Below are 144,179 nucleotides of genomic sequence, written 5' to 3'. Positions count from 1 at the left end.
ATCAATGCACAAAAATCAACAGCCTTTGTATACACAGGCAATGCCACGGCTGAGAAAAAACTGCTAAGATCAATCCCATTCACAATAGCCACAAAAACAATCAAATACCTTGGAATAAACTTAACCAAGGAAGTTAAAGATCTCCACAAAGAGAATTACAAAATCTTGAAGAAAGAAATAGAAGAGGATACCAAAAAATGGAAAAATCTTCCATGCTCATGGATTGGAAGAATCAGTATCATCAAAATGTCCATGCTGCCAAAAGCAATTTATAGATTCAATGCAATACCAATCAAAATACCGAAGACCTTCTTCTCAGATCTGGAAAACATGATGCTGAAATTTATATGGAGGCACAAGAGACCTCGAATAGCTAAAGCAACCTTGTACAACAAAAACAAAGCCAGAGGCATCACAATAGCAAATTTCAGGACTTACTACAGGGCAGTTGTTATCAATACAGCATGGTACTGGCAAAGAAACAGATGGATAGACCAAAGGAACAGAATAGAAACACCAGAAACCAATCCAAACATCTACAGCCAACTCATATTTGATCAAGGATCCAAAACCAATCCCTGGAGTAAGGACAGTCTATTCAATAAATGGTGCTGGGAAAATTGGATTTCCACATGCAGAAGTATGAAGCAAGACCCCTACCTTATACCTTACACAAAAATCCACTCAACATGGATTAAAGAGTTAAATCTACGACCCAACACCTTCAAATTATTAGAGAACATTTGAGAAACCCTGCAAGATATAGGTACCGGCAATGACTTCTTGGAAAATAACCCGGAAGCACAGGCAGTCAAAGCCAAAATTTACATTTGGGATTGCATCAAATTGAGAAGTTTTGTACTTCAAAAGAAACAGTTAGGAAAGTGAAGAGGCAACTGACAGAATAGGATAGATTATTTGCAAATTATGCAACTGATAAAGGGTTAATAACCAGAATCTACAAAGAGATCAAGAAACTCCACAAAAACAAAACCAACAACCCACTTAAGAGATGGGCCAAGGACCTCAATAGACATTTTTCAAAAGAGGAAATCCAAATGGCCAACAGGCACATGAAAAAATGTTCAAGATCACTAGCAATCAGGGAAATGCAAATCAAAACCACAATGAGGTTTCACCTCACCCCAGTGAGAATGGCTCACATTCAGAAATCTACCAACGATAGATGCTGGAGAGGATGTGGGGAAAAAGGGACACTAACCCACTGTTGGTGGGAATGCAAACTGGTAAAGCTACTTTGGAAGTCAGTCTGGAGTTAGATTTTAAAAATGCTGAATGTAGTTTAAGTGAATTCAAGCAGAAAACATAGTGGGATACTTTCTCACGTTGGCCTGTAAGTCCAATAAAAAAACAATTCGGAGAAGCTATTTAAATAAGGTCCCTCCAAGTGAAGATAACAAAGAGGGAGCTAAGGATGGAAATATGATAAACAGAAGATTTAAAGGAAAACAAGGCAGAGGGATAGTAGATGATAAATAAGAAGTCACACAAAGAGAAGGCAAGAGACATCATATCGAAGGAATGGAATGGTATCAAAAATAGGAAAAGAGGAGCAGTTTTGAAAAAGGAAGGCATGTGTCATCAACAGTCACAGTCCAGAGAGAGGTGAAATAGGTTATAGTTAAACTGTTCCCTGGTGACATGATATCTTTAATATTGTATTGGTTGGTTTGTGTTTTAAAAAAGCTTATTATTCAAATTCTGAGATTGGCTTTCATTTGGTATGTCACTCCAATGGTCTTTCTCATTCAAGAAGGAAGTAACTTCCTTACTTTCCTCAATGTAGTCACTACAAAGGCTTCATTCTCAGTGGTGGTTTTGAGAAGCCATCTGATAATTACAAATCCTCATTTCTTTGTATTATGTCTTAGAAAGATCTGTACAAAAGCTCAGAGATGAATTTACATGGTTTAAATCACTCTAACTCTAGGAAACCCCATTTTCTTAATAACTACATTTCAGTCAAGCATGTAGTAAGGAAATTGGAATTCTAGGCCTAAAGATGTTACTAAGTTGTTGGGTACAGCAGAGAATTAATTGTTTTTTAAATTAATTAATTTATTTGAAAATCAGAGTTACAGAAAGAGAGTGGGAGACAGAGAGATCTTCTATCTGGTGTTTCACTCCCCAGATGGCCACAATATCTAGGGCTGGGCCAGGCCAAAGCCAGAAGCCAGGAGCTTCATCTGGATCTCCCACCTTAATAGCAGGGTCCCAAACACTCTTGATGCTTTTCCCAGGCCATTAGCAAGGAGCTGGATCAGAAGGGATGCAGCTGGGAGATGAACTGAAACCTGTATAGGACGCTGGCATCACAGAAGACAGCTTTACCAGCTATGCCACAAAGCCAACCCTGGAAAGCAATTTTTTTAGGATGTTTTAGTTAATGAGTATTTGACCTTCTTGATATATATGGATTGAGATAAAGCAGGGTCTTTTACTGGTAAAGGAGAATTCTTTATAGATCTTCTATATTGAGTTTTTACTGGGCCTACATAGCCTTTCATTTTTTTTTTTTTTTTGAGTTCAAAGGATTTATTGCTGAAGTGTGAATGCCTTCTCAATAAGATATCTTAACATTTTCTCAAATAATCCCCTTACAGCAAACACTGTAAAATTCAACTGAGGAGCCAAGGTGTAGCCTGATAGATGGCTGTGTTCCATAATCAGACTTTTTTTTTCATTTCTTTTTTTTTTTAACTTTTATTTAATGAATATAAATTTCCAAAGTACAGCTTATGGATTACAATGGCTTCCCCCCCATATCGTCTCTCCCACCCACATCCCTCCCCTTTCCCACTCCCTCTCCCCTTCCATTCACATGAGGATTCATTTTCGATTCTCTTTATATACAGATGATCAGTTTAGCATACATTAAGTAAAGATTTCAACAGTTTGCTCCCACACAGAAACATAAAGTGAAAAATAATAGATGATTTTTTAAATGATTATGAAATCAGATCAGACCTATTGTCATGTTTCATCCCAGTGAGAGTCAAGTTGGGAATTGATAATTTCTTCTTCTTTTTTTTTTTACAGAAGATCAGTTTAGTATACATTAAGTAAAGATTTCAATAGTTTGCACCCCCATAGTAACACAAAGTGAAATATACTGTTTGAGTACTCGTTATAGCATTAAGTCTCAATGTACAGCACATTAAGGACAGAGATCCTACATGAGGAGTAAGTGCACAGTGACTCCTGTTGTTGACTTTACAAATTGACACTCCTGTTCATGGCATCAGTAATCTCCCTATGCACCAGTCATGAGTTTCCAAGGCTATGGAAGCCCCGTGAGTTCACCGACTCTTATCTTGTTTAGACAAGGTCATATTCAAAGTGGAGGTTCTCTCCTCCCTTCAGAGAAAGGTACCTCCTTCTTTGAAGACCTGTTCTTTCCACTGGGATCTCACTCACATAGATCTTTCATTTAGGGTTTGTGTTTTTTTTTTTTTTTTTTTCCAGAGTGTCTTGGATTTCCATGCCTGAAATACTCTCATGGGCTTTTCAGCCAGATCCAAATGCCTTTAGGGCTGATTCTGAGGCCAGAGTGCTGTTTAGGACATCTGCCATTCTATGAGTCTGCTGAGTATCTCGCTTCCCGTGTTGGATCACTCTCTCCTTTATTTATTCTATCGGTTAGTATTAGCAGGTACTAGACTTGTTTATGTGCTTCCTTTGACTCTTAGTCCTTTCATTATGATCAATTGTGAACTGAAATTGATCACTTGGACTGGTGAGATGGCATTGGTACATGCCACCTTGATGGGATTGAATTGGAGTCCCCTGGTATGTTTCTAACTCTACCATTTGGGGCAAGTCAGCTTGAGCATGTCCCGAATTGCACATCTCTTCCCTCTCTTATCCCCACTCTTATGTTTAACAGGGATCACATTTCAGTTAAATTTCAACACTTAAGAATAACTGTGTATTAATTACAGAATTAAACCAGTCATATTAAGTAGAACAGACAAAAAAACTACTAAGAGGGATAATGTATGAAGTCGTTCATTAACAGTCAGGGCTATGCTGATCAAGTCACCATTTCTCATAGTGTCCATTTCACTTCAGGAGGTTTCCTTTTTGGTGTTCAGTCAGTTGTCACCGATCAGGGAGAACATATGGTATTTGTCCCTTTGGGACTGGCTTACTTCACTCAGCATGATGTGTTCCAGATTCCTCCATTTTGTTGCAAATGACTGGATTTCGTTGTTTCTTACTGCGATATAGTATTCTAAAGAATACATATCCCATAATTTCTTTATCCAGTCTGCCGTTGATGGGCATTTAGGTCGGTTCCAGGTCTTGGCTATTGTGAATTGTGCTGCAATAAACATTAGGGTGCAGACCGCTTTTTTGTTTGCCAATTTAAATTCCTTTGGGTAAATTCCAAGGAGTGGGATGGCTGGATTGAATGGTAGGGTTATCTTCAGGTTTCTGAGGAATCCCCAGACTGACTTCCATAGTGGCTTAACCAGTTTGAATTCCCACCAACAGTGGGTTAGTGTCCCTTTTTCCCCACATCCTCGCCAGCATCTGTTGTTGGTAGATTTCTGCATGTGAGCCATTCTAACCGGGGTGAGGTGAAACCTCATTGTGGTTTTGATTTGCATTTCCCTGATTGCTAGTGACCTTGAACATTTTTTCATGTGCCTGTTGGCCATTTGGATTTCCTCTTTTGAAAAATATATATTGAGGTCCTTGGCCCATCTCTTAAGTGGGTTGTTGGTTTTGTTTCTGTGGAGTTTCTTGATCTCTTTGTAGATTCTGGTTATTAACCCTTTATCTGTTGCATAGTTTGCAAATATTTTTTCCCATTCTGTCGGTTGTCTCTTCACTCTCCTGACTGTTTCTTTTGCAGTACAGAAACTTCTCAAATTGATGCAATCCAAATAGTTGATTTTGGCTTTGACTGCCTGTGCCTCCTGGGTATTTTCCAGAAATTCTTTGCCTGTGCCAATATCTTGAAGGGTTTCTCCAATGTTATCTAATAACTTGATGGTGTCAGGTCGTAGATTTAGGTCTTTAATCCACGTTGAGTGGATTTTTGTGTAAGGTGTAAGGTAGGGGTCTTGCTTCATGCTTCTGCACATGGAAATCCAGTTTTCCCAGCACCATTTATTGAATAGATTGTCCTTGCTCCAGGAATTGGTTTTAGATACTTGATCAAATATAAGTTGGCTGTAGATGTTTGAATTGATTTCTGGAGTTTCAATTCTGTTCCATTGGTCTATCCAACTGTTTCTGTACCAGTACCATGCTGTTTTGATTACAACTGCCCTGTAGTATGTCCTGAAATCTGGTATTGTGATGCCTCCGGCTTTGTTTTTGTTGTACAAGATTGCTTTAGCTATTCGAGGTCTCTTGTGCCTCCATATAAATTTCAGCACCATTTTTTCCAGATCTGAGAAGAAGGTCTTCGGTATCTTGATTGGTATTGCATTGAATCTATAAATTGCTTTTGGGAGAATGGACATTTTGATGATATTGATTCTTCCAATCCATGAACATGGAAGATTTTTCCATTTCTTGGTATCCTCTTCTATTTCTTTCTTTAAGGTTTTGTAATTCTCATCGTAGAGATCTTTAACTTCCTTGGTTAAGTTTATTCCAAGGTATTTGATTGTTTTTGTAGCTATTGTGAATGGGATTGATCTTAGAAGTTGTTCCTCAGCCATGGCATTGTCTGTGTATACAAAGGCTGTTGATTTTTGTGCATTGATTTTATATCCTGTTACTTTGCCAAACTCTTCTATGAGTTCCAATAGTCTCTTAGTAGAGATCTTTGGGTCCCTTAAATAAAGAATCATATCATCTGCAAAGAGGGATAGTTTGAGTTCTTCCTTCCCAATTTGTATCCCTTTAATTTCTTTTTCTTGCCTAATAGCTCTGGCTAGAACCTCCAGAACTATATTGAATAGCAGTGGCGAGAGTGGGCATCCTTGTCTGGTACCAGATCTCAGTGGAAATGCTTCCAACTTTTCCCCATTCAATAGGATGTTGGCTGTGGGTTTTTCATAGATTGCTTTGATTGTATTGAGGAATGTTCCTTCCATACCCAGTTTGCTTAGAGTTTTCATCATGAAAGGGTGTTGTATTTTATCAAATGCTTTCTCGGCATCTATTGAGATAATCATCTGGTTTTTCTTCTGCAGTCTGTTAATGTGGTGTATCACATTGATTGTTTTGTGCACATTAAACCATCCCTGCATACCAGGGATAAATCCCACTTGGTCTGGGTGGATGATCTTTCTGATGTGTTGTTGCATTCTATTGGCGAGAATTTTATTGAGGATTTTTGTATCTATGTTCATCAGGGATATTGGTCTGTAGTTCTCTTTCAGTGCTGCATCTTTCTCTGGCTTAGGAATTAAGGTGATTCTGGCTTCATAGAAAGAATTTGGGAGGATTCCCTCTTCTTCGATTGTTCTGAATAGTTTGAGAAGAATTGGAGTTAGTTCTTCTTTAAATGTAGAATTCAGTAGTGAATCCATCTGGTCCTGGGCTTTTCTTTGTTGGGAGGGCCTTTATTACTGTTTCAATTTCTGTCTCAGTTATGGGTCTGTTTAGGTTTTCGATGTCTTCCTGGTTCAATTTAGGTAGGTTGCACGTGTCCAGGAATCTATCCATTTTTGATAGGTTTCCCTGTTTGCTGGCATACAAGCCCTTGTAGTAATTTCTGATGATTCTTTTTATTTCTGTGGTGTCTGTTGTTACATTTCCTTTTTCATCTCTGATTCTATTGATTTGGGGTCTTTTCTCTTCTTTTTTTAGTTAGTTGGGCCGATGGGGTGTCAATTTTGTTTATTTTTTTCAAAAAACCAGCTCCTCGTTTGGCTGATTTTTTGTAATGTTTTTTTTTTTTTTTTTTGGATTAAATTCTGTTGATTTCTTCTCTGATTTTAATTATTTCTCTTCTCCTACTAGATTTGGGTCTGGTTTGCTGTAGGTTTTCTAGATCCTTGAGGTGAATTGAAAGCTCATCTATTTGGTGCCTTTCCAATTTCTTGATGTAGGCACCTATTGATATAAACTTTCCTCTTAACACTGCTTTTGCTGCGTCCCATAAGTTTTGGTATGTTGTGCTGTTATCCTCATTTACTTCCAGAAAATTTTTGATTTCTCTCTTAATTTCTTCTATGACCCATTGTTCCTTCAGGAGCATGTTGTTCAATCTCCATGTGTTTGCGTATGCTCTAGGGATTCCTGAGTTGCTAATTTCCAACTTCATTCCTTTATGGTCTGAGAAGCTGCATGGTATGATTCTAATTCTTTTGAATTTGCTGAGACTTGCTTTATGGCCTAGTATGTGGTCAATCCTAGAGAAGGTTCTATGTACTGCTGAGAAGAATGTAAAATCTTTAGCTGTAGGATTGAAAGTTCTGTATATATCTGTTAGATCCATTTGGGCTATAGTGTCGTTTAAATCTACTGTATCCTTCTTGATCTTCTGTCCTATTGCTCTGTCTATTTCTGAGAGTGGAGTATTGAAGTCCCCCAGTACTATTGTATTGGGGTCTAAGTCTCCCTTTAAGTCCGGTAACAAATCTTTTAGATAAACTGGTGGCCTGTAGTTAGGTGCATATACATTGATAATTGTTATATCTTCTTGTTGTATTGATCCCTTAATCATTATATAGTGTCCCTCTTTGTCTCTCTTAACGGTTTTTGTGGTAAAGTTTATGTTGTCCGATATTAAGATGGCTACGCCCGCTCTTTTTTCATTTCTGTTGGCATGGAATATCTTTTTCCAGCCTTTCACTTTCAGTCTGTATGGATCTTTGTTGGAAAGATGTGTTTCTTGTAAGCAGCAAATAGATGGGTTTTGTTCCTTCACCCAATCAGCTAATCAGTGTCTTTTAACTGGACAGTTCAGGCCATTAACATTCAATGTGACTAATGATAAGTGTTAACTTTGCCCTGCCAAATGCCAAAGATAAGTTCTAATATATGCTTTGAATTCCCTGTGATCTTGTGCTGTGAGGTTTCCTTCCTTTATCTTCTTTCATATTGATGACCGTGTTTCTGTGTTTCTGTGTGTAACACATCTTTAAGCATCTGTTGCAGGGCTGGACAAGTGGCAACAAATTCTTTCAATTTCTGTTTGCTATGAAAAGTCTTTATTTCACCTTCATTCACAAATGATAGCTTTACAGGATATAATATTCTGGGCTGGCAGTTTTTCTCTCTTAGTACCTGGGCTATATCTCGCCATTCCCTCCTAGCTTGTAGGGTTTCTGATGAGAAGTCAGCTATGAGTCTGATTGGAGATCCTCTGAGAGTAAGCTGACGTTTCTCTCTTGCACATTTTAGGATCTTTTCTTTATGTTTCACTGTGGAGAGTTTAATTACAACGTGTCGTGGTGAGGATCTCTTTTGGTCGTGTTTATTAGGGGTTCTGTGAGCTTCCTGTACTAGGATTTCTCTGTCCTTCTCCAAACCTGGGAAATTTTCTGCTAATATCTCACTAAAAAGGCCTTCTAATCCTTTCTCCTTCTCCATGCCTTCAGGAACTCCTAGAACCCGAATGTGGGGTTTTTTAATAGTATCCTGAAGATTCCTGACAATATGTTTTAGATTTCTAATTTCCTCTTCTTTTCTTTGGTTTGACTGTATCCTTTCCTGTTCTCTGTCTTCTAAGTCCGATATTCTCTCTTCTGCTTCACCCATTCTGTTTGTAAGGCTCTCTATTGTGTTTTTCATTTGATCTATTGAATTCTTCACTTCAGTCACTATCACAGTTTCCTGTTGTACTAGTTGTTTTGTTTCATTTTGATTCCTCCCTAATATTTCATTTTCACGAGAGAGATTTTCTATCTTGTCCATTAAGGATTTGTGTAGTTCCAGAATTTGTTTTTGAGAACTTTTTAATGTTCTTATCAATTTTTTGAGATCTGCTTCTTGCATTTCTTCTATGTCATCATCTTCATAATCTTGAATTGGGGTATCTTTTTCATTTGAGGGCGTCATGGTGACTTCCTTGTTTTTATTACCTCATTTTTTGCGTTTGTTATTTGGCATATTGGAGATATTTGGTTTCTTCACTGTGGTGCTTTTTCTTGTTATACTATGACTCTAGATTAAGTGGACTATCTGTTTTTGATGGAGCCTTAGGGCTTGAGATGGGTGTGGCCTGAGAGCTCTGTTTGGTGTGCCAAAGGTGACACTCCCAGGTTAGGCATGGTAAATCTCTCTCTCTCTCTCTCTCTCTCTCTCTCTCTCTCTCTTTCTTTTTTTGATTCAAAAGGGAAGTAATTCCGCACAGCTGAACGAAGTTGGAGGTAGTTAGCAGGCAAATGATATACCCACAGGAGCCAGAGATCGGAAGCTCTTTCCCAAGGACCACACAGGGAATCTGTTCAGCCCTCAGAGTGGGCTCAAATTCTCCTTCAGTCTCCCACTGGGTTGCCAAAGTTATGGAATTGTAGTGTCTCTGGAGAGTACTCACGTGAATTCCGTGAGTTCTCTCCCCCACCGTCTCTTTTTTCACAGTCTCAGTTCAGTAGCACCACAAATTTACTAGGTCCTAATCTCCTGTTAATTCGCCCCGCCCAGAGTCAGGTTTTTCTGCTAGGCTCAGGGCTGGTGCAGACCTGAGGTCGCTCTGCTTATGACGTATGTCCAAGATGGCGCCTGCTCTTTGTCTTGCTCGCCTTGAGAGGTGAGCGGAGAGAGAGAAACCCGTGTCCGTACCAGTCACCTTTTTTTTTTCTCTCTCTCTCTCTCTCTTCCAGTTAGCCTGGTGAACTTTTCCCCCCCGGGGGTCGTTCCCTCTAGTCTCCTCTCTCCACTTGCCTGCTGGTGTCTCGGGCTACTGAGGTTCGGCTCACCTCGCGTTCCAGCGCTGGTGTGTTGAGTCTGCCGCTGGTGTCCCGAACTGTGGGCTCCCACGCTCTCCACACAGGTCCGCTGTGAATCACGCATTCCGGAAGAGTTTCTTCTGCTGTTTCCTCCCCTACTCTTCCTTGAACCTGCAGTATCTCCACTTTTATTAAACTATCTCTCCCTGGACTATCAGTGTGCTCCCTTCCTATTCCACCATCTTGCCTCTTCCCGCCTTTCATAGAGTTTATATTCCATCCTTGGAGGCCCACATTCCAACACTTGCTACATTGCCTATTCTCTAAATGCTTTATATCTTTGCTCCATTTTTATTCCTACTCTGTGTTAAAGTATAGCTCCTCCTTCCTATTTCCAAGCTATATCTTCTAAACTTTCGCTATAGCATTTATCACATTTACCCCAACGACAAGATTATGTAGTCCTTGAGGCACAGCTCTTAATTTGATCCAAACATAGATCCCTAACATACAGCACACATCTGACACAAACTGATGTTTAGTAAATGTGTAAAAATTACGGAGGTAAGGGAGTAAGGGAGCCAAATTTATCACGATGTCTTCTGATCATTTGGAAGAGAGATGCTAAGCTCAGTCTGTCCCAAACTCTGAATGAAATTGAAAGTCTTTGGATCTATCATTGCATATGGAGTGTCAAGGGCTTGTGTGACTCAGAACTGTACAAATGGTGCCAAAGAAGCTTTGTCAAGAAGTCCTATTTATTTAAATGGTGATGTGGGATCACCTACAATCCTGGAGGGCAGCCAGTCTGTCTCCTTTGAAGCAATGAATATTGAAGCATAAGTCTTCCGGGTAGGCTATGTGGGAGAGATGGATGATAACAGAATACCGAAACAGCTGCTGGTTGATAGACTCAAAGACAGCAGAGGGAGTGTTGTATTAAGTGCGTTCTGTAGCACAAGTACAACCAGGGCAGAACCACTGTGCACACAGAGAGACAACAGTAGGAAACTGGCTTGCCCAGGATAGTCTGAAAGGCTCCAAGACAAATCCCAAATTTCAAAATGAAATCTGTCAGCCTTAGCAAAGCCAGTCTTGCCACAAATGTGGTATTTTGCAGTCACCCATTTCCTGGTCATTTCTATAGGTCTTTAACTTGAAATTTTGTTTTCATCTAACTGTGGTTAATTTTATGAGGGAGGCTCGTGTGTTGGAGCCTATGAACACATCAATTGGAATCTGTGCTGTTATCTCTGTACAAGATATCATTTGAAAAACAGTTCAGACATGCTGAACACTGGATTATTAGGAACAATCTCATAGTGCTCACAGACCTAGTATTCTGAAAAGCTGTTTGATGGACATATCTTTGTATCATGGTAGTGTGTGTTGTTGCATGTGTATTAAGCTGCTTAATATTCTTTGAGAATGATACTATATTGAACTCTTTCATAACATGCCATGTATTAATTAATTTCATCCACAGTGTTATTTTCAAGTAAACAATGGCATATTGAATGGATAACAGAGTAAACCAGTTAAAAAATTTAGTATTTCCTAACTTCTTATTCTTGATCCTTTAATCAAGAAAAATTTTACTGCCAATAAACTGAAGTAACCCAACCTTATCTCTTCTCAGAAATTGTCTTCTGTTTCTCAGTTGCAGTTTGAATTGATTGAATTATCTAGTTACATTTTCTAGTTCTTTAGATATTTATAGCTACATAGCATAGGCATAGTCGCCACTTATTAGAAGCATTCTGGTTATTCATCCTTTTAGAGAGAAGTGGTAATGATGTTTAAGAAAGAGTCTATAAAAATCTTTAAAGTACCAATTATCATTATATCAATGAAATCATTACAGTAGTAAAACGTCAAACTGTTTAATATAGTTTGAACATCTGTCATACACAAAAGATTGTGTAAATGCAGGAAAAAAAAGATAATCAATGGAACATATGACCTCAACATTTATTAGGGCAGAGAAAGCTGGGGAGATAAGTAACTATGATATAAAATAGAAAGGGATATAGATGATAAGATTTACAACATTGAACTAAGTGAATAAAATGTAATAAAGGTATTGTGATCACTTGAGGTAGTGTATCAGAAATTAGGTTACTATTATTGGTAGGGTAATATTTGCCAAAACAATGTAAAATACACTGTGGTAAAAGAGAAAAATTCATGAAGCTTGTGTTCAACCTTCAAATAAGAATATCTTACAAGGCTTTACTCTTCTAAAATAAACTTGATGCTCTGGAACTCAAAAAAAAAATATTGGATGCACTGTTTAGAAAAGAGATTTACCAAATATTACTTTGTCTAGATGTCGTTCTAATTTCCAGAATCTTACTGTAACCTTGTTCCATATGTGAGTATAGGTATTTTAAAATAAAAAAATATCATATAACACAAGAAGTAGCAAATATGTGAATAACAGTAATTTAAGATTGGAAATTTTTTAAAGATTTTATTTATTTGAGAGGTAGAGTTACAGACAGTAAGAGAGAGAGACAGAGAGAAAGGTCTTCCTTCCATTGGTTCACTCCCCAAATGGCTGCAACTGCTGGAGCTGCACCCATCTGAAGCCAGAAGCCAGGAGACTCTTCCTAGTCTCCAATGTGGGTGCAGGGGCCCAAGCACTTGGGCCGTCTTCCACTGCTTTCCCAGGCTATAGCAGAGAGCTGGATGGGAAGAAGAGCAGCCGGGACGAGCACTAGTGCCCATATGGGATGCTGGCGCCGCAGGAGGATGATTAACCTAGTGTGCCACGGCGCTGGCCCCTTACGATTGGTAATTAATTGGAAATAGTAACAGTGACTTAATCCAATTTCCTAGAACATACCAGAAAGATAAGAAAACAGAATGAGATTTAATTTGGGGATCATTTTTATCATTATCTCCTGTTTCTATATATGTCAAACCACACTTCATAAAAGAAAGTACCATCTGGTGCTAATACACTTGCCATTTGATTCTAAGGATCCATGGAAGTTCGTTAAAAATCTAACAGGTGAGGGCCGGTGCCGTAGCTCACTTGGTTACTCCTCCATGTGTGGTGCCAGCATCCCATATGGGCTCCGGGTTCTAGTCCTGGTTGCTCCTCTTCCAGTCCAGCTGTCTGCTGTGGCCCAGGGAGGGCAGTGGAGGATGGCATGGGAGACCAGGAAGAAACACCTAGCTCCTGGTGGCCATTTGAGGGGTGAACCAATGGAAGGAAGACCTTTCTTTCTGTCTCTCTCTCTCTCTCTCTCTCTCTCTCACTGTCTGTAACTCTACCTGTCAAATAAAAAAAAATCTAACAGGCAACATTTTCTTTATGCAGTTTTCAAAGAATGGTGATAAATCTACCTTTTTCTAAGAACTACTCAGCTGAAGATTAAATCCATTTCAATCCAGGGGAAGAATAATCACAATTTGTAATCTTTTGACAGTCCTGCCTGCAGCTAAAGTGATGCAGAACACATTTCCTAGCTGCAAAGCAGGAGGTTCTCCTACTTGCCCATACTCAAGCTGTGCTTCATGACAACCCAAAAACTTAAGGGAATCTGGAAAAGAATTCAACAAAGCAGATGTTTTCCTGTGTGCCATGAAGTGCCCAGAAGCTTCAAAATATCATCAAATTAAGATGGTTGTACAAAGTGTGAACCCCCAAACCCGAATTAGAGAATCATTTGGAGGATCTGCTAAAAAAACTAGTTTTGAGGTTGCATTTCTACTAAATCAGCCTAAAAGTAGAGAAAAGAAAACCCAGAAAACTAAAATTTATTTATTTCATAGATCTATGTTCGAAAATAACTTATCCACTTCAGAGTATGTCACTTGGAACAATTTAGAAAAAGGAACACACACACAAAATCATTTAATTCAAACCGTGCGATATACTAATGATATTCATCAATTAAATGCCAATAGCAAGCAGCTACCATTTCTTAAGAACCTACTATATCATAACATTTTTCACAAAGAAAGGAACCCTTAACTACACTGTAGATTAATTAAATTGAGAAGGACTCCATAGGCGACATAGACTTTTTAAAATAAAAGTGCCAGCAGACTAAGGGAACAGAATAGAAAATTCTCACACACAAACATGGTTAATTATTGCATCAGAGCCTTGGAGAATTTGCAAATGAAAAGACAATCTAGCAATATACCAATACTACACAAAAGCTCTCTTCAGAGACAGTCAGAGCTTGCTTGCCAGGCCCCAGCTCTGTCTCTCCCTATCTTACATTTTATATTCATTCTGGAGCCATCTACTCCCAGGGGTGGCTTATGACTATTTCCTGCTGAGATTTTGTGGTTGATTCATAAAAAGTATATGGTGCATTGAATTCTGAATCTTACAGTATTTATAAACTACTTCTGAAGAATATGAAATTCTAGTTATTTTAAATGATCCAATAATAAATTTCTCTTGCAACACAGTGAGATACAGGACATGGGAATTGGTGACCATCTCATCATTTCATCACATTTCAGCAAAGCCACACTAGGTGAATGCTTTTTGGATAATGGAGAATTAATAATACTCTGTGCACATAAACTTATCCTCAAACTCAAAATCTACAAATGAGGTTACTGGTGCTCTTAGGTGACTAACTGTAAATATCAAAGAGATTGATCCTTTCGTCTTCACTGAAGAGTAGATAAGAAAAGAAAACTAGCAATAATATTGAGCACAAGGAGAGTTTTATAATAAAAAAGAAAGGAAACTCTATAGGATACATATGCTGAAGAAAAGCTCTACCTCAAGAAATGAAAGATAATTTTAGATTGCACATGCTATGTGTTCTCAAGGAAATACAAGAAACAGCACCATCTAAAATATAAGACATGAAACTCAGATTAAAATAGAATAATCAGAGATTAAAAAATTAATTCAGGAAAGCTATAAGCACAAAAGAAAAATTAAAACTTCACAATATATGTATATAAATGTATATATTTGTGTATATATATATATACTTATAAACACACATACATATGTGTAAAGAAAGAGTGAGAGGAATTTTCACATTTACAGAAAATTAAATTAATAAACAAAGACCCAGTGGAACTTTGAGAAAACAGGGAAAATCCTCTAGAAATTCACTTCTTATACATTATACACACATTCCCCTCATTCTTTGAGAAACCAATTACAGTAAATGGATTCATAAGAACTCTGCTTAGGGTTAGGGTTAGGGTTAGGGTTCGGTTATAAGAACAACAAAAATTCTAGTGATTCCCTCTGAAGCTGAAATGAAAGCATGTGACATCAGTATGAAAGCACTTGAAGGTATAAAGTTTACTAGCAATGGTAAATATACAGAAAATGCTGTAATGTTTTAAAAGTGGTGTTTGAATAACTTTTAATTGTTATAGAAGTTAAAATAAAAGTTTAAATGATTATGAAAATAACTATAACTATAAAATGTGCTAATGATATACAATATAATAGATGTGACTTATGACAGCAATAACGAAATGTAGTGGAGGAAAGCAAAATAGTTGAGTTTTGCATACAATCAATCTTATGTTGTAACACATCAAAATAGATGGGTGTAACTATAAAATGTCTTATATAAGCAGTGTTAACCACAATCAAAACACCCAAAGATGATGTGCAAAGGAAAATTAGAACAGAATCATTGTATGTTATAACAAAAACATTAACAAAACACACACACACATAAAGAATAGCAAGAAGGGAAAAGAGGACAGAAAAACAAGACAAGAGAAAATAATTAACTAACTGGCAATAGCAATCTGTTCCTATAAGTAATTACTTTAAATGTAAATAGATTAAACTTCACCATATACATGGAGTAGCTAGATAGGTAAGAAAATTAAAAATATGCTCTTACTATATGCTATGTAAAAGAGACTCACTCTTAAGGTTACAATAGAAGGAATACAAAAAGGTATCCCATGAAATTGGAAGCTAAAAGAGAATAGGGTGGCAACACTTTTATTAGACAAAATAGAAGGTAAGACAAAAGTTGAACTGAGAGACAAACATGGACATGTAACAATATAAGGGTCACTTTATCAGGCAGATCCAGTAATTAAAAATATATATGAACGGAATATTAGAGTTCCCAACTGTATGAAGCAAATATTGACAAAGCTGAAAGAAAATATAGTAACAGAGTAATTTGTAAGGGGTTTCAGTATGCCACTCTGAATAACCAACAGCACATCCAGACAGAAGACTACAAGGAAACAGAGGACTCAGGCAGCATCACAGACCAAATAGATAGACCAGACATACACCAAACATCCTACCCAACAACAGCAGGATGCACTGTTCTCAACTCGTGTGAGGCATTCCCAGGCTAGCTCACATATTAACAAATCTAAGATTTAAGTCATACCAAGTTTCTTTTTCACCACAATGGAATGAAATTGGGTATTAATTACAGAAAGGAAACCTGAAAATTCACAAATACATACAAACTAAACAACACATTCTTCAAAAAAGTCAATGGGTCAAAGGAGCAAAATAAAAGGGGATGTTAAAAACTATCTTGAAATAAGTAACAGAAAGGAAACTGTAAAATTCCAAAGTTCATAAAAATTAAACAATGCAGTCTTTAAAAAACAATGGACCAAATAATAAATCAAAAAGGAAATGAAAAAATATCTCGAGACAAAGAATATTAAAAAACAACGTAACAGAACTTGTGGGCTATAGAACTAGCAAATTAAGATATAGCAGTAAATACTTGCATTAAAAAAGAGGTAATGTTGTAATTAAACTATTTAACTTCATAGCTCAAGAAAGTAGAAAAAGAACAAACTAATCCTAAAGTTACTAGGAGGTATGGAATAATAGACTAGAGCATAAATAAACAAAAATCAAGAAAATAGGAAAAAGCATACGAAACTAAGAATTATATTTTTCAAAACATCAATAAAAGTGACAAACCCTTGACTAGACTGTGAAGCAAAGAGAAAGGACTCAGATAAATAAACATGATCGGAATCTAAAGATGAGCTACTAAAATTGATACCATACAAATGAGCAAGGATAACAGCACACATTCAAATGACTAACAGGTGTAAGAAAAGTTGCTCAACCTTACTGATCATGAGGGTAATTCAGACAAAAATTCCAATGAATTATGTCTGATATATTGGATGACCATTATAAATTACTAAATAACAATAACAAAACAAAGAGAAAATAACAATGTGATCAAGCATGTGGAAAAATTAGAACTCACATACATTGCTGCTGGAATATAAAAAAGAACAACTCTATGGTGATTCCACAATAAAATAAAACAAAAATAAAACTACCATAAGATCCATCAATTACACTTTTGATGCTTATGAAAGGAATTTAAATCAAAATCTCAGAGATATTTGTGTTCTCATATTTACTGCAGTATTATTCACAAAAGTCAAGGAGTAAAAGCAAGCCTAAATGTCCCTCATGAATAAGGGATAAAGAAACTGAAGTATATGCACACATTGGAATATTATTCAGCATTCAAAAAGCAAGAAATCTTATGATATATAACAGCATGGGTGAAATGTGCGTAGTCACAGAATGACAGATTCTGCATGATTCTACCTATTTGAGGCATTCAAAGTAGCCCAACTCATAGACAAAGTGGTGGTGACCAGGGACTGGGACAAGAGAAGTTGAGGAGTATCTGTTCAGTGGGTATAAAGTCACAGTCACACCAGATGAAAAGGCTTTATAGATCTGCTTTACAACCATGTGCATGTAATAAATAATTCCCTAATGTATATTTTAAAATGTATTAAAAAAAATCATGTGGTTTTATTACAAATACAACAAAAAAGTCATTGCATACACTATTCCTAAGTTCTACTGAATACTGTCAGGTACCTACAGGGATGTTAGTGGTCTGGTGTAAGGGGGAACCAGGGAGTACAATAAAGGATATTTAGACTTTCTGTTCTATATGTGGTAACATTTTATGAAAAGAGCTGGTGTTGCCATCCTAAGATCAGACAAAATAAACTTTAACATAACAACTCTTAAAAGAGATAAAGAAGGGCACTATGTAATGATTAAGGAATCAATCCAACAGGAAGATTTGACTATAATAAACATATATACACAATAACAAGGCACTTGGTTACTTAAAAAATGTTAATTGACCTAAAGGGAGACATAGACTCCAATACAATAGTAAGGGGGGATTCAATACCATATTTTCAGCAATGGACGCATCAGACAGAGAATCATCAAGGAAAAAACAGAGTTAATTGACACTGTAGACCAAATGGACTTAACGAATATCTACAGAATTTTTCACCCCACAGTGGAAGAATACATTCTTTTCATCAGTGCATGGAACATTTGCTAGAAAAGACTATATGCTAAGCCACAAAGCAAGTCTCAGCAAATTAAAAAATAGCAAAATCATTCCATGCATCTTCTCAGACCACAATGTAATGAAGCTAGAAATCAACAACCCAAGAATCTTTAGAACATGCACAAACACATGGAGACTGAACAACATGCTCCTGAATGAACAATGGATCATAGAAGAAATCAAGAGAAATCAAAAAATTTCTGGAAACAAATGAAGATGACAATACATTATATCAAACCTATGGGATACAGCAAAAGTAGTGTTAAAAGGGAAGTTCATAGCAATCGATGCCTACCTGAAGACACTGGAAAGGTACCAAAAATGAGCTATCAGTGCTTCCTCAGGGCCTATAATGTCAACAAGAAACCAAACCGAAAACTAGTAAGAAGAAATAAATAATAAAAATTAGATAATAAACAAAACTGATACAAAAAAGTCTTTAAAAAATCAGTGAAATCAAAAGCTTTTTTTTAAAAACAAAACAAAACAAAAGTGATACACCATTGGCAAAACTAACCAAAAAAAGTAGGAAAAACCCCAAATCAGTAAAATCAGAGATGAAAAATGAAATCTAGCAAGAGATACCATGGAAATAAAAAAAAATCAGAAATTACTACAAAGGGCTATATGCCAACAAAGTAGAAAACCTAGAAGAAATGGATACATTCTTAGAAAGATACAATCCACTAAAATAAACACATGAAGATACAGAAAACCTAAACAGACCAATAACCAAGATGGAGATTGAATCAGTAATAAAGACCCTTCCAAAAAAGAACATCCCAGGACTGGATGGCTTCACTGCTAAATTCTACCAACATTTAAAGAAGAACTGGTTCCAAATCTTCACAATCTATTCAAAACAATTGAAAAGGAGGGTATCCTACCAAACTCCTTCTACAAAGCCTGCATCACCTTATTACCCAAACTTGAAAAAGATACAAAAGTAAGAGAACTACTCACCAATATCCCTGATGAACACAGATGCAAAGATGCTCAATAAAATACTAGCCAATCGAATCCAACAACAGATCAGAAAAATCATCCACACTGACCAAGTGGGATATATCCTTGGAAAGAGGGATGGTTTATCATTCACGAATCAATCAACGTGATACATCATTTTAACAAACTGAATAACAAAATATATATGATTATGTCAATAGATGGCAGAGAAAGATTTTGATAAAATACAACACTCTTTCATGATGAAAACTTTAACAAATTGAGTATAGATAGAATATTCCTCAAAAGAATCAAGGCAATTTATGACAAAACCATGGCCAGCATCCTATTAATGGGGAAAAGTTGGAAGCATTCCCACTGAGATCCAAAAGCAGACAAGGATACCCACTCTCACAATTGCTATTTGTTATAATCCTGGAAGTTTTAGCCAGAGCCATTAAGAAAAAGAAATAAAAGGGATACAAATTGGGAAGGAGAAATTCAAACTATCTTTATTTGCAGATGACATGATTCTATATAAAGGGGATACAAAAGACTCCACTATGAGACCATTGGAACACATAGAAGAGAAAGTAGCAGGATATAAAATACACAAAAATAAACAGCCTTTGTATATACAAATAATGCCATGGCTGAGAAAGAACTTCCAAGATCAATCCCATTCATAATATCTATTAAAAAAACAAATATCTTGGAATAAATTTAACTAAAAATATCAAAGATCTCTACAACGAGAATTGCAAAACATTTAAGGAAGAAATATGAGTTGGCTGTAGATGCTTGGATTGATTTCTGGTGTTTCTATTCTGTTCCGTTGGTCTATCCATCTGTTTCTGTACCAGTACCATGCTGATTTGATTACAGCTGCCCTGTAGTATGTCCTGAAATCTGGTATTGTGATGCCTCTGGCTTTGTTTTTGTTGTACAAGATTGCTTCAGCTATTTGAGGTCTCCTGTGTCTCCATATGAATTTCAGCATCATTTTTTTCCAGATCTGAGAAGAAGGTCTTTGGTATCTTGATTGGTATTGCATTGAATGTATAAATCGCTTTTGGCATATGGACATTTTGATGATATTGATTTTTCCAATCCATGAGCATGGAAGATTTTTCCATTTCTTGGTATCCTCTTCTATTTCTTTAAGGTTTTATAATTTTCATCATAGAGATCCTTAACGCCCTTGCTTAAGTTTATTCCAAGGTATTTGATTGTTTTTGTAGCTATTGTGAATGGGATTGATCTTAGAAGTTGTTCCTCAGCCATGGCATTGCCTGTGTATACAAAGGCTGTTGATTTTTGTGCATTGATTTTATACCCTACTACTTTGCCAAACTCTTCTATGAGTTCCAATAGTCTCTTAGTAGATTTCTTTGGGTCCCCTAAATAAAGAATCATATCATCTGCAAAGAGGGATAGTTTGAGTTCTTCCTTCCCAATTTGTATCCCTTTAATTTCTTTTTCTTGCCTAATAGCTCTGGCTAGAACCTCCAGAACTATATTGAATAGTAGTGGAGAGAGTGGACATCCCTGTCTGGTTCCAGATCTCAGTGGAAATGCTTCCAACTTTTCCCCATTCAATAGGATGTTAGCTGTGGGTTTTTCATAGATTGCTTTGATTGTGTGGAGGAATGTTCCTTCCAAACCCAGTTTGCTTAGAGTTTTCATCATGAAAGGGTGTTGTATTTTATGAAATGATTTCTCGGCGTCTATTGAGATAATCATATGGTTTTTCTTTTGCAGTCTGTTAATGTGATGTATCACATTGATTGTTTTGCACACAGTGAACCATCCCTGCATACCAGGGATAAATCCCACTTGGTCTGGGTGGATGATCTTTCTGATGTGTTGTTGCATTCTATTGGCGAGAATTTTATTGAGGATTTTTGCATCTATGTTCATCAGGGATATTGGTCTGTAATTCTCTTTCAGTGCTGCATCTTTTTCTGGCTTAGGAATTAAGGTGATGCTGGCTTCATAGAAAGAATTTGGGAGGACTCCCTCTTTTTCGATTGTTCTGAATAGTTTGAGAAGAATTGGAGTTATTTCTTCTTTAAATGTCTGGTAGAATTCAGCCGTGGATCCATCTGGACTTGGGCTTTTCTTTGTTGGGAGGGACTTTATTACTGTTTCAATTTATGTCTCAGTTATGGGTCTGTTTAGGTTTTCTGTGTCTTCCTGGTTCAATTTAGGTAGATTGCATGTGTCCAGGAATCTACCCATTTCTGATAGGTTTCCCTGTTTGCTGGCATACAAATCCTTGTAGTAATTTCTGATGATTCTTTTTATTTCTGTGGTGTCTGTTGTTACATTTCCTTTTTCATCTCTGATTTTATTGATTTGAGTCTTTTCTCTTCTTTTTTTAGTTAGTTGGGCCAATGGGGTGTCAATTTTGTTTATTTTTTCAAAAAACCAGCTCCTTGTTTGGCTGATTTTTTGTAATGTTTTTTTTTTGATTCAATCCTGTTGATTTCTTCTCTGATTTTAATTATTTCTCTTCTCCTACTAGATTTGTGTCTGGTTTGCTGCAGATTTTCTAGATCCTTGAGATGAATTGAAAGCTCATCTATTTGGTGCCTTTCCAGTTTCTTGATGTAGGCACCTATTGCTATAAACTTTCCTCTTAACACTGCTTTTGGTGCATCCCATAAATTTTGGTATGTTGTGCTGTTATCCTCATTTACTTCCAGAAAATTTTTGATTTCTCTCTTAATTTCTTCTATGACCCATTGTTCCTTCAGGAGCATGTTGTTCAATCTCCATGTGTTTGTGTATGCTCTAGGGATTCCTGAGTTGCTAATTTCCAACTTCATTCCTTTATGGTCTGAGAAGCTGCATGGTATGATTCTAATTCTTTTGAATTTGCTGAGACTTGCTTTATGGCCTAGTATGTGGTCAGTCCTAGAGAAGGTTCCATGTACTGCTGAGAAGAATGTAAAATCTTTAGCTGTAGGATTGAAAGTTCTGTATATATCTGTTAGATCCATTTGGGCTATAGTGTCGTTTAAATTTAGTGTCTCCTTGTTGATCTTCTGTCCTGTTGATCTGTCTATTTCTGAGAGTGGAGTATTGAAGTCCCCCAGTACTATTGTATTGGGGTCTAAGTCTCCCTTTAAGTCCATTAACAAATCTTTTAAATAAACCGGTGCCCTGTAATTAGGTGCATATACATTGATAATTGTTATATCTTTTTTTGAATTGATCCCTTAATCATAATATAGTGTCCCTCTTTGTCTCTCTTAACGGTTTTTGTGGTAAAGTTTATGTTGTCTGAAATTAAGATGGTTACGCCTGCTCTTTTTTCATTTCTGTTGGCATGGTATATCTTTTTCCAGCCTTTCACTATCAGTCTGTATGCATCTTTGTTGGAAAGATGAGTTTCTTGTAAGAAGCAAACAGATGGGTTTTGTTCCTTAAGCCAATCAGCCAATCAGTGTCTTTTAACTGGACAGTTCAGGCCATTAACGTTCAATGTGACTAATGACAAGTGGTAACTTTGCCCTGCCATTTGCCAAATATAAGTTCTAATATATGCTTTGAATTCCCTGTGATCTTTCGCTGTGAGGTTTCCTTCCTTTACCTTCTTTCATACTGATGACCGTGTTTCTGTGTTTCTGTGTGCAACATATCTTTAAGCATCTTTTGCAGGGCTGGACGAGTGGCAACAAATTCTTTCAATTTCTGTTTGCTGTGAAAGGTCTTTATTTCACCTTCATTCACAAATGAGAGCTTTGCAGGATATAATATTCTGGGCTGGCAGTTTTTCTCTCTTAGTACCTGGGCTATATCTCGCCATTCCCTCCTAGCTTGTAGGGTTTCTGATGAGAAGTCAGCTGTGAGTCTGATTGGAGATCCTCTGAGAGTAATCTGACGTTTCTCTCTTGCACATTTTATGATCTTTTCTTTATGTTTCACTGTGGAGAGTTTAATTACAACGTGTCGTGGTGAGGATCTCTTTTGGTCGTGTTTATTAGGGGTTCTGTGAGCTTCCTGTACTAGGATTTCTCTGTCCTTCTCCAAACCAGGGAAATTTTCTGCTAATATCTCACTAAAAAGGCCTTCTAATTCTTTCTCCCTCTCTATGCCTTCAGGAACTCCTAGAACCCGAATGTTGAGTTTTTTAATAGTATCCTGAAGATTTCTGACAATATGTTTTAGATTTCTAATTTCCTCTTCTTTTCTTTGGTCTGACTGTATCCTTTCCTGTTCTCTGTCTTCTAATTCCGATATTCTCTCTTCTGCTTCACCCATTCTGTTTTTAAGGCTTTCTAATGTGTTTGTCATTTGATCTATTGAATTCTTCACTTCATTATGATTTCTTGTCACTATCACAGTTTCATTTTCTACTAGTTGTTTCATTTCATTTTGATTCCTCCTTAATATTTCATTTTCACGAGAGAGATTTTCTGTCTTGTCCATTAAGGATTTCTGTAGTTCAAAAATTTGTTTTTGAGAACTTCTTAATGTTCTTATCAATTTTTTGAGATCTGCTTCTTGCATTTCTTCTATCTCATTATCTTCATAATCTTGAATTGGGGTGTCTTTTTCATTTGGGGGCGTCATAGTGATTTCCTTGTTCTTATTACCTCGGTTTTTGTGTTGTTTGGCATATTGGAGATATTTGTTTTCTTCACTGTGGTGTTTTTTCTTGTTATACTGTGATTCTAGATTCAGTGGACTGTCTGTTTTTGATGGAGCCTTAGAGGCTTGAGATGGGTGTGATCTGAGAGCTCTGTTTGGTGTGCCAAAGGTGACACTCCCAGGTTAGGCATGGTAGATCTCTTTCTTTCTTTCTTTCTTTGATTCAAAAGGGAAGTAATCCTGAACAGCTGAATGAAGTTGGAAGTAGCTAGCAGGCAAATGATATACCCACAGGAGCCAGAGATCAGAAGCTCTTTCCCAAGGACCACACAGGGAATCTGTTCTGCCCTCAGTGTGGGCTCAAATTCTCCTTCAGTCTCCCACTGCCCATCAACAGTAGACTGGATAAAGAAATTATGGTATATGTTCTCTATAGAATACTATAAAACAATAAAAAACAATGAAATCCAGTCATTTGCAACAAAATGGAGGAATCTGGAAATATCATGCTGAGTGAAATAAGCCAGTCCCAAAGGGACAAATATCATATGTTTTCCCTGATTGGTGACAATTAATCAATCACCAAAAAGGAAACCTGTTGAAGTGAAATGGACACTATGAGAAACAATGAATTGATCAGCCCTTGTCCTGACTGTTCATGAACAACAATACTATATCCCTTTTAATACTTATTTGTTCTACTTAATACTATTGGTTGAACTCTGTAATTAACACACAATTATTCTTAGGTGTTTAAATTTAACTGAAAAATGATCCCTGTTAAATATAAGAGTGGGAATAAGAGAGGGAGGAGATGTACAATTTGGCATATGCTCAATTGCACTTTTCCCATATGGTAAAGTTAGAAACGTTCCAGGGATTCCAATTCAATCCCATCAAAGTGGCATGTACCAATGCCATCTCACTAGTCAAAGTGATCAGTTTCAGTTCACACTTGATCATAATGATAGGATTAAGAGTCAAAGGGATCACATAAACAAGACTAATGTCTACTAATACTAACTGATAGTATTAAAAAGGAGAGAACAATCCAACATCAGAAGCAGGATACACAGCAGACTTATAGAATGGCAGATACCCTAAACAGCACTCTGGCCTCAGAATCAGCCCTTAAGGATTTGGATCTGGCTGAAGAACCCATGAGAGTATTTCAGGCATGGAAAGTCAAGACACCGTGGAAAAAAAAAAGTGACCTAAATGAAATATCTCTGTGAGTGAAAGAACAGGCCATCAAAGTAGGAGGTACCTTTCTTTGATGGGAGGAGAGAACTTCTACTTTGACTATGGCCTTGTCTAAAAAAGATTGGAGTCATCAAACTCAAGAGGCTTCCATAGCCTTGGCAACTCATGACTAGAGCCTAGGGTGATTACTGATGCCATAAACAAGAGTGTCAATTTTTAAACTGACAACAGGAGTCACTGTACACTTACTCCCCATGTAGCATCTTTGTCCTTAATGTGTTGTACAATGCAAATTAATGCTATAACTAGTACTGAAACAGTATTTTACACTTTATGTTCTGTGTGGGTGCAAACTGTTGAAATCTTTACTTAATATATACTAAATTGATCTTCTGTATATAAAGATAATTAAAAATGAATCTTGATGTGAATGGGATGGGAGAGGGAGCAGGAGATGGGAGGGTTGCGGGTGGGTGGGAAGTTATAGTGGGGGAAGCCACTGCAATCCAAAAGCTGTACTTTATAAATTTATATTTATTACATAAAAGTTAAAGAAATACATGTGTATAAAGTTAATTGAAAATAGACCCTAGTAAAAAATAAGAGTGGGAACAAGAGCAGGAGGAGGAAGAGTGGTGGGAGTGTGGATGGGATGGCGGGCACAGTGGGAAGAATCACAATATTCTTGAAATTCTAATTCTGAAGTGTATGAATTTTGTAACTGTAAAGCTATATAGTTCTGCATACATTCCTACGGACTTAAAAAAATTTCTGATAAGACTTTTGCTTAGGATTGTCGCTCCCCCTCTTCGTGGAGGAACGACACAGGACCCTGCGCTGTTCTTTTGTCTGCTCGGCCCTCCCCGGGTTTGCTGCTGGTTCTTCCCGGGTTGGCTACCATCCCTTCCACCTCCGTGGAAGGGCGGTTCCCCCTGCCACATTCCCCACTTCCGCGGGGGAGCGGCACCCCGCCGGCCGGCTCTCTCGGGGGCTGCACAGGTGTTCCCCTTAGATGTTCCTGGTGCATGCCGTCTCTCTCCTCCTTTATAGTCCTCTTCCACCAATCCCAACTCTGCTACCCACACGCCGAGTACGCTGCTCTCCTCCAATCAGGAGCAGGTCCCACAGTTTATTGGTTGAACTGGAGGCAGCTGTGTAGAAGCTGTTTCCCTTCTCAGCGCCATATTGTGGGAAAGCAGATGCATAGAATAAGTCTTAATTCCAGTAACTTAGTTCAGTCCGAGTTGCTCCCAGTTGCTCCCCACAAGGATTACTTGTAGAAGGAACTAGCAAGAAGTCTGCTAAAGTTTTTAAATATTGTATTTTCAAAGAAACACAAGCCACGTGAAAAACTTACAACTTTTTAATCCCAAACTAATACGAAATCCCCAAGCATGTACTAGCATGATGTGGATGACACAAACTCTCCAGCACCTAAGAAGAGCATACTTTCCAATGCTTTGATTTAAGCAGGGTGATGAAAGATAAGGGAAGTCTCCCATAGGACAATATGCAAAGTTTTTATATGGTTTATTCTTTGCTTCTAAGAACATTTCTACTATCTGTACTGATGAAAACATTGGGTTATAAAGTACATACAACTCAGATATTGAGTCACTAATGGAATCTGAACTAAAATTTTAAACACTTTCTCAAATCAGGTTAATTCTGTTTTCAATACTACTTTCATATATTATAATTTCTATTATTATTCTATTTTCAATTCTATTTGCATATATTATAAATGCCTGATAATTTTCAAATGTTCTTTTGCATGACTAACTTATTTGCAAATGTATCATATACTATTTTTTTTTTGACAGGCAGAGTGGACAGTGAGAGAGAGAGACAGAGAGAAAGGTCTTCCTTTTGCCGTTGGTTCACCCTCCAATGGCCGCCGCATCCGGCGCGCTGCGGCCGGCACATTGCGCTGATCCGAAGCCAGGAGCCAGGTGCTTTTCCTGGTCTTCCATGTGGGTGCAGGGCCCAAGCACTTGGGCCATCCTCCACTGCACTCCTGGACCACAGCAGAGAGCTGGCCTGGAAGAGGGGCAACCGGGACAGAATCCGGCGCCCCGACCGGGACTAGAACCTGGTGTGCCGGCGCCGCAAGGCGGAGGATTAGCCTATTGAGCCACGGCGCCGGCCTCATATACTATTTTCAGTTGTCTGTATTTTCCTTCTTTTTTTAAGCCAGTGTAGCGTTTGAGAATTTCATTTCTTGCCCTTAGGTTGTAGGTGTGTGCATTGCATGGCTTATCACATTTGAGGTACATGCACATGGTGTCTTCAAACCAGTGAATTCATTGAGCTTCCGATGTGACATAGCTGCAGAAGAGGGAGGACATGCAGAGATTAGTTCTGACACTGGAGTGTCTAGATGTGTCTTTTACAGATGTAATAATGTTAAGGGCCTATGGGAGGTAAGAAATATGAAAAATTAATGGGGATTCCATCAGAGCAATGGGAAACTCAGGTTATAGCCAGTCATCTTGCTACAAGTTGAATGGTTAAAAGGTAAAAAGGCATTCTCTTTTCCTAAGCACAAAAGCAAACTATCTTGCATTTCCTTCATTATCATACTTCTCCAAGATTTGGCTCTTCTGAAAAAGTAATATGCTAATGGGCCTTTGTTTATTCTTTTCCCAAATTATGCTTCCCTTATTCATGCATTCAAACAAAACAAAATTCAATTTTGTCCTATCACTTTTCGACCCATGCCTGAGGAGACTTTCATATTCTTACAAATATTAGTCAAACCAGAAATGAAAGGGTTTGCAAAGGGCTCAATGGATCAATCAATGCCATATACCTTTTCAACTTATAGTATGTTGAACTATTTCCAATATTAACAATAATCATTACTTATAGCCCAGAGGAGGTCTAATAATTACTATATAATTATTATTGTATAAATATCCAATCAATATAATAGACTTATATGTGTATATCTGTGCATTATTTCTCTCTCTCCCTTCATCATCCATTTCCTTATCACTTTCCACTCCACTCAGTCTTTGTTCTAGCTAAGCACTGATTTCTCAAGTTGCTTTCTTCTTTGGCGAGGTTCCCTGATATCTACTAAAGCTTTGCATGCATGGGAGTCTGTGTATATGTCCATGCTTTGCTTTTTTAGGTTGAGGCTTTATTAACTACACAAAGCTTAAGTTAATAATGTGTGGGCATTCTGTATGATACAGTCCTAGGGTTTGCACTTCCCCCTTCACCTTGCATAGTCAATTAATAGTAGGCCCCTCATCTGTAGCATGTTTTTACATTTATTTCCAGCTGCTTCAGTTCCTGTCCTAACTTTCAAATTGTGCTTCCCACCTCTGCCTTCTCACCATCCCAGTCCTTCTTCTACAGCACAGTGGGGTTTCTAAATGCAGATGTGATCATGCTACTTTCCTGTTTAAATCCACACTACCTTCAATCTTCTTTGCATTTTATTCGAGGTCCTCCATGATTTGACCACAGCCTACCTTATTAATCTCATTCTTATCATTCTCATCTATTAGGTTTGCATTTAGCAGCTTTAATCACAGTACATTTTCCCCAATAATGTCTATGGAATCCTCAGTAGGCAATGAAGAACAAATAGGACTACTGTATTTTTTCTAAAATTGATAATGTTTCCCTCTCTTCCTGTTTTCAATACCCATTTTTGAAAAATTAGAAAAATACAGAATCTGTCAAATTTTATGTCATTCCCAGAACCATGGACTTGACTTTGGCTCACATCTAGATTAATTACTGAAATTACTATAAATATACATAAAGTAATAATTATTTCTATCTTGAAATTTGGGCTCAGCATGTTTTAAGAGTCAGGGCTGGCATGTGGCACAGCAGTTTACGATGCTAGTGTCCTCAATGCTCCTATCCCATAGGAGTGCAAGTTTAAGTCCCAGTTGCTCCGCCTCCAATCTAGTTCCCTGCTAAAGCACCTAGAAAAATAGCAGTTGATGGCCCGAGTACTTGGGCCCTTCCCACTTATATGGGAGAGCCAGATGGAGATCTGGGCACCTGGCTTCAACCTGGAGCAGTCCAAGCAACTGCAGTCATTTGGGGGAATTAACCAATTGACTCTCACAGTCACTCTGCCTTTTAAATAAATAAAAAATAAATAAATAAATTTAAAAAATCTTTTAAAAGAATTCAGGTTAGAACTCCAGGAAAAAAAATCCAACAGCATAAATACTGAAGAATACACACAAGCACATGCATATATTATCCATGCTTTTTTCCTGAATTACATCTGAACTTATTCAATTTTAACTACATTATATTAATTAACTTCAAATACCTCATGTGCTATAAATGCTTTAAGTATAACATTATATAAAAGTACAGTTATTTTTCTTCTTTTTCTTTAGAATTTGGTCTTAATTACGGTTTTAAAATACTAGGATTAGAGAAAAAGTTGACTAAGGAGTCATTTTTGAAGTTGCATTATTCACTTCTGTTTCGCCAGTTCCTAGCACAATTCATGCAGAGAAAGGTGCTCAACTGACATTTCTGGAAGACAAGTGCATCTGTTATAATTTGACTAAAGGCAAAACAATATATCAACTTTCAACCAACTGATCATTTACTGCATGTAAGGCAATAAGAAAGGTAGAGAAAACAATGTTGTCAGCAAACTATCAGGATCCATGTTATCTAGAGAATAATAAACTTATACTATAATAAACTTAGAAAGTACCCATGTGTTGTGCCGGCGCTGAGGTGTAGCAGGTAAATTCGCCTGTAGTATCAGCATCCCTTAGGGGCATTGGTTCGGGTCCCAGCTGCTCCACTTCCCATTCAACTCTCTGCTATGGCCTGGGAAAGCAGTGGAAGATGGCCCAAGTCTTTGGGCCCCTGCACCCTTGTGGGAGACCAGGAAGAGACTCCTGGTTCCTGGCTTCAGCTCGGCAGAGCTCTGGCCATTGCAGCCATATGGGTAGTGAACCAGTGGATGAAAGACCTCTCTCTCTCTCTCTTTAACTCTGCCTATGCCTCTCTCTTATTCTGCCTTTCAAATAAATAAATTTATTTTTAAGAAAGTGCCTCTGTGAATGACACAGGTAGATACACATGGACTATGTAATACAGTAAAAAAAAATAAAGATGATTAGCATTTACTGAGCGTTTACTATATGCTAGGATCCTTACTAAGTTCTTCTAGGTATTGTACTACTCATCACAGCGCAACTATATGAAGCATGAACTGTTATTCTCTCCAATTCACAGATGACCAACATTCAAGAGTCTATATAAACCACTTAACTTTACCCATCCTGTAGGGTTAGAGATGGAACTGGTTTTCTGAACTCATAACTTCATAAGTTCCATTTGTCTGGGTCATCACTATTATGGTAGAATTAAATGGTGAATAATATCAAATGTATTGTTATAAAATAAAATTTAAAAAAAATTTTCTTTATGTATAAAGTCAAAAGCAAAACCAAGTTCTACGTTTTCAGCTCATTGGAAGAGGTAGAGTTCTCCACACATTCCAGTTCACCTTTGGTCAAAATTGCTACTCAGTCAACCCTATTCCACAGGTCTTGAAATCTTGATGTATTAAGTTTTATATATATATATATATATATATGACTTGTATATACACATATTATATATGTGTGTGTACATATATATGTGTGTGTTGTGTCTATACATATAATGACATGGCATATGCTTGAGATCTGAAGATTAAAAATACATGCTAGATAATTTCACAGGTTGAATAGCAAACCATGCTTCCTTAATGTGGCAGAGTTACCATGGTATATTTTAAGTCACAATTCTGTAATGATATCAGTACACATGATCATATTACTGATTGAGTGCATAGCAAATGTGGAAACAGGTACACACATAAAAATCTACCTTGATAATTGAAATTCATTTTGAATAAACAACAAACAATATATCTTAAGTTCTCATCACTGTGGTATTCAAATGAAAAGCCATTCATGAATTATTATGCAAATTTCAAGGAACACATTCAAAATGCAGTTTAAAACCAGTGTGCAAAACATGAAAAGATGTCTATTTCTTGTTTTCCTAGCTGAGTTAATCTACTTGTATTTCAGGAATCTAATATTTAAAGAGGAAAAAATTGGTAATTCAGTTGTCACTGGCACAGAAAAAAATATAGGAAATCCCTACAAATATTTTTAGCCAGTAACTCTTGGCCAGGAAGTTTGAACACTGCTGACAGAAACAGAAACATTCATGAAAGGGAAAAAGACAAAGAAAAAAGATTTTCAAACCATGTGACATTACATAAATTAAAGGAACATGAGATTCATTCATTCACCATTCATTCTTTCAATAGCTCTTGTTTCTTTTTTTATGAAGCACTTTCTATTTGCTGGTAGAGAAATACCAATGGGCATGATCTCCTTCACTCTAGTATCACTTTAAAAGAGGCTAATGGGAGGACAGTCCTGCGATGTGGTGGGTAAAGTTGCTATCTGCAATGCCAGCATGGATGCCAGTTTGAATCCTGGCTGTTCCAAATCCAATCCAACCCCCTGCTAATGTGCCTGGGAAAGCAATGCAGGATGGCCCAAGTACTTAAGCTCCTGTATCCACATGAGAGACCCACAGGAAGCTCCTGGCTTCAGCCTGTCCCAGCCCTAGCTATTGTGGTCATCTGGGGAGTGAACCAACAGATGGAAAATCTCGTTCTTTGTCTTAGCCTCTGATTTTCGTCTCTGTAATTCTGACTTTCAAAAAAACAAATATGTCTTTAAAAAAAAACCTAATGGCCCAATTAATTATGTAACTGCAATTATGATAAATGCTCGAAGGAGTCATTAGAGTGGACTATATGTTAATAAGAGAGCTTAACTAGTGGAGGACAAGAGACCAGCGGCATGGCAGGCACCTCAGAGACAGACTCATTAATCAAGAACATTTGGGTGGAGATCTGCAGAAACTGTCTACCTCCTTCAGCAAGTGAGTTGCCCAATCAGCTACGTTGGTGGTGTGAAGTCCAAAGGCGTGCAGAACTGTGTGGATGTACCATGGAAAGGATCATAATGATAAAAATCTCTAACATTTGTATAGTTTTATCTCTGCACAGTGCCATTCACTGCTAAAAGCCTCACACATACACACACACACACACATACACACACATAACCATTTGTTTCTTATATTAACAATATGAAGTATGAGTCATTATTTTCTCTATTTAAGGATGAGAAAATAGAGCAGAGTAACTCTTTCAGGTCATATTGCTGGTATGTGGCAACGCAGGTTTGAGGCTAGGCCATCTGTTTCTAGAAATGGGACTTTGATTATTACCTACCCAGACTAGGTAATCAGCAATCCTTTTCTAGCCTCTGTATTTCCATGCCAGGATTTTTCAGTTTGGTGAGGTATTTGTCACATGGTTCAGCACGGCATGCTGTATTTGGAATAAGTACTATGTAATAGTTAAGTTTTCTTGAGAATCAGCCAGGATTGACACCCAAGTCCACCGTACCACACTCTTTGTGGAGGTGGACAAGTTTCTCCTGCTTTATAAGTATCAATAAATAGCTATAAAGTTGAGATAATGATAATGCCTTTATCACAGACTCAATAGAGTTTTACATGAGGTAATGACAGTGTAATATATTTATGGCACAGAGTAATTATTTAACAAATGTTAGCTATTATTATTAGCAGAAAAAGCATAGAAAATGATAGCAAATGAGTAAGAGAACTTTGAATGTGTTATGTAAGAGTGTAAGTATTAAACCATAAGCAATGGAAAATATTTAGTTTTCTGAAAAGAATGAGAAGCACACAGGATAAGTTACAGTTTAAAAGTGTTTCTGAATAAATAATTTAGCCCGATCCTCACTAATCTTGAGGAGAAAGCATTTTGTCATCTTACAGACAAACTAAAATTTAAATGAATTTCCCCAGTACTCATGGGCCTCACTAGCACAGCTGTGACTTAGACACAGGATTTCAAGTCAAAGAACACTACAATTTTCACTATAACACAATTGACTGATGATTGTATAGAGGGCATTAGTAAGATACATAGGAAAGGGATGCAGGGGGCAAGGTTCTTTTGGTTCTCTTGAACTTGAAGTGGAATTTTTTTTTTCATTTTTAGAATGATTATGGAAGGCTCCAAGTATCTCACAACGGTTTGGACAGTTGAAAAATTTGGCTTTGGTCTGATTTCTGCCATTCTGTGGCTTTGAGACAAATTGGAGACAAGTCATCTAAACTTGTTGGTGATAGGTTCCCACATTTGAGAATGATCAATGATCAAATAGGAGCCTCTCCTTTTGCAAAAAGCTACAACAAATAAAATAGAAAATGCAGAAGGATAACACCCTCATTTTACTGTCTTTGCAACAACACAAGCTTCTATTCCCAAACTACCAGAGTTGGGAATCTATCAAATATATTTCTAAAACTTTTATTAACAATAATTATACATGTTTATGACTATAGTGTGATATTTCAATATATGTGTACATCCTGATCAAAACAGGACATAATCAACATTTCCTCCTCTTTGACATTACTTTCTGTCTCTCTTCTATTTGTTCATACAACATGCACTTGATTACTGCATATTCTAGTATCTCCACCATGCTGTGTGATAGATACTATGACTTATTCCTCTGAAGAGACTCAGACTTGGCTTGTGTTATTCAAACTTCCTGTGTCTCTCTACTCTGGCTGACATCTAGTATTAGTTAGGAACATTCTGTGTTCAGATTCAGTTTTTGTTTATTTGTTTGTTTAGTTTTGTTTTGTTCAGCTTTCCTATATAAGGGAGAACTTGCAGTATTTGTCTTTCTTTGCCTGGCTTATTTAACTTACAATGATGTCTTCTAGTAACATCCTTTTTGCTATAATTTAAAGGATTTCATTAATTTTATGGTTGAATAGTATCTCTTTGTATGTGTGTGTGTGTGTGTGTGTATCACATTTTATCCATTCATCTGATGATGGACTTCTTGATTAATGCAATATCTTCGCAATTATGAGCAGTGTTGTGATAAATGTGATAGAGAATATATGTTTTAATATAATGATTTCAAGATTTTTGGATATGAAGGATCATATGGCATTATATTTCTAGGGTGTCAAGAAATCTCTATCCTGTTTTTTCATAGTGCCCGTACTAATTAATGTTACCCCTCACAGGGTATAAGAGTTCTCCACATCCTCTACATCATTCTATTAGCCATTTTAACAGGGGTGAGGTGGTGTCTCATTATGGTTTTAATTTGCATTTCACTGATGACTAATGATATAAGTATTTTTTCATATATTCATTGGCCATTTGTATTCTTTCTTTTGATAACCATCTAATCAGGTCCTTTGCCCACTTCCTAACTGCATATTTTGTCGTTGTTGATATTGATGAGTTTTTTAAGCTCCTCATATATTTTGGATATTAATATATTATTGGATATGTAGCTTAAAATATTTTCTCTCATTCTGTCAGATGTCTCTTCAGTCGATTGATTGCTTCCTTTGCTGTGCAGAAGCTTCTGAGTTGGACATAATCCCATCTGTCTGCTTTTGCTTTGTTGTCTACGCTTTTGGGGTCTTCTCAAAAATATTGTTGCCTACACTGATGTCTTGAACTGTTTACCCTGTGTTTTCTTCAAGCATTGTCACAATTTCTGTTCTTACATTTAGGTCTTTGACACATCTTGAATTGATTTTTACATATGGTAATAAGTCATTCTTCTATGAATAATATATATGTAGGTTATCCAATACCATATATCGAAAAGACTATGCTTTCTCCAATGAATATTAAATAATTTTTATTTATAAAAATAAAATCTAGTAAATGTGAAATAACAATTATTAATATAATTTAACATGTTAAATCATTAATAGTAGAAATTTTTTGTTGTTGTTGTCTAAGTCAGTAAGCAGATTTTTTGGTGGTTTGGCGTAAAAACATTAATTTGTTTTAAATCAAAACTATCATTGCAGGATTATAAAATTTTGCTTTATGCTGATGACTTTTATATAATATACATTCATGATTATGTGGTTCAAATTGTCTACAAGTTTAGAAAACACAAAGCTGTCTCTCTGTCTCACTCCTCTTTGAACTGTGAACATGCAGATCTACCTAGATCTCATATATATTGAGGGACATTTTTTCCAAATCTTGTTCTCTATTCAGATGTTATAGTCTTTTTGCTCTTCAGGTTTTGTTTCCTGTGCTCTTTGATTGCATACATAAATTTTCTTCTTTAAAGAAGGAATTAAAACTTAAGGACATTGTATATTCTTGTCAGCTCCATTCATTTTCTCAAGATTCTTTGATATGGTGGGGGAGATGGTAGAAACTTCTGCTCATTATTTTCCTTTTCTAGTCTAATCATACAATTTTATTCCATTTTACTTGTTTGCTTATTCATTCATTTATTTAGGATTTTCCATTTTATTTGAAAGACAGAGTTACACAGAGAGAGGGGTAGAGCCAGAGAAAGAAATCTACCATCTGAAGCCCACTCTCCAAGTGACTGTAATGGCTGATGTCCAGCCAGGTCAAGCCAGGAGCCAGGAGCTTCTTTTAGGTCTCCCACATGGGTCCAGGGGCCCAAGCACTTGGGCCATCCTCCATTCCTTTTCCCAGGCCATCAGCAGGGAGTCGGATCAAATATGGAGTACTCATGACTTGACCTGGCTCCCATACAGGATTCTGGCATTGCAGGTGGTGGTTTAACCTTCTGTACCACAGAGATGACCACTCCCTAACTCAACTGAATTAGTTTACCTTTATACCTAATGGTAAACTTCAGAGTTTGGAAAATTCCCTCAGACACAATGCCATGCATGCTAGAAATTTCCATAGGGTAACATATTTTTGGATTGTTTGATAACCAACAACATATTATAATTCTTTATCAAATCACTTCTTGATAAAGCAATGATACTCTGACATATAGAATTTGCATAGAAACTAAAATTTATAAAGTAATGGTGAATGAATAACAAATTAAGAATTTTTTTTCCAATCTCTGTAGAGTACATTAGATAACATTATATCTTTCTCTGTAAGATCATGAGAAACCAATGTGGAAAGTCTTCGTGTTAAAAAAAAAAAAGGATATGAAAATACGGTGAGATTGTAGACTTAAACATGTTAGATCTTGGTTTTGCTGGAGTCTTCGAGGCAACACTGTGTATTTTATACCTGTGTACAACTTGACCCATATAATCATGGAATAAATGTTATATAAAAGCCATCAGTCTATAACAAAATTTTATAATTCTGCAATGATAGTTGCGATTTATAACAAAGTATTGTTTTTTGCCAGACCAACAACAAATCTGCTGAGACTTAGACAACTAGAAATGAGAGGGAGCTTTAGGAGACACCATCCAATACTCTTGTTTATCTGGGAGGAAGATCGCATTCAGAAGAGAAGTTAAGTGCTTGGCTAAGGTCATGCTTCTACTTCGACGCTACAACTAGGACAACACAACCCTGAAATACTGATTTTTTTTTTTGCCATGTCTCTGATATTAAATCTAAGTCTTTGTCAGTGTGCCCCATATTTTGATTAACTCAAATCAGAAAGACTCTATTTGGGACTGAGTTTTCACTCATATGTGAGTATAAAGCAAAGGGCTAACCTAGTTCCCAATACATGTCCATTTGAAGTGAAGTGTTGGAAGGTGGTTGAAGTATACCAATGAGGAAAATAACACTAATGAGGAAAGGCTAATCTGTGGGTCAAACAAATGGCCTTCACATAGATGGAAATAGAATTCTGTGTTATATGCAATACAAGACACAAGAGAAAATGAATTATATATAAAGATAGTTTAAATTGATTATGCCAGCAAAAGACTAGTGAAGGACATTCACAGGCAGCCTTGCTGACACATTTCTCTATTCTTAATCAAGAGAATATTCCAGACCCCTGGCTTGGAAGGAAAAGGCATGCAGGTAAACAGAAAACTCCTAAATCATTGCAAATTGACAGGAAGCAATTCCATTGCTACTAAAAACCCATCAGAATTTTTTAAAAACTTGTAAAACAGGCAAATATGCTAAGTAGGGATCATGTAACATTGTCATGAAATAGAGGCAAATGCAGATGATGAGAGGATAGATAGATTAGGTTGAAAATCTGCATAATGAGCATTTCTTCATATTCATTGCCTAAGCAAAGAGGGGAGGAATGCCAAACTGAAGAAAGTACTTTGAGGAACTCTGCAGGGTGTAACTGCCAAGTGTTATCTCAGTGGCTGACACTGGACAGTGATTATGAGTAGAGTGACAAGCTATTCCAGAGATTGTTCTTGAGAGAGGATGCTAGTTGTGTGGTGGTAGGCTGTCTTCACAAACAAAATAAAAACACTGAATATGTTGTTACATTCATGCAGAAAATCTGGAAACCAACTTCAAAAGCAACTTGGAATACTTGCACCCAATGATTATCTTCTCCCCCAATACAGACAGCTGTCTTGTCATCACAAAGCAAATGGTAATCAACCCCCATCAGGCTAAGGAAGTAATGTGGTGCGATCCAAAGGCACTGTGCTGTCTTGCTCATGTGTAATCACTGAAGTGAACTTTGTCACAGAAAGTTTTTCACCCCCTTTCTCCTGCAGTCATGGGTGACCTCTGAAGCCTCTTGTCCTGTGTGTATATCATTCTCAGTCAAGTCACTCAGTACAGTGGAGAAACAGGAAATAGTTGAAAAGTAAGGACCACCTGGCATGACAGATGAGCAAGGGAATCACCAAGGCAACTGAAAGGAGACACATTTGGAAGTCCTAAAAGAAGCCAAAAATGAAAGGGCTTTACTTTTCCCCCAATGAAGTATACAAACAGTTCTATCTACCACCAAATGTTCAGTGAAGTTTTCAGTGTTTGGGAAGTGACAGTGACTCAACTCTGGAGAAACCACCTTCCTGATCATTGGTGTCCCCACAAGCAACCATTACAGGGTGAGCAGCATTAGAAAAATCACTCCTGGATACAGAGGGAGAGGAGGTCTATAGGACTGAGAGATGAGCATATTAATTGGCTTGGTGAAAGACTCAGGTCTCTTCTGCAAAAGAAAAGGAAGCTGTGCTACTGTGCCTTCAAAGGCATTCCATGCACACATCTGGGAGGCTAATATGATTAAGATCAGACTATCCATTCTATGAAAATCTATAGTGAAATGTGACTGTAACTTAGGAAATGGTTTTTCATAACTTCCATATGGTTATCAAGCTTACCAATGATTGGCTTATTTGTCCAAACTAGTCCAAATATCAAGGTGAAGATAAGCACTGATTGTCCTCTCTGTTTAAAAGGTGCTCAGAATATATATTTGTATAAGTTACTGCTTTACAATCATTCATTAATAATGGACTGAATATTTCTAGAAAATAAAATGAATCTGTTACCTCAATCACATTCAAACATGTAGAGTGTATTAAAGAATTGTGAAAGGTTCTATTGATTTTTTTTGTAGGAACACATTTAATACTAGGCAGCTAAACAGAGGATTCAGCTAGAGTTGGGCATGAGTGAGAAATTCACAAAAAAATTCTCAGTGTTCCATTTCAAATGACCAAGTATCTTTGGGGAAAGGGCAATCTGGATGACTTTGCTTCAGTGACAATGGTGCCAGGTTAAATGGAGAGACAAGACACAGAATCTGTCACTGTCTTATGCAAGGATTTGCAGACAATGAATCAAGACAAAATAATGAGTAGAAACCAAAGAAAACTACTTCACTGTGAGCAATTTGGGTACCGGTTAGGTTTTTGGAGGCAAGGGTCAATGGATTGTAACCTTTTGTCCTCTCCAGAATTCAAAGCCAATTGAAAGACAGCACAAGAGGTGAGTAGTGATTAAAAATAGTTTTATTGTGAACTATTTCAAGATAAATTTAGGCACATTAAAATTATAAAGAGCTTTAGCAAACAGTGATTCCTGAATCAAGCAGCCAAGACCACAAGCAGTTCTAGAGCTCCTATAAGAAGTCTACAGGGAGGGGGACTTTTAGAAGTTGAACACAGATGCAAAGGAAAGGAAATACTTTTGTAGCCTTATTTGGATTATTCCAGTGAAAATTCCTAATTAGAGGTTAGTTGGTTGTTTCTGGTTTATTTTTATTTTATTTTACCATTTTTAGTTTTATTTTATCATTTATACTGAGTTGGGTTTCGGTTTGCTCACATAGGAAGGAACTCAGGGCACTGGAGCTTGTTTCACTCGAATGGCCTCCTAGTTATTTATTTTTAACAGAACCAAACCTAGAATTGAAGTCAAAGTTTACAGATATATCCCAAAGGCTTTACTAATAATGTTATATCCATGAATTAGGTGGACTTACCTACCCAGTTACTGGCTCTGATGGACCACTACATGACACTTTGGCAACAGCAGGCTCTTTGCTGCTTGTCAGAATCCATTGACAGATAGGAAGCAACTGACCTACACAATGAGCCAAATCCAGTCATCAGATTCTTCACTTCTTTTTCATTAGAGAGTGGAAAAGCACCATGGGTTTTGGCTACAGAGCTGAGTGTACAAGGCTTTCCTTAGCAAGGAGGTCTGATGAGCTTGGGAGTCAGGTGTCCTTTCGCCAATGCAAAAAATACAAGGAGTCAGTAGCAAAGGAACCAGAAATGAAGAGGGATTTCAGAGACGATGCTCATGGAAGACTTAGTCCTCACCACATTTGGTATAAATATCTGTGATATGGGCCTCTGCCAACATTGACAGGGTTTGTTTTGTCCCCAGAGAGTTCATGGACGCTAAGTTATTCATCCAAGTTTCACAGCATTCTGGAGTACTAGCTTGATATTAATAAAATGTAAAGCAATGTTTCAGGTTGTTGCAATTTTATATGTTGGTAATTATATGTAGTTGGACAAACATTCTAATCAATTTTATATTATACATTTCTATGTGAACTAGAATATCAATTATCATGAATGTCACCCTCATTTAAACAATTTTAAATCAGTGAGAGGTAAAATTTTATCAGATAACAATTTCTTTTTAGAGATCCATTGTGTTCCAGGCACTATCTTGACACAGATGGAGATGAATTTGCTGCATTCCCTATCCTGAAAGCTTCATGTCAAATAAAACTTGCAGACATGTAGTTAAATATATGCAACATGACAAAAGTGCATTAACAGAGGCTGTGCAAAAGTAGCTCAAAAAAAAAAAAAAGCAAAGCAAAAAGAAGAGAGCAAGAGGGCAAGATAGAAAGAGAATATTCAAATCTGCCTAGGATTTCAGCAAAGGCTCAAATAATCGTTTAACTGCCTTCAGAAAAATAACTGAAATGTCACAGGTAGAAGGGCAGTCAGGGAAGACACACTAGGTAGCAGAAGCAGCAATTATGACAACACCAGGATCCTTTGATTCGGGAATTACACATAATGCCATTATTGAAGAGTAGAATTCACTTGGAGGTTTTACAAGATTTAAAGATTGGTCAAGATGTAATTTGAAACAAGATCTTAAAAGAGATTGTGTGCCATGTTTGTGTTGATATTATTATATTTATTTTTGTACTCATCTTTAGCAAGAGACACTGTTATTACTTGCTAAAACACTGCTTGGGACTAAATATTACTTTAAAATCACTGAAATTTGCCATCCTTAAAAGGACAAATTAATGGGAAAAATACTCTCAATCTTTCTGAAAGAAAGGGGAGGTCCCACTCTGAGGAAGATGTATCACCAGGCATGGTGTTTCTACCTCTGTGAATATGGTATTTATTAGATTCACATTCCTGGCATTCATGGGGCCAATTTGCATACCAGAAGTTAATGTGTATGATAAATAGATTTATAGAGCTATCCTACTTTCTTTGGGACCTATGACTAATACTACTGTTGGCAAGTACCCGCTGCCCCAAATCTGTTAAAAAGCAAGGTCCCAGTACTCATGATGCTTCGGAAGCACAAGGTCCTGTCTCCATTAGTGATTTTTTTTTACCAAAACTTAAAGGTCAGCCTTATCTATTTGAAGAGCACTTCATTTTAATATAACTCAAGCTTTCTGCCAAAAATTTCATCTCTTTCCTTCTGTTCTGCCAGAAAGAATCACAATTCCTAAGTCCCTGAGGGGCAGCCTCCCACCCCCAGTGAGGGCAAGGACATCCAATGAACTCTGATTCAAAGGACTCAAGTTTGCTTGGCTGAAGTCCACCCACTAAGCAAATCAATGGGGAGTGAGCATCTCTCCCATTAATATTTGTCATTGAAGATGATGACATTGTTTTAGTAACATGACCTTTATGAAACATGAAGATTCAATTTTTTTCTGCTTGTGACTCAAAGTATCAAGTTGGGTTACATAGACCTTCTAGCATCCATTCACCACCCTAAATGTAATAATACTGGGCTGACCCTGTGGGGATTTCCTCTATCACTGAAGGTACTTACAAGCACTAGAGGATGCCAGGCACTTAAAGTAAAGGAAGCAAAGATCCTTGGAAGAAGGTAAACTAGACTTTTAGGTATCTTGCTATTAGTAGTATTGGGAGATGAACAGATTTTGCACTTTTCCAATAAATTGAGATAGATTTTTGGAACTCCTAACTTATGTAGAGGATCACTTTGATTTATGAAAGTACTAGAAATTTCTCCAGTAAACAAGAGGAAGGCAGTCCAGAGGTAGAATCAAGGAAGCGAGATGCAGTAAAATGTGTTTTATCTAGGCTGGCAATCATATGGCGAATGCTCAGCAGGGATACTGTGCCTGGGAGACAAGCGAGGAAGGTGCTGCAAAAGCTCAGGTCAGGATTGAGCAAAGCAGTAGATACAGGGACCCAAGGGTAGACCAATACTTCCTCCCTGAATATATTCCCACAGTGTTAATGCATATTCTATTTTTAGGGCAATATTTCTCAGAAACATTCATTTTAATTAAGTGTTAGAAGTTGGCTCATGGCTGAATGGATCATTTATGTGAAGGAAATGAATTATGCCATGTCTAACCATTAATGACTTGGTTTGGAGCCTTGTTCTCTGGGGAATGTCAGCTACCATCCTCCTCCTGACTTTATTCCTTTGTGAAGAGTCTTATATTGAATCTTAAAAGAAATATAAGGTGCTGGGTCTGTGGAGAGTAAGTTGCTGCCAAGGTAAAGAGAATGACTAGAAGCAGTAAGTGAATGGTCAATCAAAAATAACTGTCCTAACTGTGTTCTCATACAATGCTCAAGAATAAGCTGGACTTAGCAAAGTTAAGGTTGAAAGCAATAAGCAGAGGTGGAGCCTTGAATTTCAACTATTGATCACTTAAAGGTATATATGTATCTCCATGATCATTAGGTAGCAAATATATTTTTATGGCAACATGTTTTGGAGGCAAAGAAAATATTTATAAGATGAAGAATTGCAAGCATTTATTTAAAAGCACAATCCTTTTAAAAACAAGTATTTCACACCATTAATTGGTGTGAGGATTGAAGAATGAACAAATGATTAAGCAACTATAGTTTGAAGTTATCAGGTAATGATATCATAGAAATTTTCATTGTTTCTGAAATTACATTATATATTTTAGGAAGGAACAATCTCTGTCCCACTGCTGTCATAGAAATAAAACAAGTACCCATACCCATATTCTCTCTCTCTCTCTCTTTCTCACATGCATGTGCACACACACACACACACACACTATACCTTAGTCCCAAAGGGGAGAACAAAAACCCAACAAAATCAACGTGTTATGTATATATTAGACTGACATTTCCTTAGCAAAGACTCCAATTAAAATATTCTGAAGGTGAAAGGTGGGAAAAGATGAGCAGATAAAATTTCACTCACTTCTCTAGTACAGGCTGTGAGAGATACATTTTCACCTCCACAAACTAATGAATCAAAAGTATTAGATTTTTTTTTTTTTGGCAGTGGGAGGCCTACATACCTCAATCCAGCTGTCTTTTTATATCAAATAGAACGGTGAAATTATTGTCACTCATATAGTATCTCATTTGTTCTACTCTAGTCAATTTTCTGACTTTAGTTTCTTTTTCCCACTAAAAAGATGAATCTGTGCTGCAGTTTTTCTGTTGAGACTGTGATACAGTCCCTTGTTTTAGGAAAGGAGAACACAGAAATATTATTTTTATAAACAAGTCTGGTATTGGGATAGTACTTTTTCATCCAAGAAATAAACTGCAAAAAATTACATTGTTATATTATTTCATTACATAGATTTATTCTGCTAATCAGAAAATAATTCCTTTGTTCTGATTTTTAAAAAAATATTTATCAGTACTGTATTTTCATAGATCATTGAATCATAAAGTTGCAACGAGACTTTTTTTAACTTTTATTTAGTAAATATAATTTTCCAAAGTGCAGTTTATGGATTACAATGGCTTCCCCCCCATAACTTCCCTCCCACCTGCACCCCCCCATCTCCTGCTCCCTCTCCCATCCCATTCACATCAAGAGTCATTTTCAATTATCTTTATATACAGAAGATTGATTCAGTATATATTAAGTAAAGATTTCATCAGTTTGCACCCACACAGAAACACAAAGTGTAAAATACTGTTTCAGTACTAGTTATAGCATTAATTCACATTGGGCAACACATTAAGGACAGATCCCACATGAGGAGTAAGTACACAGTGACTCCTGTTGTTGACTTAACAATTTGACACTCTTGTTGATGGCGTCAGAAATCTCCCTAGGCTCTAGTCATGAGTTGCCAAGGCTATGGAAGCCTCTTGAGTTTGACGACTTCGATCTTATTTAGACAAGGTCATAGTCAAAGTGGAAGTTCTCTCCTCCCTTCAGAGAAAGGTACCTCCTTCTTCTTTGATGACCCGTTCTTTCTACTGGGATCTCACTCGCAGAGATCTTTCATTTAGGGTGTTTTTTGTTGTTGTTGTTGTTGTTGTTGTTGTTTTCTTTTCTTTTTTTTTGCCAGAGTGTCTTGACTTTCCATGCCTAAAATACTCTCATGGGCTCTTCAGCCAGATCCGAATGCCTTAAGGGCTGATTCTGAGGCCAGAGTGCTGTTTAGGACATCTGCCATTCTATGAGTCTGCTGTGTACCCCACTTCCCATGTTGGATTGTTCTTGCAACGAGACATTTTATCAAGAACCAGGTAAGAGTACTTTAAGTGTTTATGAAAATTTTATATTATCAAAAACTATGCATGGATTTTTTTTAAGTTGCACCAAAATAAACTTACATTTTAATTTCATTTCTCCCTGAAATTTTGAAGGACTCTCCTATGTAGTTTTCATTTCTCTTTGACATTTCTAGAGAGAATAAGGATTTAACTCTTCAAGCAGACATACCATTTTGGCTTTTGTCAGTTAGGGTGCGTGCACATCTAGGATCTCATTTCTTGTCTTGCTTCTACAATACAAAATGGAAAGGCAGCTAGCACCAAAGTCATCATCTAATTCTGGACTCTACCACTGTGTCTACAAAATCCTTTTACCATATGCTCACCACAATATCCAGGCAGATCTGTATATGGGGAAACCATATGCTGATTTTCCATTAGCATATTTTCTATTCTTCAAAATTGAGCCCACCATATTGTGAACACAGACAGTAGAAGCCTCAGTATCCTTTGTTTGAATGTCAAGACAGCATTAAACATGTGTGCGAATGGAACAGTTACATATATGACTGAATGTTGAGTTAGTGGATGGTGATCACTGGCAGGCAATAAATCCCGTCCAGAGTCCCATGTAAGAGTCTGGAATCCAAATGCAAGACTGAGACTTTCTGTGTTGAGGATTCTTCACTGTATTTTCCTGTTTCCCACATAGCTCACAGTGTGAAGATGTTTTAGAATAGAGTTTCAAAATGACAGTTTCCCAGTATTCTTGGCAGAAATGTAAAAGATAGCTAAAAAGATTGTTAGAAAAGATTAAATATTTCATTTTGATATTATGGTAGGTTTCCCTTCAAAATTTTTATACAGATGAAACTTTATTTTAAAACATGAGGCTGATAATTTTATTTTTTGGCCAATGTGTCAAACATATATGTTCTATTGTTCTCATACTTTCAACTTTAGTAGTATGTGTCTTTTTAAAGAAATGCACTTCTGTTTTGGTTCAATGCCTAAAATGAGATCATTCTTCTCTACCTTAAAGGGTGTATTTCATCAGCTAGTGTGGAATATTGAGCATTCTATATTTTTTAACCAAAAGAAGGTAATTTACAGAGTTTTGTCAAAAGGTCTTTTTAAAGGTTTTTAGAAAACTTGTTAAAAAAAAAAAAACACCCACAACCATATTTCAAGTCACATTCTCTCCCCTGTCTCTTTTTCTCACAAAGTGCTCAGACTGCCAATTTAAAGGAAAAACATAGTCAAGCTAGATAAAAAGCATCCAAATAAAGAGAAGGTTAATCATGGATAGGGATGAAGGTGGCCAAGACAATCTGTTGGTTTCTGCAGAATGACTACACTTAGCCCATTCTTCCCGTGATCCCCTAGACAAAACCTGGCGTTCACTAGTCTTTATCCTCCAGGTTCTAACAGTGTTAAGATTCTTCTCACTCCACTCTTGGAAAGAAAGCCTGGGAGGCAGAGACATGATCTTAGAGAGAAGAAAATGAGTATGAATGTGCATAGTAATGGTAATTCTCAGGTTCGCTGGAACAGGGAGAGTGAGCAGTAAACCAGGTCTTCTGTCTCTCCATCTAAACCGAGGGAAACGACAAAGAAAGGCATTCTGTGAAACTGTGATTGCCAAAGGCATTTTTCAGATTCATTTTTAGCTCATGGCATGACAGCCCACTGAGTTGTCATGACAAACATAAAGGAGAATAAAATATAAATTTCAAACTTGCATAATTGTTTTGTGTTGGTTCTCCCTCCCCTCTTTAGGGTAATGAAAACTAGGCTTGGCTTTCATTCTGCATTGAGACCATTTTTTACTCATGCTTTGACATTGACATTAACTATCGTATTATACACATTGAAAGTTTTCTTAGCAGGGCTGGCACTGTGGCGCAGTGGGTTAAAGCCCTGGCCTAAAGCGCCAGCATCCCATATGGGTGCTGGTTCTAGTCCTGGCTACTCCTCTTCCCATCCAGCTCTCTGCTATGGCCTGGGATAGCAGTGGAGGATGGCCCAAGTCCTTGGGTCCCTGCACCCATGTGGGAGACCAGGAAGAAGCTCCTGGCTCCTGGCTTCAGATCAGTGCAGTTCTGGCTGTTGCGGCCATCTGGGGATTGAACCAGCAGATGGAAGACTCCTCTCTCTGTCTCTACCTTTCTCTGTAACTCTTTCTTTTTTTTAAAAAAAGATTTATTTTAGTTATTTGAAAGTTTCCTTAGCTGCAAATAAAAGTGGTCATACTACGTACTTTTTTAAATCATTATTTTAAGGATAATTGATATATACTACTGAGTAGAGGGCTAACCTTGTAGTTCTAACTCGTATCTCTAATAAAAGTTATAAATATGACAAAAGGTATATAATTAGCATGATGATAGCTATGTGATATAGATTTACAAGTATATTTATGTTCTATTTGTGTCAGAAGTCTTGGGTTCTAGAACTGGCTCTATTATTAAGAAGTTGCAAGTCCCTAGGTCTGTCATTTAACTCCATTGGTCTCACTTGATAAAATGTTAGTTTCAGATGATTGTTAACGTCAAGTGTGTGTTGAATATTCTTCTGCATCTGATTAGATGAGCTAGAGATCCATTCTCCACAACAAAGGTTTCTTTTTAGAAAAACATAGATCAGAAGGAAGCTTTGTTTCTGGGAACCCACTTCTTGATTAGCACTGACTGCTCTCTTGGAAATTTCTGAGTCCACACCCAGCAGATAAATTTCATTTCCTTACCACTGAATGCCCCCACTTCCAGCCACCTTGTGCTTATACCCCAAGTCCCCCATGAGAGCCCACTTGTTATCAAGTACTTTTATTGTATCAGACATGCTTCTACACAATGCTTGAATAGCAACCAATCTGGGTAGTCAGTCAACAGAATCTTTTTTTTTTTTATATATATATATAATTTCTGGGTACCAAATCCAAGCAATGGAAAGGCCTAGCATTGCAAAAGGATTTTGACAAATGGCCCTGACTAGGAATGGATTGGAGTTAAGTTTTAGATGGAAACCAGACATGAGGACGTTTCAGAGTCAAGATAAGCGAAAGCAGAAGCTCAGTCCTGGAAAACAGGTAAGAGGGGGAGAGGAGACAAACTCCAGGAGCGAATGTCCAGCTTCACTGATCGCCATCATGACATTGAACCTGTGATTCCAAAAGCAGAAGCAGGTTTCCTAATTTCAGAAGACCATTCCAATACGAGTTCTCAGGGAAAACCCCATATACCAGATAGTTGACCTTAGCCAACTAAATATAGGGTTTAGGACAAATAGAACAGGAGGCTAGTGTATACTTTTTCTCTGGGCTGGTCAAAAAAGAACTTCAAAGAACATTGAAATAATCTATATCTGTTCTCACTACAAGCCTTTGCTTTTGCTGATACCAGAGGAACGTAGAATGGAGCCCCTATAGCTGGCAATCTGTATTCTGAATCAAGATTTCTGAGTACTTGAGTTAAAGTAGTCATTCAGCCCCTTCACTATCTTCTGCAGGTGGAGATTTCAACAGAACTTTTCAAGTGTCCAGTGAAACCAGATAAATTCTGGAGAAGGTTGAAAACCTTTCACTACATGCAAGTGCCACCACTTCACACCTCTTCTTACTCCACTACCGATAATTCCCAAAGAGAAATCTGTTCCTCTGGAGATCCAGCCCTCTTCCATGGAGCTTTCTAGGGAACCCTGCTATTCAGGAGAAGAGAATGTGGGAGAGACAGACTTACCAACTACAAAGAAAACTAGGGGCATTTTCATATATCAATCATCATAGCTCTTCATCCACAAACACTGATAAGGAATCAGTAAATACCATATACCCAAAGACAATTACTACAATACACACTGGACAAAAGACTAACAATTAGAGCAAATGACTAGGGGAGTAAAAAATTAATTCATGAAAAAGGACAGTTAAAAATGTTGATTAGTATCCATAGAGAAATTTTATGCAAATTACATCCAAATAAACAAGAATATGATGTCATCTTGTATCTTGTGTTTAACAAGAAAAAGTTCTTGAAAATTAAAAGCATACTTGCTTAAGGACAAAAGCAAAGTAAGGTTCTAGTAATCATGATTAAAGAAAGATCCTAGGTTAAGAATCATAATTCTTTTATTTTGGAGAAAAATGCTAAAAGTCAGAGAAACTCAATCCTGAAAGAATAATATCTATTTAGTTGAGAGATTCAGGAAGGGAGAACTTGAAAATGGATGGAAAGAAATTATCAGAGAAAGAATGGAAGAAAAAATTACTGAGATACAGACCTAGTAATGTTCAGATAGAAAGGAAACACTGAGTATGAACAAAATGAATTAATTGCGGATGTTACTCAGGTCTTGATATACACTACATCGATTTTTAGAACAATTCTATGATATATTGTATTATTAATATTCACTCAGCCCTACAGGCAGAGCACTCTATTTTATGATTCACAAACTCAAGTGAGGCTTGATTTTTAGCAAGGTTTGTTTTTAGACAAAGCCCCACAAATTAATAAGTGCCATACTCAGCTTTTAACTAGAGAGAGACTTGTGTCAGAGACCTTCCACTTAGTCACAAATGGAGTAGGGAGAGAAAAGATCCAAATCATAGTGTCAAGGATAAAGAGATGGCACTAAAATGTTTGCAATGAGGACACAGGTTGCTCTGGAAGGCTAAGCATCTGAGTTGAATCAATTTGCTTGTCAACATACTTGATACTGAATAAGAAATTCTGAGTGGAAATAAGTTTGAATCCAGAAATTACTTTATTTCCAACCGAACTATCAATAAATTTGAGACAAAAAGATGCTTTCAAATGTGTAAGTTCTTGAAAAGTTTTTTTCTTTTCTTTAAAGTGACAACTGTAATAACAAAAACCTTAAGAACTGCAGCAAAATAAAGGATGAATCCAAGAGATAGATTTGGCAACATTTAAAAACACCCTCAAGGTTCAATGAACCTCCTGGATTATAATAATTCAGAAAAGTAGAAAGCATTGATTTAAATTAGAATGAATCATCTTCAAGAATAAAGTTATTCTTGGGGCCGGCGCCACAGCACAGTAGGTTAATCCTCCACCTGCGGCGCCAGCATCCCATATGGGCGCCGATTCTAGTCTCGGCTGCTCCTCTTCCAATCCAGCTCTCTGCTCCATTTACTGGGAAAGCAGTAGAAAATGGTCCGAGTCCTTCGGCCCCTGCACCCGCATGGGAGATCGGGAAGAAACACCGGGCTCCTGGCTTCGGATCGGTGTAGTTCCAGACATTGCAGCCATTTGGAGAGTGAACCAACAGACAGAAGACCTTTCTCTCTGCCTCTCCCTCTCACTGTCTGTAACTCTACCTCTCAAATAAATAAATAAAATCTTTATGAAAAAAAGAATAAAGTTATTCTAATTACCAAATGGGGTCTTAATGCCTCTTCTACCACAAATAGAAAAGAATGACAATGGAAACTTCATTCAATGTGGCAGTGTGGGAGCAGGAGTTTAGTCTATAGTTAAAGACAGCAATTAAGATGCCCTTGTCCTATTTCAGAGTTCTTGGTGTCAATTTTTGGTTCTGGCTCCTGACTGCAGCTTTCTCCTAATGCAGACTATTAGAGGCAATGATGATGGCTCAAGTAACTGGGTTCCTGTCACCCACGTGGGAGACCTAGATTGAGTTCTTGGCTCTTTACCCAGTCACTACCACTGCAGGCATTTGGGAAGTGAATCAGTAGATGTGAGTTCTCGCTTCCTTTTCTGTTTCTCTCTCAAAAAATATTTAAAAATATTTTAGGCTGGCGCAGCGGCTCACTAGGCTAATCCTCCGCCTGTGGCTTCAGATCGGCGCAGCGTGCTGGCCGCAATGCGCTGGTTGTAGTGGCCACTTGGGCGGTGAACCAACCGAAAAAGAAAGACCTTTCTCTCTGTTTCTCTCTCTCTCACTGTCTAACTCTGCCTGTCAAAAAAAATATTTTAAAAATATTTTAGTGGTAGTGGTAGTGAGGTAAAGTCATGGTCTTTGCATAAAGAACCAAAATCTTGGTGTTCAGTCAGTCGTCACCGATCAGGGAGAACATATGGTATTTGTCCCTTTGGGACTGGCTTATTTCACTCAGCATGATGTGTTCCAGATTCCTCCATTTTGTTGCAAATGACTGGATTTCGTTGTTTCTTACTGTGGTATAGTATTCTAAAGAGTACATATCCCATAATTTCTTTATCCAGTCTATCGTTGATGGGCATTTAGGTTGGTTCCAGGTCTTCGCTATTGTGAATTGAGCTGCAATAAACATTAGGGTGCAGACCTCTTTTTTGTTTGCCAATTTAAATTCCTTTGGGTAAATTCCAAGGAGTGGGATGGCTGGGTCGAACGGTAGGGTTATCTTCAGGTTTCTGAGGAATCTCCAAACTGACTGACGACTGACTGAACACCAAGAGGGAAACCTGTTGGAGTGAGGTGGACACTATGGGAAATGGTGGCCTGATCAGCATAGCCCTGACTGTTAATGAACAACTAAATACATTATCCCTCTTAGTAGTTTTTTTTATCTGTTCTACTTAATATGACTGGTTTCATTCTGTAATTATCACACAGTTATTCTTAAGTGTTGAAAATTAACTGAAATGTGATCCATGTTGAACATGGTGGTGGGAATGGGAGAGGGAAGAGATGTATAATTTGGGACATGCTCAGGCTGACTTGCCCCAAGTGGTGGAGTTGGAAGCATACCAGGGGATTCCAATTCAATCCCATCGAGGTGGCATGTACCAATGCCATCTCACTGTTCCAGGTGATCAGTTTCAGTTCACAGTTGGTCATGGTGAAGGGACTGGGAGTCAAAGGGAGCACATAGACAAGTCTAGTACCTGCTAACGCTAACTGATGGAGTAAATAAAGGGGAGAGTGATCCAACATGGGAAGTGAGATACTCAGCAGACTCATAGAATGGCAGATGTCCTAAATAGCACTCTGGCCTCAGAATCAGCCCTAAAGGCATTCGGAGCTGGCTGAAAAGCTCATGAGAGTATTTCAGGCATGGAAAGCCAAGACACTCTGGCAAAAGATCTCTGTGAGTGAGATCCCAGTGGAAAGAACAGGCCATCAAAGAAGGAGGTACCTTTCTCTGAAGGGAGGAGAGAACCTCCACTTTGACTATGAGCTTGTCTAAACAAGATAAGAATCGGAGAACTCAGAGGGCTTCCATAGCCTTGGAAACTCATGACTGGAGCATAGGGAGATTACTGATGCCATAGACAGGAGTGTCAATTGGTAAAGTCAACAACAGGAGTCACTGTGCACTTACTCCTCATGTAGGATCTCTAGCCTTAATGTGCTGTACATTGAGATTTAATGCTATAACGAGTACTCAAACAATATATTTCACTTTGTGTTTCTATGGGGGTGCAAACTGTTGAAATCCTTACTTAATGCATACTAAACGGATCCTCTGTAAAAAAAAAAAAAAGAAAAAAAAAGAAATTATCAATTCCCAACTTGACTCTCACTGGGATTAAACATGACAATAGGTCTGCTCTGATTTCATCATCATTTTAAAAAATCATCTATTATTTTTCACTTTATGTTTCTGTGTGGGAGCAAACTGTTGAAATCCATACTTAATGTATACTAAGCTGATCTTCTGTATATTAAGATAATCGAAAATGAATCTTGATGTGAATGGAAGGGGAGAGGGAGTGGGAAAGGGGAGGGTTGTGGGTGGGAGGGACGGTATGGGGGGAAAGCCATTGTAATCCATAAGTCGTACTTTGGAAATTTATATGCATTAAATAAAAGTTTAAAAAAAATAAAAAAAAAAAAAAAAAAAAAAAAGAACCAAAATCTTCAACTATTTTGAGCAACTTCCTGGGGCCTTGAATAAGATAATTCACTGGTTGTTCATGGTTGAAACAATCTGCAAGCAATAAAGATTTTAAGAAATAGGATTCTATTTCTTTCCCTGCATATTGAATATCACTTGGTTTTATAATAATACTTATTCAATTATAAATATTCACATAAATGAAAATCAATGCTTAGAATAAAACCAAACACACATACAAGACTTTGCTATATTTATTAGGGAGACTATAAAAGTTATAAAATAGCAATATAAAATAATGGAACATTTAACAGAAATTGGAGGTGAGAAGAGCAGGTGCAGATGCACGTATGATGATTTTTCTCATAATGTGGGGATGCAACTGATACAGTGTCGAGTGGACACAGAAATACAGGTAAAGAATAGTACTGATTGTTCCAAGTATAAACATGAGAAGAATTAAAAGTAAGAGATGTTAGAGAAAGGGGAGAGGGGTGAAGGGAGAGGGTGGTAGGGTAAATTGCTCATTCATCACATTTTATAGATCAGAATCAATAATGTCTGGAGGTAATAAATCAAGAAGTACTAATAACAGAAGAATTTAAGGCAAAAATAGGGAAAAAATGGAGACAGAGGGAGGAATGAGAATTAGGGGAGAGGAACTTGACTTTTTATTTGATCCTTTTTTATGAACACATGTGACTTATACCTTTCTGTGAAGGCATATATTTTATTTCTGATTAAATATCTTAAAAGTCATGTTAGGAAAGGAGACCAAAATGAATGATTTTACAGAGGTCAGTCTAATTACTTCATTCTTCTACTTGGCACAGAGATCTATCATTGTTTTTATGTGGTATTTAGTTCTTGAGAAATTCTATTACCACTAATTTTCACATAGTTAAAATAATGGTTTCATGTAATGTGTATAAACTGAACAAAGCTAATACAAAAAAATTACAGATTTTAAAAGAAAAAACAAAAATACACAATATAATGATAACATTTAACATCACTCCCAGATTGCTCCTTTTATGAAACCCACTGATTCCCTTTCCATTTGAATTGCAATTGCTCTATTGGCTTTCAGAGAAAGTCATCCTAGAAACTGAGAAAATTCTTAAATATTTGATTTGTGATAGTTGTTAAGGTTTTGATTAATCGACAAAAAACTTAGTCATGTACCACAGATAATTAAAAACCCACAACTTACGTAAAGAAATATTCCTTCTATTTATTGTTCATATGCTTTTTATTTCCTAAATATTCTAATATTTAAGAAAATTATTTACATCAGGTCTATATCATGGCATATAATTATTAATATTTTACTTGATAAAAACTCTGTGATAGTCCTAGGAATAAGAAGAAATAAATTCCAGGCCATAGCAGTAGTAAATATGGATGTATGCTCGCTGAATAGGAGCTTAGTTATATGTTTTTAAAGCAAAGAAATAGCTCAGCAATCATATCAGATCACTTTATTTCAAATCCATGTTTACATGATGATATTGCACTTTTAATTGTCCCAATAAACATAAAACATCAGGTGGTCATGAATGGCAGTTCTTTACTCTTCAATAAAGTGAATTATGTTCTGGAAGCAATGAGCTATAATGCTTAATGGTGAAATCTTTTCACAGTGAGTTAGAAGAATTGTGTTTTCACTGATGGCTGTCACATGATGCAAAGGGAAACCTTTCAGTGTCTGGGTAAGATGTGCAGAAAGCTGGCACATGGAAAGTGCTGTTTGTTGCCAATATTATGAAAAATATTCCACAAGACTTAGTTCTTTGGCTTTCTGACTGCATGAAATTTAATTACGCTTATGCTGGGGCTAAGAAGCCACTGAAGAAGTATTTGCCAAGTTCTTTCAGAGTGGTGACCAACATACAACCAGAGTTTAATTTAATAAAGGATTAGCCATTGATGCAATTTCTTTACAAGAACTGCCTGCCAAATCCGCTAGGAAGTTATGGTCCTTCTCTGAAGATCGTGAAGCATGAAAATAAATATTCTGAGGTCCAACTTTAGTACCACTTGCATCCAGCTAAGTCATCTGTAATGCTATACACTTCATCAGGCGTTTCAGTACAATAATTCATTATTTTAAAAATTCCTCACCTTCTGTATTTCCTACAAGTGGGATAAATGAGAAACTAATGAGTAGATAAGTGTAAATAGAATCAGTCAACCAGTCATTCATAGCAGTTTAGCACAGAGCTAAGTTAGTACTGTCAATGTCACAGAAAACATATTTAAAAATATTATCAGTGGCAGGGGTTATTCAGATACACAATAAGGAGATGCATTGTGTTCTAGAGCTAGGAAATTCTCATAGCTGTCACATCAATAGTGAAAGAAACATAATTGAGTGAAAAAAAGGAAGGAACCATACAGATTTTTAATTTATTGACTTTAATTATAATAGTTGAGATAATTTTAATGTGTTTAGCACTACTGAATTAATGCAACAGAAATTTAGTGTCATTTGGGTTGAAGATTCAGGTACTCCTGATAAAAATTGGTTGTATTGAAACATTAGAGACTGAGACCTTTGAAAATGTTGAAGTATGGGACTAATCCAATGATTAATCTTATGTATACTTATCGTTAGTGGAAATGAAAGTATGCTTAATGACTCTGTTCTTAATTTATTACCAAGTATATATTTATTTCCAATCATGCAAGATATTGGCCTGCAGGAGAATCTGGAAATCTCCAAAAATTCTCTCTTCCTACTTTATAATTTAAAAAATACTGTTACTTACCCCTAATAGTAGAGCTAGAAATGTGCCATGGGATTCCAAATCCCATTAAGTTGGCATGTACCAATGCCAACTTACTAGTTAAAGTAATCAGTTTAAGTTCATAAATGATCATAAAGATAGGATCAAGTGTCAAAGGGATCATATAAACAAGACCAGTGTCTGCTAATAATAATTATAGAATTAAAGAAGAAAAAGCAATCCAACATGGGAGGTGGAATACACAGCAGACTCATAAAATGGCAGATGCAGCACTCTGGCCTCAGAATCAGCCCTTAAAGCATTCCGATCTGGCTAAAAAGCCCATGAGAATTTTTCAGGCATGAAAAGCCAAGTCACTGTGGCAAAGAAAAACAAAAAAAGCTGACCTAAATGAAAGATCTCTGTCAGTGAGGTCTCAGCAGAAAGAACAGGCCATCAAAAAAGGAGGTAGCTTTCTCTGAAGGGAGGAGAGAACTTCCACTTTGATTATGGCCTTGTCTAAACAAGGTCAGAGTTTGTGAACTCAAGAGGCTTCCATAGCCTTGGCAGCTCATGACAAGTCTTGGGTGATTACTAACGTCATAAATAAGAGTGTCAACTGTTTAATCAACAACGGGAGTCACTGTGCACTTATTCCCCATGTAGGATCTCTGTCCTTAATGTGTTGTACTATGCAAATTAACAGTAAAACTGGTCTTCAAATAGTACTGTATACTTTGTGTTTCTGTGTAGTGTAAACTGCTGAAATCTTTACTTAGTATATACTAAGTTGATCTTCTGTATATAAAGATAATTAAAAATGAATCTTGATGTGTATGGGATGGGAGAGGGCATAGGAGATGGGATGGTTTAGAGGTGGGAGGGTGGTTATGGGGGGAGGAAACCACTATAATCCAAAAGTTGTGCATTAGAAATTTATACTTATTAAATAAAAGTTTAAAAAATCTCTAACTCTGCCTTTCAAATAAATAAATAAATATTTTTTAAAAAAAAATAGTATTTAATTGAGTAACCTCTGGCTTATAGAAAATAAATATGAATGCTCCCAGGAGGCTCAGTACATATAGTCTGTGAATATGGCTGCTGGCTGAGGCAACTCCATGACAAAAGAGACTGATCTGTCAGCTGTTGGAAGGAGCGGTTATTTTAAGTGTGTGGAGTTAGGCAGAGAGAACTCCATTATCTGGGAATAAAGGAACAGAATATAATAGAACTAAGGAAAGAGGCATTGAAAATCAGAAATGGATGTCTGACAAATTCTCCCATATTTTATATTTGTTAAGCATACCAAACAGACATCAAGAGCATACTAAATATGTTTGGGAACATACATTCAGAAGCACTGATTCTGTTTTCATGCAGTGTTCATCTACCTCTCAAAAGGTGCCTTCTTTATTTAAGCAACTACAAACCACTCTCTGAAATGACTTTTGTTGATAGTTCCTCACTTTTGTTGTGAAGATGAAAATTACAATACCAATTCATTATTTATATTCTCTGTTTTATGACCTATTGACAAAGTCTTCACTTTGTTTCTACCCTCAGCTGCTATGGTAGCGCCAAGTTCCAAATCAAAGCTATCTATCACAGCCCAGAGTGGACTCCAATCAATGCCAATAAATTTTAAAAGGCAGCTGCTATGTTACCAGACTATTAATTTTTAAACAGAAAAATAATACAGTATAAAACTACAGCCCCTAGGGTCACTGTTAACAGTACTCAGTGTATGGTGCTTTGTTAAAGAAGAAATCATTACATTCCCTTAAATCTGAGTTTGTTTTCTTTAGAAATAAATAGTACTAACTATATTTTGCTTCTCCATCAGTCAAAAAATATTTATTGAATTTCAGCTCTGTGAAAGACAAAGATTTAGGCTTATTGTGAGTTCTAGGAGGTATAAAACACAGAACACAAAAAGAATGAAGTCTTTTGTATAGAGATATCCTAAGAATAAAAATTGCATTGTATAGAAGATGATACAATTACTACACAACAATGACACTCGAGTGTTTACAAGAGGGAAAGATTGATAATGGACCAGGGTAATTAGGGAAGGATTCATTGGACCCACAACCTAAGCTGGATCCTGGAGTATAGTCAGATTTGGATCACTGAAGGTGTTGAGGGATGGCATCACAAGTCAAGCTGCTAGCATAAACAAAATAATTATCAGGAATTATCAGCAGATAGTGAAGGAACCCATTTGGATGGAGTAGAAGGTTCATGAATAGAAGAAAGTGAAGAGAAGCTAATAAATATAATTTTATAAGGAATGGTGGCAAGTCTCCAACTTGACTCTAGACATGGGAGAATCTCTGTATTTGTGTTTAGCTGCACCACGAATCATGATAATGAATATTTTAACCTTTGTGTTTCAGTTGGATTTTATCATCTGTTTATGCTTTCTAGTCAGTTTGTAGGAGAGCTGCCTCCACCATACACATAGAAAAAATAAGCAAATAAGTTAGTAGTACTGGATAAACCATCAACAACATGATCCAAGTACCATAGTGCTGGGAATGCGTATATGATTAAACTTAAGAATGACATCTGGAGACAGTTGCAACACCCACAGTAGCATGGCAGGGGATGCCTGTGATAGGGAGGGCTCTATACAGTTTTTCTAAGCATCTAAGTAGTAGGTTATTAATTGTATTCTATTAACAATGTATTTCATTTAAATTTTATATCTCATTGTTTCAGAAGTCAGGGTATTATGCATAGCCCCTAAAGAGTCCAGATAGTTTTGCTTCTATACAACCCAGAGAATGTTCAAGATTGGAGAATAAAGCTAAATCCTATGAAAATAAGCATGCATTATTTATTTATGGAATTATAATAACTTGAAATATATTGGGCTCAGTACACACTCATCTCACTGTCCTATCCCTGCCTTTCCTAGAGCACTGATCATTGGAACTGAGTTCAAAATAGTGTCTCAAACAGCCTTTCCCATGGTTTATCATCAAAGAACTAGTCAATTACTCGCTGTATCTATCATAGAACAAATGATGATTCAGAAGCCTGGAACAGCCTAATTCAGATTGCTCATCTTGCAAGGTTTCATGATTTTCTCCTGTGCAAATGACTTCTTTACCTGCATCCACACCTGGCTTTGTTCCAGAACCTCAACTCCAGATTTCCACAAGCTGACTGCAATTTCAAAGTTCCCCTCTCATCTCAGAGAATGAAACCAGCAAATTATCTATTCTCATTGTGTTCATATGCTGGTTGAAAGATAGGTAATACATCTGTAGACAGATACGCATGCAATGGATTGAATATTAATGTTCTTTCCAAGTTCATGTGTTGAAATCTTAATCTACAAGGTGATTGTATTAGATGGAGCCTTGGGAGGTGAGTAGGAGCTCATATGAATGGAAAAATGAATCTTGATATGAATGGAAGGGGAGAGGGAGCGGTATGTGGGAGGGGTGCGGGTGGGAGGGAAGTTATGGCGGGGGGAGCCATTGTAATCCATAAGCTGTACTTTGAAAATTTATATTAATTATATACAAGCTAAAAAATGAAAAAAAAAGACTACCCAGAGAGATATCTCAGCTTTTCTTCTATACAAGGACCTAGCAAGAAGTTGGCTGTCTAATCTGTAAGAGCACCTTCACAAGAACCTAGTGATTACGGTAATATTATCTTGAACCGCCCAGTCTCCAGATCGATGGGAAATAACTTTCTTCTTTAAAAAGCCAAGAAGTCTATGGTATTTTGTTAGAGTAGCCCAAAAGGATTAAGACAAGGCACACATCATAATATCATCTGAGGATGAACTCTATGGGTAGTGGTGATTTCAATGGGATTGTCAGAAAGGACCTGTAAGATAATGTGTCAACATACGAATATAATGAGAGAAGTAAGCGTGGAAATATCTAGAGGAAAGTTTATCCAAACTGAGGAAACCACATGAGCAGAAGACCTGGAATCAGTTGTGATTCATGAGTTCGACAACAGCAAAGGCTAATAGGAAAGAAAACTTGTATTTGGGTAGTCCTGCCCATACTAAATCTTATGGGAATATGGCTTGGCTGCTTACTCCTTCTCAAGGCTTTCAAGCAAGTTATGATCTCAAGACTTCATACATCACAGGAACTTCTTATCTGATTATCCAGCTTTTCATGTCAACTCCTTGTAAACCATCTCTTATAACACCGTTACATCACCCCTTTCAACGTCTGCTTGTTATATTCAAGCCACACGTCCGCACACTTCTACACATCCTAACGTATACTTCAGGGAAATTTCTGCACTTAGTCTAGCTCAGGTTGAGCATCGTATTTTAAATTTGTGTTGAAATATTGGCTGCCCCCTACAAACGGATACAATAAACATTTACCATATATTCATTTAAATACAGAGAGGAACAGTCTCTCACACAAACACATACACACACACACACACACAGAAGGAGAGAGAGGGAGGGAGGGAGGGGGAAAGAGTGAGAGAGGGAGAGAGAAAGAGAGTGAGCGAGCGAGCAAAGGAGCTCAGCCACTGACTGACTCTGCATATGCTCACAAGAGGCAGGGCTAGGCCAGGCTAAAGTCAGGAACCAAAAAGTCAATCAGAGTCTCCCACATGGGTGGCAGGTATCAAACTACATAAGGTATAAGCTGTTGCCCTGATTGTCTGAATTAGCAGAAAATTGTAATAGAGATCATAGCCAGGACTCAAACTCAAGTACTTTGACATGAGAAACATGCATCCCAAGCAGTGACTTTATCACAACCCCAAACACCCACTGCAATGCTTTTCATTGATAGTCATTCTTCATTATCCATCGGAACTGGTTTCTAGAACTACCCTCATGTATATCAACTCTGTTGCATAAAATAGCACTGTATTTGTTTATGGCCTTTGCAAACCTTTTGTATACTTTAAATCATCTGTGGATTGCTTATTATAACTAATTATATAAATGCTATTTAAACACATGTTATACTCTATAATTTGGGGAACAATGACCGGGGGGAAAAAGTCTGTACCTGTTCAGTTCAGGCTCATTTTTTTCAAAATACATTTCACCTGTGGTTGGCTGATCCACAGATATGGAACTTTTGGATACAGTGGACCAACTTTATGTATATTTTCTCTTCTTACTATATAACTTCCATGATACAGAAACATTATTTGACTTTACCAATTTAGAAAAAAAAGATTAAAGTAACTTACTATTTATAGTAGCCAGTATACTATGGAATACCATATAAGATTATAATAGTATAGAGGAATTACCCATTTACCCTAAATTAAAACATGATTCATGACAACCTCCTGTGTCCTGTCTTCTCAGTAGTCCACTGTTCTAAATACATCAAGTTGGTAGTAATTTAAGAATGCTAAAATCTCTTTGAAAAGTGAGTTTTGGAAACTGTCATTTTATGAATGTATATAAGCATACTCATATATAAAAGCATATGCAATAAAGATTTTAATCATATGTGACATTTTTAGTATAATACTTCATATATACTTGATATCATGTTTAAAACTTTTCCAAATAAGATGAGTAATATTTTTAAGTCGAAAACTTTTAAAGCACATGCATGTACTCATATGTGTCTCAAAGCATGCTATGAATTATCAAGGAGTTGTTTTATGATTGTAAGATGAGTTGAAAGACTTGACAGAGATCATGCATCTATTAAATGATGGAACAATCGATCTCCAGGCCATTGTACTACATTGTTGTATAAACCAGAAATAATCTCTTACTTATTACTATTCTGCCATTTAAAATCTACCTTTCTTATTGAGAGACAGAAAGTGGAAAAGAGAAAAATAAATTAGTTGCATTTTTAAGTTTACTTTAGATGTTCACAAACAATTATCTGTAGTGGACCAAATGTGTCATTCCTCTAAACTGAAATGAGTATGGGAAGCTCCTTGTAGATGTGTGTTGATGAATGAAATTGCTGCCATATTTTTCCAATTTGATTGGTTTTTTAATCACTTTCCCACTCTAATTACTGAGATTTCATCCATTTTCCTACCTTTGATGAACTAAAAACAACCCATGTGAATCTTAAAAAACAAAGACCCTTAATCTCATGAGGTCTGTGATGCAACACAGAAATAAACGCTTTTGGTTACTGCCTGGATACATCACGTCAAGCATTGTGGTTACATTCTAGAAATGAGCAATGTCAAGGTGGAATTATCCACACACTCCTTGGCAGCAAGATGCAGCCCATGTCAAATTAAAATAGCTAACCATGATGGATGATAATAAAGGGGAGACTTGGGGCAAACTCTTTATGGGTTGTTCTCAGAACTGCCTAACTAGAAGATAAAAGAACAGTCCTACACTGACATATATTATATGCCAAAAGTACAGTCACCGGTATGAGACATATTTGATAGTTTCATGAATATTTCAGAAGTAGCAGGGGCTGTATTAACTTTCCTCATCCTTAGGGATGCTGTACTCTGCTATATCATGCTGTCCAATGAAGCTATTTAATAAAGGTTAGTAACAAATAAGTTGAGGTCTAAGACTAGTGCTTATTTATTTTCCTCTGTCTAGAAATATATAGTGTCATTATTGGGACACATTATATATGCTCATATAACATTGGCTTTGTTTGTTCAGGAGCATTATGCAATGGATTACAATGAACCTTTTATCTGTTGTTTGCTTACTGGCTTTCTGCAATATTGTCAGTTCTGCACAGCTACATTCATTATTTCATATATCTTTTTGCCTTTTACTCTGCAGCACAAAAATAGATAATTACTTTTTTCTCTTACTTTATGTTTCCACATGTCTAAAAATTCTGAGAACAATACTTTCATGGTAGGCCCTATTGGCAGTTACTAACCCCTTTTCAGATTTGAGATTGCACCCCAGGGCCTTAGCCTACTCAGCAATTCACTAAGTTCCTGAAAATACCATCTCCACTGGTCACTACAGCCTCTAAGAAGCATGTGTGCTATTGGTAAGTCATCAATCAATTGAAGTTCTGAGCTTGTATTGTGGTCAATAATTTGGGATAGATACACATTTGGCGTTATAACATTTGGAAATTATTAAAGACACTTAAACCCTTGTTTGAGCCCTTAAGGTGATTATCTATCATCTATCTGTATGTCTGTCTGTCTATCTCTGTCATACATCTATCATCTCTGTTTGTCCACAACTGAAACTAAACTATATCCATTTGTACAGAATATTTGAAGAAGCAGTTTTAAAACCCCTTATGTTAGACTGCTCTGGTTTTCTTTAAAATAGACTAGGTGGCTTAAACAACAGAAATTTATTTTCCTATATTTGTGAAAGCTGGAAGTCTCAAATCAGAGTGTTGGCATGGTTAGGTTCTTGTGAGGGATCTCTCTCTGGCTTATACACAGCTGCATTCCTGCTGTGTCTTCACACAGCACATGTACACACATGGGGAAAAAAGGCAGGTAAGACAGAGCAGAAGCACCCTGGTGCCTGTTTTTAACAAAGATACTAAATTCTATAATGTCTCAGCTTACATTATGACCATATGTGATAGTTGTCACTGCCTTGGAGGCCTTATTTCAACTACAGTAACGTCAAGGGTTAAGGCTTCCACATAGAAATTTGGAAGGCACACAATTCAGTCCATCACAGTCTTGCAAAAGTTTTGCATGCTTTAAAAATGTTAGTTTGCAGCCGGCGCCATGGCTCACTAGGCTGATCCTCTGCCTGGGGCGCCGGCACCCCGGGTTCTAGTCCTGGTTGGGGCTCCGGATTCTGTCCCGGTTGCTCCTCTTCCAGTCTAGCTCTCTACTGTGGCCCAGGAAGGCAGCGGAGGATGGCCCAAGTGCTTGGTTCCCTGCACCCGCATGGGAGACCAGGAGGAAGCACCTGGCTCCTGGCTTCGGATTGGCGCAGCGCCAGCCGTAGCGGCAGTTTGGGGGGTGAACCAATGGAAAGACGACCTTTCTCTCTGTCTCTCTCTCTGTCTAACTCTGCATGTAAAAAAAAAGTTAGTTTGCAAGTATGATTTAAAAAAAAAAAATCCATGTTCACAAGCAGCACTCTGAAGTAAATTAAAATTGTCTCACACAGCAGAGGTCAGAGGCCAGCTCATCTTTATATATATTTATGACAAACACATTTCTATGTGTGCATTCACCTAAGGTTTAATCATTTTGTGTGTATAGTATAATTATCAGCAAACCTGTCTTAAAATATTATTTATGGCTATTTCTATCAAAATTTCCACCTGCAAATCTTAAATGCACATGTGAGTTTCAGGGAGCCTTTGAAAAGGCATGGAACGCACAAAGCTACATTAAATGTAGAACAGGCATATTATTTTAATTGGAACTGCACAACTATGTGGGTAGTTCAAAAGTTCATGGAAAATGAACTCATTAGGAGCTCATTTTGGAGGCAAAAAATCTTGATGCAAAACATGTTTTTCAGAATACATTGAAAATTCATCTTATGAAAAAATGCATGAATATAAAAGTTTGCATCAAAATAAATTCATATTTTTAATTCTATTTTCCATGAATTTCTGGAGTCCCCTTGTATCTACTGTTTATTCTGTATCCAGAACATATGAATTTAGACAATGAATGTCAAAATTTGTGCTCAAGTTTTTCAATTATGCTGTCTACCATGGTGCAGAATTTAGTGTAAATACTCACATATTGATGCTTAAGATAAACTTATCTTATGAATTTCACATTTTACACTAAAAAGTTACAGAACTAATATTTGTGCTATGTTAAAAAAACTAATTTGCCTGACTCTGTCTGTTCTTTCCAGTTTTTTTTTTAAAAAAAAAAAAAAACACTTGTTTAGAAAAAAATGAAACTCAATGAATTCCAAGTGAAGGTCAAGAGATACATCTATAATTTGCAGTTGTGGTCACCTTATACTCTCTCCTGCCATTTATTAGCCATCAGTGACGGTATCATGATCTCAAAAGAATCAGACAGATTTGGATGTGACTTCTGGATCTGCTAGTTGAGTTCATTTGGCATGTGATCCTGGATTTTTCTCATAACTTTGCTAAGCCCCAATTTCTTCATCCATAAAATGGTAGTTATTAGAAAAAGTAATATATCCTGGGTGGATCAATCTTTTCAACGTGTATTTAAAGTGCCAAATACTTGGCCTTGCACATAGTAAGTGCCCGAGACATGTTAGTTTCCTTCCCTCCCTCTCCCTGTTACCACAATCCTGAATGCCATATAATGCCAAGCTATGGTGTAGGAAACGCTTTTCTATCATCAGCAGTGCGCGCATATGCAAGCTGAGATCATCTGAGCTCAGGGCCTTAAAGTAGGTTCAGTTGTCCACAGCACGGATCCCCTTTACTTTGTGCTGACGACAGCTAGCCAGGAGCAGCTCACTGCCAGCTTCGTTCCCTTCCCAACTTTACTCTCTCATCATAAGCATGAACTCCTCGTGCTTTAGTTAAGTGCCTTACAGGAGGAAAGGGAATGGGATCAAATGGGGAAAACTAAAAGAGATTCTTATGCTTACACATTCTCATCCAAGTCCAGAATGAGCTGATTAAGTATCATTTAAAAATCAGGTTCCATTCTGGTGATTCATGTAAACATGTAAGCTCTCAAAATAATTGTCAAGGTTTTCACCATGGCAATTATTGCTCCAGGAGAGGTGAGTGATATCATTTTTTCAGGTCAAACAAAACTGTCCCAACATGACACCTTGTCTAACAGGTCAAGATTTGGGAAGAGAAGGAAAAGGTAGAAAGTTGATTTTGCATTGCTGAGAGGGAGAGAAGAGATTGAAAATTTTAAAATACACTTTTTGGGCCGGCGCCGTGGCTCACTTGGTTAATCCTCCACCTGCGGTGCCGGCATCCCATATGGGTGCTGGGTTCTGGTCCTGGTTGCCCCTCTTCCAGTCCAGCTCTCTGCTGTGGCCCGGGAAGGCAGTGGAGGATGGCCCAAGTGCTTGGGCCCTGCACCTGCGTGGGAGACCAGGAGGAAGCACCTGGCTCCTGGCTTCAGATTGGCACAACGCCAGCCTTAGCCATCATTTGGGGAGTGAACCAACGGAAGGAAGACCTTTCTCTCTCTCTATCTCTCACTGTCTATAACTCTACCTGTCAAATAAAAATAAATAAATAAAAATTTTAAAAATATACTTTTTGTGTTTTTGTTGAGTGTCTTTATATAATGAACACTGGGGTGGGCACCAGGAGTAAATGCAGGACAAAAAGGGCATGGTCTTCAACTACAGGCAAACTGCAAAATATGCTGCCCCTCCTTCCCCCATAGCCAAATACCCTGGTTTTCTTGAGCATCTCTCCAGGCACTCTGGCCACAGATTACCTTTTATTCCACATAATTACTTTCATCCAAACCTGGAGGGCATAGTGTCCTCCTCCTTCTGACAGCCTGTATGTCAGAAGACAGTATAAGGAGCTGGCCAAACCAAATCTGGTCTGTGATAGATTGGATTCAGAGAGCAGGAGTAGGTGAATAACAATTAATTTCCAAAAAATAAGTATTTAACACTCACTGGGTTTTATGTTTATAAAAACCCTTAGTCCAGGGCCAGTACTGTGGTGTAGTAAGCTAAGCCTCTGGCTGCAGTGCTGGCATCCCATACGGGTGCTGGTTTGTGCCCCGGATGCTCCTCTTCTGGTCCAGCTCTCTGCTATGGCCTGGGAAAGCAGTGGAGGATGGCCCAAGTGCTTGGGCCCCTGCACCCTCATGGGAGACTTGGAGGAAGTTCCTGGTTTTGGATCAGCCTGGCTCCAGCTGTTATCGCCATTAGAGGAGTGAATCAGTGGATGGAAGTGCTTTCTCTCTGCCTCTCCCTTGCTCTATCTGTAACTCTACCTCTCAAATAAGTAAATACAATCTTAAAAAAAGTCTTTAGTCCCCACAATACATCTTGAGGCATCTACTAATATTATCATATTTTACAAAAGCAGTACAGAGAACTTGAGGAACTTATTCAAAAGAATATGCAGTCAGGGAACAACAATCGAATCTGAATGCAGAGTAACTCCTAAAATCCTGCCCTTTAACTTCTCTGCTGAAGAAAAATGTTTTAACTATAGCACACAGAAAAAAAGGATAGCTTACTCAACACTAATATGCTTTATCCTTGCTATCCTTGGTGACAGGCAAGAATGATCAGCCTTGAGTAAAAGGTTTCAGCTGTTCAGGCTGTATTACAGATCCTCACTAACCACATTTCACATACATATATTGCAGAACATAGCTGGTAAGAGACTTGAATGTGGAATATAAGCAGATCTCAAAACGAGGAATAAGAAAACAAACAACCCGATTTCAAAAATGGGCAAAATATTTCAACAGACTGTTCACTAAAGAAGAAACACAGATGGCTAATAAATATACACAAGAAAGATGTTTGATGTCACACATCAGTAAGGAAATGTAAATTCAAATCACAGCTTGATACCACTGCATACCTGTGGAGTCATTAAAATTAAACAGCCTGATCATACCAACTATTGGTGAGATAGGTAGGAACTGAGACCCTCATAAATGTTGGTGTTTATGTAAATGATACAACTTCTTTTGGAAAACACATTTACAATTTCTTTAAAAGTTAAACACTTACCATGGAAACAGCTATTCAACTCCCAGGTATTTACCCATGAGAAAATAAAGCATCCATTCACATATGATATGTACACAAATGTTCATACCTGAATTCCAAGTGCCCAAATCTGCAAACAGCTAGAATAGTCAATAAGTCTGAATGGCCAAATGTGCTGTGGTATAACTAGACAATGAAGTACTACTGATCAAAACATAAAAAGGCATGGATTATTGAAGCATGTAATGTCAGGGATGAATCTCTCAAAATAGTTATGAGTGAAAAAAGGTAAACATGAAGGATTGTATAGTTTATGATGCCAGTTAGGAAAACTCTAATAGGCACCGGGTTCTAGTCCCAGTTGCACCTCTTCCAGTCCAGCTCTTTGCTGTGGCCCGGGAGGGCAGTGGAGGATGCCCCAAGAGCTTGGGCGCCTGCACCCACATGGGAAACCAGGAATAAGCACCTGCCTCCTGGCTTTGGGCAGGCGCAGCGCTGGCCGTAGTGGCCATTTGGGGAGTGAACCAATGGAAGGAAGATCTTTCTCTCTGTTTCTCCTCTGTTTCTCTCTCTCACTGTCTATAATTCTACCTGAAAAAAAAAAAAAAAAGGAAAACTCCAGAAAATGCAAACTCATCTTTTATAATGGAAAGCAAAGCAGCAGTTTCCTTAGAGAGGGGTGATAGGAAGACCCCAGATAGAGGCTTGGGGAAGACACACTGCTTACCCTCTTTATAGTGGCTACAGAACTTATCAAATTGTACATTTTAGTATGTGTAGACTATTTTATGTCAAATATACCATAGTTAAGCTCTTCAAAAAAATGACAATAACATCCCTAATAAAAAACACAAAATATCATGAACATAATCATTGATAATTATTTTAACGTATATTATTGTGTGACTCTCAAATACTCCAAATATTCCAGGCCTTTTCTGTACTTTCAAAAACTTTTATGGGTCTGGGAGAAATATTTTAATTTGAAGGAAAATCTCCATTTAAAAAAGGTAAATTTGGGAACCAGCACTGTGGCGTAGTAGCCTAAGCCTCCACCTGTTGCACTGGCACAGTGGGCAGTGGTTCGAGACCTGGCTACTCCTCTTCCAAACCAGCTCTCTTCTATGACCTGGGAAGGCAGTCGAAGATGGGCCAAGTGTTTAGGCCCCTTTACCCCAAGGCCTGGAGGAAGCTCCTGGCTCTTGGCTTCAGATGGGCCTGGCTCCAGCCATTGCAGCCATTTGGAGAGTGAACCAGCAGATGGAAGACCTTTCTCTGTCTCTCCCTCTCTCTGTAGCTCTGCCTCTCAAATAAGTAAATAAAATCTTTAAAAAGGGTAAATTTTGGATTAGCAGAAATACTTCCACATTTTTAAGTGGCACTGTGCAACATTTCAAGACATACCCACAGCACAGACTGATCATACCAGGCAGACAGACTGTCAATTTTCTTTGCATTTAGAGCCTGTCACTTCTGATTATGTTCTAAAAACTGTATATAGGAAATCTGTTCCCTTTATGTAAATATCTAAGTAAAATAACAAAATTTAAAAACAGAAAGGCACCCCTTTGTCTTTCAATTATCCCAAGTGGTTGACTGTTTTTCTTGACACAAATTTGAACCCACCCAGTTACAGATGGGAGGCCTATCTGGTGGTCTTCTGACAAGTGGGCACAAGGGTGAAGCCACTTGATTGAACTATTTCACTGGAGGTAGACTTCTGGATCATTTCAGGAAACTTACATAAAATTGTCAGTCATTCCAAAATGCCAGAGAATTTCTTTCTAGAATATAGAAAAAGAGCACTTCTATTTATAGCTGCAAGTTTTCTTGCTTAGCTCACCTTGAGGTTGAACCCTGATTGCAGAGCACATTTCAGTTCTCTCTGGTACCTATGATTAACTTTTAGGAGTCATTTGGTTTTGTTACTGACAAAAGAAATGGGGAGTTCAATGAGTGTTCAGTTAACAATTTTTTCTTTATTTTTCCCACCAGGGGTTATTTAAGACTTTGTAAATATATTCATTGCTTAAGAACTCTACCATTTAGATTTTCAACTATAAAATTTCAATATTTGGCTAGGAAATTTATATAAGTCAACAATGGACCTAAGCTTTCACAATAATTTCTCTCCACATTACAGTATTAAATATGTTGAATTCTATGATGAATTTCACACATTCCTGAACAAGCATCAAAACTTTGTAATAATATACGAGGAGAAACTTTTGCAAAATAAAATCAAGTGAATTATGTATTATAACTATCTTAGTATCAAAGTATATTTTCACAACACTCCTTTTGGAAAGTACCTGTATCCCTCAAAAATATAGATGCTTTCTCAGGTACTTTTATTTCATATGTTTTATGATAGAGCGCATTAACTTTGAAGTGCTATTATAAACACACACATGTGTATATAGATATGATGGAGCACACTTATGTTGAGGTGCTATTATACACACACATAGTTAATGGCAATTGCATATGGTCTGTATCTATCTTTGATCATACCCAAAACTTGTTAATTTAGTGTTACTACTTTTTGGTAAGTATTTTACTAAAAACATGGATTTCAATTTTCACATTTCATAGGTATGATTTGATTTCACGTTGTATTGCATCTCACATCATGAATACCCTAGGCATAACTTAATTGATATCTATAATAAACTCAGTTTATGAGCTCACAAATCCTAATACTCAAGACAGAAGCATAAGTAGGCATAACACTCTTGAGTCACATAATTGTTTTCCTCTGTAAAAATATTAATCTTTTTTGATCTATAGTTATGAAATATATATCTACAGGGGTATTTCAAAAAGTTCTTGGAAAATGAAATTAAAATTTTATTTTGATGCAAAAACATTTGAAATCAATGCACAGAAAGAATGTTCAGAAGTAAATAGGAAATTCATATTTTAAAAAACCCTGCAGTATTATAGTATTATTACCATGTTGTATTGAATATGTTTGTTTCAAAAGTGTTCATGGTTGTTCATTTGAGAATTTTTATAAGTAACTAATTTAAATGTCAGATAATACTAATATATCCATTGTTTCATCTTTCTCATCTACTGATTATCTTTCCTGATGCAATTTGCAATTTTTATGTTTCCTCATATGCTGGAACAGTTAGAAAGTTATCTGAAAGGCAGAGACAGACAGAGAGAGAGAGGGGAGGGGAGAGAATATGAATGAATGAGAGAGCTCCCATCAACCAATTACCTTCCCAAATGCCTGCAATATCCAGCATGGGTCAGGTCAAAGCCAGGAACTGAGAACTCAAACCAGGTCTTCTGTACCTACCTGGGCCTGCACTGTCAAATGTTGGAATCAGGAGAAGGAACAGAGACTCAAATCGATGTACACTGATATCGAATTCAGGCATCCTCACTGGTATCTTAATCAGAAGGTCAAATGCTTGGCCCTGGAACAATCCTATGGATTAAGTTGTTAACTACTTATAAAATTCTATGGTGAGTGGTTTCAATGTTGGTTCAACTTTCTTATTTTTTAAGATTTATTTTTATTTATTTGAAAGGCAGAGTTATAGAGAGAGGGAGAGACAGAGAGCAAGCGAGATCACTCTTCAAGTGGTTGGGGCTATGCCAGGCCAAAGCCAGAAGCCAGGACCTTCATCTGGGTCTCCACACTGGGTGGCAAGGTCCCAAGCACTTAGGCCACTTTATGCTGCTTTCCTAGGTGCATTAGCAGGGAGCTGGATTGGAAGCAGAACAGCCAGGGCATGAACCTGTTCCCATATTGGATGCTGGCGAGGCAGGCAGTGGCTTAACCCACAATACCACAACTCTGGCCCTGTTGGTTCAATTTTCAATATGTTTGCTGTGTGATTCTGATCTATCCTACATGTGCACTACCCAGTGTTCAGTCTGAGACTCATCAAATCCATTCTAAAAGTTTTAGCACATTAGTCATGGTCAAGTCCTTATATATGCACTTCTGAGGTGAACCCAGATCTTCACTGTTTGAGACGTCACATTCCCCATAGCTCTTCATTACATCTGAGCTATTTTCTGGGTTCTTCTTTTTGGTTTACAGTCAGAAACTAGCTACTTTCACAATCCTATGATGGTTGGAACCAAATGGGAGAATCGCGAAGGAGAGGCAACCAGATATAGGCACATCCCTTGGTGCCATAGATCCATTACAATCAGAGGACTATTTCCTATCTTCACGTTTGCTCCTATGGGCTTCTGTTAATGACAACTGTCACTGCCACGGCCATTTGCATCATGAAATGTCCAGCCGACTGGAGCATAAGAGAACAGGATAAAGGGGGAAAAAGGATGTTATGGAATTTTCTCCACTCTTCCTGTTTTAGGAATTTCCTTTCATGCCAGCCAGTCCAGGTTTTTCCTGGACACCCCTCTGCACTACAGGATTCTATTCCAGGACTCCAGAAAACTAGAAAAATTCATTTCAGTTTGGGGGTGATGTGGAAGAAAAAAATTGTGAACTCATCACTGGTTCAAGGTTGTTTTGAAGGCTAGTGTACTCCTCTGATCCACTTGCTATTTACTTCTCACAGATGTCAAATTCCTAGGCCAGGGATTCCTTTCAGATTTTATAGTTTGGTTCAGTGCAAGTGAAAGAGCAGATTGTGTTAATTCCATTTTACTTGGAAGTAAAACTTTATAACGCTTCTAATATGCAAATATTAGTTAGACAATACATAATACATGAAATCTGCAAATGTTATTTAGAGTTATTTACCCTTGGATTCTTAAAATAATAGATTTTAGTATGGCATTCTAGAAACTGAAAACAGTTCATCAATTCACACAAAATGCTCATCAATTTATACTTCTCCAAGTTTTCCTTCATCAGATTTCTTTTTTAAAGTGTTTTTTAATTTTTTTAAATTTTATTTATTTGAAAGTCAGAATTACACAGAGAGAGGAAAGGCATAGAGAGAGAGAGAGAGAGAGAGAGAGAGGTCTTCCATCCACTGGTTACTCCCTAGTTGGCCACAATGGCCGAAGCTGTGCCAATCCGAAGCCAGGAGTCAGGAGCTTCTTTTGGGTCTCCCACATGTGTGCAGGGGCCCAAGGACTTGAGCCATCTTCCACTGCTTTCCCAGGCCATAGCAGAGAGCTGGAATCAAAGTGGAGCAGCTGGGTCTCGAACCAGTGCCCATATGGGATGCCTGCATTTCAGGCCATGGTGTTAGCCCACTGCACCACAGTGCCGAGCCCCATCAAATTTGTTTGTGAAATTATAGGAAATCAGATTAAATTAGACATAAACATGCTTAGAGTTACTTCTAACACTTTGTAGACTCATGGAAATAGAGATAAGATTAGGGGCAGGTGTTTGGCTTAACACTTCAGATGCTGATTAAGATGGCTACATCCCATATTGGAGTATTTGAGATTGACATGCACCTCTAGGTCCTGATTCCAGATCCCTATCAGTACAAACCAGGGGAGGGGTCAGGAGATAGTGAGGCCCTTGAGTCTTTGCCACCTATACAGTGGACTAGGGTTGAGTTCTTGGACCCTGTTTCAGTCATCACCCGGTATCAACTGTTGTGAACATTTAAAGAGTGAACCAGCAAATGGAAGCTGTCTCTGCCTGCCTCTCTGCTTCTCAGATAAACAAAAGCTTTAAAAATAAATACGAATTTAGTTTGTTTTATTGCAAAACAAACTTAAAAATCCATAGTTTTTCCACAATATCCATTTTCCCTGAATTTTCTCAAGTGGAAGTTTATACTCTTGTATAAACAATATTTATTGATGTTTTGACCTATGAACTTAATATATTATGGAAATATATAGAAGTCTATAACAAGGTATGTGGCCTCAAAATTATTTTAAACTTACAGAAACAACATCAACTATAGAAATGTATGTTTCAGCAAAAGATTATAGTAGTTTTGGATAAAAATAGAACAGGAAGAAACAATGCATGTCTAATTTGACAAACAATACAAAGAAGAAGCACTTAATCACAATGAATATATATTCTTTGCTGAGAAAGAAATCTAGTTCTGGAAGAAGGGGCAGAATGCATATGGGAGTTAGAGGAAGAGGTAAAATACTGCCAGGTGGATGGTGTGGAATGAACTAAGTGGGAAAAGATAAAAATAAATAAGCCAATTTGTCTAATGTTAAGGCTCTCGCAGGGAAGTAGGTAAATAAGGTTAGCAAGAGAAAAGTAAATTTGCCATGAATGTTAACTTCCAAATATGAACCAATGTCTACATTCTTTTATTGGTCTTATGACCCCCTTAATACCACATAATTGTTTCAGTAAATAAAAATAATGTAGCTTCAATTGTTCAGCATAGCATGTGTTCCATCTTCACTAAGACAGAAAGACCTGCCGCTCAGGGTATCCATGTGGACAATATGTAATGAAAAGTGAGGCTATTACAGGGGCTACGCATGTATTACGTTTATATCCTGGAGGTCAACCTGACAGCATCAAGCCTGCCTTGCCAACAATCAGCCTAATGCAGTAGCTCAGTTTCCAAATAAGAGCAGACTGAGTCTAGGGCCTCGGGATGTAGGCTCAAGCAATCCCCTGATAAGGAAGCTGCTCTGGCAAGTTACTGAAATAAATTATGCCATTTGATGCATCAGACCCACTATACTATGAAGAGACATTTTAATGTTGAAGCAACAGAGTTCACAGCTGAAGCGTTTGGGTCCTCAGAGTAACAGGCTAGGTGCTATGGCATGCACAATCCACAGTATTTAGGCTGCGTTGAATGCCATGGGATTGCAGAGCCATGCTCCCAGAATCCACAGGAGCTCCATCAGCATGGCCTTAATTCCCATTATCAAGATTGTATTTCTCATGTTTACCCAGCTTGGCTGACTGTTCTCTTTTTTCTCTTTTTCCAATAGCCTTCTGTTCGTGATACATTCTTACAGAAAATACTATAGCATCTTATCATGAAGCTCTGAGAGCATGGGACACCCTTATCCAGCTCTGTTTCACCAGTGCACACCACCATCTGATGGTCTCCTTCAACAATCTTAGCAAAAGAAGAAAACTGGTTCTTAAAACCTAAAACAAGTACGGACCAGCACTGTCACTTAGCAGGTAAAGCCGCCGCCTGCAGTGTTGGCATCCCCTGTGGGCGCCTGTTCCCATCCCAGTTGCTCCACTTCCAATCCCATTCTCTACCATGGCCTGGGGAAGCAGTAGAAGATGGTCCTAAGTGCTTGGGCCCCTGGACCTATGTGGCAAACACAGAACAGCTCCTGGCTCCTGGCTTTGGATCAGCACAGCTCCTCGCCATTGTGGCCATTTAGGGAGTGAACCAGTAGATGCAAGACCTCTCTGTAACTCTGACTTTCAAATAAAATAAAAACATAAAATGTCTATAATGATAATCTAAGAAGAGAATAGATAACATGGAATGAAATAAATTAGATGACTGAAATACTAAAGAAGAAGAAACAACAATAAAAAATCAATTCTGATAAATAATGGAAGCAAAATCTCTAATCCTCGGTTGTAGGTGACCATCCTTCCTATGGAAGCAAAAAGCCTGGGAAAGTAGTGGAAGATGGTCCAACTGCTTGGGCCCCTGTACCCATATGGGAGACCTGGAAGAAGTTCCTGGCTTTGGTCTGGGCCAGCCTGGACCATTGCAGGCATGTGGGGACTGGAAGACTGACTTTCTCTCTCCCTCTCACCTTCTCTCTCTGTGTGTGTGTGTGTGTGTATGTGTGTTCCTTTCTCTCTGTAATTCTGCCTTTCAAATAAATAAAATAAACAAATCTTTAAAAACTACAGTTGACTTTGCCCTGTCCTCATGATTGGAGCTTATAAGGTAGGAAGGTTACTTAGCCATCTCATTCCTCTACTCACTCTCCACTTTCATTCAGATAACAGCTGATTTCTACTGCTCTATTATTTCTATTTATTCTGTATTCAGTTAGAATCAGCACTATTCAAATTAAAAGACAGTAATTTCTATATAACCATACAGAAACAAATGTATTTTTAATTCTTCATTGGTCACCCCCTTTTAAATCTTAGCGCAGTGTCAGTGCTTATCTTCATTTCCAATAACCTTTTAGGAACTTGTATTTTACTTTGTTGATTTTGTTTTGTTTGACTCTTATTTGCCAATGGGAACTCCAATCTGGTGTTCCAGTGAGTGACAAAGAAAGTGCTAATTAGCTAATGAATACAATTAGTAACCACCTCAAATGTTTCAGACAACTTCTATTTCTGACATATACTTACATGGTATTTGGGCATTTTTCCATTTCATATAATGTAAACTCAACAAAAACAAAAAAAAACAATGGGAGAAATAGAATCATAAACCTCAAAATTTTAGTGCTACAGGGATGGATGGATGGACACATCATAAATATTAGAGTCAAATGAACTCACAATAGCCTAATTCAGACCTCTCAATTTTCAGATGAATAAAATGAGACTCAAAAAGGAGACATGATCTCCATCCAGGGGAAACATAATTCATACCATGGTTTTTATTTTTCATTAGCTGACATCTCTATATAATGGCTCTCAAATCATTGTGTGTTCTTCCTTTTCAATGAAACTTTGCTTTCTCATCTTTGTGTATTCTCTTTGGCATTATTGTGAGTCTAAGCATACAGCAAGTGCTCAATATTTACAAGAACTGTGGTTGAAATATTTCTTTTATTTGTCCCTCACAGCACTCATTTTGGCAGGGGAAACAGAGGACAAGTACCCATTAGGTGAGTTCTGCACATCTCCCTGCTCCTCGCAGGTGATGGTGAGGACTAATAATGAGAGCATACCATCATTCTGGGCCTGTGACTCTGGTCAGGTGTATAAGACACTTTTCCAGAGATTTTTTCAGACTGAAACTGAGGGGGACATTATGTTCCTGAGGGCACAGTGGTAAAATGTGAGCTCAGCAAGACAAGGTAGCCTTGGTTGTAGCCTAGGAGAAAAAAAATGGATATTGAGAGTGAAATTTGTATTCAGAGAGGGGTAAACTATGTCCAGGAAATGGAAAAAAATAGTGAATGCCAAATTATCTGCTATAGTTCTACAGACCACTGTTTTTAATTATCAGAAGAAATTATATGAGCATGGCTACTTTATGAGCTAGCCTATAGGGTACATTTGTGATCATTAAATCAAGCTTTCCCCTTCCTGTGGCTGGATGCATGTTTTGGTAAGTATAGGTCTGACTGTATTTCAATCCACACTCACCTTTCATTAGAAGCCCTGCACAGTCTATAGCCTGCTCATGTGTATACTGGCTCTGGTGGTTACATGCATGATTGCTATTTTAGTGATGAAATAACTGAGTTTCCCCTGTGTCGCTCCCCCTCTTCGTGGAGGAACGACACAGGACCCTGCGCTGTTCTTTCGTCTGCTCGGCCCTCCCCGGGTTTGCTGCTGGTTCTTCCCGGGTTGGCTACTGTCCCTTCTAACTCCGTGGAAGGGCAGTTCCCCCTGGCCACATTCCCCACTTCCGCAGGGGAGCGGCACACCGCCAGCCGGCTCTCTCGGGGGCTGCACAGGTGTTCCCCTTAGATGTTCCTGGTGAATGCCGTCTCTCTCCTCCTTTATAGTCCTCCTCCGCCAATCCTAACTCGGCTGCCACACGCCGAGTACGCTGCTCTCCAATCAGGAGCAAGTCCTACAGTTTATTGGTTGAACTGGAGGCAGCTGTGTAAAAGCTGTTTTCTTCTCTCCCAGCGCCATATTGTGGGAGAGCAGATGCATAGAATAAGTCTTAATTCCAGTAACTTAGTCTAGTCCGAGCTGCTCCCCACACCCCTGGGTTAGGCAATACCTTTTATTACAGGGAATTTTGGGGGAAATGCCCCTAGTTCATACAGCCAGTAGATAACAGAGGTAGAATCCATACCTTCCTGACCCAAGGCTTGTGCACTTTTCATCTTATCTGCCTGCTTGCTTGCCTGATATCATGACATTAGTTTTCTCCCTCTGCAGGTTTATGTACTTAGGTACTCACACCACCACTCCCAGTATTCCAATGGTCCAAGCTAAAGGTACAGTAAAGTCACTTTTCCCCAGACAGACTATTGTCTCTCTAGTTGTATAGACCTAGTAAATCTAGTATTGAACAGCAGCAGGTGCATTGAAATAAGCATAGATGAGTCAATAAAAGTGTAATGTGATACCACTGATCAGGATAAGTTGATAGGGCTTCTTCTACTTTGAGGCTTTTCACAATTTCTTCTTGTCAACAAGGTGGACATATGGCCAAGGATGGCAGCAAACAAAAGCCCCTTTCAAAATTATGCAAACTCATGCAACCAAAGAGCTTCAAATATCAATTTGTGCAGGGTTAGGAACTTCCAGTTCTGTCGAAATAAGTCTAATTCAATAGCAACATAAGAAGCCAGAGCTGTTGGATGAGCTACACATTACCTGGACAAATTAGATGTGCTTGGGGGAGGCAGTCATTCTTTCAAGTGGGTAGAATGAATTTCATGCGCTGCAACAATTATTTACCAACTGCTAGAGGCCTAAAAGTGATAACCCAGGTTCTATAACAGCTGCATATAATTGACAGGATAGCTTGTGAAACAAAGATCATTGATCACTTGCCTTTTGGTATGACATTATGTGCTGAATTCGCACTGTGAAAAGAGAATAGAACGAGACTGACTCCTACCCTCCAGCAGTTTGTAATCAAAGAATAAACCAGTGACTGTGTTTCAGAAGGACTGGAACACTAGGCATATTTTCAAGAGAGAATGAGGTCCAGGGGTAAGATTGAAATATTCTACTCCGAAACTGAAAAGAAAAGTGGTGACTTGATTTCAGACATAAGATGTGCAAGATCTGGTCCACAGCCCAGGGCAGCACTGATTGTACAGGAAGATGTCTCAAGAGCCAGCTCTAAATGAGCCAGGAGCTGTCCTCAAGGAGTTTTCACTCCCTGGGGAAGCCTCACATTCACTAAGTAGTCGTATCAGGCAATCAAAATGGGTTACCTAAGTATTTCTCAAGTTTACTGCATGTATCTCTGGGGAATTAATTTATTATTTATAGATCCTGATCTCTTGATCAGTGATGGCTCCAAGGGTCTGCATTTTTAGTCATTGCAGTTGAAATTGGTGTTGCTGACTTACAGATCACAGAGTAGCAATTGAGGAAATTAGGGAAATACAACACTTTGGGAATGTACAGTAAGCAACACCAGTGGGGAAGAATCCTCAGAAGATGAGAACTCTGGGCTCTGGAAAATGACAACAAAGAAGATTTGAGTTTTGCAATGAAGTTCAACACACTGGTGAACTGCCATTGGATTTCATTCCTTCACAATTATTTATCAAGGTTCAATGAATCACAACAAAATACCTATTACTCAACGGTTTCATATCAATTTTCTCACTAGTAATAACAAAAATGAAACAGCAGCAGCAGCCATGGATATGTCTAGTTCAGAATACCAAACTTTAAAATGCTAACAATATTTTCATCTTAAAAATGCAAATTGCAATTTCTTTTTACTATGAGTGAAATTGTAATGACATCTGAAGTTTCACGTATGCCTCTCATCTGAGTGGGCGAGCCAATGGCATTGCATGTTGATTCCACTACGTTTGTATTTCACTTGCCTGTCATGGAAGCAAAATGAGGGCCAAAGACCTTGTTTCCATTGACTCAAGCACCAATTGACCTGTTTCAAGATGAAAGGGAACAGCAGCCATGTAGACAGCCTTTAACTGTGCAGCAGGTGTTGACACCTGTAGCTACTTCATTCCAGCCAAGATAATCACTTTGCTCTCAAGGCAGCTGGCTCATACCAAGTGTGGATTGTCTCTCCATCACTGAAACTATCAGCGAGATTAAGTCGTGGCTTTCCCTCAGATAATTCAACAAGAGAAGGGGGGATTTGGATGCCAAGAGGCCACTTTGGTCAACAGTGAGCGTGATTTAAGCCACACTCCTAGTACTATGGCAACCAGGCATGGAACACAGGCACCTGGAGAGCAAAATCCTGAGCCAGGTGACATCAGCCTGCAAAGGGCATCCCCTGCCAAGGGCTGCATCTACAACTGGCTGGAAGTGATGTGCTGAATGGGAGGGAAAGCTAATACAGCATTCTCAGGTAGGAAGTTACTGGTGTCATTAGGATTCTCTACAAAATTTAGCTGTCATCAATTTGACCCAGCAGTTGATTATTATTCTTAAAAGATGCGTTTATGCAAGCATGCACATGTATGGGTGAATGATTAGGTAAGAATTTCCCTTCCACCCCGCCCCTCACACACACATATTAAGTTCCTCCATGTTGTAATCACTACAAATAGATTCCCATTACACTGGAGATTAGCAGTTGCTCATTTCCATTTATCAAATTAGGCATGAGGAGAGCAAACTGCTAGGGCATTAGCTCTCAGTAATACCACTGTGCCTTCACGCTTCACAAACTGCCCTGGCTTTCATCTCGCAAAAGACTATTTCAATCTCTACTGCAAAGGCCCAAACAAAAACCTTCACATACAAGGTCTGAGTTTTTAAGGGACATTGGAAGCCAACTGTTATATGAGACAACAACAGAAATGATGTGCAAACATAAACTTCAAAAGTTGGGATGGATTGCTGAAGGTCATGTACTTCTGCTGGTCTTCAGGAAAGGAGGAATCACATTCTAGACAGATGAGTGCTCATTCTAATTTTGAAAATCTTCAGAGAAAGAAGCTGCTATTTCACTTGATAATCCTATTCTAATGTATTCTTTTTTTAATGTCAGAGTCCATTTATTGAGTATATTGCAACCATTTGTAATGGAATAGATACTCCCTACATCCAGATTTACCTATGCAATTTAGAACCCCCAAATTGTGGATTATGATCCTGTCTAAAATGTGTTACATACTTTAAAATGTATTATTTTCCCTATATTATGTATACTTTTATTAGCAGAAAATAGTTAAAGGCCTTCATATACCAATAGCTGAAGTGTCCTCAACCCTTTTCTGAGCATTTTCTGTTTGTTCTACCAAAGCATTCATCCAAAAAATGTCAAAACATAATTAAAAGCCCTCTTTACTACAACAGCCCCTCCAGGGATTTTTTAAAAACTTGCTTTTTTCTGGTATGTCATGGAACAGAAGGTATATTTGGAAATAGCCTAGGTGGATTGGGAAGGTGGGAAAAGGGAAAAGGAAATTGGCTGTGTTCTTTGACAACTCAGTCTGTTAGACATAGGTGGGTAAATGCTTCCTCTTTCAAGAAGATGAGCACTGTATAATGTATCTGCAAAATGCAAGATCTTTTTTAAATAACAAGCTATGAATAAGAAATTGGGACAGTGTTGCAGCTCTGTGCTTTATCATGAATTTTTAAGATTATTCAGGAAGCCTAATTTGGTCATTTATTTTCCCCCAAAGACATAAAAATAGGAAAATAGCAGACATAGCAAAATAACCCAGTCTGCTGTCAGGACCATATGAGAAGAAATGCCTACCACCAGCAAAAGTCACAGGCTATTCCCCAGCTACAGTCCAAGGGTCAGTATTTCTAAACCCGCACCATGGTCTTTCCGAGTTGCAAACGTCTTAGAGCTGCTTTTCTTTTACCATTGGACTATTGCTCATTAGTCTGCATCCATACATATCTGAATACATCTAGTGATGCTTGCTCATCAATATTTGCCTGGATGTTAAGATTCTAGAGCTATTACTGAACAGCAAAGGTCACTTAGACCAATCCTTAATTTTACATATGAACACTAAGCTTTAGAAATATTTAAGGAGATGCCTGAGGACACAGATTTTGAAATCAAGTTTCTTCAATCTTAGATCAAGGCTGGCTTGAGTGGATGAGTCAACTCTGGTTAACAGATACAGGCTTACCTTGGTGATATTGTAGGCTTGGTTCCAGACCATTGTGATCAAGTGACTAGCCTAATAAAGCAAGTCACACAGATGTTTTGATTTTCAAGTTAAACTCTACTATCAACTCTGTGACAGCATTGTGTCTAAATGAACAATGTGCATGCCTTAATTTAAAAATATTTCATTGTGGAAAAAGTGCTAGCAATCACCTGAGCCTTCATGGAGTGGTGATTTTTGTGCTAGTGGAGGTCTTGCCTCGATGTTGACGGCTGCTGACCAACTAGGGTTGTTGTCATTTCCACAACATTCATAGCATCATCTCGAGTAGATGATATCTCAATATATCACTTTCTCTGCTCATCCATAAGCAGCAGGGTCCTACCCACTAAAGTTTTGTCATGTAGTTAAGCCACATTTTCAAAATCTGATTCTAGTTTTCTTGCTATTTCCATCATAGTTCCAGTTAATTTCGTTCATTGAAATCATGAACACACCAAAATCATCCACAAATGTTGGAATCAACTTCTTTCAAACTCCTGATAATGTTTAGACTTCTTCTGTTAATGTTTATATTTTGACCTACTCCCATGAATCACAAATATTATTAATGGCATAGAGAATTATGAATCCTATTGGAAAAGTTTTCTACTTACTTTGCCCAGATAGACCAGAGGATCAATATCTATGGTAGTTAGAGGCTTATTAAGTCTATTTCTTTTTAAGATTTATCTATTTACTTGAAAGGCAGAGTTACAAAAAAGCAAGGCTGAGACACACACATACACACACAGAAAAAGAGAAAGAGACAGAAAGAGGGAGAGAGGAAGAGGGGGAGAGAGAGAGATCTTCCATCCACTGGTTCACTCCCCAAATGCCCAAAATGGCCAGGGCTTAGCCAGGCTGGAGTCAGGAGCCAGGAGGTTCATTCAGGGCTCCCATGTGGGTGTCAGGGTTCTAAGTAGCTGGGCTGTCTTCTGCTTCTTTTTTCCAGTCCATTAGCATGGAGCTGGATCAGAAGTAGAGCTGCTGGGACATAAGCTGGAGCCATAAGGGATACTGGAGATGCAGGAGCTGGCTTTACCCACTACACCACAATACAAGCCCCCAACAAATCTATTTCTTAAACAATAAGACTTGAAAGTCAAATTATTGCTTGATTTATAAGCTTCAGAATGGATGTTGTGTTAAAGGAGGCCTGAAAACAATATGATGTTCTTCATGAGAGCTTTTGGGTGACAATGCTGAATGCTATTATTTTGAAAGAAATCTTATTCTCTGAGCAGTAAGTCTCAACAGTTGGCTTAAAATATTTATTAAACCATGTATAAACTGAGGCACTATGGTCCAGGACTTTTTGTTACATTAATAGAACCAGGCAGGGGGCCAGAGCTGTGGCATAGTGGGTAAAGCTGCTGCCTGCAGTGCCGGCATCTCATATGGGCACTGGTTCGAGTTCCGGCTGCTCCTCTTCTGATCCAGCTCTCTGCTATGGCCTGGGAAAGTAGAAGAAGATGGCTCAAGCCCTCAAGTTCTTGGGTCTCTGCACCCACGTGGGAGCCTGGAAGAGGCTCCTGACTCCTGGCTTCAGATCAGCACAACTCTAGCCATTGTGCTCAATTGGGGAGAAAACCAGCAGATGGAAGACCTCTCTCTCTTTCTCTCTCTGCCTCTCCTCTCTCTGTGTAACTATGACTTTCAAATAAATAAATAAATCTCTAAAAAAAAAAAAGAACTAGGCAGAATAGACTTAGTTTAATCTCTAAGGGCCTTAGAAGCTTTGTATTGGTAAATAATCACCAGATTCAACTTAAAAGTCATCAGCTATATTAACCCCTAACAGCTACCCCTGCCAAGGGGGTCAGCTTGTCCATTGAATAGTTGAAGCTAGGCCTTGACTTTTCTTATACAGCTATCAAAATCCTAGAAAGCATCTCCTTCCAATCTCTACAGTGAAAATCTGTGACTCAGTGTAACCACCTTCATTAAGGATCTTCGCTAGATCTTCTGGATAACTTGCTGCAGCTTCTACACCAGCACTTGCAGCTTCACCTTGGTCTTTTCTGTTATATAGATAATTCTTAGAACTCATAAACCAATCTCCAATGGCTTAAAACTTTTTTTTTCTGTAGCTTCCTCACCTCTCTCAACTTTCAAAGAGAGTCAGAGCATTGTTCTGGTTTAGATGTTAGCTTAAGGGATTGTTGTGGCTGGTTTGGTCTTTTATGCAACCTTCTCAAGATAAGCAACAAGTCTATTTTACTTTCTTGCCATTCATGTGTTCAGTGCAATAGCACTTTTCATTTCCTCCAAGATTCTGCCCTGTATATTCACATCTTAACTATTTGAGGCAGCAGACCTATTTTTTGGCTGTTCTCAGCTTTTGACATGCCTTCCTCACTACGCTAAATCATCTCTGGCTTCGGCACAAAGTAAAAGATGTCTCTTTCTTTCTCTTCCCTGCCGCCATATTGTGTGTGTGTGTGTGTGTGTGTGTGACTCACCTTTCAAATAGAAAATAAATCTTTCAGATAAATAAATGACTCTTAAAAATAAAGATGTTCGATTCTTCCTTGTGTTTGAATACTTACAGACAATTATGATGTAGTTACTGATTGTCCTAATTTAAATATTGTTGTGTCTATGGAAATAGGAAGATCTGAGGAGAGGGAGAGAGATGAGGGAGTAGCTACTGGTGGATCAGTCATAACACACAATATTTATCAATTAAGTTTGTTGTCTTACATGGGCTGTTAGTGGCACCCCCAAAATAATTACAGTAGTGACAACAAAGATAACTGACCAGAGATCACAATAAGAGGTGTAATAATCGTGAAAATGCTTGAGTTATTACAAGAATTACAACAATTTGATACAGGGACATGAAGTGAGCACATGCTGTTGGAAAAGTGGTATTGACAGACTTGATGCAGGGCGGCCACACACCATCAATTTGTCAAAATCGTTGTTATCTGAAACATCTAACAAAGAGAAGTCCAACAAAGGGAAGTATACCTATAAAATTTGGATTTCCAGGAGATATAAATAAGAAAAACAAGAAAGGGAAAGATCTTATTGCAAGTCAGCATCAATGCTAAGAAATATGTAGAACACACAAAGTTGGCTGTGGAGACTAAACACTGGGTTCAAGCCTCAACTCTACCACAAAATAATCAGGCACATTAGACAAGCTCTCTTTCTCATCTTGACCATTACAGGGTGGAATCTGGCATTGTGGCACAGTTAGTTAAGGTGTCAAATGGGATTCTGGCATCCCACATCAGAGTACTTGTTCAAGACCCAGCGCCTCCACTTCGATCCAGTTGCCTGCAAATGTGCCTGGGAAAGCAGCAGAAGATGGCCAGGTATTTGGCCCCCCACCACCCACATGTGAGAAATGAATGGAGTTCCAGGCTCCTGGCTTCAGCCTGGCCCAGCCCGGGCCATTGAGGCCATTTGGGGAGTGAACCAGCAGATAGAAAATCTCTCGTCTTCTCCCTTTCCCTCTCCCTCTCCCTCTCCTTCTCCCTTCCTCTGTGTCACTCTGCCTTTCAAATAAATAAAGTATTTGTTAAAAGAAGAAAATGCTAAGATTAGACTATTTTCTGGAAGACAATTTTACTTTTATATGCTAAGTAATCCTAAACTTAATTTCTTGTTGCTTTCACTGTGTTTACCTGTGGAAAAGAATAGTATCATTCATGGTTCTTTTCTAGATTCTACAGTGATTCCTTTTTCCCTTTTTGGTCTCTGAAATATTGGGCTTAATCTGAGGTCTGCCCTTGTCCTGCTGCCTCCTAGGTTCATTAGCAGGAAGCTAGATCTGAAGCGTGGAGTAGCTGGAACTGAAATCAGGTGTTCTAACATTCAAATGCCCCAAGTGGCACTTAACCCACTGTGCCGCAAATTCTCCTGACCTCTTATCTTCTCATGTTATGTTTCTATTTGGACGATGTCACCAACTCTCACAGTTTTACACAGAATCCACACATATCCTGATTTCTTAATTGCATAATGATTATAATATTGTTGTCAATTAGCCTTTGTGATGCCTCTTGGATAGTTTCCCTTTCTACACTGACATATTAGTCCCAGATTTTTAAATATTCCTTGTGGATTTCAAAATTTTCTATTGTCTCCATGTCATCAGCCTCTCCCTGTTCTAATCCATCCTCTCTGGTTATCAAGATATTGCTTTAAAATTACACCTGGTCATTTCTTGTTTCACACACTCCAATTTAAAACTCAAATTTCTCTTCCCAGGGGTCTTCCATTTACAAGAATATGTCTAATAACTTCTCTAACTTATTTTCTATACTTTCTGCATGCTCTGTGTCCATACCAACCACACCAAAGTATTTCCTCTTACTTAACACATCCTAGGATTTCCCTGAACCACTATGTATAACTAAATAAAATTAAATGATTTCTAAAGACTGTGAACTCCAACAGGCTTGGGTTTTATATATATACATATATATGTATGTACATACATACATATATATATACATGTATGTATGTATATATATATAATTTTCACATGTTCAGAGCCTTACACAGTGTCTAGCATATATTGGGAATATGTTTACTGAGTGACTGAGCTTGGTAATGAATTGAAGAGGTAATGAGCATGGGATGATAGTGTGCACAAGTTTTTAAAGTGTTAAACACTGAGAACATAAAATGCAAATTACCTTTTAAAATGTTTGATACTGTTCTAATGCAATCTGTGGTAGAAAACAGAATTAGAACTATAAATATAGATCTCTGATTCACCTATCTATGTACTCTTTTGTCCTAAAATAAAGCAGAAAAAAATATACAAGCCTCTACAGGAAGACATCAATACAGCTGTGCTGAATTCTTAGTGCTAGACTAGCATTTACAGCTCTGTGTATTTGCTGTCCCACATTATAAATCCTGCGCTGCTTCTTAATTATTCAGATACCAAGGGATCCATTTCCTGCTTCTGTATTATAGCATGATAATCCCAGGCCAGTTTCACATTTTGTTTTTTGGTAATTATTTTGCATGCGTTCTGTTTCTTCAGTAGTTTTAAACATTTAAAATCTGTAGAAAACCATGTATTTTTGGCAGCTTTCCCTGACTTCATGGTGTTTTGTGTCTTTAGTTGTTATCGGACATCCACATCAGACTGCATATTTGAGGTCTCTGTCATATGCCGTCTGTTTTGCATACCTAGGTTATCTTCATAGGGAACTATACTTGCAAAATAACTTTATGAAATGAAAGCTCTTAGGGGTGTAACCAGCCATGCATCTCACAAATGTGAAGCTGATTTTGACTCATGTGTTTCAGGGCAACAGTCTAACGATGAACGATTTCAGTTAGAGAATCTTTGCATTTATGTTCTGACTCTCTTACTATTTCATAGAGATATATAATGTTTCCCTAGCTCAACAGTTAGGGAGATAACTGCATTTTTTTTTCACGAATTTTCCCTACTCTGCCAATATGTTGAGTATTGCATGTGATCCAGAGTTAGAAATTACCCTTCAAGTTCCCCAGGATACCCTGATGGACACTGAAGCATCCGTACAGGAAAACTGTTCACCAAATTCTTGGTTGATTAAATATTCATGAGTTGATCATTAATGGAGTGAAGTGCTATATAAGATTTTTCAAGAATTCACAATTTCCCTGAGTTTTCTCTTATATCCTCATTATAAAATCATTGAAGGAAGGGACTATTTCATTTATTCAACAAATACACTTCAATGTCTGCTATCCAGCCACTATCTGGGTAAATAGGACAATGGCCACAGCAATGACATTTTCACTTGTCTCTTTATTCTAAATCATAGCTTTGAAAATGGTCCTTACAGTTTACAGGGAGCCTTTCCATAGCTTAAGGGTAAGGAAGGTGTTTGACACAAACCCCTATAGTGAGGTTCATACACCTTTCCCTTTTGTCGTCCTTTTCTCCAGTTTCTCTCACTGTGATAGACGAAATATCAGCATTCTGCCTTGTAAACCACCAGTCACAAAGATTCAGAGACAAGAAAGCTTGGAAAGCAGCAAACAAGCAATTATTAGATATTTAATGAGCAGCTATTATATATATTTCACTTTAGTTATTAATCAAATGCTTGCTGAGAACATTCACAAGTCCAACCACTATTCAACTGTGAGGATGAAAACAAATGTAAACAAGTCCATTCCCCAAAACATTCAGTCTCATTGTAATAATTTTGCCAATCCACCAATTAGAGACCAACAGTATGAATGGTATCTAATCACTACCACCACCAGGTCCTACAAAGGGAAATGGACATACTCTGCAGCCAATGATCCAGCGTGTCAGTTTCAATAACCTTCAATTTAAAGAGAAAGAAGGGATACGCAAAACAGTAAAATCTCCTTCTGCGCTCTCTGGCCTCCAAGCTGAGAAGTCACAGATAGTCAATGTTGTGTCGTGTAATGATTAGAAGCCCAATTACCTGGAATGGAAGGACTGCATCTGGAGAGCCCAGGAGCAGGGAGAACTTTCCCTGTTAGAAAGAGCTGCAACTTCCTTCCTGGAGATTACCAATTCCACGTTTTCATCATCCGGGGATCATGCATGCTGAGGTATGAGCATGTCCCATTTAGGATATTCTCCATCAGTGCATTGGGCTTGCTCTTGTGTTAGGTTTTTGTGTTTCTCATGACCCAAGGATGAGTTAAGAGGAAGTTTTGGGTTTAATAACAAATGTCAAAGCTGAGTAAAATGAAAAACATTACCCAGGTTCCTTGGCTTCCCTAGGTCAAAGCAAAATTATTTTACAGATTATCCAACACTGCTTTTCTTGTGTCATTCTCCTGTTGAAGGGAGGACAGCACCCTTCTACCATGTGTTAGGTCACTTTCAAACTCACCCACTCCGTATTTGTGGCCTCTGCACAATTGGATCCACTCTTTTCTTTGCATTTTTTAACCATACTGGGCCATACACCTTTGACTTTGGAAATCTCACCCTTTGGTTTTCAAGAAATGTATGGCTAAAATTTGTGTCTATGTTCTTTCCTCTCTTAATGGAATGTGGTTAAAACTCCTATAGCATTCTTTGTATGTTTCACATACTTGAACGCTCAATTATATACTATCTTCCATGCTTTCCTCACTGTTTTTCTTGTGAAGCCTTCCAGGCTGGAATCATAACAAACCTACAGTAACTGAACTCTCAGAACTGCACCAAGCTCCATGACCTCCAGCCCTGTGGAATGGTTGTATCATTCTGTAATTCTGAGTCTCAGTTTCTTCATCAGCAAAAGTAGCAAATGTCCCTTCCAGCACCATCTATGTACAAGTACATGCTCATATGGAATTAGATTTTTCAGATTCAAGGAAAATTTCTTTTGCTTTCTTTTATTCAGAACAAACAAAGTGTTTACTAAGAACTGATTTGCCTGAACATTTACATAACTATTTACAATGGAAACATACACATTTTGTTATGACCATCTTAGCTTTGGAGGACTAACTCAACAGAATTTTTTTTAGTTCATGTTGCTTGGTTAGGGTTGACCCTTACTCGTTCCTTGTATGTGGACATGATTCACAATGATTGATGCAGGTGTACATTTTATCTTCCCTTCACACCCCTCACCTCTCCTTCCTCTCTGGGTATTATAAGACAGAATGACCTAGCAAACTTAAACCTGCTGGAAGCCACCATTCAAGTTGTGCAAAGAGTGCCTGCTAGAAAGTGTTGAGTTGGACTGCTTTTTTTATTTATATCTAAGTGATCCAACCTATATTATGTTTTTATACTTTGACCCACTTGCCCAACCTGATATATTTATACAAAGGGAATTTGTGGAAAATATTGTGGATAAAAGTAAACACACATGGAAGTTCATGACAGTATGGGGTAGGGTGGGGCTCAATTACCAACCTGGGAGAACTGGGTAATTACATTATTGTGTATCAGATTCATGAAGTATGTGTTGACAACAAATTTATAATTTAAAATTTATCAACAGGGAAAACTTAAAAAATCGAATATTAAATAAAAGCAGGATAAGAAGTATGGATAATGTTATAACTACATATTATGTGCCTGCATGGAGAAGAGAAATTCCAGGAATATAAAAACAAAAATAAAAAATAGAAAGCTGTTCATATGCAAGATGTTTAAGGGCAAGGGTTTTGTCTGGTTCATTTACTGATCTAATGCTAAAACTTGGGAGAAAATCTGGCACATAATAGGTGTGTAATCAATAGTATTAAGTGAATGAACAAGAATACATTATCACTGATAATACTGTAGGTAATTTCCCTGATTTTATTATTTCCTTTTCCATTATAATTATCTACAGAGGTGGGGGGGGGAGAGGGAAACGAAAGCATAAATAAAGATGTATTTATAAGTAACACCCTTCTTGATTCATACATGGACATTGCTGAGGACAACCCTACACAAAAAGGAGGGCAGATGCATTTCGATGGCTCTGGGTCACATCACCATATTATTACCATCACCTTATATATGGATAGACTTAGTTTCAGATAAGAAACTAGCTTAAAGTACACCAACTCTCAGTCACAGCTACCTATGGATAGGTGATGTACAGCTATTGAAACAAGTAATTGAATACCAAGTGAAAATAGACTGAGACTATGTCAGGATTGGAGATCATATAAGAGTAGATAGAATAAGATTTAAAATAGCAGGTGACAGGCCAAGGCCAGAGTGGGCACAGTACCCACATTACTAATTCTTTGAGAATTCTTCTGGATGCATAGAAGCACAACACATCAAACACATTAAAAATTAAAGCAAAAAAAAAAAAACTGTGCACCATAGTCCCTTGAGTAGTGTTTAATCTACCATTTCTCCTCTAATACTTGAGATTATGACTGCCACAATTGATAGTAAAAGCAATATCAAGGCACTGAATTGTGTTGTCTCAATTTAGGAGACTGCAATCTACCATGTATTTGAATGCTGATAGATTGTGCTAAGTGACTGGATTTAAAGTGAGCAGAGAAAGGTAATCAGCATTACAATTTCCCATGGGGATGGCCTTTTTATCCTTATATGTGTGGAAGTAAATGACAGTAATGAGATCTCTTTATTATTAATTCTTCTAAGTGTTCCACCTTATCAACTTCAGATGAAAGACAAAAGTTCAACCTTTGTGGAAGGATGTGCTGTGAAATGCTGGATCAAACAATGGCAACTGTTACCAACACAAGAGCTGTGCATTTTCTACCTATGAGTCCGAGAGGGAGACAGAGACGGGCACGGGGGACAGTTATACAACAAATGTTTTAACTGGAGACAGTTAGAAAGCAACTGTTACCTACACTGACTTATGCCCAAAGGCCAACTTCAGAAACAGTGATGATGGCAAGCATTTTAGGTTAGTCTCTGAGAGGAACTCTAGAAAGTTCTAGATATTCTTAAAATACCAGAGATTTACAGTAAAAATAAAACAGTAATGTCCTTACACTTTTTAAAAAAAAAAAATAGGTATTTGTGAAAGAGAGAGCAATAATTGGAATTTGGGAGTTCTCAATTGGAGTAAAGGTAGAACCCAATGGATTTTTATTTTATTCCTAAAATCAACCTCATGCTTTAAACTTTCATAAGAAGCATGCTTTCAAATGGTCTAGGCTTAAAATCACAAATAGGGTAAAATTAGCCTCTTGCATCCCTTTTCCCTCACATTCTCTCTTCTTTGGCAAGATTCCCTCTCCAGCACTCTAAACTGCCCATCTCTACCCACCCTGAGTACCTGACACCCTCAGCATAGTTCTGTTTCTGTTGCTGAGAAACTATATGAATGTTATGTAACTCTATTTCTGTCCCGTTTTCTTTCTTAAGAATTTTCATCTGATATAAAATGTTTTTCTCCTTTCATTACTGTTAAAGTATAAAACACAACATATTTTAGAAATGTAAGGTGTAATAGAGCTAACATTTTTAGTATAGGGCTCCTGCAGATTTAAGGCTCCAGAAGTCCCTGAACTTGCATCAAAATCCCCTTGAGACCTACTAGGCAACAGGGAATAAAACTAATAATAATGAGATGAAAGTGATATAGATGAAAAAATGGTGGTGGTTATTGGTGATCTTGACTAAGTAGTTTTAGGAGTTGATTGGCCCTGGCTGGCATGTGTTATTCATATTCCTTGTTGCATGTTTCCTCAAAGAAATTTTTTTACCACCTCACATTTCATATATAGATAGATAGATATTATTAAATGCCTCCATTCACTTGGACTTAAAACTTAAGGAGGACCATGATTTAAGGTATTTTTTGATATCTACAGTATTTCTTGCAACTAGAACAGTGCCTGGCTCATAGACTAGGCACTCAATATATTTTGTTGAATGATTTGAGTAAAGTAATTTTATATTTTAATATAGTGCTCTCCAAAAAAACAGTAAATGTTCTTAATTTTATGACTGCTCCAGATAGTTGAATTTTCTGAATAGCTGAGGATGAATTTATGAGGTTCCTATCAATTTTAATTATTCTTAACAGAAGTTCAAACAAATGCAAAATATGGAACTGTTGGAACTATATGGGCCACTAGCCAGTTTTTGAATATTCTAGGTCATTGTTATAAAATAATTTATTAGATTCTCCTAAGTCATGCATGAATTTTGGTCTCTTTGCAAAGAGACCTTGATTCCAACACACTGATATGCATCTAGTCCTTTGTCTTCTGCTTTCTTTCATGCTACCAACTATTGCTTTCAATTACCCTGTTGTACATTCCCGAAACAGATCATTCTACCACTAACACCTATATTCACCCATAATTTGTTGTTTACATCTACTTTGACCAATTTTAAAGAGCTAAAGTGATATGGGAATATAGACACTAAATGAGGGTACAGAGCTACTGTTATACATGAAATAACACTGATTTTTATTGTGTTTATTGCCTACTTCTAGATTCCTTAGTTTTGTGCTAGAAAGGTGAGATGGGTAGATGTTTAAAATATGGAGAGGTGAGCAGTTCCTGTTTTGGGTCAAGTGGTATTTGGATTGCTTAAATTCACCTCTTCTCATGTTGCCATCCATTTCTTTGGCCAACTCTATGTGGATGGTGTTAAACACACAATCTCATCATAAAAATGTACAAGAAGGAAAAATGATAGACCAGCAAAGTTTCTTTGATTGCAAAAACTTAAAATTTTTCCCAACAAAATCCCTGTATACCCCCATGTTCCTATGTGGAGACCTGTTCTTGCTGAAACAAAATGGTGAACCACTCAAAAAAGAGAAAAAAAAAACAGTGCATTTGAATAGTTTTAAGGATAATGCAAAGGTCTGTGATAGAGCTTGAATAATTCACCTGACCTAGATTTAAACAGCACAGGAAACTCACGCAGAGTTGGTTACTTAATAAATTTCTCATAGTTGCAAATATTAGATTTACAGCTTTTTGCTGCTATATTATGTTCAGAACCTCAGTTATTCTTTGTATTTTGGGGGGAAAAATAGCCAGCAAAAAGGAAGGAATGCAGAGTTTGTACTATTCTCTGACATAGACCTGACCCTCATTAGTGTCCCTGATCCTCAGTTTCCTTATCTATAAAACAGCCCTACAGTCTTCTTAAAGTCTAAATTCCAAGACGTCTGCATGCTTGGATAAAGGAACGAGGGGGACTTCTAGTTCCACCAGTAGAGGGTAGTGTTACCTAGACAAGATCTCAGCCTGAGTCCAGGACAGATGGAGCAATGGCAGCTGAATTTAGAATATAGAATGAGTAGCTAGCTACCTACAGCTCCCAGTCTTGAGTCACCAGACCACAAATGCTTCTCCACAAAATAGCAATCTTGAGCAAGTGTAGAAATGTACTCCTCCTCAATCCTTTGCCACTATTCCCAAAATGGCCACATTACTCATTTCTATTGGAATATGAACAGGAATTTAAACTGCTGCAATCTGGCTTGTTTTCTGAAATTTAAAGTTTGTTCTATGAATACATTCATTTATATAAAATATAGCAGCTTGTCTATACATATTTGAACATTTCAAAATTACAGTTGAAAGTAGCAGATTCTTCCTCCTACAAAAATATTTAAGAAGAATTTATAAAGTTTGATTATGTTTAATATCATGCCAAGAGAGGAAAATTTTATTTTACTTTTTAATACAAATAACAAAAGCCACTGGCTTGTGACAAACATCATTTTAAAGTTATGAATGTATAATGCATTGTCACAAAACAGGATCAAGTCTTGAATCGCAATCAGCCTGCGAAGTTTACAAAGTGCCTCTCATTAGGGCACCTTCCACCCATGTGGGTCACAAGTTGTTCAAAAAATGCATGCCCAAATAGCAAGCTCTGCCTGGTGGGATGAAATTGATGCACATGAAATAGTAGGATTTTACATTTTAAGATTCGGTCTGTTTGCATAACTAATAACTCAATGGGAGATATGAGAGAATTTATTGAAAAACTGAAAAAAACAGATGAAGGCATCATTATAAACCATACAGTCAGTACTCAGTAGCCACAGGTTCTGAATTTGTGGATTCTACCAGCTATGGATCAAAAATGTTTAGAAAAAAATTGCATCTGTACTGAGTATGTGCAGACATTTTCCTCGTCACTATTCTCTAAACAAAACAGAATAACTATAGACATTTACACCATTGTACAAATTATAATCTAAAGATGATTCAAAGTATATGGGAAGATGTGCATAGATTATATGAAAATATTACAACATCTTCTACAAGGGGTGGGCATCCAGGGATTTTGGTATGTGGGTAGAAGGGTGTTGGAGCCAAGTGTGTGAGGAGCCTAGGATCCCGAGGAATGATTATTGTTCTTAGAGAAGTCTTTACAGAAGGGCTACCTTTTTTTTTTTTTTTGACAGGCAGAGTGGACAGTGAGAGAGACAGAGAGAAAGGTCTTCCTTTACCATTGGTTCACCCTCCAATGGCTGCTGAGGCTGGCACGCTGGTGCCTGCACCCTGCACTGATTCGAAGCCAGGAGCCAGGTGCTTCTCCTGGTCTCCCATGCGGGTGCAGGACCCAAGGACTTGGGCCATCCTCCACTGCCTTTCAGGGCCACAGCAGAGAGCTGGCCTGGAAGAGGGGCAACCGGGACAGAATCCGGCACCCTGACCAGGACTAGAGCTCCGGGGTGCTGGCGCCACAAGTGAATGATTAGCCTAGTGAACCGCGGCACTGGCCTAGAAGGGCTACCTTTTAACACACACATTCATGCACACATGCACACACCAAATGGGTAACACATATAAAAATTAAAGGGCAACACACAATTATTCTTAGGTGTTTAAATTTTAACTGAAAAAGTGATCCCTGTTAGGAATTTGGAAAACATTATGCTGAGTGAAATAAGCCAATCCCAAAGGGACAAATACCACTTGTTCTCCTTGATAGGTGACAACTAACTGAGCACCAAAAAGGAAACCTGTTAAAGTGAAATGAACACTATGAGAAACGGTGACTTGATCAGCCCTCACCCTGACTGTTGATGAGCAACTTGATATGTTATCCCTCTTAGTATTTTTTTTTGTTTGTTCTACTTAATACTTTTGGTTGAGTACTGTAATCAATACACAATTCTTCTTAAGTGCTGAAACTTAACTGAAGAGTGATCACTGTTAAATATAAGAGTGGGAATAAGAGAGGGAAGAGATGTGCAATTCGGGACATGCTCAAGCTGACTTACCTCAAACGGTAGAGTTAGAAACATACCAGGGGATTCCAATTCAATCCCATCAAGGTGGCAGGTACCAATGCCATCTCACTAGTCCCAGTGATCAATTTCTGTTCACAATTGATCATAATGATAGGACTAAGAACCAAAGGGATCACCTAAACAAGAATAGTGTCTGCAAATACTAGCTGATAGAATAAAAAAGGGAGAGAATGATCCAACATGGGAAGTGAGATACACAGCAGACCCATAGAATGGTGGATGTCCTAAACAGCACTCTGGCCTCAGAATCAGCCCTTAAGGCATGCGGATCTGGCTGAAAAGCCCATGAGACTATTTCAGGCATGGAAAGCCAAGACACTCTGGGGAAAAAAAAAAAAAAAAAAAAAAAAAAAAACTAAATGAAAGATCTCTGCGAGTGTGATCCCAGTGGAAAGAATGGGTCATCAAAGAAGGAGGTACCTTTCTCTGAAGGGAGGAGAGAACTTCCACTTTGACCATGGCCTTGTCTAAAAATGATCAGAGAGTCAGTGAACTCAGGGGGCTTCCATTGCCTTGGCAGCTCATGACAAGAGCCTAGGGTGATTACTGATGCCATAAACAAGAGTGTCAATTTGTTAAGTCAACAACAGGAGTCACTGTGCACTTACTCCTCATGTAGGATCTTTGTCCTTAGTGTGCTGTACATTGAGATTTAAAGCTATAACTAGTACTCAAACAGTATTTTTCACTTTATGTTTCTGTGTGGGAGCAAACTGTTGAAATCCTTACTTAATGTATGCTAAACTGATCTTCTGTATATAAAGAGAAACGAAAATGAATCTTGATGTGAATGGAAGGGGAGAGGGAGTGGGAAAGGGGAGGGTTGCAGGTGGGAGGGACGTTATGGGGGGGAAGCCATTGTAATCCATAAGCTGTGCTTTGGAAACTTATATTCATTAAATAAAAGTTTAAAAAAAATAAAAAAAATTAAAGGGCAAAATGCACTGTGTACAAGATATTATTATATTCATCACTAATAGGAGCTTGGGGTTCAATCACCTTGAGGCCCTATCCTTGGTGAGCTTAGAAAGGCATTTTGTTAGAACCTTTCAAATTCTGCTTCCTCTTTGACCTTTATCAATGATAGAAGGTATACCTATCTCTTTTGTCTATTAATACAAATGCTGAAGCCTAAAAGTTAATGCACAAGTTATGTAATCACCAGGCTGTTAAGGAGGAATGATGTAATCCCACCTGGGTCCCAGAAAGCACCTTGCATTGTGTTAGTCACAGCCCAGACAGCCGCAATCTGTCTTTTCATGAACACACCTCCAAGGCTATTCCTGGGTATGAGACTATTCTCTTTTAGGCGAAGTTAAAAGTTTCTCATATCAGGAGAAAGCCTGGCTACCGCAGAGAAAATAAAATCATGCTTCTCCCAACCCCCAGCCCCTTCTCTTTTGCCTGCAGCAACTGTAAGTGCAATAAAATGTGAGAGTGGGAACAAATTGCTATGGCAACAAAATGTACTCTAATAATGAAGATGGTATCTAACAAGCGGGAGCAGCTAGAACTTTAAGGGAAGGAGAAAGGAAGTGCACCTTGAAAAGGCAGGAAGAAAAAAAAAAAACATTAAAACCTGAGAGTTTCCCATTCTCCAGCCTATATATATTGGCACATTTAGAAAAGTTGAATTTGTGTCTTAGCTGACTATCTTCCAGGGATGTTCCATTAAGACAAGGTTTTAACAATGCTATTGCAGGGATGTGGGTACCATAATTCCTATAAGAAGGAATAAGGAGGAATATTCCCTTTTGGGATAGGAACATGGGACAACTGGCACTTGCTAAGGAGATGTGCTGACACCTCCATATCAAGACCCTCTGTCTCAAGGTTCTGATTCCCAGAGAGTAGTCTAACTTTTGGCAAGAGAGTTATATTCTCTTGCAGAATTGTTTCAGGAGAATGACTGAGGCATTGGAGAGGGACATGGAAACAATGTCTATTCTTCAGGGTAGAATGAGTGCCTTCAAAACAAATGGGAGGAATCAGTGAGAATCAGATACTAGGTTTAAGTAGTCTAAATGTATTCCACCTACTCATTCAAAGAAATTTTACATTGGTCTATCATTCAGAATTGGCTAGGTTGCACTGCAAACTAAATCAACCCCAGCCTTTTGGTGGTTTAAGCCACACAATTTAGTTTCTCATTCAGACTCTCAATCACATGTAGGAAGAATGGTCGGCTCCATGTCATCATCAATCTAGAAGTTACAATGGATTTTGTTGATTTGGGGGCATGGTGAAGGAGAATAGTTGAGGGTCAGTAATTAGATGCTTTGCTATGGAATTGACAGATGGGATTCATGTCCCTTTCACCGATTAGCACAGTGTCCAGAACAAACCAATCCAATGTCAAGAAGGGGGAAACAAGTGATAATCCTCCCATGTCTAGAAAAGGAACAGTAGTGGGGCCGGCGCCTTGGCTCACTTAATCCTCTGCCTGCGGTGCCAGCATCCTATATAGGTGCCAGGTTCTGGTCCCGATTGCTCCTCTTCCAGCCCAGCTCTTTGCTGTGGCCCAGGAGGGCAGTGGAGGATGGCCTAAGTGCTTGGGCTCCTGTACCCACATGGGAGACCAGGAGGAAGCACCTGGCTTCTGGCTTTGGATCGGCACAGCACCAGCTGTGGCAGCCATTTGGGGAGTGAATCAACAGAAGGATGAACTTTCTCTCTGTCTCTCACTGTCTGTAACTCTACTTGTCAAATAAATAAATAAAATCTTTAAAAAAAGAAAAGGAACAGTGGTTATAGTTACATATAATCATGATTGAAAACCATTATAGCATGAGTACACCAGGAATGTTTATACCAAGTATCGTGTATAGCAAAGCATATACTTAAGACACACATTCACATTCTCGCGCAAAGTGATAGGCTCCTGAATCATACACAAAACATTTGCATTCCCTCCAAGAATTTGTGTTTTAAAGAAAGCTATTTGAGCATTCTGGGAAGCATTAGTGAGGAACCATGGTGGTCACTGGTACTAACATTCCAAACTGAAGTGTTTCTGACTAATTCTGGCAAGAATTCAGTGACAAATTTTGCAAGGGTGTGGAATGAGGCCTTGTCATGCAGCTGAAGATGGCAGGATGGTAAGGACAAGGTTACTCAGAATCAGAATGCTGCCAGACCCCTTCGGCAGCTGGTGGTAGACTTGTTTCCTGTTCCAGATGTTTGTTAAAGGTGTTCCCAATTTAAAACAAAAAAACAAATTAAAACAAAACCTATCATCCTTCTTTCTCTGATTGAAATTCAAGCCCCATTGCTACTAACTTCAATTCTTTGAACTCCCGTAGCATTTATAATCATACACATTTATTTTCATCTTTCTTTGAAAGGCAGAGAGACAGAGACAGAGTGACATGAAGAAAGTCTTGTGTTCACTGTTTTGCTTTCCAAATGCCCACAACAGCTATGGCTTGACAAGGCTGAAACCTGGAAACTGGAGCTCAATCAGGTTCTGCCACGTGAATGAAGGGATCCAAGCACTGACGTTACCATTAGCCTTCCTGGGTGTTCATTAGCAGAATTCTTGACCTGAAGTGGAGTAACTGGGCCTTGAACCAGGCACTGTGGTATGATGTGGGCATGCCAAGTGGTTGACTGAACTGCTCCATCATACATTCACCACAGTATGCATTTATTTTTAAAATATTAATGGTTTTCTAAAATTCTACCCTTTGTACTTTTATTCTCCACTCAATAAAAGCCCTGTGATTGTAGTAAACATGACTTCTCTCTTTCACAACTTGTCCTAGCAGTTAGCACAGGACTGTTAGCAAAGTTGGCAGACAATACGTATTTATTGATTAAGTAATTAGAAAAGGAAGAATTTTTACTGAGAAAAATGGACCACATTAATGCAAATATACTTTGGGTAACTATACTGACACTGAGGTTTTATTTCATGGGACTGCTCTTTGATCTGGAGTCCACGGCCACTTCAGTTTCCTTACATCCCTTCCAGTGAGGTAGGAAAGGCAATAAAGGAGAGAAAGCTAGTCGCTAAGGATGACAGCAATGTGGCACAGGGAAATAAGAACCAAACTGGGAAGCTGGGGTGTGGATTCTGTTCTGGGCTCAGCTACTCACTGGCTGTGTAAAGACTGGTTTGAATATCCTCATCTATGAACAGGAGATGCTCCCACTGCCATGCCTTATCCACAGAATGTGAGAGTTGAATACAATCATTTCAGTAAAAGGAAAGTGAAACTTCTAAAATGCTTTACAAATATAATTTTGAAACTGGATTGTTAAGAAGTACTTAAGTTGGGTAATGACATTTGCACTATGAGAGGAATTCCAGAAAGGGTAGGGGATGTATGATGAATCCCCTGACAGCACCCGTTCTGAACCCTGAAAGCATTGTATCTAATCAGCAGAAGGTCCTGTTGCTAATTGCAGGGGGCTTCTCCCTGGGCATTCAGTTGCCTTTGTAAAGTGTTATATTTATAACTCTCTGAAGCCTCAGTCCCTTGCAGAATCCCAGGAAATAAAAGTGTGATCTGATTGTGACTGTAGATTGCAAGGTTGATATTGCCAGGCTGGTGGTGATTTCTAACAAAAGCAAAACAGCAGGTGTTACTGAGAGAAGGGCACTAAAGCTTCCCGCAGCTCCCAGAGGGCCTGCCTCCTCTCCCTCCTCCTTCCTTCTCCTCCTCCCTCCCTCTTACAGAAAAAGCCAGACTGTGGTTGGAACCAGAATACGCGTGCTCATCTGCAAACGCCGGCACTGGCATGTTCACAGAGTCTTTGGAAGGAGGAAGGGAATTACAGCGGCAGGAGAAGCTGAGGCAGGCGTGGAAGCATGAGGGTGGGACATAATGAGACTCCTTCATGAACGCTAGAAATTCTGTGCAGGAGACAGTGAATATGTGAACCCAGCAACTGCATCCCACGGGGGAGCTGTTCCGGTGGGGAACCCGGCAGACACCACCCAGTGTGAAGGAGAGGACACCAGGTTTGACATCAGGACCAACTGCATTAGCGCTGTGCTTTGCTTCTCTGAGCACGCGCTTTCTCACCTGAACAGTGGCAAAACCAGAGCAATAACAGGACCTCTTTCAGACTCTCAGTGCAATAATTAAGTGAGAATGTGCTGAAAGGGCCTCTCTTTTAAAAAGTATCATCAGTAGATAATTTATAATTTATGGAAAGGCATTCTAGCAACATGCTACATCTCCTTAAGAGACCCCAGCAACAAGAATGATGAATGCCCATGGCACACACGGAAACAAATTGAAGGGAGCAAAGACCTTACAGCCAGCACCATGAACATAAGAAGACCCGAGCCGACAACAAGGACAAAGCAGCTCTGCCATCCTGTAGTTTTTCCATGGGGATTCTGGGATTGTGTTTATGAGATACTCAGCAAAGGATAATGGCAGTCCTGCTGAAATGTCTGCAGCCTGGTTCCCAGAACCTACCCATGTGTTATCTTATGTGGCTAACCGGAATTAAGGTTGTTAATCAACTGAGGTTACAATAGAGTGATTAGCCTAGGTTATGGGGTAGGTCCGATGTAACCACGGCTATGCTTATAAGTGAAAGGGAGTCACAGCCACAGAAGGACATCAGCAGCAGCTGCAGAGACACAGGATGTGGCTGGAGGGCAACTCAACCACTCGTTGCCACCTTTGAAGATGGAGAACAGTGGCCAGGAGCCACACCATGCAGACTCTGAAACCTGAAAGAGGCAAGGACCCAGATTTTCAGATCCATTCTCCTGTCCAGCTCAGACTCTAGACGAGAGGGAATGCAGCTAAGCCAACGCCTTGACTTTCACCTTCAGACTTTTAATCTACACAACTCTGAGAAAATAATTTTATGTGGTTTTAAAACCCTGAGTGGTGATGATAGAGCTGCAATAGATTCTAATACTATATATATATATGTGTGTGTGTGTGTGTGTGTGTGTGTGTGTGTATCTATATATACATTTTGAAATAAGCTTCTGCAAGACACTAGCAGGAAGAGGGGTAAGTCAGATGTTGAAGAGACATAACATTGGCAAGTGCCTGTTTATAGAATCTGTTACCTGAGAAGCAAAGGGTCCTTGTCTTCATGCAAGAAAGAATTCAGATGTGGGACAAAATGTGGAAAGCAAAATAGCAGGTTTATTAGGGTAGGGACATCCGTGAGAATGGATGGGCACCTCTCCAGAAAGAACCTGAGAGAGAGTGCGCAGTTCACTTTTAGGCTGGGGTTTTAAGGGGATGGGTCTTGCCTTCCCACCTTTTCTCTCCCCCTCTCTTTCTTCTCCTCCCGAACAAAGGACTCCTTGGTGTAAATTCAAAAAATTCCTTTCTGAGTTTTTTCCCCCTGAAGTTATCAGACAGGGAAAGCCTGGCTGGCATTGCCCAGCCTTGGAGGAAGGATATTTATCAGGCCAGGTAGAAGGAGCAGGACCTCCTGGAAGGTCATCAGGGTCTGGGCAGGGCTTTGAAGTGCAGATACTAGGCTGCACCTGAAAGGTTATTAGGTAGAAGGGGAAGAACTCCCTGGAAGGTCATCAGGATCTGGGCAGGACTTTGAAGTTCAAGATGCTGGGCTTCTAGAGCTTCCGCAGTAGGTGCTGGTCTTCAGGCCTTTCTCATACACACATAGGCTCAATTTCTGAATTCCTACCTAACAAATCTAGGTCACTTCTTGGCTAGAGAAAAGACCTCAAAGAAATGTGCTCCTAAAGAAACATCATTTAAGCTTCTGCATGTTAACTTAAAGGTCTGCACATCAGAAAGCTGAGTTTGTATGTAAGACAAAGAATTCTGACAGCTAATGTAAGTTGTAAAGTGGACATAATGTTATTGTAAATTATTTGTTCCATAGACGAAATAAGCAGAGTTTGAGAGAACCACCAGAATGCGCCCTCTTCACTTGGTGGAGTCACAGTCTTTTTGTAACATGGATCTGATCTTGACAAGTCCTTGCTTAAAAATATTTATTGACTTCATATTGCCAAAATAGTATGCTTGCAATTTTATCTCTGATCTAATTTCTTCCTATTTCTCCAGCTTCGTGTCCCTTAGCTATTCCATATGCAGACTACAGTCTAACCAGACCAAAAATATTTCTGTTCTTCAAAGTGCTGAGATTTCTATATTGCTATACACACAGTATATTTTCCACTTAACTTTTTCTTTTTGTCCTTCAGTTTGTAAATTCCTGCTTAAATGATATTTCTTTAGGAATGTATTTCTTTGGGGTCTTTTCTCTAGCCAAGAAATGACCTAGATTCTGTAAACGGGCATTTGCCAATTTTCTATCTGCTCATTTGACCGACCCCCCTTTCTGTTAGTGTCTTGCTGTCCATTTGGGGAATCTGTCATTGTGCATTATCTTTTGAAGAGAGGAATGTCCAATGCATTCTTCTCACTATTGGCTCTGATCCTCAATACTGAGTAAGCAGGCCAAATTCTCCTTCTCACACCCCATATAGCCCAGGGCAAGGGTGTCATCTAAAATTGATAAAGCTCCCAGCACTGAGGTTCTAGAAGTTTGAAGTTTGCGTGATAGATGCAAAGGAGTTCATGGATCATGATGACTGAATGGAATGCAATAGCCAGCGAGCAGATTTTGTCCTGCAGCACCGTCTTTGCTGGCTTGCTTTCTGTTTATGTTCAAACCTAGTGGTTTCCAAACTTGATCATCTTTTCTTGCTATCTGCTGTTGTCTGAATGTTTGCATTCCCTTCAAATGTGTAGGTTGAAACATAAACAGTAATCTGACGGTGTTTAGGAGGCTGTGCCTTTGGGAGTTGATTAGGTATGAGGACAGAGCCCTTATAGACACCAAGGAGCTGCCTGGCTTCTTGTCCCCGGAGAAAATGCAGGGGGAAGGAGCCATCTATAAACCAGGAAGAGGGCCCTCACCAGTCTGAATCAGCCAGTGCCTTGATCTTGGATCTTCCATACCTCCAGAACTGTGAGAGATAAACTTCTGTTGTTTCTAAGTCACCTAATTTATAGTATTTCATTTTTTCAGCCTGAACTGAAACACTGTCTTTCCAACTTACCCTAAAAAATCCAGAGTCACCTTCTATCTGTACAATTAAAGGTCATTATGGATAAATAATCATTTCTCTAGGCTCCAATGCATGCTATGTATATATTACAATACTTGTCATTCATTCATCATAATGTATTTAGTTATCTATGATTGTAATGGTTTTGAAGTGGCTCTATCTCTTGGCCAAGCTGGATATGCAAAGGGGTACTTTATCTGGGCAGTCCAGTTGGATTTTTTAACATGGAATGACTCCTGACATTTTTTAATGTGATGTTCAAGTAACATACACAGAGAAAAGTCAGTGTCTCAAATAGGTGTAGTGTGAGAAACCTATAAAGAAAGTGTAATATGGCCTATAGGAGCAATCAAGGATATTAGAGGTGACAAAATAGGGAGGCAGAAATAAATGGAGATCAGGGAGAAATGGATTGAAGCACAAGATACAGAGCTTGGACTTGATTTCCATGTATAATTGCCAAAGAAGGATGTAGGAAGTCACCTGTGATAAATGACTGATTCATGCTAAGAAATTAAAGAACCACATAATCAGGAGAAGATCACAGGACAGTCTCTGACATTGAAAGTTTTTTTAAAACATTAAGTTGTAAGATAACCTAAAAAATCAAACAAAAACTTGAATTTTCCTGGGATTATTATACTGTATTTCTTTTGAAACTTTAAATATCAGTATTTTTAAAAATATTTTGTCATTTTTGGAACAGATGAACTGTATACTCTTTAATAATCAGCTTAGTTAATTATATACCAGGCACTGCCCCTGCTGGATGTTTAATGAACAATCAAGTTCATCAATTTGGCCATTTTCTGATAATGAAACTATGAGGTTTATACAACATGTAGAGCTGCTGCTACTGTTGCTGTTGTTGTTTGGGGGTAGAAGTGTTGGTTTGATGATTTAAGGTTCAGAGTGTTTCAGAAAACCAACCACAAACCCCTCAAGCTCACTTTCTCATCCTCCATCCTAGCAGTTACATCTAATTCAAGCTGAGTTTGAGGATAAAGAACCTGGACAGAGTAATCTCCCATGTTGCTGTTTTATAAAGGCAATTTTGTATTTTCAGGGTTTAGGTGGTTCCTTTTCAGATGAGATTTCTGGAAAGAATTTTTCAGAAGACTTGAAATGAAAGTACTTGGATCAGGCACTGCATGCAGAGAGCAAGTTCCAAGTCAGGTGTGAGGCACCTGAGTCAGGGCCTGTCTGGTGGAGTAGTCGTGCAAGGTCAGACACTTCTGGAGAACGCTCCCGAAGACTTACATAAACCATCCAGGTCTTCAAAAGAGCTTTCTTATTTTCTGCTCATTTTCTCATGAATTTTCATGAAGAAAAGGCCATTATATTGTAGAGGCAGAAATTAAAGGACAGAAACTTCTCCATTACATTGCCAGCAAGCCTCATAAACTTCAGCATGCTAACCTTGGTCATGGGTAAAGAATCTATGTCTAACTATCTCCTTTCTATTTCTGAAATCACTACTGTGACCCAATATAGATGGGAAAAGATGCCTAAGACACCCAAGCTCTGTGTGTGTGTGTGTGTGTGTGCGTGTATTGGGTAAGTGGCATAATACCTGTAAGAGGCATTCTGTGCACAAATTTTAGTTGAGCATTTCAAGAAGGACTTTAAAAGTCTTGTTCCCCCTTAATCTCAAATGCAACTGAGCCAGCAACAAAGCAGAAAAGGGGTATTGCTTTTGCTCATGCCAGCTATATGCTTAATTCTGAGCTTTGCAGTCTTTTCAGAATCCCAATGGACACTAGTCATCTCAAATTATGTAGCTGAAATGCATTAAATGGCCAGTTTGCCTGTATCCCCATATCACCTGCTCGAGTTTTTAGATTTACTGGATTTTCCTGCAGCCACTTGGAAATAACTGTTTCATCACACCATGATTAAGCTTTTAGTGCTTACCTAGTCAGGGACTGATTCTCTAATATGCTCTGCCTGCAGTACTTTCTAAAGCAAGAATACCAGGAACACTGGCAATTGAATGGAGCCCTTACCAGTGATTACTTGCTGTTAAGCCATAATTATATCAGTTTTTTACATGTTATAAAATCATTTTGGCATAACTGATGTTCAGGGAAATTTTTTCAAAATGTCTTGCTGTTTGCTTTGTGTGTGTGTGTGTGTTTTTTTTTTTTCAGAGTGAATGCTGGTCCTGTGTGTGCAGGGATACTTTTGTTTTGCCATATATATTCACATTCTCTCTCTCTCTCTCTTTCTCTCTCTCTCTCTACACACACACACACACACACAGAATATATGTGAGAGTAAAAAGATAATGGAAAACATGATTAAAAGATTAGTTTATTTTGATGCAGAAAATTTTGGAATTCAAACAGGTTTTTTCAGAATATATGATTTTCATGAATGCTTTGAAGAATATACATATGATGTAAGCATTGTAGTTTACAAATATTTCCAGCTCAATATAACTCGTAGTCATTCTGCACACTCAGATTTACTTCTCTCATGTGTGTGTAATGTAAAAGTAAAGGACATAAAACCGAAGTGGTTAATATAATGACAATATCCATTTATCCAATTCTTGATGGCTTAGAAACATTGGGCAGGCTATAGATTTTCATTCACTCTTTAATTCAAATTTAAATTATTTTATTTGGCTGATATGTCTACATTAGCTTTTGCTAAATGTTAAGCTATAAAGATTTGCAAAGTTTCTATGAACAGTTTAACATTCTCCATTCCTACTTTGTAGTAAATTGTGTGCTACTGAGAAAGCAATGGTAGAGATGTTAGAATAAAACTCCCCCACTATTTCTCCTTATATAGCATGTTCAGGCTCTGAAAATCTTTCTACTTATTAATTATATGTCAATGGTGCATCTGTACTTATTGGGTGAGTCCACAACAGTCCCAGTTTGTCAGTGCCTTTTGTGAATAGGGACATCATTTCTCTTTTAAAAGGGAACCCTGTGAGTTGCTAAGGGAATTATTTGGACATTTTATAAAACTGCTGTCCTTCATCATGCAGTGAGGACAATACTGACTCTGTCAACTTAATTAACAATTCTTTACTACACAGCCACCCTAGGCTCACATGAAATACTATAGGAACAGGGGTGCAAACGACTGAAATCTTTACTTAATGTACACTAAACTGATCTTCTGTAAAAAAAAAAAAAAAAAAAAAAGAAAGAAATTATCAATTCCCAACTTGACTCTCACTGGGATTAAACATGACAATAGGTCTGATCTGATTTCATCATCATTTAAAAAAAATCATCTATTATTTTGCACTTTATGTTTTTGTGTGGGAGCAAACTGTTGAAATACTTACTTAAGGTATACTAAGCGGATCTTCTGTATATTAAGATAATCGAAAATGAATCTTGATGTGAATGGAAGGGGAGAGGGAGTGGGAAAGGGGAGGGTTGTGGGTGGGAGGGACGGTATGGGGGGGGAAGCCATTGTAACACATGAGTCGTACTTTGGAAATTTATATTCATTAAATAAAAGATTAAAAAAAAAAAAAAGAGAATAGCAAAAAAAAAAAAAAAAAAAAAAAAAAAAAAAAAAGAAATACTATAGGAACACATGATACGATTCTGTCCCATGAGGAGTTTGTAACCTCTGTTTTGTTTTTTTTTGTTGTTTTTTTTTTTTTTTTTTTTTTTTTTTTTTTTTTTTATCCATGAGGTAACAAATTCAACAGTGCTTGGAGAAGGAAAGAAAAACACATATGGGCCTCAGCAAATCATAACAGTGAGGTGTCACCAATTGCTAATGTTATGACCTTGAATAATTCATTGAATATTGCTAAGCCGATTTTTGTGTTCATAAAATGAAGACAAGTTTAAGATCCTCCTTAAAAGAATTATGATGAAAATGCAATAAATGAAGTTTGCAAAATGCTTATCACAATACCTGTTACATGGTCTAGTTCAGATGATCAAAGATACACAAATGAACAGGCGGATGAACTAACTAATAACTAACAAAAATACATCAAATAGTATATGAGTTGAAAGCCATGAGGTAGGAGACAGAAGAAAAGGCAGGGAATTTTTATACCCTGTCTCCCTCTTGCACTCTGGCCATTTACCATATACAGGCAGGTTAATACATCTCTTTGTGCCTTATTTTCCTTAGCTCTGCAATGGGAAAATAATAGTATAATTTCTGTGAGGATTTAAACCAGGTAAAGCACTGGTCCACAGTGATTGCTCATGAAACCTTAGCTGCTGCAATTTTATTTAGCTGTTATTACATGTCAGATATATAATGATAATGGGGAGAATGATGGACAGGGCTGGACTGAGGAAAGCAGTAAGATCCCATTGAATTTCTCTAGAATGAAGGATTTTATAATGGAATGATTTCCCACTGTGTAAAAGCTAGTATTCGGACCTGTCTTCTCTCTGCTAGTGAGCATGCTTATTCCCCATATGACTACTGGTCAGGGCTACGAAACAAAAGTGAGAAAGCAAACAGAATTCCCTAGAAGATACGAGTAAGTCAAATTCAGCTCCTGGACTGCAGACAACTGAAGAGGTTGCTCCAAGGCCAAATCCAAATGCTTATAATTCAGAGTTGTTTCTTCAAAAATATTCATGAAAATATTCATGCAAGCAGAGCCTCAGAAACTGAGTGTTCTTTATAATATCAGCCATTCCTCCCAACATGCCTTAAAAGGAAAATTGATGCTATTATGCTAGTTCAAAAGATGATGAGACAGAGGGAGGTGAATTGCCTTGACTAAGGTCACACATTAAGTCAATAGCAGAGACAGACTTAGAATGAAAAGGAAAAGTAAACAATTCTTTTCACCAAACAATAGTGGCACTTCAATGCTAACACTATTACCTCTCATTGCCTTGACTTCTAGTTTTCGTACATTTAACTGCTTTTGAAAACTGTAAGCTTTATACCATTCTACCTACTCGAATGAATGAGTGTTTAAAAACCACAGATTTCTTCTCTCTTGTGGTTAAGCTTCCACTACCTCTCACTTATGGAAGGAGCACTCTATCAGTCTAGTCAGTCTTCTATGGCCTAATATAATAAGAGGCAGGAGAGTCTGAATCTGGACTTTTCACACATTTCCTGAGCAGCCAGGCTTACTCAGATGTAGGACTCTGCATTCTGACTTTGTGCAGCTGCTATGCGGCACAGGCTTCAGTCAATCACAGAGTTGCAGACAAACATCTCACATCACTGTGAAAACCAGGGAATATCGAACGAAGCAAGTTGTTTCAGCAACTGACTTGTGGTTATCTCAGGGGAGGGGGCTGATAATTCACAATCTGAAACCATACCTTGAAGACTTCCTAAGCTTTCTTTATGACTTTGTGTGTTTTCATTCTGTTGTTCCTCCTATCTATCTCATGGTAGTGATCAACACTGAAAGGTAGGATACCTCTTCTCTCAGCTACAGCAACAACAGGGAGCAGAGCACTCTGAAGCCACAGGTCTTTCCCCAGCCAGGCTTCAGAAGAGAGTTGTCAAGGCATAGGGGTGCAAAGCAGGCTGAGCCCCTGGTCTGTTAAGAGGAAGCAGAAAGATTCAACTTGAGCTTTGTGTGTGACCTTGGAGATCTGAACAAACCACAGGTGGAACTGTAATGTTGAGGGAGAACAGCATTAGCTTTCCAGGAAACTATATACCGAGTCCCAAGGAACTTGCTCCACACTAACGTGGCTCCAGTGCCTACAAAATATAGTCTCAGGCTACCTTTCTAACCATGTTTCTCATTATTCCCTCTCACATTCACCATATTTTATGTAAACTAAATTATGAACAGTTCCCAGTATAAACCTTCAAGGTCTTCCTACCACAATGTCATCACTACAGCAGTTCCTTCCACTCAGACACACTTGACCTTCCTCCCCATGTTTGTTTCTTATATCACTAAATGGAAATTCAGTTTCCAAAACCACCAATTATGCAAACTAAAAATTTTTACCCATCCATTAATCCCTGTTCACATTCACCAATCATATCCATCAATGAATTCAGATTTCAACCACTTCTGATGCCTCCCATTACTATAAAGCAAGCCACATCGTGCTTTGCCTTTGCTATTACAGTAACCTTCTAGCTAGTCTCACTGGTCTTCTCTAGTCCTCCTACTAGTATCTAGTTTCAAAACGCTGACAGTGATTCTGTTAAAACCCAGGTCATATCATATCACTCACAAGCTCTAAATTTTCCTTACTCCTCATATCAGACTACAATCAATATCCCATCTGTATGATCTGGCTTCATCTTATCTCTTTGGCCTCCTCACCTATTTCTCTTCTGAGACATTCTGTTCCAGTTAGAAAGGCTTCCTTGATTTTTCTGGTCCAAACCAAACACATTCACTCCTCAGATCCTTTGTACTTTGTTTGCCTTAACTTCTACTGTTCTAATTATGCAAATTGATTATCTCTCTACCTTTATTCAGCTATCTGCTTAAATATCATATTCTCAGTGAGATTTATCCTTACATTTTTTCTCCACAGGATTACCCAACATACTGAACATTTTATTTATTTTCCTATCTCCTGTCATGACAAATGAAGTCCATAAAGTAGGAAGGCTTATGTATTTTCCTTATTGCTATGTTTCACAGTCCCTAGGAAAGAGTCAAGACTATAGTAGATTCTCATTAGACAGTTCTATAATGGATGAATGCATGAATAAAGTCACTTCTTTACATTGTTGAAGAAGCTTCATGAGCATCTCAACAAATAAATGTGCTCTTTCCCCACGGAAGGGCTTTGTTTTCTGGAGAGTCTGGATGCACACGACTCTGAGTACCAAGCAGCAAGAATGCTGAAATCATTTCAAAGAAATGTCACTGTTACTATTAGATCCTGGTTACAATTCCACAAACTCCCTCTGGGTATAGTTAATCTGAGGCCCCTTTGAAAAAAAATGTCAATTACCTCTTGGTTTCTACTTTCTCCAGTGCCATGACATGCTCCCAGGATTAATTCTCACTTCATTTTCCATAGCTTCAACTTTAGAGCCAGCATTCACTCTCTTCAGACAAATTACTAAAGGCAACATGATAATCTAGCAGAATTGTCTCAACTTCAGTTGTCTTCCTTTTGAAGTTAAATTCCCTCTGCTCTTATCAGATTATCTGAATAGACTGTAAGTGATTTTTTATTGGTTTTGTTCTTCTATTTTAGTATGAACATTTTAGTGTATTCTAATGAGAGGTGAAATAGATTTGCTAATGATATGAATAATTATAAGTGTAAACATTAGCTGGTTATGCGACTACTGGGACAGTGCTCAATAAAGAAACAAACCCTGTGGAAGCCAACAAAGAGAAAAAATGACAACTGTAATCAAAGTCTTTCTTCCCTTCTGGCAACTGGTGCTGCAGCTAGGCTCGTGATGGGAAGTACATGAGCAAATGGTGAGGAAGGAAAGTTATGAACTACGTTTTAAGTTGACAAAGCTGGTAGGTATTAATGAAGGATGGATCTTGATAGTGTTGGACACGGAGTTATCCACAAAGACTAGGTCAATTAAGTCCTATATGTCGAGTACGTATTAGTCTTATTTGTTACGAGATACTGTGGTAGGCATTTCAAGGGAAACGGAGATGAGTAAGCATCATTTCTTTTTCAAACAATTTTCAACTTAATATAGGAAATGACAAGCCTACAAATACTGCAAAGATATAGCCACCAATTGGCACAAAGATATAGGCACACATTGCTATTAAGTGTAATTGATGAAGAGCTCATAATTAATTCACTTGTGTTTGCTGAGGAGTTGAAGAGAGAGGATGGAAAATGAATGTGAATGAATGTATTGCTAAGGATCAGCCTTTGTACTCCTACAAAGAAAGATGGGTTTTACAATATGAATGAGATTTTAACAAAGAGATTTGAAAAAATATCGCATCCAAGAAGTGGATGCGAAGTTCAAAGAATTAATAATGTATTAAGTTATCTGTAGGGATGAAGCACAAGGAAGTGATAGCAAGTAGGAATGACATATAGGTGGGGGTCAATATTTTTAAACATGTTTGAACATTAAGCTTTAAGTTCACATTTAACTCTATGGGAAGATGGGAGCCATGAAGAGTGTGCAGCATGAGTTGGAATTAGTGTCAGATCTCCTAAAAGTGGAAAGATCTTATTGGAAATTCTCAAGGAATTCATGAAAGAGTTGCTCTTTCTTTGTATAACTTGGCCTCTTCTGGCCACTGACTCCAAAAGTGTCTGTAGAGCTAATAAAATACTTTGTAAGTAATTTAGATTTAAATTGAGAGTTTGATCACTAAGTACTGAAACAGTAAATCTTCACAATTGTACTACTACTTTTTTCCAATGTAGAGCTGAAAAAACTTGGGCAGAAATAGACAACGTATCTTACCTCAAATCTCACAACTAATAAATGGCAGAAGAGAGGGAGAGGGAGAAGAAATAGAGACAAGACAAACGAACATGCATTTTTGAATTATTATATCAGCATGCCAACAGACATTTGTGTAATGTACTATGGTCTTGGGTAAATTAATTTGAAGCACTGAATTTTAATTAGGATAAATGAGTTGACTTAATAGTTAGAACCTCTAAATATATTACTGAATATTTGGGTAGTTTTAGCTAAATATTTCTCAATTGCCTTGTATTAAATGAACAGTTCTAATCAAAATTACATAAAAGTATTTCACGTATTCTGCTCTTTCAAAGCTGTGGGTCCTATTGAAGAACAGAGATATCTTAAGCATGGACAAATAGAAAAATCTTATTTTGATAGTAGGCAAATACTTTTCCCAAATATTTAGTGAACTGTAAGTGGATTTGGCTTTGAAAACTAAATGTAAGAGTAATTCTGCAACCTTTTAAGAGGGAACGTTCTCACTAATACAGTTGAGGTGCTCCTGTTTGCTCCATTTAACAGATATTCCATTTTATTCTCACCCAGTGTGTGTGAAGAAGTCAGTTATAAGAAATGTTGTAAGCAATTTTATTTAACAAGAACAAGTAGCAAAATACAATCCCCTCCACTCCATCAATTCTTGTAGGATGACAGTATCAGCCTGATGGCATGTGCACATCCTTTAGTGTAAACTATACCTCAGAATATGATGGCCAGATATGAGCCAAGGGGTTGGGTTCTCCTGGTCCCATCTGTGTATCAGTCAGCTAAAGACATGGTTAGCTGTTTACTCCAGGTAGCAAAGCACTGTCACATCCCCAAGGATAGCTTAATAATAGTCATGGATGCAAGCAACATCAACAAATGCTTACAGAAATTGGGAAAGGGACACACGGAACCTGCTAAAAGTATCTGAGGTTTGTCTGAGCAGAGCACTGAGAATGCCTGGTACCTAGATGAATGCAGTAACTGATACATATATATACATATATATGTATATATATGTAGGCCTGAATACATATATATATATATATATGTTCATATGCATATATATGTAGGCCTGAAATTTTATTATAGTTATTACAACTGATAGATGAACTGCATCATTCACCCTATGAAATATTATCCAGATATTTACATATTCATTCATTTATTCAACAAAAATTCTTTTGCATTTGACATATCCCAGGCATTGGTAATGTATCATACAATGTAGATAAGATGATCTACCTGCAAGGAGATAATGTGGGTGAGGGGAAATAGATGGCACAAATACTGAAGGGGCATGCTGTACTCAGAAGACTATAAGTTAAATAGAACAAAACAAGCAAGCACGGTTAAGCAGGAATCCCATAGGCAAGAGGTATATGTAAGGGAAGGGAAGGAAACGTTTACATCTAAAAAACAATTCAAAAATGTCAATTAAGCAAACTCTTGAAAGAGATGAATAAGTGGCCACATGACTATCTGGGCAAAACTTGTTGTCCTAGGGAAAATAGTGCAAAGTACCAGAGAATGTGCCTGCTGTGTCTGAAGATTACAGTAGTCAGGTTCCTCTGGCTTGGACTAGTTAAGAGATATTTTAAACAATAAACCAGGGAAACAACAGAGGGCCAGATCATCAGGGCTTAGTGGATTACAGTAAGAACTTTGGTTTAAGGAATGTGAGAAGCCTTTGGAAGATTTTGAGAAATGTGACTTTGATCTGAATTAACACTTTTCAAAGGAATATTCCTACTGCACTGAGAACAGGTTACAAAGGTCAGCATTGTGGCACAGCTAGTAAAGTCACTGCTTGTGACGCCGGCATCCAGTATGGGTGCCAATTCATATCCCTGCTGCTTCAATTCTGCTCCAGCTCCTTGTTAATGGCATGAGAAAAGCAGTGGGAGATGCTCAAGTGTTTGGGCCCTGCCACCCACAAGGGAGCCCCTGACTTCATCCTGGCCCAGTACCAGCTGTTTTGGATATCTGGGTAGTAAATCAGGTTGGGAGATCAATCGATTAATCAATCTCTCTCTCTCTCTCTCTCTCTCTCTCTCTCTGTGTGTGTGTATGCAAGGTATCTCCCTGCCTCTTTGTAACTCTTTCAAATAAATAGATAAATCTTTTATTTTTCCAAAAAAAAAAAAAGAGAGAATAGGCTACATTGGGGGCAAGGATGGAGTAAGGAAATGAGTAAGAAATTATAACAACTATTCAGGAGAGTGGTAACAATGGTTGGATCCAGATCCATAATATGGGATAAGGGTGAGAAGTTCTGGATTTGGTTATAAATGTAGACAATGGAATTTTCTGGAATATTAAATAAAAAAATGTGAGAGGAAGAAGAAGTGTCAAAGGAGATTTAAATTTTTTGGCCTGAGAAAATTGGAAAGGTGGCATATTAGTTAATTACTATGACTTTGACTTTCAACTGAAGAAAATAAATTAGAAAAGTGAAGAAACGTGACAGCAGAAGTAATGAAATCAGAGCAAAAAGGAAATAATTAAAATCAGAGCAAAAATGAATGAAATAGAAAATAGGAAAAAAATGAAATCAAGGAAACCAAAACTTGATTCTTTGAAAAGAACAATTAGAAATTATATTAACAAACTTTTAGCAAAAATGACAAGGAAAAAAGGGAAAAACACAAATTACCAATATCTGGACTAAGAGAAATCATCATGGGTTATACCATTAAAATAATACAAACCAACTTTATGAGCAGTTTTATGCAAATTAATTGAATTTACTTTTGAGTACCTTCCTTAAAGACAACTCCAAAAACAGATTACATAGTGGATAACTTTTATCAAAATTTAAGGACGGGCTAGCACTGTAGCATGGCAGGTAAAAATCCATGCCATGTGGCATCCCATATGGGCACCAGCTCGAGCTGCAGCTGCTCCATTTCTGGTCCAGATCTCTGCTACAGCCTGGGAAAGCAGTAGAAGATGGCCCAAGTGCTTGGGCTCCTGTATCTTTGTGGGAGACTTGAAAGAATCTCCTGGCTCCTGATCTGGGTAACTCCTGCCATTGTGGCTATTTGGGGAGAGAGAGAACCAGTGGATGGAAGCCCTCTCTCCCTGTCTCTCTCTCTCTACCTCTGCCTCTCTGTAATTCTGCCTTTCAAATAAATAAATTAAATTTTTTTTAATTTAAAGAAAATTTAAGGGGATACTTCCCAACTTATTCTCTGAGTCAGATTACCTTAACACCTAAACTGCAAGAATAAATTACAGGAAAACTCAAAGATAAAGGTTGCAAAGTTCCAAACAACACTTTACACATCAAATCCAACCATTTGCACACAAAATTATAGAATATATGTGGCATAAAGCAGACAAATTAGGCCGGCACCATGGCTCAATAGGCTAATCCTCCACCTGTGGCGCCGGCACACCTGGTTCTAGTCCCAGTCGGGGCGCTGAATTCTGTCTCAGTTGCTCCTCTTCCAGTCCAGCTCTCTGCTGTGCCCCGGGAGTGCAGTGGAGGATGGCCCAAGTGCTTGGGTCCTGCACACGCATGGGAGACCAGGAGAAGCACCTTGCTCCTGGCTTTGGATCAGTGCAGAGTGCTGGCTGCAGCAGCCAATGGGGGGGTGAACCAATGGAAAAGGAAGACCTTTCTCTCTGTCTCTCTCTCACTGTCCACCCTGCCTGCCAAAAAAAAAAAAAAAAAAAAAAAAAAAAAGGCAGGGAAACTGTCCTACAGTCTACATAGCCCTTGTTTCCATGAAGTTGTTCCTTCTCACTGGATTATTTGCAAATGGTGAGCTTATGTTACAGGCCCAACTCTATGAAGGACCATGGCCACCAAAGCATTCATGTACCATATGTACCATTCATGTATTCATTCATGTACCGTAAAAATAATTCCTAAGCCTGGATTTTATCTTCCCACCTCACTCTTATTCGTATGTTGAATCTCTAAATCCTAGTGAGACACAATACACACAGTTGATTACTATACTTAAATGAGATTCTAAGAATGGGGCCTAATCCACCAGGATTAATGAATGACACTTAGTTACTCTCCTCATTCCTTTGCCTTCTCCACCACCACCCCTGCCTTGCCCTATCCTGCCCTCCCTCTCCAATCTATTCCTTTCACCTCCTCCTTCCTCTCTCCTCCTCTACTTCTTCCTCCTTTTTTTTAAAAAAAAAATAGGGGCCAGCGCTGTGGCGTAGTGGGTAAAGCTGTGACCTGCTGTGCCGGCATCCCATATGGGCGCCGATTCAGGATGCTGCTCCTCTTCCCATCCAGCTCCCTGCTATGGCCTGGGAAAGCAGTAGAAGATGGCCCATGTCTTTGTGCCCCTGCTCCGCATGGGAGACCCGGAGGAAGTTCCTGGCTCCTGGCTTCAGATCGGCACAGATGAGGAGTGAACCATCAGATGGAAGACCTACCTACATACACACATACATCTCTCTCTCTCCTCTCTTCTCTCTCCTCTCTCCTCTCTATCTCTCTGCCTCTCCTTCTCTCTCTGTGTAACTCTTTCAAATAAATAAAAATAAATATATTGTTTAAAAGATTTATTTATTTGAAAGGCTGAGTTATGGGGGGAGATGAGAGGGAGAGAGAGAGAGATCTTCCATCCATTGGTTCATTCCCCAGATGGCCCCAGCCAAGCTGAAGCCAGGATCCAGGAGACTCCTCCAGCTCTACCATGTGGGTGCAGGGGCACAAATGCTTGTGCCATTCTCTGCTCCCTTCCCAGGCACATTAGCAGAGAGCTGGATCAGAATGGAGCAGCCGGAACTGGAACAGGTACCCATACGTGATGTTGGTGCTGCAGGTGTTGACCTTACCTGCTACACCACAAAGATGGCCTTCGTCCTCCTTTTCCTCTGCCTCTTTCTCTTCTTTCCCTCCCTCCCTCCCCCCTTCTCTCTCACACACACACACATGCACACACACACACACACACATACTTCCTTGAGCACTCAGAGGGAAGGTCATGAGGATTCAATGATAGGGAAGCCAGGGAGAGAATCCTCATCAGAAACGCACCCTCCTGACTTTGATCTTAGACTTGCCAGCTTCCTAAGCTATGAGAAGAGGAATTTCTGATGTCTAAACTTCCAGTCTGTGTTGTTTTCTTATGACGGGCAGCCTGAGCAGACTAATACAAGCCAATTCACGAGGCAAGAGGCCCAGTCGAGCTCTTACTGCTGAGGAACGGTTCGCTGTGGGATTCAAGTCTGGAAAAGTTAGGATGGGTATTTAGCCAAGCAGCTAAAGCACCAGTATCCCACATCAGAGTACCTGGATTTGATCACCAACTCTGGCTCCTGATTCGAGCTCCCTGCTAATGCAGATCCTGGGAAGCGGTGGTGACAGCTCAAGTGGACGGGTTCCTGCTAGCCACATGGGAGACCTGCATTGTGCTTTCAGTTCCTGGCTTCAAACCCAGTCCAACTGTTGTAGGGATCTGGGGAGTGGGCCAGCAATTGAGAGCTGTCTTTCATATGTAAAACTTTAGAAAATTAAGAGAACACATGCAATTTGTTCTTCATCAGTACAGAGGAAAAAAAAATCTCAAAATCCCCATATTGTGGTTCTACAGGCAGCATTCTGTGCTTCGATACTCAGCCCAAGAGAGAATAAGGGTGGTAGGAACATGACTCGGTTTTGATAACTTCAGCTGTACTGAATATGAAATGCTGGCCTACCATACCCATTGTCCACTTGAATCAAGGTTTCCTCTCAGACTATTATTCAAGACATAGTGAGAGACCCAAGTTTTCTACGTATACACAGCAATTGAATGTATAAAAGCCTATGAGTTGGGGGCTGGCGCAGTGGTGTAGTAGGTTAAGCTTCTTCCTGCAGCGCCTGCATCCCGTATGGGTGCTGGTTTCAGTCGCAGCTACTCCTCTTCTGATCCAGCTCCCTGCTGAGGGCCTGGGAAAACAGCAGAGATGGCCAAAATGCTTGGGCCCCTGCACCCTCATTGGAGACAAAGAAAAGGCTCCTGGCCCCTGGCTTCTGATTGGCCCATCCTAGGTTCGTGTGGCCATTTGGGGGGTAAACCAGTGCATGAAAGACCTCTCTCTCTGTCTCCTTCTCTCTGTAACTCTGCCTGTCAAATAGATAAATAAATCTTTAACAACAGTAAAAAAATAAAAGCCTATGAATGACTAGGAGTCACCTCCTTCCTAAGTGATACATCCATCTTAATGTTCAAAAGCAAGATCCTTGGTGAACATGATTACACTAACTCGTGTCTAGGATTACCCCCATTGTCTAACTTCCTATAGGTATTAAGCTTCTGAGTTTTCCCAAAACTGTATTTTCAGACAACTAACAAGTTTAGAAGCAGTAATGAAAGGATATGACCTCACAAATGATTTCCTAAATCTGATGGAAACTATTATCAATCTAGTTAATTCCTGAAGCCTAAATCCAAGGTGCTAAATTTGCTAACTGGTCTAACTTTATATTTATGACCTCTAATTTTAAAATGGCCTCCAAGTTTGCCCAATAATCTTAGAGTGCTCACACTTCCAAATCATTATTTCACATCTTTTCATTTTTATTCAAATTTCTGACACCTCCTTAGCTTGCTTCCTAAGTTATTGCAAAAAGGTAGAAGCAATCAGATGACCATCAAGGATACACCTTAATTGTGCTTGTAACTGTTTTCTTTGACTTACCTCCCATTGCAACACTTTTCTTGTCCTTCCTTAACCACAACTCCTTTATTTTTGTCCTTGATTCTTTTCACAAGAACATCTTTATTCAATTATCAACTCTGCTTTGCTGCATTATCAATTCTTTTTTAAAAAGTTTTTTTATTCAAAAGGCAGAGTTACACAGAGAGACAGACAGAGATTGAGAGATATTCCATCAGCTGGTTCACTCCCCAAGTGGCTGCAACTGCTAGAGCTGGGCTGATCGGAAGCCAGGAGCCAGGAGTTTCTTCCAGATCTCCCATATGGGCAAAGGGGCCCAAGCACTTGGGCCATTCTCTGCTGCTTTCCCAGGCCATCAGCAGGGAGCTGCATATGAAGTGGAGCAGCCAGGACTTGAATGTTTGCCTATAAGGGATGCAGGTGCTGCAGGTAAGACCTAATCTATTATGCCGTGGCGCCAGCCCCTATTAATTTTTTTTTTTTTTTTGACAGGCAGAGTGGACAGTGAGAGAGAGAGACAGAGAGAAAGGCCTTCCTTTTTGCCGTTAGTTCACCCTCCAATGGCCGCCGCGGCCGGCGCACTGCACTGATCCGATGGTAGGAGCCAGGTGCTTCTCCTGGTCTCCCATGGGTGCAGGGCCCAAGCACTTGGGCCATCCTCCACTGCCTTTCCGGGCCACAGCAGAGAGCTGGCCTGGAAGAGGGGCAACCTGGACAGAATCCGGCGCCCCGACCGGGACTAGAACCCAGTGTGCCGGAGCCACAGGTGGAGGATTAGCCTAGTGAGCCGCGGCGCTGGCAAATTCTAATAGTTTATGTCCTTCATTAAAGAAATATGCTTTTGTGACTTCCACACTAAAACAATTTTTTCCTTTAGTCAATGTCCTATATCCATGATATCCATCACAACAAAAATTTTTATAGAAGTCTTTTGCCTTAGATATGTCAACTCCCTCACATTCCTTTCCCGTCTTAATCCATTACAATAGGGTTTATACCCAACTTTGTCACTGATACTGCTCTAAACAAGGGTATCAGCTATGCACATTTTGCCAAACCTATGTCTTTACCCAATTGTTCAATACCATTCATTAGCACATCTTAATTTTTTTAAAGATTTGTTTATTTATTGTCAAGTCATAGTTACAAAGAGAGAAAGAGTCAGAGAGAGAGAGAGGGAGAGGGAAAAACAGTCAGTTCTTCCATCTACTGGTTCACACCCCACATGGCCTCAATTGCTCAGGGCTAGGCCAGGCCAAAGCCAGGAGTGCCATCCAAGTCTCCCACATGAGTGGCAGGGGCCCAAACACCTGTGCCATCTTCTGCTTTCCCTAGGTCATTAGTGGGGAGCTGACTTTGAAATGAAGAATCTGGGTCATGAACAAGTGCCCATATGGGATGCCAGTATCTCAAACAGTGGTTTTAGCCACTACGCCACAGCACTGGCCCTAACACATTTTTCTTGAAACGTTGTCTTGTCTTGTCTTGACACCACAATCATGTGATTCTTTTCTTCTATGGTCTGCTGCTAGCTTCTCCTCCATGGAAAATTTTCAAATGTTAGAATAACTCGTGGCATAGTTCCAGACACACGACTCTTCCCTCTGTTGCACTGTTCCTCTATGATTATGGCTTGTGGGACATTTTGTAAGACAGAAAGAGAAGCTCAATGAATATGAGTAACTTTTCATGTCCACCTTATCAAGAGCTAATTATTTTACTCTCAACATTTTATAACAGAGATTTTGTCATATAGCATTTCCTTCTTTAGGATTCTTTTGCAGCATGAAATATAGGTGGTTTCATGGTATACTTATTGAACAAAGGAAGAGATTTTGAAAAACAGTTCCAGATACAGATACAGAGAATATACATGGGAGTAGAGGCAGAAAGGAAAGCATTGCTTAAAAAACATGGGAAAGGAGAGAGGAACCAAGATGGCTGCTGAGTAAGCTACTCTGGAGACCACATCCCCATAGAGATAACCAATGTGAACAGCTATTCACACATTGATTCACCCTCGAGAGAGCTACAGAATACAAGAGAGAGACTGCAGTCCCTACTTTTGATATAATAAGAGAAGTCACATTGAAGAAAGCAGCAAAGATTTGACCCTCTCCCAGCCAAGGGAACTGCTGTACAGAGAGAAATCTCCTGCTTAGGGGAGGGAAAAGGGTATGAATTCCAGTTCCAGGCTCACTACAATAAAATTCAGTTGGATTGAGCTGCCCTGAACCTGCATCCAGGCCTGTATCTGTAGACTGAATATTTGGAGCCTCCATAGTCATGCTGCCTCCACCACCTCTTCTGCAACTGCTGACATAAAGTAAAACTTCAGTCCAGCTGAGAGGTTGGAAGAGATAGCTTAGGACCGTACCATGGAGCCTTCCAGAACATGACATTATGTATTGAGATCCTATACTCTAAGCCCAAAGGCTTCTACACCAAGGCTGGCACTCACAGAGTGAAACTTCAGACTTCCCCAACATCAGGCATTGATCTGTGCTCTAGTGGGGCGGACTCATTTTGGTGTGTGCCACTGCTGGTCTTGGGTTGGCTTGGAAGGGAACCTGATACTTTGCCAAATTCAGTGACTGTGGGACTTAGGTGTGACAAGGCTCCATCCAACTTGGCCAGATAGCAAGGAATCACAGGACCTTGTCTTGGATCATAGAGCTAACTGTTTCCATTGCTAAGCAAGTGCCTGTAAATGGACTCTCTGGATTTTCCTCAGTATTATGTAGAGATATGTGTCCTAATGGGATGGACTTGTCTTGGCATACATGACCATCTGCATTATACGGACCTTGTAATTACCTGCAAGATCACACATGGCATGGTGACTGACACTCAGGTATAACCCACCTAGTACCCATCTACAAAGCTGAGGGGCTTCCTATATCCTCTCCTATAAGCTTGGGCAAACAGAAAGGAATCATCAAGTAGTTTTGTGACTCAATGCCAAGTTGGCAAAATCGACACTGAGCAGATACAAATGGTCACTGTCCCCTGGTCTGTGTCCACACACAGACCCTCCGGACCTGTTTCAGTACAAACAGAGTTAGATGATCCCAGTTGAGCACTCTTATGTGCCATAAAGCTTTATCAGGGACTAGTGGATGCAGCATAACACAGAGAGCCTGCCTCAGCAGCAGAAAGACCATAGTAGTGTGGGTTTTGGTCATATCCTCAGGCTACACTAGTCTTGGTACGCTGTGAGATCTGGGTATAATATAGAATAATGACATTGGAAGACACAGTACAATGAGTTTGAGCCTGCCACAAGCCTATGATGAGGCTTGTAGGGTAGTCTACCTCCATTTAATCACTTCCCTATTTCATACTGAACAGCATATCAACTGCAAATTTGGAACTAATTTGGATTTGGGTTTGCAGAATATTTTAGGATTGAATTAGTAAAAGGATATCAGACCTGGGGGGAGCTTGACTTTGAGTTCTGTCTAATTCTGAAACAGCAGAAGTATCCATAAGCTCAGGGAAAAATAAACTGGTTGCTGAGAATTTCTAGAAGAATAACCACAGACAAAACCAGAATGTAGTAAATAATACTGCAATACACATATGGCACTGTACACTAAAAAGCATCAAGGCCTTCCAGGTAATCATGGTCTCACCTAAAGTGCAGAATAAGATACTGGAAATCGACCATGTAGGAATTGAAATTTCCAAATGCTCAGATGCAGATTTCAAAAACAGTTATGTTAAGGAAACTGGATGAAATTCAAGTTAACCCAGAGAAGCAATTGAATCTTCTAGCAGGTATTTGATAGATGAAAATAAACAAAGTCAAACAAATTCTCCTACTGAAAAGTATACTAAGTGAAATTAAAATTCTGATATAAGGTATCAGTAGCAGAATAGAAGGGCAGGCTATTTGAAAGTAGGTAGTTGGAGAACGAGAAAAAAAATAAAGAGGAAAAAAGAAAGTTGATGAGAACTTTGTAATAGCACAAAGGGGGAAAATGCCCAAGTCATTGGGATTCAAGAGGGATTTGAGAATGTTGAAGAATTAGAGAGCATATTCAAAAGAGATAATGAAAGAAAATCCCTCAACCTAGAAAAAGATACAACCATCCAGGAATAGGAAGGCCAAAGGTCACCAGTCAGATTTAATTGGACCAAATCTCCATCAAGATATATTATAATCAAGATCTCCAAAATTGAAGATAAAAAGGATTCTCAAAGCTGCAGGAGAAGAGAAGCAAATAACACATAATGTGGTCGCAATTTGCGTGACTGCAGACTTCTCAGCAGCAACCTCACAGGTTAGAAGGGAGTAGCATAAGACATTTGTAGCAATGGAGGGAAAAAATTGCCAGCCAAGAATACTCTACACAGTTAAAATATCCTTCAGATATGATGGAGAGTTAAAGGCATTATGAGATAAGCAAAGCAGAGAAATTACAACCATCAAATGTATCTTAAAGAAATTTAAGGATAGTTTTCAAACTGAAGGAAAGAGATACAAGCAAGAAGAAAATATCACAACACTGAAAACTTACTGGTAACAGTATTCAAAAATTTTGAATTCTCTAATATCATGAACATAATGTTTAAGCTATTTATATCTTTAGTGTGATTCTAAATGTATATTTACATATATACTTATATATAACATAAATATTTACATCAAATATTAAACATCAAAATGTTGAGACAGGCAATAGAAACAGTAGTAAAACATAACACCAAAATTCAAAATGTGGAGAAGAATGGAGAATATAGAATTCCTTATCCAAATTTCTTATCTCTTCTTCCTTATCTGTCCCTTTCCTTATCTTTAAAAACAATGTTGTTACTTAAAGGTAGTTTATTATAGCCAAAAGAAGTATCTTATAAACCTCAAGGTATCCACAAAAGCCTTAAAAGACTTATCAAAAACAGCAAGCAAAGAATCAAAGGGCACCACTGAAAAATCACTTTGGCACAAAAGAAGGTAGAGAAGAAAGAAAGAAAACAACTGCAGCAGAAATATAAAACAACTGTCAAAATGGCAGGAGCAAGAGCTCACCTGTCAATAAGTAATTTAAAAGCCTTGGCAACTCATGACAAGAGCCTCGGGTGATTACTTACGTCATAAATAAGAGTGTCAATTGTTAAATCAACAACAGGAGTCACTGTGCACTTACTCCCCATGTAGGATCTCTGTCCTTAATGTGTTGTACTATGTGAATTAACGGTATAACTAGTACTCAAACAGTACTTTACACTTTGTGTATCTGTGTGGGTGCAAACTGTTGAAATCTTTACTGAATATATACTAAGTTGATCTTCTGTATATAAAGATAATTGCATGCTCAATCAGGCTTGCCCCAAATGGTGGAGTTAGAAACGTGCCAGGGGATTCCAATACAATCCCATCAAGGTGGCAAGTACCAATGCCATCTCACCAGTCCAAGTGATCAACTTCAGTTCACAACTGATCACACTGATAGTTCTAAGAGTCAAAGGGATCACACAAACAAGACTGGTGTCTGCTAATACTAACGGATTGAATCAAAAAAGGAGAGAACGATCTAACATGGGAAGCAGGATACACAGCAGACTCATAGAATGGCAGATGTCCTAAACAGCACTCTGGCCTCAGAATCAGCCCTTAAGGCATTCGGATCTGGCTGAAGAGCCCATGAGAGTATTTAAGGCATGGAAAGCCAATACACTCTGGGAAAAGCAAAAGAAGACCTAAATGAAAGATCTCTGTGAGTGAGATCCCAGTGGAAAGAATGGGGCCATCAAAGAAGGAGGTACCTTTCTCTGAAGGGAGGAGAGAACTTCTACTTTGACTACGACCCTATCGGAATAAGATCAAAGTAGGCAAACTCAAAAGGCTTCCATAGCCTTGGCAACTCATGACTAGAGCCTAGGGAGATTACTGACGCCATAAACAAGAGTGTCAAATTGTTAAGTCAGCAACAGGAGTCACTGTGTACTTACTTCTTAGTAAGTCCTTAGTGTGTTGTCCAATGTGAAGTAATGCTATAACTAATACTGAATCAGTATTTTTACACTTTGTGTTTCTGTGTGGGTGCAAACTGATGAAATCTTTACTTAATATATACTAAATCGATCTTCTGTATATAAAGATAATTGAAAATGAATCTTGATGTGAATGGTATGGGAGAGGGAGTGGGAGATGGGAGGGGTGAGAGTGGGAGGGAAATTATGGGGGGGAAGCCAATGTAATCCATAAACTGTACTTTGGAAATTTGTATTTACTAAAGAAAAAAGAAAAAAAACCAAGTTACACTGTAAGCATGCACTGAGATTTTCTCAACTTATTTTTATATTTTAATAAAGAAAAAAAACAAAAAAAGATAATTGAAAATGAATCTTGATGGAGAATGGGATGGGAGAGGGAGTGGGAGATGGGATGGTTTGCAGGTGGGAGGGAGATTATGGGGGGAAAGCCACTATAATCCAAAAGTTGTACTTTTGAAATGTATATTTAGTAAATAAAAGTTTAAAAAAAGGAAATAAAATTATACCAACTGAGAAAAAAAAAACCAATGCACTAGTATTTCCAGTTAAAGGATATTGACCGAGAGAGTCAAAAAGAAGATCCAACTTTAATGATGCTCACATTAAACTTAGTTCACCTCTAAAGCCACATATAAACTGAAAGTAAAAGGATGGAGTAAGATATCCCATGCAAATATAACCCAAAAGTAAGCAGGAGTAGCTATACTTCTATTTATTTACTTATTTAAGTTTTATTTAATAAATGCATTTTTTATAGTTGCAACTTTAGGAATATAGTGGTTCTTTTCCCCATACCCCTCCCCCCAATTTCCATCCTACCTCCCTCTCCCTCTCCCATCTCCTTCTTCATTATGGTTCACTTTTAGTTCGATTTTATACACAGAGGGCCAACTCCATGATTAGCATAGATTTCAACAGTTTGCACCCACGCACACACACAACATATAGAGCACAGTTTGGGAACAAAATTTGCAGTTGATTCTCATAGTACAACTCATTAGGAACAGAGGTCCTACATGGGGAGTAAGTGCACAGTGACTTCTGTTGTTCCTGTAACAATTAACACTCTTATTTACAACATCAGTGATCACCCCAGGCTCTTGCCATGGGCTGCTAAGGCTATGGAAACCTTTGTGACCACAGACTCCATTGATATTTGCACACAGCCATAAGCAAAGTGGATGTTCTCTCCTCCCTTCAGAGAAGAGTACATCCTTCTTTGATGACCCTGTCTTTCCACTGAGGTCTCACAGAGATCCTCCATGTAGGATATTTTTTTTTTGCCACAGAATCTTGGCTTTCCATGCCTGAAAAGCTCTCACAGACCTTTCAGCCAGACCTAGAAGTCTCAAGGGTTGATTCTGAGGTCAGAGTGTTATTTACAATGAATGCCATTCTAAGAGTCTGCTGTGTGGCCTGCTTCCCATTTTGGACTTTCCTTCCCTTTTAATTCTATTATTACCAGGCACTTGATGTTATTTATATGATCACTTTAATATTTAAACCAATCTATATGTTGACTGTAACATTTAATATGATCATTTTAACAGTTAAGATGACATTTAAACCACTGATTTTTATAGGTTTGGAGCCCCATGACAAGTTCTTAGGCTGTACCCTTAGAGGTAAATCTGTATGACTGTGTGCAGAACTATACTGCATTACAGTCCTAGACTATCTCCTCCATCTCTTATTCCCCCCCTTATTTTTAACTGTAATCTTTTTCCAATTGCCTTAAAATACATATGGTTAACTCTGTGTTAAATGAGGAGTTCAGCATATAGTATGAAGAGAGAAAAGAAAAAGAAAGAAACCAGAAAAAAACAAAACAAACAAAAAGGGCATACACAATAAAAAGTAACAATGATAAACTGTCCCTTGAAGGTCAGGTAAAGGACTTTTCAAGACACTAATTCTAAAAGTGAAAATTTCGCTTCTATGGCTTTCATTTTAGGCACACTATTAATTCTCCCAAATCAGGGGCTGGGTTATTTTACTAGGTATGAGGTTTTCCAGCTTGCTCCATTTTGTTGCAAATGACCGGCTTTCAACCTTTTCTTACTGCTGTCTAGTATTCCATAGTGTACATATCCCACAATTTCTTTATACAGTCTTCAGATGATGGGCATTTAGGTTTCTTCCATGTCTTACCTATTGTGAACTGAGCTGCAATAAACATGGAAGTGCAGATAGCTCTTCTGTTTACTGATTTCATTTCCCTTGGGTAAACTCCCAATAGTGAAATGGCTGGGTCATATTGCAGGTCGATATTCAGGTTTCTGAGGTATTTCCATAATGTTTTCCACAGTGGATTTACCAGTTTACATTCCCAACAACAGTGGGTTAGAGTACCCTTTTCCCCACACCTTCCATTTCTGTGTGAGGGCCACTCTAACTGGGGTGAGATGAAACCTCATTGTGTTTTTTATTTGCATTTCCCTGACAGGTAGAGACCATGAACAATTTTTCATGTGTCTGTGGCCATTTGGATTTCCTCCTTTGCAAAATGCCTGTTAAGGTTCTTGGCCTATCTCTTAAATGGGTTGTTTGTTTTGTTACTGTGGAGTTTCTTGATTTCTTTGTAGATTCTGGTTATTATTCCTTTATTGATTCTGTAGTTTGCAAATAATTTCTCCCATTCTCTGGGTTTCCTCTTTACTTTTCTGACTGTTTCTTTGCTGTATAGAAGCTTCTCAATTTGAGGTTATCCCATTTGTTCATTTTGGTTTTGACTACCTGTGCCTCTGGGGTCTTTTCCAGGAATTCTTTGCCTGTGCCAATGTCTTGAAGGGTTTCCCCAATGTTCGCAATTAATTTGATGGTGTCATGGCGTAGATTTAAATCTTTAATCCATGTTAAGTGGATTTTTGTGTAGGGTGTAAGGTACAGGTCTTGCTTCAAGATCAAAGATTGAAAGATCAAGTATCCTTCAATTATGTCAAAAAATAGAAAATGAAGGAATTCTTCCAAATGTATTCTGTGAGGACAGCATTACCTTTGTATCAAAACTAGATAAGGAGACAGCAATAACAGAGCTACAGACCAATAACCTTGATGAATAAAATCAATACTTCTACATATGGGCATCCAGTTTTCCCAGCACCATTTGTTGAGGAGACTGTCCCTGTTCCAGGGGTTGGTTTTAGTTCCTTTGTTGAATATATATAGTCAGTATTCCCTTACTATACTTCTATTTAACAAAACAGATTTTTAAACAAAGTCAGTAAAAAGTGACTAAGATAGTCACTACATAAAGATGAAGTGTTCGATTCAGCAAGAAGAAATAACACTTGAAAATATATATGCATCCTGTGAAGGTGCCCTCAGATACACAAACCAAGTGTCAATAGACTGAAGGAAGGAGACAGATTACAATACATACTCGTGGGGGACTTTAAGATCTCAACATCCATGGCTGGTACCACAGTTCAATAGGCTAATCCTTCACCTGCGGCGCCAGCACACTGGTTTCTAGTCCAGGTCGGGGCACCAGATTCTGTCCCAGTTTCCGCTCTTCCATTCCAGCTCTCTGCTCTGGCCCGGAAGTGCAGTGGAGGATGGCCCAAGTCCTTGGACCCTGCACCCGCATGGGAGACCATGAGAAGCACCTGGATCCCGGCTTCGGATCAGCATGGTGCACCGGCCATTGGAGGGTAAACCAACGCTAAAGGAAGACTTTTCTCTCTGTCTCTCTCTCACTGTCCACTCTGCCTGTCAAAAAAAATATCTCACATCCAGAAATGGACAGATAATCTAGACAGAAAACCAACAAGGCAAAAATTGAGTTTAACTCAAGTTCAGAGTTGGTGGACTCAAGGGGCTTCCATAGCCTAGATAGCTCATAGCAAGAGTCTCGGGTGATTGCTGACGTCATAAATAAGAGTGCCAATTGTTAAATCAACAACGGGAGTCACTGGGTACATGCTCCCCACGTAGGATCTCTGTCCTTAATGTGTTCTACTATGAGACTTAAAGACAACATTACTAGTCGAACAATACCCTATACCTTGTGCAGCTGTGTGAGTACAGCCTGTTGAAATCCTTTCTTAGTATATACTAAGTTGATCTTCAGTATATGAAGGTAATTGAAAATGAAGCTCGATGAAGGGCGGGATGGGAGAGGGAATGGGAGAAGGGAGGGCCACGGGAGGGAGGGAGGTTGGGGGAGGGGGAAAGCCACAACAATACAAAAGCTGCACTTTGTAAATTCACATTTATTAAATAAAAAAATAACTATATAACAAACAAAAAAAAAGAAAAAAAGAACTCAATACTTTACCCTTTTAGTATTTTTTATGTTCTACTCAAAACTATTGGTTGAACTCTATAATTAATACACAACTACTCTTAGGTGTTTAATTAATGCTATAACTAGTCAAATAGTATTTTACACTTTGCATTTCTGTGTGGGTACAAACTGTTGAAATTTTTACTTAATGTATGCTAAATTGATCTTCTGTATATAAAGATAATTGAAAATTAATCTTGATGTGAATGGATGGGGAGAGGGAGTGGGAGAGGGGAGTGTTGTGGGTGGGAGGGAAGTTATGGGGGGGAAGCTATTGTAATCCATAAGCTGTACTTTGGAAATTTATGTTCATAAAATAAAATAAATAAAAAGAAAAGGAAAAATCCAAAAGAAAAAAAATTGAGTTTAACTGCATCCTAGAACAACTGGACAAAACATGTATCTACGGATTCTAGCCAAGAGTTGCAAAGGACACCTTCTTCCTAAAAGCACATGGAACATTGTCCAGGAAAGACTATAAGGTAGGTCACAAAATAAGTCGCAACAAGTTTGAAAGAACAGAAATCATATTGAGCATCTTTTTAGATCACCATGCAATAAACCTAGAAATACAAACAAAAATTTTGGAAGCTATAGTAACACATGGAAATTAAGCATTTAGTCCTAAACAACCAAAAATCAAGAGGGACATTTTAAAATTTATTAACAATGAAAATTGCAACCCAACATACAAAAATCCCTGTGATACAGCAAAAGTAGTACTAAGAGAAATGTAACCAATGATTATATCAGAAACAAAAAACAAAAAGATCTCACACAACATATACCAACACTTTTGAAGGAGCCTGAAAAAATAAGAACAAATCAAATCCAAACTTGGTAGAAGGAAAGAAATAATACAATTCAAGGCACATATTAATGACAAAGAGACTTAAAAAATTAGAAAAAAATCAAACAGCTGGCTCTTTGAAAAGATAACAAAATTGGTAACCATTAGCTAGGCTAAGAACAATACAGAGAAGATTCAATTACATAGAATCAGAGATGGATATGAAGACATCACAATTCACACCATAGAAATATGGAGTGTTAGAGATTAATATCCACAACTGTATGACAAATGAACAAATTCTTGAAACATCCACCTTACCAAGATTCATCTATAATGAAATGGAGTATCAACACTGACCAATAACAAGTAACGGTATTGAACTTTTCATAACAAATTCTCCCAAAGGTAAGCTCAGAACCAGATGAATTCACCACTGAATTCCAACAGACATTTAAAAAAGATGAAAGATCAAGTATCCTTCAATTATTTCAAAAAATAGAAAATGAAGGAATTCTTCCAAATCTATTCTATGAGGACAGTCTTACCTTTGTATCAAAACCAGACAAGGAGACAACAATAACAGAGCTACAGACCAATAACCTTGATGAATAAAAATGCAAAAATCATCAACAAAACATTAGCAAATGGATTCTAACAGTGCATTTAAAAAGATTATTCACCAAGATCAAATGGGACTCATCTCAGAGATGGAGAGATGACTTAACAGGTACAAATCAATAAATATGATACACCAATCAATAGAAAGAGAACAAAATCATATGATCAACACAATGGATGTAGAAAAGGCAATTGATTAAGTGTAACACCCATTTGTGATAAAAATTCTGAACAAATTAGATTAAGAAGGAACTTACCTCAACATAATAAGGGCCCTATGTAAAAAATTAATGACTAACATCATACTGAATTAGGAAAAGACAAAGACTTTCTCTTTAGGACTAGAACAAGACAACAATGTTCACTGTCACCAATTTATTCAACACTGTACTAGAAGTCCTAGCCAGGGCAACTAAGCAAGAGAAAGAGATTTTTTTCAAGGACATCTAAATTGTGAAAGAGGAAGTTCAACTGGTGCTGTTTACAAATTATCTGACACATGGAAAACCCTGAACATTCCATCAAGAAGTTGTCAGAACTAATCAACAATTTTAGCAAAATCATGGAATACAATGACAAGATTTTAAAATGAGTACCATTGTTATGCACCAATAGTGAATTATCTGAAAATAAAAGGAAAGCAATCCCATTTCCAGTAACTACAAAACAAAACAAAGAATTGTGAACACATTTAACCAAAGAGGTGAAAGATCTCTACAATGAAAACAATACATCAGATTGTTGGGACAGAATGGGATCATGAAAGTTGCAATAGGGGCATGTGGGAAGACCCTGACGAGACTGGGCATATTGAGCCTATAAATTTTGATCTAAGATGGATGAAGAAGAGAAACTGCACTGACCTCAACCACAGAAAGATACTAGAAAAAAAGAACAAAGTTCCCAGGGTACTAATTGAGAGAAACTTTCAGTGGAGAAGTAACACAACGGAACAGAGACTCCATCGGGCAGCAAGGAGACCTAATGCTGCCACAGGCCAAGCCAGCAGTCATCCGTGCATTTACGGTCCCAGCTCCCAACTGGGAAACACCACTTTACCAAGATAAGGTAGGAAGGAGGTGCTGTGGTGACCTGCCCCTGGAGGCTTTAACTGCAGAATTCCAGTGCCCAGTGACTTCAAGTCCAGCCTGGGGAGCTACAGTAGTCTATGGCTACTTCTCTCTGAAAGGAAGGCACATTGCTTTCCCCACCTTCCCCCATATCATCCCTGCCAATGTACCAGATTCAGTCAGCGGTGGTAGAGTCACTGCTGAACTCTGCCCTGACTCAGCAGGCAGCAAGAAGTCCCACTGATACCAGAAGCCAACGGAGTCAGAGACAGGGCAATTTACAGGCCTAAGAGCAGACCCCTGCTCCCTGCAATTCTGGGTTCTGGGCATATGCCCTGCAGCTGTGCTCACCCACACTGCAGGATCTGGGGGGTGGGGGTGGGGTCACTGTCAGCTTCCCAGGTTGGCACCAGCAGCAGCTTATAAAGTATCTAGATAAAACCTTGAGGAGTTCTGTCTACAACCTCTAGTTCACAGTGCTGGGAACCGCAGACACAAGCCTCAGCATTATGCTTCTACACAGCATAGGAAGCGGGGGCAGTTCTAATTGTACCCTGCAGAGTTATGGCTGTTGATGTTTGTGTTGCAATCTCTGGACTAACTTGCACTCATAGTATCTGGAGAGTTCTCACTGTATTCCAGAGATATAGTAATTAAAACAGCATGGTGCTGGCATAAAACCTGACACATGGGATCAGTGGAATAGAACAGAGAGCCCAGAAGTTAATCCACACACAGTCAACTGAGTTTTGAAAAACTTGCCCAGGCTATATATGTAGAAAGGAAAATCTCATCAATAAATGGTGCTGGGAAAACTGGATATATGTTTGTAGAAGAATGAAATTAGACCCTCACACCATATAAAAAAATCAATTCAAGATGGATCAAAGACCTAAATTTAATATCTGAGTCTATGAAGGTTCTAGAAGAAAATGTAGAGGAAACACTTGAAGATATTAGTGTTGGTAATGACTTCTAAGATACGACCACCAAAACATAGGAAACAAACAGCAAAACTAGACAAATTGGATTATAACAAACTCAGTAGCTTCTGTACATCAAAGGAAGCAATCAATAGAATAAACATACATGTGACAGAATGGGAAAATATCTGTAATCTACTTTTCTGACAGAGTATTAATACCTATAATACTTCAGCAACTGAAAAACCAAAAACAATACCAATCAAGAAGTGAGTAAAGGATCTAAACAGATGGTTCCCAAAAAAATACAAATGTCCAATAAACATATGAAAAAATGCTCACCAACCCCAACCCCCAAGGAAAAGCACACCAAACCACAGTGAGATAATACCTTACTCCTTCAGATTGGCTACTATCCTAAAGACAGAGAGCAACAAATGCTGGCATGGATGTGAAAAAAATGGAACTCTTATAACACCATTGGTGGGAATGTAAATTAATGTAGCCCCTATAAAGAACAGTATGAAGATTTATTAAAAAAAAAAAACTAGAAATAGACTTGCACATGATCCAGCAACCCAATGTTGGCAATATGTATAAAAGACATGAACACATTAGATCAATGAGATACCTGTACCACCATGTTTATAGCAGCACTGTTCACAGGAGCCAAAATATGGAATCAACCAAGGTATCCATCATCAGATGAATGGATAAAAAATACATATACACAATGGAATATTATTCAGATACAAAAAAGAATCAAATTATATCATTCACATAAAAATTATTGCAACTGGAGGACATCACGTTGAGTGAAATAAACCAGAGATAAATTTCAAAAATATCTAATGTGTTTCCTTATATATGGGCACAAATTTATTTTAAAATCACAAAAATACAAACAAGACTGAAATGCCCATGTGTAGCAATTTTGCTGCAAATATAGTGTTTTGTCAAAGTTGATTAATTCTTTGTCAAATTGATAAGAATTATATATTACTATAATTCTAATGGTTATGGTGACTATCTCATACTTCATAAAAAAAGGAAACAAAAAATATTGATGAAAGAAATTATATAGGACACAAAGAAATGTAGGCATCCTGTGTTCATAGATGGGCAGAATCAACAGTGTTAAAATGTACACACTTTGACAAAACAATTCATAGATTCAGTGTGATCCCTATCAAAATTCCAATGACATTTTCCACAGAACTAGGAAAAACACTACCAAAATTTGTATGGAATCACACAGACTCCAAATAGCTACAGTGATCTTGAGGAAAAAGGACAAAGTAGGAGGAATTATACTATCTGTCTTTAAAATATATTATAAAGCTACAGCAATTAAAACAGCATGCTAGTGGCATAGAAATAGAGCAACAGAATAATGGAGCAGAATGGAGACCCTAGAAGTAATCCCATCCAAACTGATCTCTGACAAAAGTACCAAGAACATGTACTTTAAAAAGATTGTCTTTTCAGTAACGGTGCTAGGAAAACTATATAACCACATGAAGAACAATGAAACTGGATCCCTATCAGCTCAAAATGGTTTAAAGCCCATAAATGTAAGACATGCAATTTTGAGACTACTGCCAGAAAGCACAGTGAAAAAACCTACAGGACATGGTAACTGGCAGGGATACTTCTGCATCAGACCTCAAAAATCAATGGAAACAAAACTAAAAATAGACAAATGGGTTTTCATCAAACAAAAGAGCTTCTGAAAAGTGAAGGCAACATGAATAGAATAAAGATACAACCAAAATAATGGGTAACATATTTTCAAGCAAGACTTCTGAGAAGGGATGGGTATCAAGAGTATATAAGAATTTGAAACAACTCAATACTAAAACACCATCTGATCCTATTAAAAATGTCCAACAGATCAAGTAATTTCTCAAATGTAGACATAAATATGGCCAACAGGTATATGAAAATATATTCAACATCAATAGTCATCAGGAAAGTGACAGTGAAAACTACAATGACTTCTTAGAAGTTAAAAATATAGTGGTGGTTATCAGAGGCTGGAGATGGAAGGGTTGAGAGAGGGTCCATGAAAGGTTGATTAACAGCTATTATGTTGTGGCTAGATAGGAATAAGATGTTTTGAGTTTCTATTACACAGTAGGGTAACTATATATAATGTTAATGCACTGTATAGCTCTTCATAAAATGTAAACTGGAAGATAGATTTTGGATGTGTGCATCTGTATGGCTTGAAAAATTTTTTAAAATAACTTTTAAAAAGCACAAATGCATACATTCTGAGAATCAGGGGATGATGTGTCACTACATATTACATGAGGAATCTATACCCTAACACAGTAAACACAGATGAACTTCATTTGTTGATGAAAGAAAAATATGTTCAACTTGAAAAATAAACAACATTTGGATAAAAATGTGCACCCTTGAACATTCTGCTTTCTCTCTTCTTGTCTGATTTCAAGCAGAAGTCATTAAACTACTTATCACCGAGGGTTAGATTTCCTTCTTTTTTCTTTCGTAGATATTTAGTTTTGTTCTGCTCAAGGTATGTATGGTGTGGGAGGAACAGGTTGATTTGGCATTATTGTCAATCAGTTAAAGATTATGGGCATTCATTATTAGAGCTGAGTCAGAAACATTGTGTCCTTTTTTTTTTTTTCTCCAAAATGCTCCTAGCTACTGCTATCCCTGATCCTCCTGCCTTCCTCCATCGGCTTTGTAATACTAAGTTTTCCCAAGCAGGCAAGATAGTTGCCCTTTTGCTCCTCCACCTGCCTTATGCTACTCAAACCAGTGTGAAAGACACGTGGTTGAGCAGGCAGGAATAGAAGCTCTCCAAACGAAGCAGTCAGGGCCTCTTCTCGAGACCACAGAATTGTCCCCCAAAAAGCAAGGATTAGAAAAACTCTAATTTCCGGGGTATCTTTCTTATTTGGAGGAACAAAGAGAGAATTTTATTCTTAGGTGACTTAGGCAGCATGGCTGCTTTTATTCTTTCTAGGATTTCTAAAACTTTTGCATCCATGGATACTCATGTTCTGGTGTTCTCATTTCCATTCCGTCTTGATCATAAAATGCATTTTTACTGGTTTGGCTTCGGTAGTTCTTAATTCTTTCTTAGAGCATTAGAACAAAATACTTTTATAGACCAACCCATGACTCTAGTCAACATTTTAATTATGGTGCCTTGGTTTGATTGGAAGCTACATATCACTCTATTTGTAACTCCAACAGTCTAAAATTTCAGTATCACAAATTAGAATAGATATAAGCCAAAGGACTGCCTTAAAATAAGCCTTTATAAGAACAGTTGTGGCCTGTGTGACCTCACACACGTTCAGGAAGTGCTGAAAATTAGAATGGAGATTGTCCCATGCTAAATTGCCCAGTAAGTGCAATGATGTAACTCAGAGTGATAAGGATATATGCAAAAGTGAAATTAATGCTAATAAGCATGACACAGTAGAGGACCAAGCCTCAGTTCCAGGGGAAAACAGCTACTAAGTACCAGTCAACCCTTGTGCACTGGGAATGTGGATCCAGGTTCTCTTCTGTTTCACATTCTTTTTTTTTTTTTTTTTTTTTGACAGGCAGAGTGGATAGTGAGAGAGAGACAGAGAGAGAAAGGTCTTCCTTTTGCCGTTGGTTCACCCTCCAATGGCCGCCGCTGCAGCCGGCGCACCGCGCTGATCCGATGGCAGGAGCCAGGAGCCAGGTGCTTTTCCTGGTCTCCCATGGGGTGCAGGGCCCAAGCACCTGGGCCATCCTCCACTGCACTCCCTGGCCATAGCAGAGAGCTGGCCTGGAAGAGGGGCAACCGGGACAGAATCCGGCGCCCCGACCGGGACTAGAACCCGGTGTGCCGGCGCCGCAAGGTGGAGGATTAGCCTATTCAGCCACGGCGCCGGCCTTGTTTCACATTCTTAAAAATCTATTTTTGGGGCCGGTACTGTGGCATAGTAGGCTTAGCCTCTACCTGCGGTGCCCACATCCTTTTTGGGTGCTGGTTAGTGTCCTATGCTGTTCCTCTTCTGATCCAGCTCTCTGCTATCGCATAGAAAAGCAGTGGAGGATGGCCCAAGTGTTTGGTCCGCTGCACTCGTGTGGGAGACCTGGAAGAAGCTCCTGCCTCATGGCTCCTGGCCTCAGATTGGCTAAGCTCCAGCTGCTGCAACCATATGGGGAGTAAACCAGTGGATGGAAGAACTTTTTCTCTGTCTCTCCCTCTCTCTTTGTAACTCTACTTCTCACATAAATAAATAAAATATCTTAAAATAATTCTGTTACTATTAATGTATAGAACAGATTTCACATATTTCATAAACATAATCATTTTTAATTTATTTTTTATTAGTAAATATAAAATTTCAAAGTACAGTTAATGGATTACAATGGCTTCCCCCCCAATAATTTCCCTCCCACTCACACCCCTCCCATCTCCCACTCCCTCTCCCATTCCAGTCACATCAAGATTCATTTTCAATTATCTTTATATACAGAAGATCGATTCAGTATATATTAAGTAAAGATTTCATCAGTTTGCACCCACACAGAAACACAAAGTGTAAAAATACTGATTCAGTACTAGTTATAGCATTACTTCACATTGGACAACACACTAAGGACAGGTCCCACATGAGAAGTAAGTACACAGTGACTCCTGTTGTTGACTTAACAATTTGACACTCTTGTTTATGGCGTCAGTAATCTCCCTAGACTCTAGTCATGAGTTGCCAAGGCTATGGAAGCCTCTTGAGTTTGACGACTTCGATCTTATTTAGACAAGGTCATAGTCAAAGCGGAAGTTCTCTCCTCCCTTCAGAGAAAGGTACCTCCTTCTTTGATGACCTGTTCTTTCCACTGGGATCTCACTCGCAGAGATCCTCCATTTAGGTTTTTTTTTTTTTTTTTTTTTTTTTTTTCCAGGGTGTCTTGGCTTTCCATGCCTAAAATACTCTCATGGGCTCTTCAGCCATATCTGAATGCCTTAAGGGATGATTCTGAGGCCCTTAATAAACATAATTCTAAGAAGATAACCATACTTTACTCCATCCCTCCCTCCCTCAATACCCTCCTTTCTACATTTCTTTTTCTGCTTTAATTTCTGCAATAACATACTTTCAGTTTACTTTATAATCACAGGCTTAATGTACCACTGACCATAATGTTCAACAAATAGAAAGCAGAAAGAGTACTGTTTCGCAAGAATGCATACAAGGACTATAAACAATAATGAAATCATAAGATGTCAATTTCATTCTTCCACATTTTTTTGTATTCTGTGTTAACTACCACATATCAGAGAAAACATGGTATTTGTCTCTTTGGCACTGGCTTATTTCACTAACTATAATGGTCTCTGATTGCATCCATTTTGTTGCAAAACAGGATTCCATACTTTTTTATGATTGAGTAGTATTAAAAGCAGAAATGTGATGTTTTTCTATGAAATTTCTTGATAAAATAATGTCCCTTTCATTCGATTTCAATATGCCAGTTGAGGGAAAAAGATCATCTTAGTTTTTATGACTAACATTACTATGATTTAAATGCATATCCTAAAGTCCATATGTTGGAAACTTGACGCCTATGAGGCCGTGTTGAGAGATGGAGGAATGTTTAAGAGGCATTTAGAGCCGGCGCCGTGGCTCAATAGGCTAATCCTCCACCTTGCGGCGCCGGCACACCGGGTTCTAGTCCCGGTTGGGGCGCCGGATTCTGTCCCGGTTGCCCCTCTTCCAGGCAAGCTCTCTGCTATGGCCAGGGAGTGCAGTGGAGGATGGCCCAGGTGCTTGGGCCCTGCACCCCATGGGAGACCAGGAAAAGCACCTGGCTCCTGGCTCCTGCCAGGATCAGCGCGGTGCGCCGGCTGCAGCGGCGGCCATTGGAGGGTGAACCAACGGCAAAAGGAAGACCTTTCTCTCTCTCTCTCTCTCTCACTGTCCACTCTGCCTGTCAAAAAAAAAAAAAAAAAAAAAAAAGAGGCATTTAGGTCAGGAGGGCAGAATGCATCAATAGTTATAGTTGGGTAGTTACGTTAGTTTCTGATCAAAAGGGTTAGTTTCTAATAATGGTTGACTTCAGCCCTTTCTCCCTCTCTTTCTCTCCAATCTCATTCTCCACCTCACAGTGTCTACTCACAATGTGTCTTGCCCTTTCACCTGCCACTGTGCAGTGATGCAACAAGAAAGCCCTTACCAGATGCAGTCCCCTTGACCTTGGACCACCTGGCTATTAGAACTTTAAGAAATATTTTTTTTCATAAATCACTCAGTTTCAGGTATTCTGTTACAGCAACACAAAACAGGGCTGATAATTAGACAAAAATGATGCAAACTGTGTTAAATCAAATAGGGAGTAGAATTATGAAACAAAACTACATGTACTATCTAGTAGCTCCTTTAATTATCAAGAGTTCACCTTTGGCCTGGGAATACTCATTAGAAGAGACATGTTTTAAACTTCCCAAATTGAGAAAAATATCAGCTCTGTGCTTTCCTGTCTATACTCTCTAAGAGCGAGTTTTGGGGTACTTTTTCTGTAAATAGTATTTATGGTCCATATAGCCTCTGCTGCTACTATTCAACTCTGTTGTTTGTAAGGTGAAATGGGCCATGAATGATATGGAAATCAATGGGCATGGCTAGGTCCTAACAAGCACTTTATTTACAAAAACAGGCCCACCTATGGCCCAAAGGCTGCCATCCACTACTTTAAAGAAGGCTGGAATGCCTGTGCTGGAGTCGCAGCATAATGACTTTTAAAAGAGCTAGGACTTGGGGCTAGAGTGTTTGAATTGCTTGAAGTGAGGACCAAGCAAAAAGTTCAAGTGAAAAACTGGAAACCTGGAGACATCAAACCTATCTTCAGATTCAAGAAATGTACAAACCAAAGAGGAACAGAGCAAAATCATCAGGAACTAAGCTGTGGGAGGAGGGAACCAGTGAGAAAATAAGGACTAATGAGGCAGGAAGGAGTACCGAGCTCACTTGGAGTAACAAGACTGGGGCACGGAGCTCCTAGTCACACTTGGGTTCACAAGACACTTTTTTTTCCCCCCTCATTTCTACCATTATTAGACTACAGGAAACTTATCAAACTTCCTCCATCAAAATAGCTGGCACAGAAACAGTGCTAGACCGAGTAGCAAGCTTTCAGATACCCCACTGTTTGAACAGGGAAGAAACCCACCAGTTTCCAACTTTGGCTCTGGTTCAGTGCCACTTAGAGACACCTGTGACGCAACTCATCATCATATAGCACTTAGCATGAGTGACCGATAGGGCTAGAGAGGCCGTACAAGATAGAGTCTAGCTCTCAGCTCATGTATCCACTGATGTTGCTGACAATACCCCTTGGAGAATGAAAAGAGGGCTATACCTCTGTGTACCACACACTGTCTTCTGAAATGATCCCAGGGACCAGCCAGCTACAGGAGAATTCATTTTATTGTTAGTTTTATATCTCTCATGTTTCTGACAAGATTTTTATACTTATTTTACCCAAGATACTTTCAGGCATTTAAACAAAAATGCTTTTAGCTAAATGTGAATGGTAGAGAAAATGGCTTTTTTCACAAGATACTCAAAGAACATCATCTCCTGGTTTCAAGGAGCATTTATTTCCATTTTATGTCTAGTCAGTAGATATTCTACTTAAAATTGTAGTCTTGATTCACAGCATTGAATATGAGTTTCAGTGGGTGAAATAAATTAAAAGCTTAAGTTCAGGCAAGAGCTGCTGGGAGAAAAATTGAAAGTCAGCCAAAGCTGAGTAGTCTTAACCTCGGAATGAATGAAGAGGAGTAAGGGGACTTAGAAACAGGCTCTGACATATGCTCATACACACGGCACTGCTTGAACAAAGGAGTTCAAGTGGACTTGTGTGAGGTCTGTTAAAGGAACAAGTACACATGTGGCTACTGTCATTTAATGACCTGGGGCTCTGCAGCAGGTGCGGTTCAATTGAATATGTATGACTAAAACATGTTAATAGACTTTTGCTTGGTCATTAATACATTTGTACAAATGCTGGTTATCAACCTTTGCATTTTTTAGTGACTACCTTCTGGCACTTAAATTGTTTATGAAAAGTGTTCTCTATTCTTATTCCATTTTAATAGGGGGAAAAGATAAGAATAACCTAAAATATAAATGTACCAATATTTCAAAGCCCCCCTGTCTCTGATTAGACTATTACTTTCTGCATCTAATCTCTTACTATACTAAATTGATTCCTTTTTAATATAAAAAAAAAGTACAAAGCCTTTGAATTTTGAATCAGTGAAGTTCTGTAAGCTCTTTGAATTCCAAGCCAGAAATGAACAAATCTTATTTAATTAACAAAAGAATGAGATAGGGATGAAAAACATGATGTTAAGACACAGTAAGAATTGATTGGAGCTGCGCCTTTAGCTGTAAATTTGGTGAGTAGACTTTGCTTGTGAGACAGGCAACATTAATTACTCTGTTCCCATAACAGATTCTGCGTTAAGAAAAAATACACTGCACAGAAGTACAGAAGCATCTGTGGGTGCATTCCATTGAACCAATAAAATAATTTTATTGAACTCCATTCACATGCATAGTAGAATTTAAATCTAGAAAATCTTATAGGCCTGTATTCATTAAACATCATGCACCATTTTATATAGGAATGCTCATAAAAGAACAATATGGAATACAATTAAAAGGAATAAATTCAGCATGGCTTTGGCACTCCATAAAGCTTCCTTGTCACTGTGTGTCTTTAACTGACTCCTTACAACCAGTTTTGTTTAGTGTTCAAAATTCACTCTATTTAAAAATCATGCTAATGGTCTAGTTCCTATACAACGACAAGGATAAACTGACAAGCTAAGTATTTTACAGAATCATGTCCTTACTTGGTCCCAGTCATCTTGGAAAGCTAATCTTTTGTGAATCACTGCTACCGTGACTCTGCCTATCCTGACTCCCTTTTCATTGCCCTGTGTCCTCAACAGCAGCTCACCTCCTTCCCATCCCTCTGTGTTGGAACTGTGGTTCCTGTACCAGACAAGCTTGGTCAGATAGGCTCGTCCTGCCAGGAATGTCTCTTCATTCTGACGGGACCTCTTCCTTTCTCACCTTGATGCCCAATCAGAAAGGCCTTCTAACGCTCTGAAGTGCACACACAATAGAAAGTATTTCATTTGTAGCCACTGTTCCATTTGTAGATGATCTTCCTCTGTGTATATGAGCACACCATATTGATTCCTTCCTGATCTAATTCATCTTTGCTCCTCTGTTGCCACAGTTGTCTCTATTTTTAAATTCTCCTCTCCAGACAAGAAACACAGATCTCCCTTCTAGGTTCATCTTCAATTCCCTACAATTCTCTTTCTACATTTTTCCATTAGACTTCAGTTATCCCCATGGCTACAACCACCATCCCCTGGCAACGGACATACTGATCCACATTTCAGGAAGTTTACTCTTTAACTTACAGCATCCCATCTACCAGGTCTGTGGGTTTAACAACTTCAAAACTGAACTTATCCCCTTTTCTTATAAATCAATGCATTTTCTAGATAGCTTCACTTTTATTAAGTGTACCATCATTTTCCAAGGAATTCCGAATCAAAATTTGACATTCTTTTAAAGTTATCAACCACCTCAAATTATCTGTCTTATTTCCTATCACAACTTGTGCCTTATTTCCTTCTTTTTATCTCTTTAGAATTTTTAAAGATTTATTTATTTATTTATTTGGATGTAAGAGTTCCAGAGAGAGAAGGAGGGACAGATCTTTCTTCTGCTGGATCACTCCCCAGATGGCTGCAATGGCTGGGGCTGGGCCAGGCCAAAGCCAGAAGCCAGGGACTTCATCCAGACCACCCATGTGGATGGCAGGGGCCCAAGTACTGGGACCATCTTCTGCTGCTTTTCCCAGTTCATTAGCAGGGAGTTGGATCAGAAGTGGATAGTTCGGCTGGTGCCGTGGCTCAGTAGGCTAATCCTCTGCCTTGCGGTGCCGGCACACCAGGTTCTAGTCCCGGTTGCCCCTCTTCCAGGCCAGCTCTCTGCTGTGGCCAGGGAAGGCAGTGGAGGATGGCCCAAGTGCTTGGGCCCTGCACCCCATGGGAGACCAGGATAAGCACCTGGCTCCTGCCTTTGGATAGGCGCGGTGCGCTGGCCACTGCGCATCGGCGGCGGCGGCCATTGGAGGGTGAACCAACGGCAAAGGAAGACCTTTCTCTTTCTCTCTCTCTCACTGTCCACTCTGCCTGTCAAAAAAGAAATAAAAAGAAGTGGATAGTTCAGAGTCGGACTGCCGATAATATGGGATGCTGGCATTGTAGACAGCAGCTTTACCCATTACAACACAATGCTGGCCTCTCAAATACTCATCTTTATGACAATCATAATTTTATATATATCTATATGTATAAAACATTTTTCGTTTCTTCCCTTAAAGTACCCATGAGGTTAATCTGATTAAAATTTTCTGTCTGAAGTTTACAATAGAATTGTGTTTGCTAAAAAATTTAGACACATAGCATTGATTAAAATGAGAAGAATTAAGTTCAATAGCTATGTATCTACTAATAATGGTCATAAATTTCTTAATTATCAACTCAAACACTTATTCTATGGATAATGTTTTCTATCAATACAAAAATTCTTAAATGAGCAAGTTTGGATAAAAATTAAGTGAAATGTAAATATGGTTGTAAGAAATCATGGTAAACACTGTGGGGTAATATGGACAAATTAAATGAAATCTATAAGACTTAATCTATTCAATTGTCTTTAACTTTTTAACCTTGGTTCCATAACTTGAACACACACATTTGCTCTTCCGAATGAGTCAACTTTATTAAATGATAATAATGTAATAATAATGTAGTAATAATGATAATAATGTCATGTAGATGAGGTTGTCATGGAGTCATTGGACAGTGAGGAGAAGACATTTAAGGATAAATTTATAAGGTCAAAAGTTATCAGAAATAGGAGTCAAGGTCAGTGATAGAGGGGAATGAGTAAACATCAAGCTGGTGAGGATGAGCCACATGTATATAAGAATTGGTGTATCAGGTTTGTAACTAAAGAGGTTAAAAAATGTGGAAAACAGTGCCAGGTAGAGGTAGGTTCAAATTCATTAATCAATATTGAAATCTATGAATTTTTGGAATACAACAAAAATTGTCTTAACTCCACCAAGATTCCAAATTCAGTTACATTTTTCCATTTTTGTGACCTAGCCTTGTTACTCTCTCAGCTTGTAGTTATCCATCTCCCATTACTTACTTTCCATATGATACCAGGTTTTCAAACTTAGATTAAGTCTTCATTTGGTAAGGAGTCTTGTTTGATAGGTCTCATAGCAGTTAATATCTTTTCTTTGAAATGTGATAGTGTTTATTTTCACTTTTAGGCATATATCCCATTCATATTAGCACTTCCTTTATACAGCAGTGATTTGCATACATTTTTTATACTTGTTGTTCTGGAAATTCTTTGCAAAGAACAACAGTGACTTGTGTAGTTAAATACAACAACAACTCCTGGTTTTCTTAATGGAAAATCTTTTACATATAGACCTCTTGATCTAGATCTGAAGAGAATCATTTTGCTTATGCTATTTATAATATTTATACAAATATTTAAATATTTAATATTTAAATAAACTACAGCTCCTTCAATGTTTTAGAGGTTGGACTGAAGATGGCTAACCACAGAGTAACTGATTTAGAGGGCAGCTGCTTGTGCTAGTGCTGTTTGATGAATGACACAGGGCAGAGAACACAATGACATCCAGACTGTTGTTGTGCACTAAGTTTACCAGGTAGCTATTGCAAACCATGTGATTTCATAAAGTTTTCTCATAAAAATGTAACATGCATGTTATTTTGCATTGATGGTGTCACTAGGAGATAGAAGGCTCAAAGTTTATAATTTCTTATAATGAAGGCAACTATTGCTAGGGAGTTTGATCCTTTTAGCTAATATTCCTTCTGCAGAAATCTAAGCAAGCTCACTCTGAGTTTCAAAATGTTTTCCTGTCATTTGGCTTGTCATGGGTCATCACTACTGATTTAAAAGTAGAAATATAATTCTTTACATTCTTCTCATGAATTATTTGTCAATAAAGAGAATAAGGATTAACTTTGAAATAAAACTAAAGTTTTACAAGATTCAACATTTATGTTTGTGAACAATGTCAAAGAAAAATATCCAATATAACTGCTGCTACTTTACCTACTACATTGAAAATATCTTAGGCTTCAGTATTGACCAACTGCTGGTTCAGTGTCCTCTATTAAAATAGTACATATTAATCCTGTTATAGCTAGCCATGTATACTGGGTGCAATGAGAAAAGAAAAATATATAGAGATTATGTTTCCTCCCTGTCCTGAATGAATGACCTTATAAGGTATTGTAGAATTAGATAAACAACATAAAAGCAAAGTTAAATCAGAGTTGTAATTAATGCTTCAATGAAGTGTTAGGTATGTAAAGACACACTAAAATAGAAAACGAAAAATATAGACAGTAAGTATCACTTAGCTGAGATTCAAAATTCACTTCTCACCTAGAATAACTCAATTCTTCCTGCTTTTAATATCTTAATGTCATAATCAATGTTAGTAGTCTTCCCCCTGCTGAACAAAGTAGTGGTTTCTCTCTCTGCTTATAGAGTAAAATGCAAATTCCATAGTTTGGCAATCTAATTGGATCCTAATTTTCTAAACTTGAGTCTCATCATGCTGCTCTTTATTCCTCGTATATGCCTTGTTTTCTTTCTAACTTTTGTTTTTTGCCATTCCCTCTACCTGAAAGTGTTCATTTCCACATGATCGCTTCAAAATACCCACATCATTCTCCTATTCTTGAACATGCATTTAAGTGCTTTTCTTACAGAAATCCTTTATTGATCTAAATGAGCTTAAATACTTTTTCCCCATGAAATTGGGCTCTAAACTTTGAAGGAGCTATGTTTCTATGCAAAAGCAACAGGTTCATGGAGCAAAATAAAAAAGAAGTCATTTTTCTTCATTTCAGAGTCTATAATAGAGTATCAAGAAATCTAAATATTGTAATATGCATGCATTATGGTGTGATGTTGGGTGTCTCAAACATTTCTTCTATAAATTTTATGTAACTTATCACCATGTCATATCATTTTTCTACTTCATTTAGATACTACTTTTTTTCTGACCTTTGATAGTACCCACTATGAGACACGTTCAATTACAACCTCACCAAGATTATAGCCTATCGAAATAAGAGTGAGGACCACATACTGTTTACATACAATATTTGTAGGCTAAATGTCAAAAGGTACATTTGAGTATTTTATGCTATTTGATGTAAGCATACATTATACATACATATTTTAGGCTTACTTCACAGGCCATTATGATGAATCACATAAATCACTGTATGTTCATAACATATTCAAATAAATCATGATTATCTAAAGCAATTAAGGTAGGACAGTTGCAATTACATATTTTAAAACAAACAGATTGCTGGGTGATCCATCACTGTGAATTCTGGAGTGAGAAGCTCAGAAGAAAAAGCTTTATTATCCTTATGGTTGCAAAGCAATATAGGTTTCTACAACTCAAAATCCAGAATTCTCTCCCTCCATGATAAAACCTCAAAAATTTAATCTTAATCATAATCAATTTCTGCTTAGAATTGAAAATACATGGAAACTGCCTTTAAAGCAAAGATGTTCTTGAGAACTGGTTTTCTTATTTTTCTAAATATTCTTTTATGCCACAAGTATATCCTCAGAAAACCTATTTATTTAAGGAACCAGTTTTATGATGTTTAGATTTGGGATATTGTGGCCATCTCTTTATGATTGCCCCCTGTTCATTTTCATGTGGATGTCCATTATATGGTCCATCTATAATTCCTCTCCTCTG

The sequence above is a fragment of the Oryctolagus cuniculus genome, chromosome 2 (genome assembly GCF_051225735.1).
Source record: "Oryctolagus cuniculus isolate XC-2025 breed Fujian yellow rabbit chromosome 2, ASM5122573v1, whole genome shotgun sequence".
NCBI lineage: Eukaryota > Metazoa > Chordata > Mammalia > Lagomorpha > Leporidae > Oryctolagus > Oryctolagus cuniculus.
Note: the sequence above shows the minus strand (reverse complement) of the source record.